At 43.4% G+C, this 121,896-nt stretch overlaps 1 protein-coding gene across 1 annotated transcript; it reads left to right on the top strand.

Annotated features, from left to right (window-relative positions):
• Nucleotides 1-63,136: 63,136 nt before the first annotated feature.
• Nucleotides 63,137-121,450, top strand: LHCGR (luteinizing hormone/choriogonadotropin receptor). Its single transcript, XM_056118840.1, is given in 12 exon segments — nucleotides 63,137-63,300; nucleotides 84,789-84,860; nucleotides 86,803-86,877; nucleotides 90,698-90,772; nucleotides 93,018-93,092; nucleotides 93,180-93,257; nucleotides 104,157-104,225; nucleotides 110,467-110,541; nucleotides 111,969-112,154; nucleotides 115,474-115,554; nucleotides 120,320-121,404; nucleotides 121,407-121,450. Coding segments are annotated over 12 exon segments (2,079 nt in total).
• The last annotated feature ends 446 nt before the right edge of the window (nucleotides 121,451-121,896 follow it).

A 121,896-nucleotide genomic window follows, 5' to 3' on the forward strand; every position in this document is an offset into this window, starting at 1 on the left:
TTCTCATTCCTATGAGTTGGTTCATATATAAGACCCATTCAGAGATCAGTTTCTACTTTTACAAAGTCAAATTCTAACACAGCAATGGGAATTCTAAACTCAAAACATTTTGAGGATATTATTGAGAGCGACTAGACCTAAGTATGAATTAAGAACAAATTATCTACCATGCGAGGCCAGAGGGCCAGAACAGCAGGTGAGGTACTTGTCTTGTGTACGGTCAACCCAGACTGACCCCCAGCACCCTGTGAGCACTCTGACGCAAAGCCAGGAGTAATCCCTGAACACATCTGGGTGTGCCCTAAAAAAGCAAAAACAAACCAAAAGAATAGAAAAAGAAATCTACAATGATAGGAATTCCTCCAAGATGTCTGTGTTTAGAAACATCACATTTACTTTTTGTTCTAAAGCAAATTAGGTCTCATTTGTTTCACTGGTAAGCAGGAAATCTAGTGGCAGGTATGTAGGACACCTACTCCTTTCTTTGTTTGACTCAGAATCCAAAGGTCCTTAAGGTTCTACAAAAATCAAGAAAGAGGGCTGGAGTAACAGCCCACGCTGTAGGATGCTTGCCTTTCATGCGGACAGCCCAGGTTTGATCCTCACCACCACATTTGGGCCTCTGAGCCTCAGCATGAGTGATCCCTGAGTACTGAACCAGGAGTAAGTCCTGAGCACAACTGTGTGACAAAAAAGAAGAAGAAAAATCAGGAAGGGGTTTTCTGCCCTCTGTTGACCATAACCACCATCAATGTTTTATTTTGCATCACCCATCTGGAAGAGTTGCAACTACACTCTGCTCAGACTTTCTGCCTGTTATGTGAACTGGCTGGAAAGCCTCCCACTGCTGTACTTCATTGGTATTGGTGGAAGTGTGCCTTTTGATACTGAGAGTTTATTGCACAAATTTAATATAGGCATGCTTTCTGCTACTAACATATTCCTTTTTGTTTGTGGGATAAAACAAATCATCACTTTATGGTGTTCCATAAAGAAGATAATGCAAGTGAAGAGCACCCACTTATCCTGAGGCTCTGTTCCCCAGCGGAGGAAGACAATAATCTTGACTGCCTGAATATTGAGTCTTGGCTGTTGGGCTCAACTCAGGGCTACTACAGCAGTGATTCCTAGTCTAATTCTTGATTGGGAACCTATCACCTATTACTCGTCTAGCACTTATCACCTTTTTCCTACCATTGCATGTTCTTTCTCTTCTGAAGATGTCATGAGAGTCTGGTAGAATTTTCATCGCTTAGATGACTTGAGTAACTTGGAAAATGACAGTTTCTTCACTTCATGGCTGTGCTTTTAAGACTGTATATACCTGGGCAGGAGAGATAGCACAGCGGGTAGGGCACTTGCCTTGTGCACAGCTGACCCAGGTTCAATGCCCAGCAACCCATATGGTCCCCTGAGCACCTCCAGAAGTAATCCCTGAGTGCAGAGCCAGGAGTAACTCCTGAGCATCACTGGGTGTGACCCAAAAAAAAAAAAGACTATACATACCTGTTAAATAAAAGTCAATTCCAGATGTGAAATTGCTTGCTGTGATTTGGGGCATCCTAAACTCCTTTAACAACAAGAGATGCCTAGAATTCCTAACTGTATTTAATAGTAAAAGATGCTGAATTTTATTTACTAGTAAACTCTTTCAAACCATAATTAGAAATAAGATTGTAACTGAAATAACTTTGAATAAAGGATAGAGAGGCTGCCACTTATAATAATTGATTATTAGAGTTTATCTGAGCCCAGCTGCAGATTAAGGAAGAGGATAGCTGAGAGGATAGCTGTCAGAATCAGGAGAGAGTTTTGAAAATAGAGTTTACTACAGAAAAACTCATCAGATTCTATTTTTCTAAGCAATTCTACTAGGTAGAAATCCCTTCTCTGCATCCCAAAATGTCCTTAAATTTAAATAAATAAATAAAATACACATGACTTTTTTTTTCTTCATTTCTTATAGATCAGGAATTTTAGAGTCAAGAACCACTTTGGTAAATTGATGGATCAAGAGGCCTTCCAGAGTCATTAGGTTCTAAAAGACTAGCTGAACGTCAGAAAACATTCTACAGAAACTACAACAGATTAAGAAAAACTTCCCATCTGCATTTATATATAAGCCTGATTATATCCTTCGAGCAATTGAAGTAAAACCTACTAACATACATGGCAGAGCCTTTCCTTTTAAATTTTTCATTTTAAAAATTTTATTGTATTTTGGCTGGTCCTGGAGGTCTTCAGCTGCCGGGGCCCTGGTCAGGGAGGGGAGGAAAGCTCAAACCGCTCCCCTCCAAGGGAGGGGAGGAATAGCCAGGCGCGGGGGCAGGAGACTGCCACCACCATGCTGAGACCACTCTCCACACACCTGAAGGTACCGGCAGAGGGACAAAGCCACGTGGGTTCCGGGGCCGAGATCTCTAAGCCTACTCGGATTGGAGTCGAGCATCCTCCACCCAGATCCTCCAAATTCCAGTAGGCGGGGGTCACACCCACCAACTGGCCCCCTGGCGCCGTGTAATCCCATCAGCGGCCAAGACTCAGGGACTATAAAAATCAGCTCCCGGAACCACGCGGCCGCATTTGCGGCCATGCGACATCTTATTATGACATCTCATTCCTACTTTGACAAACTGGCAGGCTACCAAATGTAGCCTGCCCACATGGCAGAGTCTGGCAAACTCCCTGTGGCATACCCAATATTCCAAATACCAGTAACAATGATGGGTCTTATTCTCCTAAAGAGCCTTGAATATAATCTCAGGGCTAGGATGAAGGAGACATTACTGGGGCCTGCTCGAGGCAATCGACGAATAACAGGATGATCTGTGATCTGTGATTGTATTTTAGGTAATAGAGACTGACGCACTGCCTACTGTGCTAAGAAGGCACGTCTGGAGCGACAGCACAGCAGTAGGGCATTTGCCTTGCGCACAGCCAGCCCCGCCAAGCTGGGTTCAATTTTTCTGCCCCTCTGGGAGAACCTGGCCAGCTACCAAGAGTATCTCACCTGCATGGCAAAGCCTGGCAAGCTCCCCGTGACGCATTCAATATGCCAAACACAGTAACAATAAGTCTCAAAATGGATATGTTACTGGGCCTGCTTGAGCAAATTGATGAACAATGGGAGGACAGTGTTTGTTGTTAGGTAATAGATTTGCAATAATGTTTAAGTTTAGGCGGTTGAGGAATAAAGTCACTGCACACCACCACCACCACTCACATGTCTCTGAGCTTCTCCCCACTGTGAACCCTCCAGTCTGATATTCTTTCACTCTAACCCCTCCACACACATGCCTTATTTGTTCACTGACCATGATCCTATGAGAGGTAATAGTACTCTGCATTGTGTCAACCTTTTCTTCAAGGGGTTTTAAATTTATTTTGTGAAATACAGCATATGCATAGAAATAAAATGGGGACCTGAAATGTGACTCCCTGGTAGAGCAAATGCTTTGCATATTTGAGGTCTTGGGTTCGATCTCCAGAATGGGAGGAAAGGAAGGAAGGGACAGAGGGAGGGAGGAAAGAAGGAAGGAAGGAAGGAAGGAAGGAAGGAAGGAAGGAAGGAAGGGAGGGAGGGAGGGAGGGAAGGAGGGAGGGAGGGAGGGAGGGAGGGAGGGAGAGAGGGAGGGAGGGAGGGAGGGAGGGAGGGAGGGAGGGAGGGAGGGTGGGAGGGAGGGAGGGAGACATAATGGTCTTTAGTAACTTCAGGAAATAGCAAATGAATGGAAGAGACAACAATTTCAGTGGAATTCAGGTGAGAGGGGAAGGAGTAAGGGAGTTTTCATCATTAACTACAATAAGGTTTTATGAAGAGGTTGGGTACTTCGATTTACCCTTTGAGCAATGATTGCTAGTTTATATCAACATTCTCTTAAGTGCTACAAAAATAGAGCTTCCAGGTTAATGAATCCTTTGGAAATGTATTTTTGTGGAATGAAGTTTTATGGACTTCATCATATTCTCAAAGGTAAAGGTAAAGGTAAAGGCCCTCCCGTTGATCATCGATTTGCTCGAGCGGGCCCAGTAACATCTCCATTGGAGACTTTGTTGTTACTGTGTCTGGCATATCGAATACTCTCGGTAGCTTGCCGGGCTCTCCGAGAGGGGCGGAGGAATCGAACTCGGGTCGGCCATGTTGGCCGCGTGTAAGGCAAACGCCCTACCCGCTGTGCTATCGCTCCAGGGGTGACTGAAAAGTTACAAAGCATTACTGTGCAAGAATTACTAGTTAGGTGAGAAAATGACATCTAAGGGTAAGCCAGTCAACAAAAGGATGGTGAGAACTAAGTCAATGATGGTTGGAGAGACCACTAGGGATGGGAGATGTGTGCTCAAAGTAGACAAAGGACCAAACGTGACAGCCTCTCAGTATCTGTATTGCAAACCATAATGCCCCAAGTAGAGAGAATGGGGGAAATTGTCTGCCACAGAGGCAGGGTGTGTGTTTTTTTTGGGGGGAGGGGAGGGAAGTGGTGGCAGGAGGGATGCTGGGAACATTGGTGGTGGAAAATACGCTCTGGTGGAGGGATAGGTGTTCAATCATTGTATAAATGAAACTCAATCATGAAAGCTTTGCAACTATCTCACAGTGATTCAGTAAAAAATAATAAAAAGGACGGTGAGTAAAAGATAAGTACATGTAAGCAGAAGTGAATGATGACAATGAAGTACCAGTATTGTGCCCCCATGTTCGTCTAAAGCTAAGTCAAAACATGGATGCCGGGAAAGCATGCAAAGCTGGGGCAGTGATGCATGGTAACTAGCACTAGCTGACCGTAGTGCTCAGATGAATGATCAAGTGACAGGAAGTTTAGAATTAGTGGGACTACTTGGAGCAGTCTGAGGCCTGAAGCTGTCGAGTCTCAATCAGTGAAACTAACAGGGAGGAGGGTATAAAAAAAAGCGTTAAGGACCGATAGCGCAGACTGAGTGACTGATTCTGGAGACACTGAAAGAAGAATCAATAACATTAGGGAATTGGGATAGGAGAGGAGAACGGAAGAACCAAGAATGACTCAGAGCTTCAAATTAGATGTCTGCAAGAAAGGAGACGTTCCAGGAAGTCAGGGAGAGTGGCTGGGCATGGTTTCCAAGAAAATGGTGCAGGCTTGGATTTCCAACATTAGAGTTTGCAGTGTTATTCCAGTGTCACAAATAACAAATTGTGAGTCCTTTTGCCAATGTTGCCAAATATTCACATGCCCAAATATGAGGGGAGCTCTCCTCAGTCCTCTGCTTCCAGCCCAGCACCCCTCTATCCTAAACAACTGATTTCTTCTTACTGGTTGAGGGACGCTGCACTCGTAACTAGAGGCTGTATCAGTTTGTTTTTTCTCAGCAATCTCATCTAAAGCATTTGCTCCGAATGACGTTACCACAGTGTGATTAGGAGACATGCAAGGACATAAACATTCCAGTGCGATAGCGGCAGCCCTCCGCAGCACTTCAACTTCATTAGGCCGCGTGTTGTTTCATTAGAGTCGATGCCACTTAAATTTTTATGTTCGTTTCAAGGCTATTTGTTTTGACAAAGGATTCTAAGAAAACACAGTAGGAACTTTCTGGGTTTTATTTAACTTTATAACCATCTAATTTACTTCCCAATAAAGAGATAACTAAGCATTCGTGTTATGCTGCTGAAAACCTCTTTGTATAATTCTGAAATACGTCCTAAGAGTCTTCAAGAAGGAAAACCATGGCAAGGAAATGCTGATACTTGAGACCCCGTTCCTCTCTCCATGAGCACATCCACAGTCTATAGGGTCCCAAACACCCCTCAACTCATAGAGCTACTTTGATAAATAAGTGTGTCTCTGACCCTGACACATACAGGATACTTGAAGCCAGGCAAAGCGTTTCCCAAAGCTTAGGGATCCCAGCTTCAAGACAACAATAGCCAACAAGGACAGGAGGACTGATATGCAGTGATCGTTCATTTCTCCACAAGATGTCTCACACCCTAATTGATTTGTTCTCACTGCTGCCTCAAGAAACAGGTCACCACTCACCTCTTTCATATTTTAAATGATGCCCCCCTCCCACCCTCAGCCCCCACACAATGAGCAGAATTCCTCTCCTTAAAAGGATCTGATCTTCCAAAATCCAAGTTTAGCCTTGCCTCCTCCCTGAGTCTCCTGTTTATGTCAGGGCCTGGGTCTTTATCTCTCTCGGGGATCCATCCAACTAGCAAAAGCTTTTGAGCACCTCTCACCCCAGGCTTGCTGGTTCACTATACTACCTGACATTTCCCCGTGCTTGTTGGAGTTTACTAGCTGATTTTTCCCCGTGCCTGATGGAGCACAAGCCATTCTAATATACTGGCACTCCACTACAGGAGGTGGCGTCACTTCTTTTGTATTTGTCACAAGTGCCAAACCAACTCCTAGGCAGAGTATCAACTAATGTTCACGTGTTAAAAGTCCCTGGTGTGTTCTAAAGGAAAAGGAAAAAAATTAGGGCCTAAGAAATAGTATAAGGGCTAAGATACTTGCTTTGCTTATAGCCAACCCTGATTTGGTTCCCAGCATTGCCTATGGTTCGCCAATCCACACGTCACCCCTTGCCACCCAGCACTGCCAGGAGTAACCCTGAGCACAGAGCCAGAAATTAGACTGCCTGAGCACTGCCAAGTGAGTCCTCCATCATCCCCCACCCCAAAAAAGTAAAGAAATTGATTTTCAATTTAATAAAGCAATTTCCTGAGTCAGAAAGACAGTACAATGGATAAGGCCCCTACCTTGCATAAGTTGACCTGTGTGTGATCCCAGGCAGCACATATGGTCCCCCCAGCCCTGCCAGGAGTGCTCCCTGAGCACAGAGCCAGTTGTGACCCCACAAGCTCTTAGGCAAAACCGATACTAGCTGTCATTTTAGCACAATGAAAAAAAAACTCAAAATAATGAAAATAAAGGGTTTTTAAGAAAGCAGCAGAAACAAGAAAGTGAGCCCACTGGAGAGTATTTCTAACCCCAGGAGCTGAGGGGGCGGGGGGGGAGGGGTGTCTGGATGGCTCCGAGAAGGAGGAGCGGGATCAGGACTCATTTGCTTGGGTCCCCACAGGCTTTTGAAAGACCCTCCAAGCACTCGGGGATAGGGGTTGCAACTTGTCTACCTCCTCAATGCCAACTGCCAGCAATGCTTTTGGTAAAGGTCCTGGAATAAACAGACTCTAAACGTCATGTCCAGGAAATCTCCACTCAGGTCACCCTCTGAACCTAATGCTGGAATTCCCCGAGGAAAAATTCTCAAAAGAAAAAAGTCATTCATTTCGCTTAGAGTATGAAGGGACTGGAAAACAGGAGAGGTGTGCACTGAATCACCCTCATATTTTGCTTTTTTCCTAATTATGAAGTCAGAACCACTTCTCTCTTTCCCCAGTACAGACCAGGGGCTCTTCATTTATACTTCATGGCTCCCAAGCAAATCATATCACCCTATAGGAAGCAATAAATACTCGCCCACCTCAGCCACTAGCTTCTCACACAAACATCTGGCAAGTTTTGTGGGCCTCTCATCTATTGAATTTCCATATCAAACACATTTTCTATTTAAATCTTTTATTTATAATACTTTTGTGTAAATCCAAGCCAACAGAATATATACTCTGAGGCAAAGATTTTAGCAGATGAATAAAATTTTTAACATGTATAACTTTCATGGCATGGCTTTTATAACTTAGGGGAAAAAAGCAGAGCAATTAAAAGTATTGTCTCTGGGCTCAGAGAGAAGAAACAAAGAGAAGCCTTTATTAAAGTACCTGCTGAAGAAACATCTCCTCAGAGGTATGAATTACCCTTGTCCCAGGGGGGAGAGGAAAAAGACATGAGTGTGTGCGCGCTTTGAATTGGAGAGATCTCAGTGAAGTAGTTATGAGAAAATTTTCCTCAGTTCCAGTTCTAGAAAGCCATAGAAATTTCAGTGATTAATTATAGGGTCTGGGGGAAAAGCTAACAACATTCCCTGGGTTGGGCTCTCAAATTATAGAGCCTGAGGTCAACGAGCAACATGGCACATGTTACAAGAAACAGAACCATTTAATGTCTGTGCAGTAACTGGAAACTTCCGTGACCTCTCTGAGCTCTATCTGGACAATGAAGAAAAGAACCTCACTGCACTTTTTGGGGAACTGGACAAGCCCATATGCAGACCCTAACTCTGTCTACTGTCTGGTAAGCAACCAGAGCTTTGCAAATACTGTTTCTATCCTCCCTCTCTTTATACCCCTGTTCCCATCCTACTGGCTCCAATGATTCCCATCTTGATTTGATATCCAAAATCTTATGTCTAAGGTCTTCCCTGATATATACAAAGTTTTGCCCTGGAAAGTAGGGGCTATGCAGGAACTAGTTTTTTAAAGGCAGAGACCAGACTTCTTTACAGCTCAATGCCTAGCTATGTGTGTTCACTATATAAAATTTACATGCATAATTCTGAATGAATATTCCAACAAGCAAATACAGTGGGGGTGTAGTATATTGATGAAGCAGAGAATCCAAAGCCAGAGCAGTAAATCCAAGTCACAGTTCTGCTGCTTGCTGCCTGTGTGACTTTGAGAGGTGACATCTCTGCAACTCTCCGTTTCTTTGTCTACCTTATAAGGGGATACTCTCCTTGCCTTATAAGGCAGAACAGCAATGAGTCGCCCATTACATCCAAAAAGAAAACATATTGGGGTTTCGGATTCTCTACAAGGAGCGTGCACAAGCAGGTAACATTGCGTGGAAGATAAACTGAAATTTGGGGAAACCAGGGGACTCTAAAGTCCAAAATAACCAGGTGAAGCAGTAGGCTCAAAAGAAATCAGGGAAAGAGGGGACAAAGCTAACTCCCACTCTTTTACCTGGACTTAACCAGGCTTCCTAATTTTCTTGTTTAAACCAGATGAGATGAAATACCAGTTCAAGAAAAGAACAGGAATATTATATTCCTGGGGCTAAAACATTACTCTAAACTATTACTTCAGCATCACTCTAACCCGCATGCTTCTCCTCCTCCTTACCCCTTTCCCACAATCTCAGTTTCTCCTACTTACTCCTTCTCAGTTAACACACTTGTACTCACCTTAACACACACACACACACACGCACGCACGCACGCACGCACGCACGCACGCACGCACGCACGCATGCAAAATCTCAGATAGCCTTACACATATACCTGGAGATACAAATAAACAGACCATACATTTTCCATTCCTGATCCCTCATCATGAAACAGTTGTAAAGGCCTGTATCTGTGTCGTAAGAATTGAAAATACTAGTAAAATGTAGCTGATAAGGCTTTTGCTTAAACTTGACAGACTGAACAGATGCATTTTTTTCTCCATTCTCCTCAAGTCCCATTATAATAATGAAAATGCTTAAAGTGTGAATGCTATAAAGTTGAAGGGCAGTGGGGATTGACTTAGCTGACCAGAAAATCTGAAACACAAAGGAAAAGATAATCTGCCTTGTGCTTACAGACTCCAAAAACCAATAGACTTAAAGTCAGCAAGAACCTCTGTAGGGCAGAAGGAAAGAGAGACTTGAATCACTTCAATAACTGCAAGGGCGTGTGTCGGGGAGCAGGATGTGAGTTCATTGGCAATTTACTTTCTACATCCTAAACAAGATATCACTTTCATCTAGTACAGACCTTGGGCAGCCAAGAGTATAACTCCAGGCCAAACATGTGAAAGTTGCTCTGAAGAAAGTGACCACTCCAAGCCTGGATATGACCTTAGAATGGCATGATAGCAATGACTCATCCCTTGGAACAACCGCCCTCCCTCATGCATATCTTTCACTCATCATTGTAGCACATCCTTTAAAACAAACCTGCAGCAATTTGATACTAACTTCCAACGTAAAGACAATAGAACCTAAATAAACAGAAGAAAGGGAACTCAAAATGAAAGACAAGGCAGGAAGTAGAAGAAACTCTTAAACATGCTGGAAAAAAAATAACACAACACAGCATTGAGATTGGTACAAATTGTTTCTATAGTTTCTAGAGAAAGTGTGGATGGTCACGGAAATATGAAACCTTGAAAAAGAGAGTTAGGTAGGTGTGGCTCAGTGATAAAGCACTTTCCGTGTGTGTGTGAAGCGCTGAGTTTAATTGCTGGCATCTAAGAGAGAGAAATTGTGTGTGCTTATGTTTTAAGATTATATGTACTAGACTGGGCTTGGGGTTGTATGATTATTCTTTACCCTGTAGTTAATGAATGGTCACCATAACTTTAAAAAGATAATTAGGCTGGAGAGATAGTACAATGGGTAGGGTGCTTGCCTTACATGCGGCCAACCTGGAGTTGAATCCCAACTTCCCATATGGTCCCCCAGTACCATCAGGAGTGATCCCTGAGCACAGAGTCAGGAGTAACCCCGAGCATTGCTGAATGAGGACGAAAAACCAAAAGAATAAAATAAAAATATAAGTAAATCGTAAAATTGTAAGATAAAAATGTATAAAAAACAAAAATATAATCAAATTATAAAAATCATAAGATATAAAATCATAAGATAAATAAAAGGGGAGAGGTTACAACAGATCACACAACTACAAAGAAAACCACTCCTATACACAATTTTATGCAACTAGATTGAAGAACCACCAAGAACTTTATATAATCTTATACAACCTTCCAAACATGAATGGAACTAGAAAGACAGTACAGAGAGTGCTTGCTTTGCACATAGTCAACCTGGATTTAATCCCCATCACCCATAGGGGCCCTGAGCACAGTCAGGAGTGATACCCAAGGACAGAGGCAGAACTAAGCCCTGAGCACAGCCAGATGTGGCACCCAAACATAGACTGGTAGATGAAGATGTCAGTTTGACATGAATACTTTTGTGTTCTGTTATTCTTCCTGTCATTCTTTCTATTTTCTTCTGTTTGTGACAGACTATTCCCATGAGGAAGACAAATTTCACAGAGTGAAGATATAATCCTCAAATGACTGCTCTCTCCTCAAATAATGCTCACAAGTTGAGATTCCCTAGGGCCAACTTCACTTCACACCACCTGACACAAATTCAGGAGTTACCACAACCCCTCTCAAGTCCTAGACATTAGCTCTAAACACTCACCCAACTCAGGAAAGGATTATAAAAAGATACAAATTAAAAGTAACCAAAGGCAGAGTAACTAGATGAGATCTCCGGTAAGGTACTGAGTCTGGGAAGGTTTCAAACACACAGTTTCCAGCACCCTTGCAGCACTGTGGGGCCACGCACACAGCGGCAATAAGAGGTTTCCCTATCTGCAGAGCCCAGAATTATTGTTGAGGTTTCTCTTTGAAGGAATGATTGCTTGTGTCATTATCTTCTAAAAACTACAACTCCATCCCTCCCCTCCTCCCTGGAGTGAACTGAAATTAGCTCACACAAAGCACAAATAGTTCATCATCATGAACTATTGTTCTGATGTGGCCAGCCTCAAGTCTGAATTTGTTGGCATAAATTTTTTAGGGGCCTACCTTGAGTCACCTCGCAAACATAAACATCCGAGTCAAAGATAGTTGGTAGGGCCCTAATGAAGAGCAAAGACCTCCCTACCATTCTGATCATTCTAAGAGTTTAGAGGTTAACCCCTCAGAGCACAAAGACCCACCCTCTCTTCCAGTAAATGTAAATTTAACTCCTCTCTACAAAAATATCAAGAAATGGGAAATCCATAAAAATTCAAACAGAAAACAAAAAGTCAACAAAATATTTTTCAATTTAAAAATGCAAATCAACATAAACAATAATTTTTAAAGGAAATGTATCTGGACTTTGTATAGTAATTTAGAATTTAGAATTTAGAGAAGTATCAAACATCTCTTGAAAAATATAAATGGTTCCACCACTTATGTCGTTCTTTGAGAGAGCAAAGTGATCTCCTCAGGCTCACTATACACTGATGAACTGTTTTTTTTAAGAATTAAACCTAATCATTCAGCATTGACCTTCTAGATTAGTTGAGAGGGACAAGGTAGTAACAAAAAAAGGAAAAATCCCCTGTTCCCTTGAAACCAAATGGTTGTTCTCAATGGAAAATTGATAACTCTGTGCTAAAGTATGCAAGGTTTTTCTCTTTTTTTCCAAGCTAAAAAAGGGTTGGGTAGTAAAATATAAAAAAATCAAATTGTGTGCCCGTGAGTCCTGGCACTGAGAGATGCCAGGCATGGAGAGAGTAATTGCATGGCCGTTCCTGGTGTCTGGACGGTCCACCACAGCCTTGTCTGTGCCTTTCTCTGTCTGGTGATCTCATAGAAGGATATGAAACTTCTTGTAATAAAAAAAAATGTTCAAATGAGACTTGAATGTTAATGTAAGGAATTGCAGTACTCCTGAAAACCAATTGCTTCAGCAATTTCAAAAACTATATTCTTATTTGCTGTTTGGTTATTTGTTTGTTCTTAAAGAACAGTTATAATCCCCTAACCGTATTTTATTGACACATTTTCATACCTTGAATTACCTGAAATTTCCATTCAACTAGATTTATATGATATTCCCAGCACTCTGCAAAGAAATAGTAGGTAATCACATTGGAAAAGAGCATTGGTCCCAGGGTTGGAGCAATAGTACAGTGAATAGGGCACTTTCCTGGCATGCAGCTGACCCGGGTTCAATCCCTGGTACCCCATAAGGTCCCCCAAACAATCCCAAGAATAATTTCTAAGTAAAAAGCCAGGCCAACCCAATTTGTGACCCAAAAAAAACCAAAAGAAAGAAACTATGGTTCCTTGCAACAAGAATTTTTAATGCAGTCCAAGAAATAATTTTAATATATCCCTCAGAGTAGGTGATATAATGAGTGACTAAGGAAGTCAAGACACAGGGGAGAAAAAGGATAACAATTGAATACAGAAAAAGCTTCCTAAAGGATATAAAATTAAAGCTAAGTATTGAAAACTTAAAGAAATCTAAGGTAAGAGAGAATGGGAGAGGAAGAAATATTCCAGAAGGGTTTAATTTGGGGGAGGGGGGAAGAGAGAGAGAAAGAGAGAGAGAGAGAGAGAGAGAGAGAGAGAGAGAGAGAGAGAAATTGCTTGGCTATCTGATAAAAACTTTTCAGCAATAATCTGAAAACAAAATGAAAAACTATAAAACAATGTTCCTATCCCTGAGGACACTGACATCTACAGTCTTACTTTTTTAAACACTCACCCTATTACTAAAATAGACCTGCAAAAGCTTACAATGTTGTAAAACAATGAGCGAAGTTTAAATAAGGGTCTGAGTGGAACTGTATTTTACCACAGAAGGTAAATTATTTCGTAAAAAAATTATATATTGGTGGGTGGAAGAGCAATAAGATTGTGTGTAGGGCATTTACCTTGCACACAGCCAACTTGGGATTGATACTGGGCACAACACATTTTCCCCCGGGCTCCTCAAGGAGTGATACCCAAGGGCAGGGCAGGAGTAAGCCCTGAGCACTATTGGGTATGGTCCTACCCAAATAAAGGAAAGAAAAGAAAAGAAAAGAAAAACAAAAGAAAAGAGAAAAGAAAGAGGAGAGGAGAAGGGAGGGGAGGAGAGGGGAAGAGAGGGGAGGGGAGGGGAGGGGAAACGGGAGAGGAGTGGGAGGAAAAGGGTGAAAGGGAAGGAGAGGGAAGGGGAGGGGTGGGGTGGGGTGGGGAGGGGAGGGGAGGGGAAAAGGGAGAGGAGTGGGAGGAAAAGGATGAAAGGGAAGGAGAGGGAAGGGGAGGGGTGGGGAGGGGAGGGGAGGGGAGGGGAAAAGGGAAAGGAGTGGGAGGAAAAGGATGAAAGGGAAGGAGAGGGAAGGGGAGCGGAGAGGAAGGGAAGAAAAGGAAAGGGAGAGGATGGGAAGAGAAACTATATTTCTGAATTATATGTTTGGTCAGAAGATATTTTTCTGACCACAAACTTTGGCCAGAAAATACAAGACTAGGTGAAATTGAAACACATAAACAGGTGTTCACAGGGCAAATGGCATCACAGACAAATATCTCACAGTGTGAATTCTAATTTAACAAGTATCCTTCAAAGTTCCAGCCCTATTAAGTACAAGACAACAAATCAAGCTCACATTGCTTTTATGTCACAAGTCTGAGATGACTAGAGAATACACTGGATGGTAGAATTGGAATCCAGAGTAAAATACAATATTGCACGATGGTCCCAACATAACTACACATATTTTCACAGAAATGAATCTCATTTTCAAGTGTCAGATGTAGAAAATATGACTTGATAACAAAAGACAAAACCTAGGAGTGATGAATAAAATGTGATAGACCCAAAGGGAGCAAACAAGGTATATATTAACAGCAGGTTAATGTCAAGACAGAGCAGGAAGGGGGTGATCTCATCTATACCACACAGGCAGCATTACACGGTCACCACACACTTTAGAGAGTGGCACTGAGATTCAGAGACAAACTGAGGAACATGCCACAGGACTGAATTTTAAAATAATCAATCTAGAGAAAAGAGGGACACCGTGATCAACATCAAATCTCAAGGGCTGTAGCTCTGAGCCTCTGCCTCTTCCTTTTCGTCCCCAAGCTGAGCTGGTCTTCTCCCCTACCCAGTCTTTACTCTGCCTACACACACCAGGTTCCAGAGGGGGTGTGGTCACTTTAGAGGTGGGCGTGGCTTCTGTAGAAGTGGGCGTGGCCTAATTTTCAGGGGGGAGAAGGATAACACGGCCTCAAGTAGTTTCCTCATACCAAGAAATCTAGTCCACCACACCTACGCACCAGGTGCTGCTCACCTAAGGGACCTCTCTGACAATTCAGATATGAAGTCATGAAGATGTTCAATCAACTCAATGAAATAGTCAGACAGATATTCAGTAAACTGAAGGAGGATATGAAAGAAACAATGGATTGGGCAATCGAGAAAATACAGGAAGAAATGAGAGCAGAAATTGAAAAGCTATGCACAGAAATGTCACAAATTAAAGATTTCGTAGACAAACTAAAAAACTCTGTATGTGCCCTCAAAAGTAGAATGACCATAGCTGAGGAAAGAACCAGTGAGCTGGAAGATCAGCTCCACCAAGCCAACAGGCAACAACAAACAGTGACAAGGGACCTCAAAATAGCTCTAGAGAAAATCAGAGTCCTAGGAGAAGATTCCAAGAGAAATAACATTAGAATCATTGAACTACCAGAAGCCCAGGGAAACAATCCCAATGAAAAAGCCATGGTTAAACAAATCATCGCTGAAAAATTCCCAGAGCCATTCAGATTCAAGGAGCCCGGAGGGTGCCAGCTAAAAGAGACCCTAACAAAAACACTCCAAGACATATCATAGTTAGAATGATCGATGCTTCCGATAGAGACAAAATACTGCAAGCAGCAAGGTCAAAGAAGGAAATCACATACAAAGGAGCACCCCTTAGATTCACAGCAGATATATCAGAGGAAACCCTCCAAGCCTGAAGGCAGAGGCGAGATATAGTGAAAAAACTCACTGAAATGAATGCTTCACCAAGAATACTCTATCCGGCTAAACTCTCACTCAAAATCAAAAGAATGGTATACTATTTTGTAGATAAACAGAAGATCAGGAATTTCATAGACTCAAAACCTAAAACAAGGGCTAACGGGGCTACTATAAGACAAGACAAACCCTACAACCACAACACACCCTTACAAAAAGATGACACAAAAGCCCATAACAGTAATCTCTCTCAATGTCAATGGTCTAAATTCACCATTTAAGAGACACAGAGTGGCAAAATGGATACAGAGACAGAATCCAACATTCTTCTGCCTACAAGAAACTCATCTCAACAGTCAGAGCAAACACAGACTCAAAGTCAAAGGATGGAAAACAGTCCTACAAGCAAACAGCTCCTTCAAAAAAAGCTGGGGTGGCCATACTAGTATCCGACAATATTAATTTCACATTAAAAAAGATTAGAAGGGACAGCGAAGGCTATTTTCTCTTCATCAAGGGATACGTACAACAGGAAGAAATCACACTCTTAAATGTATATGCACCTAATGAGGGACAGCTAAATATTTAAAACAACTGCTAATATATTTTAAGGAGGACATTGCTAGCAACACAATAGTAGTTGGAGACTTCAACATCGCCTTATCACCTCTGGATAGATCAACAAGAACAAAGCTCAGCAAAGAATCATTGGCTTTGAAAGAAGAAATAGAAGAGAAAGGGCTTATAGACCTATACAGGGCTTTACACCCCAAAAAGAAAGAATACACATTCTTCTCCAGTGTGCACAGAACATTTTCCAAAATAGACCATGTGCTAGGCCACAAAACATACCTCAACAGAATCAGGAAGATAGAAATAGTATCAACCATCTTTTCAGACCACAATGCACTGAGGATAGAAGTGAATCACACACAGACAAGGATAACTGGTTAAAGAAACTTTGGTACATTTACACAATGGAGTACTATGTAGCTGTTAGAAAAGATGAAGTCATGAAATTTACATACAAGTGGTACTACATGGAAAGTATCATGTTAAGTGAAATGAGTCAGAAAGAGAGGGGTAGACATAGAAAGATTGTATTCATCTGGGGAACATAAAGTAACAAAATAGGAGAATAACACCCAAGAATGGCCAGGATTCATACCAGAAATTTTGCTCCATGGCTTAGAGGCCAGCCACACATGCTAGGGGAAAAGGGAGCTCAGATAGAGAAGGGAGCACCAAATAAAGGGTGTTGGGAGGATCCTCCCAGGATGGAAGAAGCATGCTGAAAGTAGACTATAGACCAAACATGATTGCCACTCAATGCCTCTTTTCCAAACCACAACACCCAAAAGGAGAGAGAGAACAAAAGGGAATTCCCTGTCACAGAGACAGGGTGGGATAGGGGGATGGGGGTTGGGAGGGATACTGGGATCCGTGTTGGTGGGAAATGGGCACTGGTGGAGGGATGGGTATTTGATCATTGTATAATTGAAACCCAAGCACAAAAATTTGTAAGTCTACAACTGTACCTCATGGTGTCTCACTAATAAAAATTAAAATTTTTTTAAAAATTAAGTTACTTGCATGCAGAAAATTTTAGGGAACAGAGAAATACAAAAAAAAAAACCGAATTTTTTTTACAATAAAAAAAAATCTCAAGGGCTTTCCCAAAGCATTTGATTGGGTCTCTGATAAAGTTTGATTCCCAAACTTTCCAAACTGAAAACCATTATAACATTATATATGTATAAACAGCAACCTACAACATATGGTTTGGATGCTAAGGATTGAAAATATTCAGGACCTTGTCATATTCTATAAGCCAGTAGGTATCAGGAATTTTTCTACATGTGTCCTAAAAATCTAGGGTTTGTCATTTTAGACAGCAAGTATAATAATTACTACCAATTCTGAGTGATAAATTTCCACTCATTTTGGAAAATTTTTTTTGAAAAGTTATTCAAAGAGACCCCGAGTTGCCGCCCGCAAACGAGCCCTCTGGCTGCTGTTAGAGCTGCTTATTGACCATGATCCCAGAGACTCAGAAACAAATTTCAGAACCCAGTGACTTTTGACAGAAATGCATCCAGACTTAGGTTTCCAGGGCCAGGCTACCCCAGGAGGGAATAAATTTTGTACCTTGGCCTTTTCCCCCTGGCAGCTTAGTCGCCACCATCTTCCAGAGGCCTATGGACAGCCAGGTAGGGGCTCACAGTGACGAGAAACAGAGGGCCTCATGGGATGGGGGTGGAACCGGCCCTTCCCCCCCACCCCTGCCCCTATGAGACCCTGAGTTGTTGCCCATGAACAAGCCTCCTGGCTGCTGATCGAGCTGTTTATCAGCCATGATCCCAGAGACTCAAAGACAAATCTCAGAACCCAGTGACTTTTGGCAGAAATCCCTCCATATTTAATTATTAAAACTTCAGAATTCCAAAATATGTTATCATATGCAATTCATAATCAGCAATAGAAAACAAATTGTCTAATATTACCTTTTCGGCATATTTGAGTGTTGGGGTAAAGTCCCAAATAACAATGGTGGGTCTGGTGTCAAAATATTGAATGTAATCAAAATAGAGAGAGAGTAATGTGGAAATCATCTGCCACACAGATAGGAGGAAGGTGTGGGATGGGGTGTATTCTGTAGTTTTTGGTGGTGGAAAATAAGCACTGGTAAAGGGACGGGTGTTTCATCATTGCATGACTGAGACTTAAACCGAAAACTTTGTAACTGCTCTCACACTGACTCAATAAATAAAAAAAAGGAAAAAGAAAAAAATAATTAAAATAAGTACTAAGGAAAGCACATACTGAATGTAATGGTAAAAAATAATAAAATAACAAACGAAGTAATAAAAATAATTGGGTCGGCCAGTTTGGCCTCTTGCAAGGCAAATGCCCTACCACTGTACTATCACTCCAGCCCAATAAAAATAAATCAAGTAATAAAAATTAAAACAAGGTTAAAAAAAAGTTATTCAAAAATCTGAAATATTAGAAGGCACAAATTTCAGTAGTTAGTTGGGGGTACCACCCAGTAGTATTTAGGGTTAGTCCAAGTTCAGTGCTTGCCACTCCTGGAGGTGCTTGGGGACCCTATGCAGTGCTGGGGATTGAAACAGCCTTGGGTGCGTGCAAGGCAAGTGCCTTAACACCTGGCCCTGGAAGTAGAATTTTTTGTAGCATTTACTGTGAAGCTGTTGTATTACAACGACTAACCTGTTCTTACATCACTCACTAATAGACACCAAACAACCTTAATACCCAGGGGTGGCAGGGTGGGGGAATTAAATGAAAGAAGTAAATAAAATACAGGTTGCCAGGGCACCTCAGAGGGGGTCAGGAGAGTTCCCATCCCCACCCCAGCAGCACCCAGAACCCAACCATAGTCATGATCAAGGCTGCTCTCCACAGGCTAAGAATAGGAACCTATGAGGGAACCTGCAGAAAAAAAACAGGTATGCGGGACCTGTGACTGAGATCTCCAAGCTCACTCTAATCGGAACTGGGCCTCCTCCCCCAGTTCCCCAGTTTTCTAGTAGCTTGGCAGTCACACCCACAAACTGCCCCCGGCTCCAAAGTAATCTCATAAACGGCCAAGTTCCAGAGACTATGAAATAAAGCTCTCAGAAGAGAACGACAGAGGACGTCCTAGAGCACGCAACCTCTTATACTTTAGCCCTCTGATGTACCAAAAGAAGCACACATTTGTTTGTGTTTAACATACATGCTTGTACTCTCTTATATAAAGGCTTAAAAGGCTCCAGGATGAAATACAACAATCTTCACACACTTTCCTCTGATGGTGGTGGGAAGGTGCATGGTGGTGGGATTGGTGTTTGAATATTATATGCAATGAACTATTGTGAAAAACTTTATAAAAATAAAATATATTTTAAAAAGAAAATATAGGTTTGGACTCACAGACTAAAAGATCAGGAAAGCAACATTTCAGTTTAAGATTTGGTTGCAGAATGGAAAATCAATTAGAATGTACTTGCCCAAGAATCAAATGGGCGAGCATTGAAATGATAAAAGGAAAGTCTGGCAATGCTCAGCACCAGGATAGAGGTGATGGGGCGGGAGTGAGGGGAACTAGTAGACAGATATAAAATAGATTAAGGAAGAAGTATTAGTAGGTTTTGGATTTAAGGAGAGGGAAGACAAAGTCAACAATAGCCATGTTTCCTTAAGTAAGTACCATCCCCAAAGTATTTGATTGGGTCTCTGAGAAAGTTTGGTTCCCAAACTTTCCAAACTAAAAACCATTATAACATTCTACATGTATAAGCAACAACCTCAGACATGTGGTTTGGATACTAAGAATTGAAAATTTTCAATAGAATAGAAAACAGTTCTGGTAAAGATAAATTCGGTCCTGGACTGGCTAAATTTGAAGCTATCTTCTAAAAAACAAATACATACAGACATCAAGAAGGCAAATGACTGCATGGGTCTATAGTTTACATGAAAAAAAGTTGGAGGAGCAGAAGCAATAGCATAGCGGGTAGGGCATTTCTGCCTTGCACATGGCCAACCTGGGTTCAATCCTTAGTACCCCATATAATTCCCTGAGCCTGCCAGGAGAAATTCCTGAGCGCTATTGGGTGTGACCAAGAAAGAAAGAAAGAAAGAAAGAAAGAAAGAAAGAAAGAAAGAAAGAAAGAAAGAAAGAAAGAAAGAAAGAAAGAAAGAAAGAGGAGAGAAAGGAGAGAGAGAAGGAGAGAAAGAGAGATAAGAATCATAAAACCGGGGCTTAGAGAGATAGTACAGTGGATATGTCACTTGCCTGGCACATAACCAACTCGGGTTTGAGTCTTGGTACCCCATATGGTACCCTGACGCCACTAGGATCGATTCCTACGTGCAAAGCCAGGAGCATTGCCAAGTGTAGCCCAGAAACCAAAAACAAAAAGAAAAAATGAAAAACAAAATTGAAGGTATCATTTCTTCATTAGTTTGGGATGCTCTTAAATGCTGGGTGGCTTGAACAAATATATTTTTCTCACAGTTCAAAAGTGGGAAAGTCCAAGACCAAGATTCCAGCAGATTCCATGTCCGGTGAGGGTCCATACAAGTTTAACAATAAACAGTCCTTAGATGTCCTCACATGACCTTTTTCCTATGCTTGCACATGGCAAGGGGGCAGAGGGAGTAAGCTTCTATGTCTCTTCTTTCATAAGGGCATAGATTCCTTCAAGAAGTCCACCATCTTCCAATACCTAACCAGAATTACCTACCAAAGTGCCGACTCCAAATGTCATCACGTTGAATATTAAGGTTTGCTTTTGTAAGGGAGAACACAAATGTAATCCCCTCCCCCACACACACACACAGATACACACACTGCTATAAATTGTGCAGTTGGGTATCTCACATTTGGGTAAATAGCAGGACTTGGCATTATCTTGAGTGCATTTAAGAAGCTTCACCCTGGGAAAACCAACTTTGATATCACACCAGAGGCTATGTCCCCCACCCCTGCAAAAAAAAAAAAGCGAATAGAAAAAAATGAGTGTACTTACAACTGCATTTATAGTACAAGAATAGAATTGGGAGTTGGCAGAACTAAGGGCAGGATAACCGGTGAAGTGATAAGTTTGATAAAGGGGGTATCTGAGCCTATGAATGGAGGTTTGCCAGTCGGGACACGCTCGCTCATTCCGGGAAACCCTGTTGGTACATTACAGGCGAATGGAAGAGATGACACCTTCTATTCCTGAGAGTCTTACAAGAACAGAAATGCCTCAAAAATCCCTTCCATGGAACCAAAGATAGTACAGAGGGTAGTATAGTACACTTGTCTTGCACATGGTCAACCTGGGTTCAATCCCTGGCATCCCATATGATTCCCAAGTCCACCAGGAGTGATTCCTGAGTACAGACCCAGGAGTGAGCCAGGAGCAACACTGGGTAGGGCCCAAAATCAAGCAAGAAAACAAAATTACTACTAAGTAAAATACTTCAACAGGTAGGAGTGTTTGCCCATCACTTAATGTTTATATATTTAGCAATGAATCTGCTTAGATGGAAACTTTGGAGGAAAAAAATATACTATATGGTCAAAGTAGTGGTAGCACTGTAGCACTATCCTATTTTTCATCAATTTGCTTGAATAGACACCAGTGATGTCTCCATTGTGAGATTTTTTTGTTACTATTTTTGGCATATCAAATAAGCTCCACAGGGAGCTTGCCAGGCTCTGCCATGCAGGCAGGTTACTCTTGGCAGCTAGCGAGGCTCTCCAAGAGGGATGAAGGAATCAAACCTGGGTCTGCCACGTACACGGCAAATGCCCTACCCACTGTGCTATCACTCCAGCCCAATGATATCAGCAAAAATAGAACAATAATAGTAATGACATATCATGTGAGGAGGAGGGCTTTATTGGTTTTTTTTTAAAGTATACCAGATTTTATTTACAAATGACTTGATTTTTCTGTTGAATTTTTTGAGGGTGAGATATAAATATTTCCCTTATCTTCTAAGATGTTTTGAAAATTAAATTGTCTTGCCACGACCAAATGGGTTGGGATAATTTGGACTGTGAACTTCTGGGGTTATTGGCATCTGCTGTGAATGAATAGGAGAACTGGTTTAGGGTTTAAGGAAATAGATCAAGAGAAATAAAGGGTCCCAAAAATCTATTCAGAAAAGACATTTGCACTCTATGTTCATTGCAAGACGATTCACAATTGCCGAAGTCTGGAAAAAACCCAAGTATCAAAAACAGCTAACTAGACAAAGAAACTATGGTACATATACACAACAGTATACCACGTGGCTCTAAGACAAAAATCATGCAAATGCTGCTGCAGGAACGAATCTGGAGAGTTTCATAGTGAGGGAAGTTAGACAGGAGGAGACACAGAAAATGATATTTCTTATATGTAGAATTAAAATTAAAAGTAGAGGTAGAACAATGCCCAAAGTCTACCGAAACTGAGACCAGATCATCAGTTGGGGAGGGTCAGGGACCCCTGGCACAGTGGTGGAGGGAATAGACACTGTAGGAGGATGTGGCTCAAAATCACATCATACATGAAACCCAATATTAGCAGTACTGTAACCCATGACGCCTAAAATAAAAGTTTACAAAATTAACTCAACACGAAAAAGAGAAGGCTAAAATCTGGAAACAACCCAAGTGCCCTAGAACAGATGACTGGTTAAAGAAACTTTGGTACATCTACACAGTGGAATACTTTGCAGCTGTTAGGAGAGATAAAATCATGAAATTTGCTTGTAAGTGGATAGACATGGAGAATATAATGCTAAGTGAACTGAAGCATAAAGAGAGAGACAGATATAGAAGGACTGCACTCATTTGTGGAGTATAAAATAACATAATATGAGACTGACATCCAAGGACAATAGATACAAGGGCCAAAAAGATTCTCCATAGCTGGAAGCCTGCCTCATGAGCAGTGGGGGGAAGGCAGCTGTCATAGAGAGGGGATCACTAAGAAAATTATGGTTGGAGAAATAAGTCTGGATGGGAGATGTGTGCTGAAAGTAGATAATAGAACAAACATGATAACCTCTCAGTATCTGTATTGCAAACCATAATACCCAAAAGTAGAGAGGAATCATGTCTGCCATGGAGGCAGGGGGCGGGTGGGAAAAGGGGGGATATACTAGGGATATTGGTGGGAATGTGCACTGGTAGAGGGATGGGTGTTTGATCATTGTGTGATTGTAACTCAAACATGAAAGTTTATAACTATCTCACGGTGATTCAATAAAATAAAATTTTTAAAAAAAGAAAAAGTAAAGGCTGTCTGTGTGAGTAATCGAACCTTTAGTGAATTGTGTTACTACCTTGAGTCTTCCCTTTCTCTGGCCTCACCCAGAAAACCTCCAGAGAGGCCGGTCTCCAAGGAGTGGAGGAAGGCCCTGGACCCTGCACGGGGCTGTGATAATAGAGAAGAACGCTGGGGGCCAGAGAACCCGGAAATGATGACACACGCAGGCTAAAATACTCAGCCGAGATGACATTTCCACATGATTTGATGTGCTTTATAAAATATGATACTATTGATTTGGGAGAACAAAGGTGATTTGGGCATCTATAAAGCTGAAGCTTTTTTTGTTTTCCTAAAATAGCAACTCTGTAGCATTTGCTAAAAGAGTGTTGGCAAAAATTTAAGTTGTGTCTTGTCTCGGAAGCATGAACCATATTTCATTAAAAGAAAAAAAAGCAGGAAACCCTCAGAAAAAAAAATAAACCTTTAGAACTATTCCTATTTTTCTACTTCTTATTCTCCCAGCCACATTCATTTATACTAGCAGCAAATGAAAGCATGGATGGTGTGAAACAGAAGAAACAAGTGTTTAAATGACATTTTCCCAGCCTTTGTCTGTGGACACATACCTACTCCTAAGGGGCCGTTCTCTCTCCTTTCTTCTGTTCAGAAACCCCAGAATCCTTTGGGTGTGTAACCCGAGAAGGATCCGGTCCAGGTCTGCCTTGCAAGTGTAAAGTTCTGGGAAATCTGTGTTTCCATGACAACCACGCCATTATAAACTCTGTCTCTTTCTCTGGAAGACATTTTATGGCTTTTTTTTTTTTGAAAAGAAGAAAAGAGGGAAAGAAGGAGGGGGGAGACAAAGAAACAGAAGCCGGGGGAGGGCAAGTAAGAGAAGAAAACATGGCAATTGGGAGGAGATGAACCACATTAAAGAAAGCACCACTCATCAGGCCACCAGGGAAGCAGATAAACATGCCTCACAATCAGAAAGACTTTGGGGCATCTTTTGGTTATCATTATTTTCTTTTTCTTTCTCTCTTTCTCTCTCCCTTTTATCCTGAATTTCCCAGAACCCTGGATTTTCTCAACACGATTTATCTGCATGAACGTTCCTCTTGGAATATCAATCAACCTGCACACACAAGTCTCTTTCTGTTTTAACATTTAATATATAAAAATGAGCAGGGGGTCAACTACATCAAGATGAAATCACTAATCATTACAGTGTTCAAATTGCAGACCCCTGGTGTAGGAAAAGATTGCTTTTTACTGTGGCTGAATGTGTGAGGGGAAAACTCGGGCCTCTCTATGAGAGGGGTGCAGATATTTCTCACACAGTCTCACAGCAATTGTAGAAAACTCATGAGATAGCAATGGAGCTTCAAGACACTGCAGAAATAACACACACACACACACACACACACACACACACACACACACACAGCTTCTTCTCCAGGACATTTCCTCTTGATCAAATCACACTATTCTCCCTCCTTTTTGATTTACTGAAATGACAGTATCACTCTGAAATATTTTTTCAGCTCTTTGTTTCCACTTAAAATTATTTTTAAAACTATAAAAAATTATAATAAGATATTACTTAAAGCCTGATCATAGATAACATCTCTTTTGAGGGAAGGTCAGGGAAAAGAAGAGAAGGGGAAACAGGCGCGCACGTGAGCACACACACACACACACACACACACACACACACACACACACACAGGTGTTCTCTTCAGAAAAGAAAAATCTGTCCTCATCCATAAGAAAAGGCTCACATTTTATAATCAATAAAATTCTTTTTTATTTTAATTGTGTCCCTTTCAATTTGCAAGAAGAAGTGAGATATGTTTCAATATAGTTATGTTTGAATTTTATTTAGGAATCCCAGGACATCTGATTTAATGATAAAAGCAAACAAGGTAGAACCAAACTAACTGGTTATTTCCCACTGCACCTGTCTGTTTCTCTCCAAGCCTGGAGAGAAATAGCCACCAGACAGGGTGTGAATGCTCACCCATCCCTAGGCAGCACACAGCCCCAGGGGAAAGCCTGAACCCTAGGAGGAGAGTCTGGAGGACAGTGGGAGATGAGGGTGAGGACAAGAAGGAAGCCAAGTCCTGGACCAGAGAGAGAGCACAGCGGGGAAGGTGCTGGCCTTGCAACTGGCTGACCAGGGTTCGATCCTTGGCACCCCAAGCACTGCCAGGAGTGATTCCCGAGTGCAAAGCCAGGAGTTAATCCCTGAGCAAAGGACAAGCCATAGGACAGTTTGAAGGTGAAAAAATGTAGGGAGATAGTAAAGAGAGTAAGTAAAAGCAGAGGCAGTTGGAAAGAAAAGAAAAAGAGCGAGGACTTTTTAGGGGAAAAAATAGGAGGAAAGCTGAGAAGAGAAAGTGTAGGAACAAACGCTGAAAGAGCAAGGAAGCCAGTCTGAGTGAGTGAAAGCAGGAACAAGAGCTCGGAGGAGCAATGGGCCTGTAAACGACACTCAGTCTCTGGCACATCCACGTGGCCAGTGGGCTCCGCTGTCCTCTAAAATGGCGGCCTCAGAGGCCTCCCCCTCAGCTTTGGGCTTCCTCGGAATCCTCCCACTCGGGCCCTGAGGATGCTCTGATTAATGAGTTGTGGCAGGACCTCATTTGTATCTTAATGATTTAGAATTTTCCTCTCACTTCCTGTGTGTGATTATGGATCTTTTATCTGCTTTATCTGTGGAGCCTAATGAATTCTGTTAAGTCTTTATAGCCAGTGTCCTCTCCACTTAAATCTCCCCCCTGATCCTATTTACCAGAGTTTACAGTTCAAAGTGGTGTGTGCTAAATTGTTTGCGTTTTTACAACCATTACTAAACGCTGACTCTGGAAAGTGGCTAAGCTGCAGACAGTGAAGCCTCGGGTAAGAAATAAATGGGAGCCGAGAAGCAGGGCTTCTTCCTTGTCTCTCTGCTGTCCTGGCTGAGAGAGCTTTCTGGAACCTCTGCTTCCCAGTGGCTTAAGAATTTCAGGTTCCTGGAAAAAAATCTGGGGGGCTGAGGGGCAGAGGGAGGGGGTGTTCCTCATCTCTAAATGGAAATCAGCAGACCTCCCGCATACAAGGCAGGTACAGGAGATGGTGCACATAACTAGGGAGTGATAAAATGTGTGTGTGTGTATGTGTGTGTGTGTGTGTTGAGGAAGACAGTGCTACAGTAGTTATAGAAAGAGGAACCAGAAAGCTCCATCCAAGGTGTGTGTGTGTGTGTGTGTGTGTGTGTGTGTGTGTGTGTGTTGAAGAAGACAATGCTACAGTACTTATAGAAAGAGGAACCAGAAAACTCAGCCCAAGATGCTCTGCTTTGATATCTCTGGGCTTCATGGTACTGTACCAACAAGGTGGAGATAAAATGCCAGCTCCTCTACTCAAAAGAGTCACTGTTTTGCTGTTTTGGCTTTTTTGAATAAAGGACATCAAGGAATCCAGAAGGCTGAATCCCTGTGCTAGGTGGCCATCCCTTCCCATAATCTCTGGCTTCTAAGGTCTTGTCTCCTGAATTCCCTGGGCTCTGTGTACAGTGCTCTCTCTGCTGGAGCTAAAATAGCCGCCAACAAAATCCTTCACTTGCCACAGTGCCTCTCACCACAAACAGGACATTTAAAATTATTTTATTAAAAGGTCCAGGATCGAAAGATGGCAGCCGCACGGGAGCCTTGTGGGCAGCAGGTCTGAGCCGGGGTGAGGGCGGCAGGGACCTCATGGAAGGGGGGCGTTCTGGGCCGTCCTTCATGCCCGACCGAGGTCACCACTGCCCCCCACGAGCGGCTCTCCGGCACGGCCACAACTCCAGAGCACAGAAACCAATCTCTTAACTATCTAACTTTTAATAGAAATACTTCCAGGGTTAATAAGTAAAATAGCAGAAATCCAAAACCAATCCAAATCCAAATCCAATCCAAAACATCATTTTATTCTTAAACCCAGCTGTAGAAAGCAAATCATTTCACAACGCTGTTTCAACATGTCTGATTGGGGAGGGGGGAGTCGTAAACTCTAAACAATAATGGTGCATCTTCTATCGAAACAATGTATCTAGTCAAAGTAGATAGAGTATTAACTAGAACTCATCTGCTTCACAGGAATTGGGAGGGGTGGGAGGTGGGGTTCTATTGGGGTTCGCGGTTAAAAATAAGTATTGGTAAAGGGAAACGTGTTTGATATTTATATGACTGAGACCTAAACCCGAAAGCTCTGTAACTTTTCCCACAGTGATTCAATAAAGAAATAAATTATATAAAAAAAAATAATAAAAAAATAAAAAAAAAGGTCCAGGATCCTTAACAGAAGTTTGTTAAGACAAAACAGCCACATTTGGGAAGCCCTTGCTGAGTCAAAAGGTAACTCACTAGACATTCTTAGACTTGGAAGACTGTTGTAAAAGCAAGTTTTTAAAGGGGGAAAACAGAAAGGAAATAAACAAATGTTTGAAATAATGTTGCTTTATAATGCCGTGTAAGTTTCAGATGACATTTTCTACACAATTATATACACCACACCACACACACCACTGACCACCTATTGACCATCAACTACCATCCGATCAATCCCTCTACCCTTTTCACCCACCTGTAAGTCCCCTTCACCCTCAGGTCTCCAACTACTCTGCTCTCAGAATCTAAGAGTTGAGGGGCCAGAGAGAGAGAGTATGGTGGTTAAAGCACTTGCCTTGCGCATGGCTGGCCTGGGTTCAGTTCCTAACATTGCATATGGTTCCCTGAACCCACCAGGAGTAACCTCTGCCCATAGTTGGGTATGGCCCAAAATACAAACAAACAACAACAAAAATAAATAATAGTTCAGCAACAATTATTGCTTAAGTATTGTATTTTAGTGCTGTGCTAGACATAACACATTTTATGTAGAATTAATAGATTTAATCCTCACAAATTAGAAGATAATTAATATAATTCTATTTTACATTAGAGGGAAGAGGTTAAGTGAATTTTTGAGACTTTCTGAGGTCTCAAAGTTTGCAGAAAGGGAGTAAATGTAACAAAGGACAACAAGAAAACACTGAAAATGGGTAGATCGGCTGGACCCAACCATCAAAATGAACTTGAAACGGATGGAAGGCATAGATATAAGACTTAGAAATTATAACAATCTTAGAACATAGGAGGAAATCTATATGACATTGGTTTGGGCAACAGTTTTCTATATGAAGCCAAAAACACAAGAAAAGAAAAAACAAATATGCATGACCACATCCAACTCAGAAGTACAGCGAACATAACAACAAAATGAAAAGGCAACCAGTAGTATAAGAGAAATACTTGCAAATCACATATCTGATATGAAGTTCATCTCCAAAATATGTAAAGAATTCAAGCAATGCATAGTTAATAATTATATCCAAATTTTTAAATGGGCAATGGTCTTTAAAGATATTTTTTCAAAGAATGTATACAAATGTCCATGTTATATTAAAAATAGCTCAACATCACCAATGATCAGGAAATGAAAATCAAAACTATGATGATAAATCATCTCATACCTGTTTAAAATATCAAATATAATTTTTATAAAATGAAAAAATAACAAAAGCTGATGTGAATGCAGAGGGGAAAATGCATACATTGATAATTAGAATATAAATTAGTAAAGCCATTCTGGGAAATACTATAAAAGTCCCTCAAGTAATTTAAAATACACTACCAAAAGATTTAGCAATTTCATTTCTGGACAAATATATGCAGCAAATGAAATCAAAGATATAGGTACATTTGTGCCTCCATGTTCCCTGAAGCATCATTTATACCAGCTAACACATGATGACAATTGGGGTCAGAGAGATGGCACAGTGAGGAGGTCACTTGCCTTGCATGCCACAGACCCGGGTTTGATCCCTGGCATCCCATATGACACCCCACCAAGCACACAGTGGTAATTTCTGAGTGCAGAACCAGAAGTAACCACTGAGATCACCAAGTATGACCCAAGTAAGTCCCCCACCCCTCCGCAAAATAACACATGATACTAAGTAGTTGTTATTAGATGAAATGATTTTTAAATGTGGTATATATATATATATGTGTGTGTGTGTGTGTGTATAAACAGTCATGCATTTATCTATATGGAATATTATTCAGGTATAACAAGAAAAGAAAATTCTGTTACTGTAGTACCATAGATGGTCCAGAAGGACTTGATGCTAAGGGAAGTAAATGAGACAGAAAAAGGCAAATACTATATGATCTCACTCATATGTAGAATCTGAAAATGTCTAACTCACAGAAACAGAGATGGGCAGGGCTAAAGAGGTGCTGAGGGGTGGGAGGGAGGTGGGAAGGAGGTAAGATACTGGAATCACCTGGTCACCTTTTTACAGGAAGTAAAAGAAAAGGCACTAGAAAGGGAGCAATGGAGGCATGAAAACTGGAGTCCACTTGGAAGCTCTTTCCAAAGATCCACCAGATAGAAAATTTAAGAAAAGAGCTTGCAAACATTTTATTCTCCGAAAAATGCTTAATTTTTTTATCCCCCACCTTTATTGAGGTATTGTGATTTACAACAGTTAATGACAGTTTCATGCATACATCATTCTACCAACACCTGCACCTGTGGAGAGCCTGCTTCCTGCACCGATGTCCCAAAACCCTCTCCCACTACTCCGCTGCTCATAATCGTGTCTCTGTAGACCCGATCTCCAGTTCAATTGCCTTTGGCCTTTTGTTGCTCCCTTATTCTGTTTGTCTTCATCCCGCATTTAATAGAGATCATTTTGTATCTGTCCCTCCCTTCTGACTGCCTTCACTCAGCATGATACCCTCTGCTTCCATCCAGGTGAATTGCATGACCTCACCTTTTCTTACAGCTGCATAGTATTCCATTGTGTGTTGCGTGTGTGTAAATACATATATGCAAACAGATACACGTATATGTATATGCACGACAGATGCTTGATCCGTTCACCTGTGGTTGGACATTTGGGTTTGTTCCCAGATCTTCACTATCATAGTACGCACCAACAGAGGTATGCATATATCCTTCTGAATTAGTGTTTTTGTGCTGGGGGAACTTTCAGAAAGCAGAGTACACTAGTGCTAATGAGTTTAATGTCTCCTCAGGTGAGGAAAGGGCAACATAGTCCAAACAAAAGCAGTATGCTTCCACCCAGAGCTCAAGTGTCCTATGGAATCTGCTCCCTTCTGTGTACTTGATGCTGAGGACTTAACCCTATGAGGAAGATTTATTCTATATAAATTTAATCTTACATGAAACTATAAGCCATTGAAGATTGACTTATGGTATCCTCATTCAAAGGAATCTTGGTTTTTTTCTATTAAATCTATTATAATTTGTTTAATATGACCCATGCCAGAGTAATAGTACAGCAGTTAAGGCACTTACTTTCCATGTGGCCAACCTGGGTTTGATCCCCAATATCCCATATGGTCCCCTGAACACAGAGTAAGGCCTGAGCATGGCTGGGTGTAGCCAAAAAGAAAAAAAAATCTATGTAACCATCACAAGAGGAATATAGCTTGTTCAATAAGACTTCTAGACCCACCATACCACTGCCATGCAAGCTGTTCTACCTATGCTGCTATAGAGACTCACATATAGATATCGACTCGAAAACAAACATCGGAAGAGATCAACTAGGTGCAAAAATTTCTGGGAAATGCAGTCCCAGCTGAGACCTCTGGGGAGAGGTAAGGAAGGGTATGGGCCAAGTTCCCGCCCTACCAAAGCACTCACACCCCAGCAGCTGTCACCATCCCTCAGCCCAACTACCCACTTAACTATTCTGGATTTTCTGGAGGATGGGGCTGACATCAATATTAACATCCCAGCAGGAGCACACCAGATTTGGTGGGAACGTAACATAGAAGTCAACCAATCCCAACTAACAAGAACATTAACATGGGGGCTGGAACGATAGCACAGCTGGTAGGGCATTTGCCTTGCACGTGGCTGACCCAAGTTCAATTGCCAGCATCCCATATGGTCCCCCAAGCACCATCAGAAGTAATTCCTGAGTGCAAAGTCAGGAGTAACCCTATGCATCGCTGGGAATGACCCAAAAAGAAAAAAAAAACATTAACACAGAAGGCTTAATTTACAATCACTTATCACTTAATCACTTAATCCCCGTTATTCATCGATTTATTCGAGCGGGTGCCAGTAACGTCTCCATTCATCCCGGTTGCGTGCTAGCATAGCCCAATGGTATCTGTTCGTTTTAGGAACATGTAGAGCCTCAAACCGATTATTTAGGGTCTTGACGAAGAAGTCTGACCATCTTATAGGTGGCCGTCCACGTGATCTTTTGATGTCTCGTGGAATCCAATCAGTAATGGCTCTAGTCCAGCGGTTGTCTGTAAACCTCATTACGTGTCCAGCCCATCTGATTTTTGATGTCTTGGCAAATGAGACAGCGTCCCTGATTCTTGAGCGTTGACGAAGATCAGAACTCCGGATTCTATCTCTCATTTGAGTGAATCGTGATATTCCAAGCATAGTTCTTTCGATTCCTCTTTGAGAGACCCGAATAGCGTTCTCATCCTGTTTTCGTAGGGTCCAGGTCTCTGAGGCATATGTTAATGCAGGAAGAATAGTGGAATCAAAGAGATGTGCTCGTAGCTGGAGGTTCTTTGTCCTTTTAGTTATTTCTTCAATGCTCTTGAAGGCATTCCAAGCCGCTCTCTTCCTCCTGCGCAACTCAGGTGCCAGGTCATTCATCATGTTGATTTCTCGACCTAGGTATGTATAACTGTTGCATTCGGAGATGGTGGTTCCGTTGAGAGCGAATGGAGCGTCAGGAACAAGGCTGTTTCTCATAAACATTGTCTTCGTAAGATTCAGCTGTAGTCCTACCTTTCCACACTCACGGTCAAAGTCCGCCAGCATTTGTGCCGCTTGGCTGATGTTTGGTGTTATTAGAACGATGTCATCAGCAAAGCGGAGGTGGTGTAGTTGCCGACCATCTATCTTCACTCCCATGTTTTCCCATTCTAGTCGTCGCATGATGTTCTCGAGGGTGGCCCTGAAGAGTTTTGGTGAAATGGTATCACCCTGCCGAACCCCTCTCTTGATATGGATGATTACATCTTTGTAGAATGGTGAGATCTTGGTAGTGAATCGGCAATAGAGCTCACGAAGGATCCTGATGTATTGAGTTTGTACTCCCTGATTGGCTAGGGCTTCCATGACCGCTTCCGTCTCAACAAAATCAAAGGCCTTCTTTAAATCAATGAACGTTAGACAGAGCGGCATCTTGAACTCCCAAGATACCTCAATGAGCTTGGTTATTGTGTGGATATGGTCAATGGTACTGAATCCTTTTCGGAATCCAGCTTGTTCACATGGTTGTCCTTCATCTAGTGTTCTGCTAATCCTATTCAGGATGACTCGAGTGAATAGTTTGTAGATGACAGACAATAGGCAGATTGGGCGATAGTTGCCAATGTCGTGGATGTCTCCTTTCTTGTATAGTAGTACAGTCTTGCTGGTTTTCCATTGGGATGGAACCTTGCATTCAGACAGGTAGCGTGTGAAGAGTCGAGCCAATGTATTGATGAGTACTGATGGTAAGTTCTTCAGGTGTTCAGGTCTGATCTTGTCTGGGCCAGGTGCTTTTTGTTTCTTTACCGACGAGATGGCATGTTGGATTTCGGAAGGGAGAACATTGGGAACGACATATCCATCATGTGGTATGTGGTATGTGGGCAAGTGAATGTGGCTATTAAAGAGATCTGAGTAGAAGTCATGAATAATCTTCTCCATTGCCCTTCTGGAAGATGTGATAGATCCATCATGATGTCGGAGGGCAGTCATCTTGGTTTTGTAGTTGGTGAAGGACAGGTGGGCATTACGAATGTTTTTCCCAGCTTCTGCTGCATCTACCAGTACTGCTGCTCTCCTGTTTTTGAGGTCATCCTTGATGGCTTTTCTGCACTGTTTTGCCAGTTCGGACGTTTGCTTGTGGTTGCCTGAGGCACGTGCCAAGCCACGTTGGCGAATAAGTTCAAGAGTGTTCGAAGAAAGACGGTTTTTTGTGGTTATCTCTCTCTTGGCATTCCTTGCACAATCATGGAGGTGCTGAATCATTCGATCGTATTCCTCATCAATGTTGTCAATGACGGCATCTTCCCATGTTGCCGCAACAGAGCCAAAGAGTTCCCAGTTGGTGGTTGTTCTGGGAGTCCTCTTCTTAAACCTTGCATTTTTTTCTCCTCGTTCTGTGAGGTAGAATTTTGCACGAAGAAGACGGTGGTCTGATCCCGTTTGGAATTTTGGGACAACAGCAACATCGGTTAGGCAAAACCGCCGATTGAATATGATGTGGTCTATTTCATTGTGGAACCGTCCATCGGGAGACTCCCATGTCCAACGTTTAGATTCAGCCTTTTGGAATTGTGAGTTACCATGGAAGGTTTTGGTTGACATGATGAACTCAGACATTTAAATTAAATTTAAATTTAAATTCCAGTAATTTAATTTACAATACCTTAGTAAAAGCTCAAACAAGGATTTAATGTCCCCATGGTGACACACAACAACTTTCATGATTTTTTTAGTATTTTGATCATTCTATGCACTGTTCTTCTTCTTAGAACAGTGCAGTCTCCTGCCCCGCACCTGACTGTCCTCGCCGCTGGGGCCCCTTGGAGGGGAGCGGGTTGAACTTTCCTCCCCGCCCCGACCAGGGCTCCGGCAGCCAAAGACCTCCAGGACCAGCCACCACCATGCTGAGACCACTCTCCGCACACATGAAGGTACTGGCAGAGGGACAAAGTCACGCGGGTTCCAGGGCCAAGATCTCCAAGCCTACTCGGGTTTGGGCCGAGCATCCTCCACCCAGATCCTCCAAATTCCAGTAGGCGGGGGTCACACCCACCAACTGGCCCCCTGGCGCCGTGTAATCCCATCAATGGCCAAGACTCAGAGACTATAAAAACCAGCTCCCGGAACCGCGCGGCCGTGAATTATGACATCTTATTATCTCATTCCTACTTTGGACAAACTGGCAGGCTACCGAATGTAGCCTGCCCACACGGCAGAGTCTGGCAAACTCCCTGTGTCGTACCCAATATGCCAAATACCAGTAACAATGATGGGTCTCATTCTCCTAAAGAGCCTTGAATATAATCTCAGGGCTAGGATGAAGGAGACGTTACTGGGGCCTGCTCGAGGCAATCGACGATAAACAGGATGATTTGTGATTTGTGATTGTGATCATTCCATTATTCATTTAATGGTAACAATCAATGTAAAATAAATTATTGTGAAACCTTTTATAGGAAAGGCTTAAGGGGTGGTTGGGAAAATGGAGACAATGGTGGAGGGAAGGTGACAGTAGTGGTGGGACTGGATGGAATAGTGAATGCCTGTAATAAATCATCATGGATAACCTTGTAAACCCTAGTGTTTAAATAAAGTGAGGGAAGACATCTATTTATTCAGGTATAAAAATTAAAAGATTTTTACTGAATTAAGGCACCGCTGGGATTCGAACCCAGGATCTCCTGTTTACCAGACAGGTGCTTTATATGCCAGACACAGTAACAACAAAGTCTCCAATGGAGACGTTACTGGGCCCGCTCGAGCAAATCGACGATCAACGGGAGGGCCTTTACTGAATTAAATTTAAAAACCTCTACTCCCCATAATTATTTATAGATAAAACAAACACATAATCTTGTTCAAATATCACCAATAACTTAATCACCTTAATCTTATTGTGGTACCACAAATTACCATCTTTGGGGCTCAACTTTCGTTAATTTAAAGCCAGTGTTTTACTTGGACATTTATTTTTAATCAGATGCTACAAATGAGCCTCTTACCTTGAGTACTAATAATAATAATCAACTTGCTAATGACTTCTTTCCCTCTTAAATTGCAGGATTAAACATTGCCATTTAATCATCCTCATTAGCATTTCTTCCAATAGCAGAATTAAATCAAATGCAAATGCAAGGAGCTCATATTTCCATGCACATCCACACAAACCTGACAATAGCTTTTTCTTATTTTTCCTGGGGTTTTTTTTCCCTTTTTCCCCTTTTACATCCAGGCTAAAAAGTCCATACCATATTCTCCAAAATTTGCTGGATCCTATGTCAAATAATGACCATGAGAAAGTGAATCATTATCCTAGTCATCATTAATTATACAGCAACTTCTGCTATATACTCACGGATCTGGCACAGTTCAGTGATTCCATAATCATATGAGATAAAATTTAAGAGATGAATAAACATCCATTTGGTGGATAAGGAAATGAAGACATAGAGAAGTTATGCAATTAGCAAATGGTAGAACTCTTGTCCCTCTGAACCCAAGGCTGTTATTCTTAATTACTAGACCATTCCATTCACTCATGAAACTCCTATATTAAGTCACAAGATTTCTGACTTTAAGTCCATCAGGAAGAAGAACCCCCATTCCCAAGTAACACCAGAATGACCCAAGTAATCAAGAGCACTTCAGGGCCAGAGTACTACTACAGGGAGCAGCCCTCACATAGAATCTCAGGTGCAGTTAGCTAAGAATCACTGCTGGGAGTGGTCCCAAGGTCACTGAGCACCACTTAGGAGGTCAAAGAAAAAGAAAAACACTTTATTATTATCTCTGGCACTGATACAAAATTCAACAACATAATCTTAGTAAGTCAAATCCAAGAGAATAATTTATTATGTTGAAGTAGGATTCATCCCAGGGATCCTAGGATGGTTACAGACACACACACACACACACACACACACACACACACACACACTGCAATATACCAAATCAAAAAGATACATAAAAAATAATATGACCATATTCATACATTCTGAAAGAGCTTTTGACAAGAACCATCCATTTATGGTTTTAAGAAACTCAGTAAGAGTTGTGTTCACAGCCGCTCCCGGGCTGCATCTCGCTCTCCTCACTCTGCCTTGGCTGGTACAAAGTACACAGCCCAGAAACCCACAGGTGGCAACGCACCTGGAATACAACTGGCTACAAAAGCCCCTCTCCCGAGTGCGCCTCCTAGCGGAGGGATGAAGAAGTCTCACCGTGAACCGGCGTGGTACAGTGGCAAAACGGGAGAGGGGACAGCAGAGGCTCACCGAACTGATTCGCAAACTTCCCTTCCTGCGTCTGGTGCGAGAAATGCTCAGGACGTAAGTCAGATTTGTACTCCCAGAGAAGAGCTATTGGTGCTTCGCAGGAGTCAAGCGAGGTCTGTCTGGTTGTTGTTTTTGAAAATACCTACCTGTGCATTATTCATGCAAAACGTGTAACAAGTATGCCAAAAGACACCCAGCTAGCAAGCTGAGGATGTGGAGAATGTGCAGGAGAATCCACTATGATGAGAAACGTTTCCTTCTTTTTTTAATATTTTGTAGTTGGCTCTTTTTTAAAAATATATTTTAATTGAATCACTGTGAGATACCCAGTCACAAATTTATTCATAGTTGGATTGCAGTCATACAGTGCATACAGTCTAACACTGTCCCTTCTCTTATGCACAAATCCCACCACTAATGTCCTCCGTTCCGTTACCCAGGCCCACCCCAGCCCGCCTCTATGGCAGGCACTTTTCTTCTTTCTCTCTCTTTCCGTTTGGACATTATGATTTGCAATACAGGTACTGAAAGGATATCAGAAACATCTCATTCTTAAAAAAAATCTTTTCTGTTTTCTCTTCTTCTTGTTATTGGTAGTTCTGAACTTTAGGGTTCTTTTTCCCCCTATGAAGTCAAAGGTACCTAAATATATGATTTTAAGTGGAAAAACAAGGGACAGAAATCAGGTATTGGCATTTTTTCCATTCTTATTTGTGGGTGAATTTTATTTCTGTGTGAATTTTTAATGTAAGTGTGGAGCCATAAAGCATTAATGGAAGTCAAAAGGTTTCAGGGAACAAATGTCAGTAGTTCAACTTCATAACAATCATAAATAAGCCTGTTAAATTTTTCTGGACAACATCAGCATTTGGATTTTTTAAAAACAACTAAATTTCTTATTGATGCCAACTAAATGATGTTTGTAGCATTTTTATCATACAGTCGATTCCATCCACTCACTATACTTTTCTGACTGAATTTACCTACATGCAAGTACATGTCTTTAATATTTGCTTTCTGTGCTGCTTCTGTAAGTTTGCTATTAAAATACATTAAACTACGTAAAAAAATAAGATCAGAATAAAATATTTTAAAGTAATTATTATTAAGGCCATATTTCACTATCCCACAGCCAACATTATACACAATGGTGGAAAACTGAAAGGTTTTCCTTAAGAACAGGCACAAGAAATCAAAGTCTATTCTCACCACAATTTATTCAACAGTTTTGAAAATTCTCACTTAAGAAGTTAGATAAGAAAAGAGATACAAAATAAATCTAAATTGGAAAAAAATCAAAACAATTCATACTTACACATGACATTTTATATGCATACAAAGCCCTGAAAACTTATTACAAAACCAAAAAAACTACTCGGCCTAATGAATAAGCTCAGTAGAGTTCAGGCTAAAAAAAAATCAATGCACATAAATATATTGCACTTCTATTCACAACAATGAACTGGGAGAAAGGTGTATTAAAACAATTCTGTTTACAATTGCATTAAAAAGATAAAACACTTGAGATTAAATCTAACAAAGGAGATGAAATATCTATACACTAAAAACTATTACTATAATTCTTTCAGTTCTATTACTAAAGGGAAATAGAAGGCACAATATAATGGAAAGGCATCAGAGGTTTCTGGCCCTAAAGAATTAACACTTCTAAAATGCTCATTTCACATAAAGCAATCTACAGATTTAATGTAATCATTATCAAAAAAACCAATGACAAACCTTCAAAGAAATAAACAATTCTAAAATGTATAAAGAAACACAGAAGATCCCCAAAGCAATTCTGAGAGAAAAGAAAAGCAATGGAACATCATGCTCTCTGACTTCAAATTATATCATAAAGCAACAGTAATTTAAACAGTACAGCATAAGAGCAAAAACAGGCACACAGCTTAATGTAGTACAATAGAGAGCTCATAAATATGTACACATAAAAGTGTGCATCCAATCTACAAAAGAGGAGACAAGTCCACACAATGGAGAAAGGAAAGTTTCTTTAACAAAAGGTAATAGAAAAACAACAGCCATAATCCCTCCTCCCCTACCCCAAAAAAAGGAAATTTGGTCACTACGACATCAAACACAAAATTTAACTCGATATGGATTAAAGACTTTAATATTCGACCAGAAACCATAAAATACAAAGTAAACTTAATGTAAGCTATGTATGCTAGACCCTCAGCATCAGAGGTGTATTTAGAGACTCAATTCCATTGGCAAGGGAAACAAAAGCAAGGGAAAATGAAAGGTAGGACTACACCAAATTTAAAAAGTGAAAAAGGAACTTCTATAAAAAATAAAAGTCAAATAAATAATTGGTAGAAGACATTTGCAGACCCTACTCAAAATATATACAGAACTCACACAACAATTTTATAAAAGCAAACAACCCAATCAAAAACCTAGGCAAAATATCTGAATGGAAACTTTTCCAAAGAATACAGAAAGAAGACTCATACACAAAAAGCTGTTCAACATCATAAATTATTAGGAAAATGAAAATGGAAATCACAAAGAGATTATCACTTCACACTTGTGAGAATAGTCTCTATAAGAAGAATTGAATAAATCCCAGGATAGCTGGGTGGCAAAAGCATCTAATTGCCTGCAATAATAAGGTCACAAGTTTTATTCCAAGTCTCACTTTACATGAGCCAAGAGTAACAGGAATGTTATGTGGGATCCCCATTACCACAATAGCACTGTAGCACCATCCTCCTGTTGCTCATCAATTTGCTCAAGCAGGCACCAGTAACGTCTCTATTGTGAGACTTATTGTTATTGTTTTTGGCATATTGAATATGCCATGGGGAGCTTGCCAGGCTCTGCCGTGCGGGCGGGATACTCTCAGTAGCTTGCCAGGCTCTCCGAGAGGGATGGAGGAATCTAACCTGGTTGGTCACGTGCAAAGCAAACACCCTACCCACTGTGTTACTGATTCAGCCCCTAAAATTTAGTAATAGGTGTATATTTTATTTTCTGCAGAAAAAATGGAATCTGAGTTATAATCTGAAAACAACATTATATATATACTTTTTAAAAAAAACAAGATAGTAGTTTTTAAAAGGTGAGATTTAAGGAAAGAACTCATGTGGTTGAAAATAGTAGAGCCCAGTCCAACTGCCAGAAGCATTTACTGTGTATGTTATCTGACATGAAATGGAAAGTTACCTTAAGTTATTGCTCTCTTATGAAATAGCACTTCCTTTTACTTTTATCATAAAGCATTTCTCTGAATTATCTTTTACATTAACAAGATGCCATTGATAACTAACATTTCTGCTTCCATGTTTTAGAAAAGATAAACAATAAAATATATCCATTTTTAGAAATGTACCGTAACCTATAAAGTCTGTATTCAAATTACTTCTAAGTTCCCAAAACTCCTTAAATGACAAACAAGACTAGAATTCTATTAGGCTGCAATTCACAAAATCCTTAGCAGAATCTAAACCTAAAGGGTAAAAACTATGTGGCAAGTAAAAAGCTTACTATGCATTGAAACACTGCTGAAATTCTATCTCTTCCAGAACATCTTCCCAAATCATTTCAGTCAACGGTGATTTTCACATTCCTCGGTGCCATGGAAGTACTCATCATATACACATTTGATTCTGACTCTCTTCATCAACAGTGATCTGCTTCTCCCTTATCTAACAGGATAAAGTTCTTTGGGATTGGGGCCTATGTTGTCTTTCTTCATACTTCTCCACCAGAACCCTCAAGAGACTGATAAGTATGTACTCAACTGAGTTGGGTAGCAGAGCAACTAAGGCCTAGACTTCAGAATGGAAGATTTGCAGGCTGAATCCAGCTGTGCCCTATGCCAGACAAACAAGGAAAAGCAGTCACCCGCTCACCGCGGGGGCTACCATGAAATTGAAAAAACATTGTTAATAAACATTGTATAAAACTGTTTAAAAGTATATTGTGGCTGAAAAGAAATTATGATAGGGCCTGGCACGTGGTTTTTACTCAAGAATTCTACACATTGCTACAACCAAGTGTGTGAGCGCACTGTATGTAAGTAAGCCCCTGGTCATTACGGCAATGACAATAACAAAAGTAAAAAGGATAAGTATAAAAACATATTATAAATAGTGACTGGAGAGATAGTACAGGGTCTGAGGCACTTGCCTCGAACACAGGCAATCCTGGTTCAATCCCAAGACCACATATGATCCTCTGAGCATTGCATATGGTCCCCTGGACTCCACATATGGTCCCTCCAAGCACTATAAACTGTAAAAAGTGATCACTGAGCAAGAGTAAACCCTCAGCATTGCCAGAAACAAAACAAAACAAAAAGATTGGAAACAACTATTGGTATAGATGTGCACAAAAGGGAACTCTGGTATCCTATTGGTAGAAAGTAAATTGGTGTGGTCTCTAAGGAAAATGACATGGAAACCCTTTCCTTAAAAAAACATGAAAATAACAGATCAATGATACAACACCAGGATATCTATCCAAAAGATAAAAATGATAATTCAAGAAGGTATTTGTACCTCTATGTTCACAATAGCAATATTCAAATAGCCAATAGTCTATCAGCCCAATTTCTGACCCACAGATACCTGGATAACAAAGTTATGGTGTGTATACTCAATTAAATCTGGCTGCCCTTAGAAAAAGTGAATGATAGTCTTTAAAATTATATTAAGAAAATTGGGGCTGGAGAGATAGCACAGCAGGTAGGGCATTTGCCTTGCATGTGGCCAACCCAGGTTTAATTCCCAGCACCCCATATGGTCCCCTGAGCTCCGCCAGGAGTAATTCCTGAGTGCAAAGCCAGGAATAACCCCTGAGCATCGCCAGGTGTGACCCAAAAAGCAAATAAATAAATAAATAAAATTATATTAAGAAAAATAAACACAAACTGTTGAATAAGAAAAATGAGAATAACCATATAATTTGGCAATAAAGAAGAATAAAGTGCTAATACCTGACCTCAGATAGAGTAGCCTAAAAACTTTATGCAAATGAAAGAGACCAGATCCCATAAAGGCACTTATTGTGCGAATCCATTTACATGCAATGTTAAGAAAAAGTAATGCAGATTAGTGTCTAGAAATGGATTGGGACAATGTGAAGAGAATTCAGGGTAAATATTCATATGCAAGAAGCTTCTCCTGGGTGTTGAAATGCTCTAGAATTGAGGGCTGGGGACATGACGAATATGCATCATGCAAGGGCTACACATTCAATCCCTGGTACCTCGTGTAAGTTCATCTAAGTACCTACAGGTAAGACCCAATTTCAAAAAAAAAAAAGAGAAAATGTCCTAAAGTTTTTTATGTGCTTTTTTAAAGTTTTCAATTTTTAAAACATAAAAAAGTGAGGATAAAAACTTAAGAAAAGTGATTGGGGGATTGGAGAGATAGCACAGTGGGTAGGGCATTTGCCTTGCACGCGGCCAACCTGGGTTCAATTCCCAGCATCCCATATGGTCCCCTGAGCACCGCCAGGAGTAACTCCTGAGTGTAGAGCCAGGAGAAACCCCTGTGCATCACCAGGTGTGACCCAAAAAGCAAAAAAAAATGTGATTGATAGCATGTTTTAATTTAGGATTTAGGTTCTTCTATCATTCTAATATTAGGAATGAGACAAAAATGTCTAAAGAGATGTCCAGTATTTTATAATTAAGCCCCGCATAAATGTATATTACCTTCCCTGGTCAGATACTTTCAAAAATTGACAGGTTAGCAAATCAACTTGAATTTTTTACTAATCTAGAATCTAATCTCTATCAGTACATTGCTGCATAATTTGTTGTCATAAAACCCTGTGTATACTTTACACATGAATCACTCACTATTATCCTGTGCCCTTGCATGTATGTCAAATAAGTGTTGCATCCATAGTTTAAAATCAGCCACAGTGGAATTTTTAGAATGATATAGTTTTTTGGCTTAACTCCATCTTAGATGCCTCTTGGCTTGGGCATTTTCCTGTGAAAGATTTTACAGCTGGGAACCTTTTGAATTCACATGAGTGTTGTGAGGTTAAGTGGGGCAATCCAATAACTAAAACTGCCTGTTCTGGGGTCTCTGAGATGGGAGCGCTGGCCCTGGCCCTGTCAATTGCTGCTCATTTGCCTTCTTTTCTAGAAAGCTGGTGTGTTGGGGGAGCACTGGCAGGAAGGAGAGCACTCTAAGGAAATCTGTCATTAGAATGGGACCACAGTTCCCCACTCCAAGGATCAGAGATCAGAGCAGAAGGGGACGCTCATTTGGAAGGGAGAATGGTATCCAGCTCTCACGACTGTCCCCAGCAGAGATTGAGTCCTAGAGCTAACGGGGCTGTAATAAAGAGGTAGAACCTGACAGAGAGGCTTAATGAAAATCTGAGTCACGTGGATGAAGAGTCAGGGCATAGGTCATTCACTGGCTCTGTGCTAGCAGGAGCTGGGGAGGCTTGTGGGTCACCCTCAGAATCAAAGGTCCCCACCTAAGCTGCATCGGTACCAACCCACACTTGGGGGTAAAGAGAAAAGGAAACAGCTATTTGTGGCCTTATGAATTGATTTCTACATATCCGTTTTATAGTAGCATAAGCAACCTGCTTCAAGAACCTATTGGCTCATTCTTATTCTCTGGAACCCTCACCTCTTTTCCAAAACCTGGGGTCAAAGGTTGGGGTCAAGCCCCTTGACCTGGAGTCAAGAGTTAACTCATTTGAAAAAAAATAAAATTACAGACATAATTCACATACCAGATAATTCACCCATTCAAAATATATGGTAGGGTTTTATGGAGTTATACAATCATTACTACTATCTGTCCGCCCTGTTGCATATTTCCCTCTTTGATCCTTTGTATGCCAAATGGTATTTCATTACAAGGGTAGACCGCTTCCCGTTTAAGCATTCATCAGTTAGTGGAAATTTGGGTTATTTTCTCTTTGGGGGCAATTACATATAATATATAAACGTTCATGCACAAGCTGGTGCCTAAGTCCCTTTTTGCTGGGGCAGAGGGCAGGGAGCGCTGGGGCCCACCCAGCAGTGCTCAGGGCTTACTCCTGGCTCTGTGTTCAGAAATAACTCCTGGTGGGGGTTAGGTGCCAGGAATTGAGCCTGGGTGGGCCATGTTCAAGGCAAGAGCCCTACCCACTCTACTATCACTCAAGTCCCGAACTCTAAGCATCTGAATCTCTCTCCAGGTCAGATGAATAAGCCTCCAGTAGCAGATCTGCCCTTGCCTTTACCATTCTGTACTTTTTCAAAGAGACACTCTGATACTTCGCTAAATCTCCCTGTCCCTGAGTTCTTACTAACTTGACTTCTCTACATATTATCATCCTAGATTTACTTTTCTTGACCTTGATCTTCATGGTGCCAGTACCATGCCCGATGGCTAAGACCTGTCTCTCCGCACTGACATCTTCACTCTCTCACCTGTTTAACTCTTTGTATTTTGTCCTGGCTTCTGAGCTGGTCCCTCTCTCTTCGCTACTCTATTCCTACCTTCACTGAACCTTTGTCCACCAGGAGTCACCTTCCACATCTTTCCAACATCCTCTTTGTTCACTCAACAAAAATTGTTTAATCCTCTAAGTGCCAAGGCAAAACTCTAGGCATTGATGACTTCAAGAAATGCATTGGAAGTCCCACCCCCACCCCAGCCCCCACCCTCACCCCAGCCTTGAGAAGCTCACATTGCAGATCTGAGTACAGCAGGGAGGAAGGAGGAATCAGAGAGAATGAACAGCAAGTCACCAGAGATCAAAAAAGCAATGTAATTATGCAGAGATGCTCAGATAGCCCTGCCAGCCCTTTCAAGGTCTTTTTCTCACTACAAGTAAGATTCTAAAGTATTTCTTTGAGTGGGGTTTTCTTTAACTGAATTTTTGCAAATGTCCTTCTTTCTTTAAAGTACACTTTCTTTGCACTTGGTTAGAAAAATGGAACCACGGCCCCCCCTCCAAGCCCCAGGCGATAGCTGAGACTGAAAGGGGAGAGACTCTCTTGCTCAGCTTCCCCAGAGGGCCACATCTGCACCCTGTCTGGTGTTGCCAATCTGAATTGCCATGACAATGACCCAAGGCTCTTCTTTGGATAAATCCTGTAAACATTCCTCTGATTTCAGCCTGGCCCAACTAGATGCCCTTGAAGTTTGCTTGTTGTGTAAAGAAGGGGTGAAGGGAACGGGGAGGAGAGGGGGAAGGGAGAACCTGAATCTGCTTAGCCAGGGAACTTAGCTCAAGGAGAAGCGCTTGCTCACATCACATCCCGACTTCATCTTTCTTGAAAAATGAGGCTCAGAATCTCTCCTCACTCTTGACAACAGGCATTTGAAACTGGAAAGAGAGAGGGGGGGAATTTATAAAATTGAATTCCTGCAAATCTCTTACTTAGACTCTGGATATAGGACTTGGTCGTTGATGTCATCTCAAGAGTGGTTTTGGGGTCCTGTACTCTTTCTCTAGCTACTCTCTCCCTACTCTGTGACCTGATTCAAATGTAAAGTGAGTTCCTTCATCATCCACATGAATTCACTAAGACCCAAAGAAAAAGGAAATTGGATATTCATTAGCCAGGATCATGGCCATTATAGACAAAATAACTTTGTCCAAAGTATGTTGCACTAGATGACCCCTAGTTACATTCCAACACAGATGCTAGACAAATATAAGACTTTTACAAAGGAACTCAATTATTTAGAGGTAAAGCCTGGACCAGAACCCAAATCTGTCCAGAACGTACTGAGGAATGAACCCCAGCTTATCCTTGCTAATGAGTACAGCAACAATTTGGATTTTGTTCATCTCAGACCTGAAGCATCAGCTAAATAGAATGTACACATTATCGTCACAATTTTCTCTGGGAAAGGGAGATAAAGTGAAAGAATTTGTTCTTTTTTAAGGGAGCAGAACAAGAAAACATAAAATTCCTTCTATACTACTGATAGGTTTAAAACTAAAATAAAATACAAAAAAACTGATACCTTGAAAACTGACTAAAACAGCTGACAGATTAAAAGGTGAAAAAAAAAATCATGTTTTACAAACTAAACCTAACCTCTAAATGACAGGTAACTGCCCTGTAAATTTGTTTTACCATGAATTCTATAATTTTAATTCTTCTATGACCTTTTGTTTTTTCACAGAGCAAATAACTATTCCTTACTGTGTTCATGTAGGATATTTAGATGTTTGATTTTTTATTTATTTTTGTTATGGGGTCTACTCCTACCAGTGCCGGGGGTTTGTCAGGACCACACCCAGTGGCGCTGGGGTAGAGGGCTTGCAATTCCAGGGATCAAACCCTGAGCCTCACACCCATGCTCTCTACACTTGAGACATGTCCAGACCTAGCGTTTTGTTTTGACAAAACAAAACGCTAGGTCTGGACATGTCTCAAGTCTCATGTCTCAAGTCTCTGTCTACACATTGGTCATTTTACAGGCAGTAAAGGCAAGGTATCTGTCCAAGCAGATCCACGGACAAACTCAGCAATATCATGATCTTTGAATCCCTGCCCCAAATCACAGTGTGGGTCTTTAAAAGAACTTCATCCAACCTCTTCAACTTGATTCTATCATAATGGGGACTTGCACCACTTGGGATTTTTTTAAAGCACGGTATTCCAACAGACTTGTGATGAAAGAAGAGACCCACGTCCCAGACACACAGAGCTACTCTGGACTCCACTAATCCCAACACAAGTCTGCTGGCTGGGCCTCACTGTTGAAAAGAAACATAGGGGCTGGAGCAATAGCACAGCAAGTAGGGTGTTTGCTTTGCACGCAGCTGACCCCGGTTCAATTCCCAGCATCCCATATGGTCCCCTGAGAACAGCCAGGAGTAATTCTTGAGTGCGTGAGCCAGGAGTAACCCCTATGCATCACCGGGTGTGACCCTAAGAGCAAAAAATAAGTAAAAGAAAAGAAAAGAAACATAAGTTCCTCTGATATTGACCTGGACAAGGGTTGTAGATGAGCAGACAGAAGGAAGTTAAGCAGAAACATTTTTAATCAGACTATTAGCCTACTTGATTTCTGCAGGCTCCTCTAGTCTGCCTGTCCCTCATCCTGGAGACCGTCAAAATTACAGGCTGGCAAACCGTGGGTTCCCCAAGAAGGGATGAACTGCAGGAACAACCAATTCCTTTTTGCACAACAATCAACCCTGCAAGAAGAGACTTTCTGGAACAAAGAGCATTTTTCCCTCCAACTTTCCTTTCATGTTACAACCACTGACTTCATCATCTTCACTGACCAGGCCATTGACTTGACGATTAAATATCATGATGCTGGTTCTTCTTGAAAATTGCTGGTGCCTCTCTCTTATAAAGATATCCCTTTCTCCCAATTGTTTGATTTTTCTCTCTCCAACTCTGAGGCTCTTTGAAGATTGAGGCAAGGCCCTGTCTGTCTTTGCTTTATCGTCAGAGAGATTTGCCAATACTTGGAATAGAATTGGCACTCCAGACACTCATTGATCTATGAGTTTTAATTTTTAAATGGTTTATAGATGGTACAAATCTAATTTCCACACCGAGACAAGCAAAAATAAAAGTGATTTCTTCATTTTTCTTTACATCAAAGCAATATTTTTTAATGCTTCTATTCCTAGACTTCAAGAACTTCAACCTCTGGGATTTGGGGGGGTCTCCTTTCTCTTCACTGTCTTCCTACAATCCACTAAGTTTTTATGATGCTCAGAAAATTAGGATAAGGGTCTCAGAAAATCTTCCTGCCTGCCATGATCCTGGTCAATATCCTCTTTATGTCCCAGTTCATAGTGAATCTTCTATTTTGTTTTTTGGTTTTGGGGCCTCATGTAGCAGTACTCAGGGTTTACCCCTGACTCTGAGCTTAGGGATCACTCCTGACAGTCTGCAGGGACTATTTGGGGTGCTGAAGATCGAAATGGGGTCTACTGCATGTAAACCAGCCCTATCTGCTGTACTGCTTCTCAGCCTACAAGAGTATACGTTAAAGTCTTATTTCTCACTGCTTCCAAGTCCAGATAGGTAGAAATGAATTTTTATCAGAATCAAAGGTTCTCATCATTCATCCTTTGCCCCCTAAATCGTGTCACTGTCTTAGACATGGGCTCTTGAGTTGCTGAGCCAAAGTTCTTGCCAGGCTTCCTTGCTACCCACTCCCCAGTCTCTTCATCAGGTAAAAATCTGAGGGAATTCACCCTCCAGCTTCTCATATTGGACCCGATGACACACTTCACAGACTCATCAATACAGTCACCTCAGCAAGGCAGCACATGCCCTTCCTTCATTTGCCATGGTTAGGAAGGCAAATCTGCTTGCTAAAATGACTAAGAGGCAGTCGTTCACATCTGGAGGAAATGGAGCAAGGGACAGAAAAAGTCATATACAGAAAGAAGAGGGATTATACCAGATTAAGTTCTACCTGCTATAAATTATTACAGTTTAAGTTTGCCTCTTTTTCCCCAGTCTACTTCCAAAAACTTAGAAACACTCTGGGGTTAGGAAAAGCTAAAACCAATTCCCTCTGGTTTCAAGGGGTTGTCTCATTAAGTCTTTGGGCCCTGATGGGACCACAACAAAATAAATAACAGCTCTATAGACTGGCACACATCAAAAAGAATAAGAACAACCAATGCTGGAGCAGATGTGGGGAGAAAGGAACTCTCATTCATTGTTGGTGGGAATGCCGACTGGTCCTGCCCTTTTGGAAAACAATATGGGTATTCCTCAAAAAACTAGAAGTTGAGCTTCCATATGACCCAGCCATACAATTTCTGCTATAAAAACATAGCAGAAATGACATCTGTACTTCTATATTCATTGGAGCACTGTTCACAATAGCCAGAATCTGGAAACAACCTGAGTGCCCGTTGACACGGGCACATCAGGTTGAACAGATGACTCGTTAAAGGAACTATGGTATATCTATACAATGAATAGTATGTAGCTGTTAGGAAAAAAATGAAGTCATGAAATTCGCTTATAAATAGATGGACATGGAGAGTATCATGCTGAGTGAAATAAGCCAGTAAGAAAGACAAGGACAGACATAGAATGATTGCACTCATTTGTGGAATATTTAAAAAAAATAGTATGAAACTAACACCCAACGATAGTATAAATAAGGGACAGCGTGAATGGTCCATGGGTTAAAAGTCTGCCTCAAGACTGGGAGAGAGGGTAATTGGGATAGGGATAGGCAGAAGGGACCATTATAACAATGATGGTTGGAAAGGATCACTCTGAATGGGAGATGTGAGCTGAACGTATATAAAGGATCAAACATGATGGTATCTATGTTGCAAACCATCATCTCCAAAGGGGGGCTGAAAGAGAGAAAGAGAGAGAATTGCCTGCCATAGAGGCAGAATGGGAATGGGGGTTGGGGGGCGAATGGGAATGTACAGTGGTAGAGGGATAGGAATTGGAACATTGTAGGACTGAAAAGAAACGCGAAAGCTTTGTAACTGTACTCACACTGATTCAATTAAAAATAATAAATTTAATTAAAAATACTAAATTTAATAAGAAAAAAGGAACTCGTCTATCCTGATAGGGGCCTCTACCTCTGGCCAGACAGTATCAGTCAAAAGAGATTATTTGGAGTCATCCATCTCTCTTTTCATTACCAGACTCCAAAACACACCGGGATGATGTTTCTCTGCCATTTTTCATATGGCCAAAATATGACCAATACACAATGGCATTCCTTATCTTCACATGCCTCCTATTCGCCCTTATGAATATTCATGAGTTTTCCAATATGTTATTTGAATATATTTAAGTTATTAACATCTCCCCGGTACAGATGGGCATAAAACCAGATCTCCTCTTCCTGCTTGCTGTCCAGCCTGTGCTCCTATCAAGCTTCCCAACTCAAGTTGTTTCTTCAACATTAAAGTTTCTCATTTTAGGGATGGGCACTTGATCATTGTATGACTGAAATGCAAGCACAAAAGTTTGTAAGTCTGTAACTGTACCCATGGTCATTCAGTAAAAAAAAAATTAATTTTTTAAAATTAAAAAAAATAAAATAAAAGTAAGACAACTGTGGGGAAAAAAATAAAGTTTCTCATTTCTATTCAGTTGTTCCCAGGCTTTATTTGGATGACAGTTGTAAGCAACTGAAACTTATTCTAAAAATAGACATAATAATAATGATTTACAAAACAAACAGAACAGCAGATAATATGCTAGAACAAAAGGAAGATCAGAACAAGTGGTTCTTAAGAAGGACAAAGGATGAGAAGTTTTAAGAATTTCTGAAGAATATCAAAGATGAGTGAAGAATGAATAACTCATGCCCACCACCTCTGTGGACATGTTGTTCCACTAAGGTGAAATCTCAGGAGAGAGTCTAATAGGTCTGTGCACTCTCCACATGAAAATCTGAAGGTTAAGGAACACTTAGCTCAATAACTAGCCAAACATTTCAGAGAGGTCAGAGAGTTCTGCTAAAAGGACAGGATATTAGGTAGGAAAAGTAACCAGTGCTCATCCGGACATAAGAGCATCCTTCCAGATACTAAGTTGTTAGGGACAGAGCATTTTATCTGGAGAAAAGAAAAACATCCTCATCAATCATAATTGCACTAGATTAGTCAACATGACCTTGGAACACTGGTAGATGCCCCAAACCAAGAGTGACTGAAGAAAAAAATTAAAAGCACTTATATAAGAGAATGATCCAAAGCAGACTGCATAGGAAAAGAATAGCTGACATCCTATAGATATTTGGAAACATTCGGGAAATAATACTAGATGAGATCAAAGAGGACACTGTTTTCCTAGGGATAAGGATTTTATTAGAGATCTTGAAAGAAATAATGTAATATTAGTCTAGAATTCCTCCAAAACTCTGCCACTGTTGTATAAAAGAATAATTGCTGAACCACCTTGTAGTAAAATACACGTAAGTCTCATAATCATGTGAGAGTTCAATTACTGTCAACTAATTTCTTTATGTTCTTCACAAAGTCCCTAGTTAAGAACCCATTATATAATAATTAAATATTGATAACTGCAGCTGAATATCATTTCAGGAAAGATTCTGAGAAGCAAAGGAAGAAAAAACAGGTAAACAGTGCCACTTACAGCTGTGTCTCAAGATTTATTTTCTTTGTGTGCATAAAGATTAAAATATAAAATTTAGAAAATAAGAACCTATTTAGGGCAATGTTTTTCAAAATGGTATCTTACAAATGATCTCTGTGGGATTTTCCTGGAGTAAGACAAAGTGAAAAAAATTGGAATTGCACGAATTAAAGGCAACAGAAACCAGAAACTAGTTTCTCTAATTGGAGATTACTGAGGAAGATTATTGGCCAGATACTGAGGAAAATATTTAAAAAGTAACTATGTGAGCAAAACCAAAGCATACTGAACAACTAAGTGGAGCATCCATCTAGAAAATAAAGTCATCAAATAAACATTCCAAAATGACCCAAAAGCACACATTATATCTCTTTTTTTCTCAGCTTTAAGATTATCTTCCCCTTTAAGAATAAATAACAACAATTTGGATAAATCTCAACATAATTATGCTTGGTGAAGGAAGCTAGAAAAAACTATGTGCTATACTAGTATCACTGTATCACCATCATCCTGTTGTTCATCGATTTCCTCGAAGAGTCACCAGTAACGTCTCCTTCGTCCTAGCCCTGAGATTTTAGAAAGTGCCATATTCAAGGCCCTATCAGGGTCAGGAGAATGAGACCCATCGCTGTTACTGGTTTTTGGCGTACTGAATACACCGCGGGGAGTTTGCCAGACTCTGCCGCATGAGTAGGATACTTTTGGAAGACTGCCAGGTTCTCCAGAGTAAGAACTAGATAATAAGATGTCTTCATGATTCCAGGAGCTGGATTTTATAGTCTCTGGGTCTTGACCATTGATGGAAGTACATGGCACTGAGGGCACTTGGTGGATGTAATGCCTACATACTGGAATATGGGGGGTCTGGGTGGAGGAGACCCAGTCCCAATCCGAGCAGGCTTGGAGATCTACTCCCCAGGTCCCGCACACCTGGGTTCCTCTGCCGGTTCCTTCATGCATGAGGCTCGTACAAAAGTGTGGAGAGTGGTCTTAAGCATGGCTGTGGCTGGAACCTGAGGTCTTCAGCTGCTGGGGCTCTGCTCAGGGTGGGGAGGGAAACTCAACCCACCCTCCTCCAAGGGGCCGTCAATGGCCAAGACCCAGAGACTATAAAACCCAGCTCCCAGAAGAGAATAGTGCAGAGTCTCCTGCCTCTGTGCCTGGCTGTCCTCACTGGAGCCCCTTGAAGGAGGGTGGGTTGAGTTTCCCTCACCACCCCAGCAGGGACCCAGCAGCTACAGTAGTGCTTTGTATAAAATTCTAGAATAGCAAACTAACTGATAGTGACAGTGGTTGATTGGGGACAAGGAGATGAAGTAGGAGGAAAGGAAAGCATTTACAAAAATAAATGGTGAAACTTTGGGAGATAGTAATAGCGATGATTGTTTTCATCTGAAAACCACTGTCCTCAAAGCACTTTTATATGCATATATATATAATATATATAAAAGTATCTATTTATCTCTATATATATTAATTTTTAAATTTAATCACTGTGAGATACACCATTACAAAGTTGTTCATGATTGGGTTTCAGTCATGCAATGTTCCATCACCTGTTCCTTCACCAGTGTACATTTCCCACCATTAATGTCCCCGTTTTCCTCCTGCCTGCTTCTTCTCAGCCTACCTCACAGTCACTTTTCTTTCTCTATCTCTCTTGATCCCTCTCTCTTTCCTTTTGGGTATCATGATTCAAAATACAGTTATGAAAGATAATCATGTTTGGCCCTTTTCCTACTTTCAGCACCCAGTTCTTGTCCAGAGTGATCATTTCCAACTATCCTCAAAGTACTTTTATCCATGTGCTCTTTACTGGGTCCTTACAAGTTCTATGGCAGGAGGACTGGAACAAATTCTGTTCTCCAGTTTTCAAAGACTGAAGCTAAGACCTCAAAAAGGGCTGAGGCCATAGTACAGCAGGTAGGGAGCTTTCCTTGCATGCACCTCACCTGGATTCACAGCACCCCTTGTGGTCCCCCTTACCCCAAGAGTAATCCTATTGCAAAGAGCCAGGAATAAGCCGTGAGCACAGTCAAGTGTGGCCCCAAAACAAACAAACTAAAAAGTGCTAAATGGGGTATGATTAAGATTCTGAATCTCCAGTAGCATTCAACAAGAAACAGACTTTAATATTTCAGCAGAGGCAGTTTAGGAAGTTTGGCATAAAGAAGCAGCATGGGAGTGAGTCTTGTCAAAGAATGCACGATTGAGAGATTTTGGCAAACTTCTTCTTCTAGGCCTAAACACAGGAGAAACCAGAAGCTGGGGATATGGCTCAGGGGTGAGAGCAATAGTCTGCATTGGAAGCCTTGACCTTGATTTCCAGCAAGCCCTCCTTCCAGTACTGCCAAGTATAACCCTGGTGACCCCAAGAATCTCCAGGGTGTCCAAACACCAAAGCAAACCCTAAAACCAAACATTTCTAGAAACATCTTCACTACTGTTCCCTTTGGAGAAAGAAAGAAAGAGAGAAAGAAAGGAAGGAAGGAAGGAAGGAAGGAAGGAAGGAAGGAAGGAAGGAAGGAAGAGAACGAGAAAGAGAGAAAGAGGGAAAGAGGGAAAGAGAAAGAGAAAGAAAACTGACATCACTGGAATGACTTAAATTACTGGAAAAACACAGGAGAGTAAGTTAGTGTGTCGTGTTTAACCTCTTCTTGGCAGCAATGAGAGATGAGAGCACAGGAGAGAGGACCAAAATGTCATCTGAACTGGGAATCTAAATCCATCCCCAAAAGATTTACAAAAAGGCTAGATTCCCACACAGCCGGGTCCCTCTTCTGTGCTTTCCCCCTCCCAGATGATGAAAGCCCTCCTTTAGAAAGACATCATCATTTACAAGAAGTCTAAAAGTCTCATTGCCTCTCTTCAAAAAGCCAATAATGGTGCCCAGTAAGAAGGTTCCAGAGCTGCACAGGAGGGAGAGTGAGATGTGTGGTGAGACCTTGGGAAACACAAAGCCCAGTCCTCCCCTGCTGCAGGAACTTTCCTTCTTCTTCCTGTTTTTGGGGATCACATCTGGGTTGTTCTCAGAGTTTATTCCTTGCTCTGTGCTCAGGGATCACTCCTGATGGTGCTCAGAGGACCAAATGGGGTGTTGGGGGGTCAGCCTGGGTTGACCACATGCAAGGCAAGCACCTGACCTTCTGTACTGACCCATTGGCCCTCTGGTCCCTGATTGTAGACATTTTGTTCTTAATCCATAATTGGGTCTAGTCATTCTCAGTAATACACTCACTGAGCTTAGGAATCTGGTTACTGTGTTGGAATTTGGCTTAGGGGCTATTGATCAGCTTTTGTAAAGGTAGAAGGTGATGTCTTTGTCCCCACTCAAGCTCTGCCACTTAAACCCCCCTGCTTATTTAAACCACAATAACAGGGGCCAGAGTGACAGTACAGCGGGTAGGGCATTTGCCTTACACGAGGCCGACCCAGGTTCGATCCCCGGCAACCCACATGGTCCCCCAAGCACCACCAGGAGTAATTCCTGACTGCCGAGCCAGGAGTGATCCTGAGCATCATTGGGTGACCCAAAAAGCAAAAATAAATAACAAGTGGCTGTGTCTTGCTCCTAAAAACCAACCTAAGTGAACCACAAACACTGTGGAAACCTTTCTGCCTGCACCCCGCCCCCCCGCCCGTCCCCTCTGCACACAGCTTGATGAACACCGAGTGCCTATTCTCCAGAACACTTCACCCCGCGCCCTTCCCTGCTTCTTCTCACACCAGGTTCATGAAGTTCTCTCATTATTGCGTCCCCCAGTTCTCCCTGAAGTCTGGCTTTTATACTTATCTACTAACGACTCTGCTAGATCTTTTCCTATATCTAGGCCGCCCCTTGGTTAACACTCTTCCTCGTCCCTTTTATAATCTGTCTTGACAGATTTGTCTACACCTACTCACCTCGAAGTCTTTCTCGTTATCTTCACCCCCCACAACCCTAGGACCAGAAATATGTTCATTGCTGACCCCCCAGTTTAGCAAGTCACATTGTCTTTTATCAGCCTCCATCCTGCTCCAGCTTTCTTCTGCACAAGACACTTCTGATCACTCTCCTAATCTCTCTTCTCATCTTCTAAACATGTGGAGACTTTTTTTGATGGGGGGCGCATACTCAGCTGTGTCCCCTGGCTCTGAGCAGAAATATGACTCCTGGCAGGCTCAGGGGACGATCTGGGGTGCTGGGGATCAAACCTGAGCCAACCCTGTACAAGGCACGCCCTCTACCCACTCTACAATCTCTCTAGTCCCGTCTTTTACACATTTTTAAAAATAAATATGTTAGATTTTTGAGAAAATTATTTTAAGTGAGTAAAAAAAATAGAGTACAATGTGCATCTCTTTCTTTTCTTTCCTTGGATGCAACTAAGACGTAGTAAAGATGCCTTTTAAATACACCTTCCCAGCTTTCAAGCCACCCTTGAACACATACGTCTGTTTCTGCTCTTTTTCCACTCTGGAGAAGCCCTTATTCTCTCTTGAACACATAATTCTTCCTTTCTCTTCCCTCATGCCCTTCTAAGTAAAAACACTGTTTTTAAGAGAGAAAAGTATCAGTATGGCATGTGTTCCAAAAAAGTATCAGTTATGTATGGTACATGCTCAAAAAAAATCTTGCCTATCCTACTTTATTCTGTGTGAGGCTTTTTTGAAAATTACTTTGCTAAATTCTTTCAACACCACTGTCTTAGAGGGACATCAAGAGCAATTAATTAGAAAATGCCCTTCCATAAATAAATAAATAAATACACCTTCACCACTCTACCTCCAGGAAGGATTCATCTGAAGAATGTAAAGGAAAAGAGAAAAAATCATTTCTGGCAACCATGAGACCAGTTAAACCTCTATGGGACTACGAGTGAACGAGTCCCCGCTGTGGGTTCTGAAGCCCACCCACAGCCCCCACTGACCCTGGCCATGAACTTGGCATTCACAGGAGGCATGGACCCTGCCAACAGCCAACTTTGGCTCAGGGACTCGAAAACCTCCCCTTCTTGTCTCCATTCTCAGCATTGGCTGAAATGCTCTCCTCCGTTTCTGACTCCTTCCCTGTTTTCTCTCACAAAGGTACTTTCCTAATAAAATCCTTGAGTCTCTAACATCACCTTGGAATATGGCTCTTGGAGGACCCAGACTAATGCAAAACTGCAGGTGAAAGATTCCAGCAAATGTTTGGACGATAACACGCAGATGGAGGAGCAGTTGCTGATGTGAGCAGTGTGACCTAACAGCCTTGCAGAAAAGAATGCTGATAAGCCACGAGCCAACTTCACTAGCAGATGCAGAAAATCTTAGAACTTGGAGATGCAACTTATGGCAGAAGATGAGGGGCATGTGTGGGTTTTGAAAACATCTCTATCCACTGTAAGTCTAGATGCAGAGATTAGACCTCTCCCCAACCCTGCCATAATATCAGAACCACAGAAACTGCAACAAATATGTGTCCTTTGGAGGTACTTTGTTACACAGCAGGAGAAAATTAAAAGAGATAGCAATGCACTGTCTTATTTACAAATGCCAGGACTGCAGGTGGGAGAAGAACACAAAGAAAGTGTTACATTTTTCTATAGTAGCTACTTAGAGCTATTTGAGTAGTTTTACCATGGACATCACTTCGATGCAATTGCTAAGTAAAAAGCCAAACAGCTTTAGGACAGTTAAAGCGCATGGGATTGCCTGAGATTGTCCCAAACTGGGAGAGACAGTCACAGCAGGGGCTAAGGAGAAGATGCAAGTCAAGAGCAAAATAAAAGAGAATCAGAGAAAAAAACAGAAAGCTGGAAGGAAGCATTGGACCAAACCAATGAGGAAACTAACCAGAAGGGACATAGAATAATTACAAAGCCACACTAGCCACCTGCTCAGAGTTTCAGCTGGCACCTGTGACTTTACAGGTAACCAGCTATTCAATGCCTGAGGCATCAAGGGGCAGAGCGGGAGAATTAGTACAGAAAATAACTTTCAACCTTTGACTCCCCAGGGAAACTTGTTTATATCATTAGATTTCTAATGTAAATATCCGTCTGAATTCTAACACTTTTATCTAATATAACCAACTTCCTTTTTCTCTAAAGTAGTCAAATGACACTTTAAAGAAGTGAAAATGTGGGGCTGGAGCAATAACACAACAGGTAGGGCGTTTGCCTTGCACAGGGCCAACCCGGGTTCGATTCCCAGCATTCCATATGGTCCTCCAAGCACCGCCAGGAACCAGGAGTAACCATTGTGCATCGCCAGGTGTGACCCAATCCAGGTTTTCTCCTTGGATTTCTCGGCATGCCTGGCTCTCCACTCTCTAACGACAACCCAAGTTTTCATCCTCCCTCTCTCAGGGACCCTCCCCACTCTCACCCTGTGCAGCCTGGGCCTACTTCTTACGCTTCTCTTTCACATCCCCTCCCTGAAGTGATTCTCAGAGGGTGGCTTGGAGCCCCTGGTCCAGGAAAGTGGTCTGAGACGCTTGCAAAGGCTCAATCCCCACCCTGATGCCAGATGAACAGAAACAGAATCTTCCCACTGGCACAACTTCTTCAAGTGACCTCGGGAGTGTACAGCACTAGTGGAGGGATTCTCCCATTTCAAAGATTCTCAGCGCTCCCCGAGTCTCCCCAGCCACATATCACCTCAGACCCCAAAGGGAAAACAGAACCAGCCACTGGCTCCCAGTGCATACTTTCCTCAGAGCCCCATGGGCACTGTTTAGTCTGTTTACCAAGGGGCTGGAGTAATGCTGCAATGGGTAGGGCGTTTGCCTTGCATGCAGCCCACCAGGCTTCAATTCCCAGCATCCCATATGGTTCCCTGAGCACTGCCAGTGCCGAGTGCAAAGCTAAAAGTAACCCCTGTGCATTACTGGGTGTGACCCAAAAAGTAAAAAAAAAAAAAAAAAAAAAAAATTGCTCTTTGAAGGAGTGTCCCCTTGGGTAAAGGTTTTGCAGGCCCTAGAGTACTGGCCAGCCTCTTGTCATTCTGCATGAAGTGCGATGTCCTAAAAGCGTGAGTCAGTGCGACAGTCACAGCTCTAAGGCTGTCCTGCTCAGCAAGCAAGCCTGGGGCTGCGCTAAGACTTTGCAAGCAAGTTCTCAGGCGCCCCTGAGAGCCCGGCCTGGGACGGAACAGGGTGAGGATCCACCACACCCACACGGCAGCCAGGAAGAAGCAGGGATTCTCTCCTCCCTCTAGACCCCAATGTCTGTGTTCTGAGGTGTCTGAGAACCAGAGGCACAATCTCTTTCTGGCATAGCTTCAGGAGGAATTTTCCTCCACATCCCTTTATGTAGAAAGGGAAATGAAAGGTGAGATTTTCCCACCAAGCAAAAGTTGGCACAAATTTCAAACTGTGGGGTGAGTTTTTGGTTCAGTCTTCCTTCCTTCCTTCCTTCCTTCCTTCCTTCCTTCCTTCCTTCCTTCCTTCCTTCCTTCCTCCCTCCCTCCCTCCCTCCCTCCCTCCCTTCCTTCCTTCCTTCCTCCCTCCCTCCCTGCTTCCTCCCTCCCTCTCTCCTTCCTTCTTTCCTTTTCCATCCATTCTTCCCCATGCTTGCTCTCTTTCTCTCTCTCTCTCTCTCTTCACTCCTCTCTTAACTTTCATGTGGCATTGTAGACACAACACAAGTAGACTGTATTTTCCTCTTATTAGACTTTTTTCTTCCTCTGCCTCCATCTACTTTTTCTGCTTAAAGGTAAAAACACTGCTTTTCAGAGAGAAAGTATCAATATAATATGTGTTCAAAAGTATCAGTTATAGTTCATGCTCAAAAAAAATCTTGCCTATTCTACTGTATTCTCTGTGAGGTTTTTTATTTTTTAAATTACTTTGCTAAATTCTTCCAACACCACTATCTTAGTGGGACATCAAGAGCAATTGAGTTTCAATCTAGTGAATCAAGAGGGAAAAAATGAGTCTATGATCTTGAAAAAAAAGACCCATTACTGAAAAATAAAATAAGCAAACTAGTAGCTACTTAAGGGGAAGGGGTGGTGGGCCATACAACCAACTGAGCAATTTTAGTTTCTCTTGCTCTCTGCTCTCTCTCTCTCTCTCTCTCTCTCTCTCTCTCTCTCTCTCTCTATCTCTCTATCTCTCAATTGATGCATATGTTTATACACACAAGCACATTAGAGTTCTTTAACAAGGTATCAAAATTCTCAGGCTTCATTCATACTGGAGCTTTGTCTTCCCAAGACAAATAGCATTTCAGAGTTTCCATTTCAGTATTTCACAAACTGTGCTCTGGGAACGTTTGTGCATTAAAATGATAGGAGGAAGGGGCTTGCTAAGATATAGTTTTCTACAACCCACTTCTTATTAACTGAATCAAAATCTCTTTGGGGATGGCGTCCCCAGAATCTTATTTTAAAAAGCTTCCCAAATGATGCCTGTGTATCCTGAGATATGAGAAGTACAGTCCTTGAATTTTAGAGTTTTGCTGGGATTTCTAAGTTGTAGTGTTAGATATTCTTATATCTCTAAGTAAGATAAACTTTCTGTAAACTCCGTGAGCTTTTCATGAGTTAAACATAATCTTTAGTCCTGTGGGTCAAACTCTTCTGAAGTTTTATGACAAAGGTAGCTATAAGAAGAGTCTTATCATCTAGAAATTTTTCATATTTAAGAGTAGTTACTCTAGGGGCTGGAGGGATAGCACAGTGAGTAGGGCATTTGCCTTGCACGCGACCGACCCCGGTTCGATTCCAGGATGCAGTATGGTCTCCTGAGCACTACCAGGAGTAATTCCTGTGTGCAGAGCCAGAAGTAAACCCTGTGCATCTCCAGGTGTGACCCAAGAAGAAAAAAATAGTTACTCTAAATAGATCACATAGGATAAGTAAATTTCATTACAGCCAACTTCTGTGATTATAGCAAATAATTCAATATGATTTTGTTATAAGGGAACAATTCAAGAACTAACATGATAATTAAAGATCCAACTGAAATTAATCATAGTAAAATGTTACAAAAACTCATTACAGTTGTATTTTCTTCCAAATAAACACCTCTTCATAAATAGGGCTTTATATCTATTCCAAGAGAATCAATCAGAAGTCAATGTAAATCATTTAACTTGTCCATCAGCAACACAAAAATGTTGAATTACAGTTCTAGGCATTTGAAGAAATAATATTGGTTTGTCCTTTCCGTTCTCCCCCACAGGGAGCTTAGGTTTATTGAGTTACTCCCACCACAGTGCTCCCTAGCCATATACACCCAATTCCATCAGGCGCTTCCAGTCCTCTGTGTTTATCTTTAACCTCTCCTTTGTGCTCCTCTTCCCCTATCTGTTAATCACGTATCCACAAATCAGACCCTGTAACTTGTAAGGTCAAATTCCTTTGAGGGCTCTTGATTTTTGTATATGTAAGTGAAATATTGCTTTTCTCTTTCCTCTACTTTCTCTGCGTAGTTCATTTTAAAGCAAAGTCCTTTTGTATAGACACAGGAAGACATTCTTTACGGTAATGTTCAACCACACCTATGTGTAATTGCTACTCCCAACCCTTCATGATTCCTCTATAACTAACGGTGTGAGATTTGAGTAAACAGCCACTGATTACCAACCATCCTGGTGGCTCCCATTCCTTCATTTGTCTGTCACTGTCGGCAGGCTGGGGGTGGGAGGTGGGAGCGAGACAGTGATTCGCCCCCAAATGCACCAAGCGAACCCTCAGTTCCCATGGGTGGGCTGGTGACACCAAGGCACAGCAAGACAAAAGGAATGGAGCAGGATGGCCTCATTTTTGAACTAGAAGAGTCCCTGGGGGTCATGAACTGGCTCCTTCTGCTATTGATGAAGAAGCCAAAGACCTGCCACACCGGGGTGACAGAACAGAAAAAACACTCCAAAGCTCTTCCTGTCCAGAACCTTCTCCTACTGGGCTAGATGGAGTCCCCAGAAATAACTCAGCAGACTCAGATGGTCCTTTACAGGTAATTGGGAGCACCCATTGTTTCTAAATAGCAGATATTCACGCAGTAAAATATCATCCATATAAGACATAATTTGAAACAAACGTCACTTAGTCAAGTCACCTTGAGTTGTTCATTCCATCTCCTATGAAATTCAGGTTACATGGCAGAAATATTTGAAAAGCCCAGTGTGATGCTAACTTCCCTACCAAAATGTGACATCTAAATGAAGAGAGAAAATGTAACCCCAAAGCAGTCATGTGTAATTACCTGATGCCAATCTGTAAAGATCCGGTGTAGCAGAGGATAAATCAAGCAAGGTTGTTAAATTCTTCTCAGATGATTGACTGAATACCAGCTAGAGACCTATGTGCAAGTTTCATTTATTCATTCTGAAATTTCTGATATTCAACAGATAAATACTGAGCACCAACTAAGAGCTGCAAGCTTTTGACATTCCCACACAATACTGAGATAAAAAGATAAGAGAAGTAAAAGTAAAGTCCTAATTATAGGCTTTATTACAGGCTATCAAATCAGGTGCTACCATCACAATTTCTCACCTAGGTTGAAACAAGGTTTTAGAATGAAAACAGCATTGGACTGAGATGCAAGGAATGGCCAAGAATTTACCTAGGAAAATAGCAGGAAAATAGGGTATTATTCCAGATAAGGGAAATGGCATTACATAGAGATATAAAAGAATAGAGTACTCAGGGGCTGGGCAATAGCACAGCGGGGAGGGCATTTGCCTTGCATGCGGCAGATCCGGGTTTGATTCCCAGCATCCCATATGGTCCCCTGAGCACCGCCAGGGGTAATTCCTGAGTGCAGAGCCAGGAGAAACCCCGTGCATTGCCGGTTGGACCCAAAAAGAAAAAAAAAAAAGAAAGAATAGAGAACTCAAGTAAGGCGCTGAATAAAAAGATCCAAAGAAAAACAGTATTACAGAGACCAGAGTGTTCCAGAGGCCAGACAGCACAGGGCTTAAGGCACTTGCCATGGATTCAAGCAGAGCCTGCAGTTCACTTCCCAGCACCACACAGAGCTCCCGAGTACCACCAGGAGTGAGCACTGGGCACAGAGCCAGGAGTGATCTCTGAGCAAAGAGCGAAGAGTAAGCCCTGAGTACAGCCAGGTGTGACCTACAACTGCTAAATAAATAAATAAAGTTTTAAAACTAGAGATCATACTCTCTGAAAAGGAAGGGAAACAGTGTTACAGATATCAGGTGTGTGTGAGAGGGCAGGAATGAGAGCTCCAGCAATGAAGACAAACATAAACTATCTCCCATAATTATACACACACCCATTATATATATATATATATATACTGTAGCACTGTCCTCCCATTGTTCATCGATTTGCTCAAGCAGGCACGAGTAACGTCTCCATTGTGAGACTTGTTGTTACTGTTTTTGGCATATTGAATACGCCACGCCTCAGGGAACTTGCGAGGGGGTGGGTGGGATTCTCTCGGTAGCTTGCCAGGCTCTTCAAGAGGGACAGAGGAATTGAACCTGGGTCGGTAGTGTGTAAGGCAAATGCCCTACTGGCTGTGCTATCACTCCTGGACATCATATATATGTATATTATGTGACTTTCCTTGAGGAAAAGACTCCAGAAGCTAGAGGTTAGCTACTACCCTTGAAACTTCCAACCAGAAGAATGGTCACTGCCCTTTTTCTCTGTCTACAGTTCTCAGTCCTCTTCCAGGAAGAATGCCTGGATTTCCATAGCTCTAAGAGAGCCTGTGAAAGGCGCAAAGGCGAGGTGTCTTAATGACAAAATTAAATAGGAGAAAAGCATTTCCCAGGTTTCAGCATAACTTTTTTCCCTTTTACAAGTCTTTGATACTGAGATCACATATTTTGGGGTTTGGCCACTTAGTACCTGTACTGCAAACATAACACCCAAAGGGAGAAAGAGAGAGTAAGAGAGAATGTGTCTGTCACAGACGAAGGGGGTAGGAAGGGGTGGGGGTGGCAGGAAGGATAATGGGGACATTGGTAGTGGGAAATGGGCACGGGTGGAGGGAGGGGTGCTCAATCATTGTATGACTGAACCGTACTCACTAAAGTGTCTAAGACTGTAACTGTATTTCACGGTGACCCATTAAAAAAAGAAGAAAGAAAGAAAAAGTGAGTGAGGGCCGTGGGTCCATTTTCCACGACAAACTGGGGACCGTCGGGAAGCCAACTCCCTTTCAGCTCTCAGGATATCATTTTTTTCCCCTTTTTTTCCCCTTCTTTTCCTTTTCTGGCTTTGTTCTGGGGCCGCACCAGGCAGCCCTTACTCCTGACCCTGTGCTCGGGGATCAGTCCGGTGGCGTCGGGGGAACCATCTGGGATGCCTGGCACGCATGAGAGGTTGGCGCCTGCACGTCAAGCGCCCTGCCCGCACAGCTGCAGCACTGTCCCTCCAGCCCCCACCATTCGGCCAGTTTTATTGCGGGCCCCCCCGGCCGACGCTAGACTAAAGGACCAGAGTAACTGAGTTTGCTCTGGCTCTCCCGACCTACAGCACCGACAGGCGACCGAGTTCCAGGCTATTTCCAGGCTGCAGATGGCACCAGGAAAAACGGAGAGGCTCCAAGGGGGAGGGGGGAAGCGGATCCCGCGGTTGGTGGGGACGCAGGAGGCAGGGCCCTGAGCAGGGCTGCTCGCTCCCTGGGGTCTGGGGTGGTGGCTGGCGTCCCTCTGTCGGCGAGGCAGACGCCGGGTGGTGCCGAGCGCGCCTTGGCACCCGCAGTCTCCAGCCGCGCGCGCCGAGAGCGCGAGGAGCGGCGGGGCAGGGCGGGCGCAGACGGGGCGGGCGAGGGGGCGCGCCGGGGGCGGGGGCGGCCCGAGGGGCAGGGGGCGGGGCGCGGGCCGTACTTGGGGGCCGCGCAGGCTGGGCTTGGGCTCCCCAGCGATGAGCCTACGGTCCCACGCGCCCCGGCGGCCGCTGGCGCTGGCGCTACTGCTGCTGCTGCTGCTGGCCCGGGCGCTGCCGGGAGCACCGTGCCCCGAGCCCTGCGTGTGCCCGCCCGACGGCGCCCTGCGCTGCCCCGGCCCGCGGCCCGGCCTCCCCCGACTGTGAGTACTCGCGGCCGCCTGCCGCCCGACGCCTTCCTAGGCCCCTTTACCTGGCAGCTGGGAGAAAGACACTCGCCCGCATCAACCTCTGCAAAGGTCGGGCACGGGGCCGCGCCTGAGGCTGCAGCCTCCAGGGCCTGCGCCCCCGCCCCCAGGGCCCCTGGCACACCGGCACCCTCGCCCCGGTACCCCTGGTTGCACCGCGCGCAGAAGCAGAAGGAGAAGTTTCGCCCCCCTGCGCTCCGGAAGGGCCCCGGGCAGCAGCCGGCCTTGGAGCCTCGGCCAGCCGGCGCAGAAAAGGTTCCCGCGGGCTCTGTGGTCGGAGTGCGGTGACCAGCCTCACCCAACTAGCGCCCACCTGCACCTTCACCTGCTGAGCCCCCCGCAGATCCCACCCCTCCTCCAGGCTGAGTTTGCATTCTGCTTGCCTAAGGCTGGGGTGCGCCAGCCACCCCCTTCCACACACACACACACCCCCCCAGGGACCTTCGGGAAGACAGGGGCATCAGCTGGGCACCGAGCTCTTTACTGACTGTCAGGGTGTAGCGGACAGCCTGAGGGTGTCCCCGCTTCACTTTAGACGAAAGCAAGAGGGGTGATGCTCGCAGGCTCCGCTTCCAGGAGAGGCCCTGAGTAACAGCTGATTCAGAGTTGGCAGATTGGGCCAAAGCCCTGGGCAGTTCATGGATGTCGTTTTTTAATGGTGATGAAAATTGTGTAAGATTAGACTGTAGCACCGGCCGCACATTGTAAAAGCCACTGCAGTGTACACATCAAACAGGTGCTGGTCATGGTTCAAGAATTACAGCTCCAACGGCTGTTAAAAGGGAAAAGGAAAGGGAAAGAAGAGTGAGGGGCATTTTTTACAAGTTGCCCCAAGGACCCGTGCTGTTGCAGCCCTTTCTGGTGATGGAATTCCATGCGGGGAGATGAGGGAAATTCCAGCCGGCACCCTAGCCTCTACAGCCAAGGACCCTATTCCCCCAGGGCCCTGCTCCCCTCCTGAGGGGCTGTGCCTCTCCCTTGGAAGGCTGAGTGGCCTGGCAGGATGATTTGTGGTTGACAGGACCATTTAAAGGATGAGGAGGTTTGTGTTAATTAGATGGTGCTCTGTAAATTAGTCAGCTCAGTTGCCTTTAGGAAGAACCTGACCAAACAGCTGTCCAGGCCCAGGTGAGCTTCCCATGGAGTTTGTGAATGGCTGTACCTGCCATCTCTCTCTGCGAGGAGCACCCCAAACAGGAGAAACGGGGGGGGGGGGGGGGGGGGGGGGGGAAGGGGCGGGGGGGGCACAACATGAAGCCCCTGCCCAAGTGCCCGCAGGTACAGAGAACAGAGGAGTTTGTTGACTTTGCTTTCAGCTGTCTGCATAAGGAAGGCATCCCCTCCTTGCTGCATGACTGATATGTAAAATAAGTAATATACAACCCAGCTTCAACTGCTGGACCAACTCCCTGATTCAAGGTAAAGGTAAAGGTAAAGGCCTGATTAAAGGTAAAGGTAAAGGTTGATCGTCGATTTGCTTGAGCGGGCCCAGTAACGTCTCCATTGGAGACTTTGTTGTTACTGTGTCTGGCATATCGAATACTCTCGGTAGCTTGCCGGGCTCTCCGAGAGGGGCGGAGGAATCGAACTCGGGTCAGCCATGTTGGCCGCTTGTAAGGCGAACGCCCTACCGCTGTGCTATCGCTCCAGCCCTGATTAGATTTTTTAAATTGTGTGTGGGCGACTGAACCTATTCCTGGACCAGGTAGCCACATTCACAGCCATGCGACACTTCATACCACACACCCTACCCATACTCCAAGAGCACCACCACATCTGATGGGGTAGAAGGCAATCAGTCTTAGAGGGAAATATTTTACACACACACACACACACACACACACACACACACACACACACACGAAAGCACACAAGGCTTAAACCTCTAACAATATGTTAGTGATCTCTTACAGAAGGGCTTGATGCCCCCTGGGTGAAATACAACAATCTTCACACTCTTTCCTCTAAGGAAATTTTTATAGCGTTTTCAGTGGTTTTTTATGACAAACAATACAAAATATATTATTTCAGTTCTGCTTTGGGTCAGGGGTTGGGGTTTGGGATGGAAACATCCGAATATGGTGGTGGGAAGGTGTAATGGTGATGGGATTGGTGTTTAAATATTAAATGTAATCAGATATTATGAACTACTTTATAAAATAAAAAAATTAAATAAAGCTGAGGGGAGGGTGAGGTTAAGGGGTCACTCCTAGTAGGCTCAGGGAGCCAAGGATGAAACCCAGGTTGGCCGCATGCAAGGCAAGTGCCCGATCCACTGTACAGCTCTCTGGACCCTCCCTGATTTTTTTTAGCTTCCAATTATCACTGAAATCTTACTGTGATCCTGGCTGCCACAGCCCTCTAGTTTCTGGAGGGTCCTGCTTGCCTGAAGAAAGAAGCTAAAAGAAAACAGACCCCTTCCCCACTGCACCCAAGCATACTTCCGAGCTGCCGAGAAAGAACTGGGAACTGTGTCAGAGGGTGTTGGCGCCTGCGGCAGCCTCGCAGACAGTGTTACAGCACATTCATACTGCAGCTCACTAGCCACAACCTCAGAGGAACGGGGTCAACTCTGCAGCCCTTGGGGTTCCCCGCCCCCCACACACCCTCTGAGCACTCACACCCACGCATCTTTCCCGACACTGAGGTTTCTTAGGCCAGCAGGCACGTGACTCTCACGAGGCCGAGCTCCCTGACTGGGACCCACACAACACAAGCAGGTCCCCATCCCTCAGGTGAGAATCCTGGGAAGGGGAAACCGTGGAGGCCAATCCAGGGTCCTTCTCTTCAGTGTCACACAGTGACTTGTCCATCCATAGGGCAAAAGAAATGCAGAGAAATAATAGGAAGGTATTTATTTAGTCGCTTTAAGGCAATATGTCTTAAAGCGTGACCCCAGACCAATAGCTCAACCTCCCCAGGGAAATGTTAGAAATGCTCATTCCAGGGCCCCAGCCCACACTGCCGGGTGAGAAATGCTGGGAGTATGGCCTAGCACAGCGTTCTACTACCTTTCACACCTATGGGCTGGCACCTGCTCTGCCTACTGGTCCTGCATTTAGAACCAGGCAGTAGTCCAGCAGTCAGCAGTCTTCCCATGCCTGTGGACTAGTAGCAGTCCTTGGCCCTAGCAATCTATGTTCTAAGAAGCTCCCAGGTGATTCTCATGCATATTAAAAATGTTTGAGAATTCAGGTATTGGTCTCTATGAGGGTATCATCTTCTGGAGGGCGAGAAATATGTTTCCAACTTCCATGTACCATGAACTCCCTTCCCATGGTGCCACCCAACCTTACACACACATGCACGCGCACACACACACACATACACACACACACATACACACACACACCCTATTTGTGAATAAAGCAGTTGTAATCAAACAAGCCTCCCCACCCCAATTCAGAGATTCAAGAAAAAAAGAAGATAGAGGAAAAGGTCTGAGCTTTCTACGTGTGTGTGTGTGTGTGTGTGTGTGTGTGTGTGTACAAGAGTAGAAGGAATTCCGGAGTACAGACTGATTATTCAAGGGCAAATATTACTCCATGGAGGAAGATAAATGGGGTGCAAGCATCGGTCTCAGAGCATGGGGGGAAATTTCATCTTGGAAAGAGTAAGAGAACGAGTCCTGGAGGAAGAGGATGAAAGAGAAATTTTCTCCCCATTGAGCAAAGGACAGAAAAAGTCAATGGGTGCATTATAAATTCCTCTCCTAGATAAACAGAGAAAATGGCAAACATAATTACAGGATAGAAAACGCTAGGAACAGCCTACAGAAGCTCATTCTGAATGAACCGAAATGCTGAGGTGAGGTTTCTGGAGAAGAGAGTAATTCTCGCACCATCCCACCTTTAGGGTCTGACTGCAGGTGGGGGGACAGGACGTGGGTGTTCAGAGCCAAGGACTGCTGTGCCCTAAAAAATTTACCATCAGCCAGTCAGCAGATGCTGGTTTATGCTTTCATCATTTCAGGCTCTGGCAGCCCTACCTTCTGACTTACATCTAAATCTCACCATTTGATTTTAAAAGGGGGGAAAAAAGGATATTATGGATTATAAGTGTTTAAAGTTTGTCAGCTCCCTCCTTGCACATTTGAAAATGACATCATTCAATCATTCATATTGATGCTTCCATATTTTACTGAAAATGTAGGTGTTTGAAATACAAAACGTGATATGAATACATATTTTTCCTCTCATAAATTCACCCATTTGAACTTGAAATTTAAAAGTAAAACAAAAGAATTAACTTAAAATTTTTCTTCCCTTTTCTTATTAATTCCAGACAACTAGAAGGGAGAGAAGAAAAAAAATATATCACCTTGCCCATGGTTATATAAAGATCTTTGTCTCTATGACAACAGAAAGGTTGATCTGCTTGATATAGAAACAGCTTCTGAAAAATCTGTTAGTAAGAAAATGCTAATAATAATTATGGCAATTTATTTTTTGCATGTTGTGCCTACTGAGCAGAGATTCAACTTTCATACTTTATTATAAGACACAATCCGGAGACGTTGAAAGGATAAAGTGTGCTGTATTCATCAGTCCAATGTCGCTAGAAGATGTTAGCCTCTTGACATCCTTCCTGAATGACTTTCTCCCACCACTTTTGGCAGCAATCAGGGTTCTGAACAGCAGTCAGTTGGGGGATGCTGCGGTTTTGTCCTAAGAACCCACGTTAGAGAGGGAGACATATCTGAGAGTGGTGTGAAAGGGCCAAGAAGCAACAGTGATTTAAGGAATTCAGAGAACAGAGCAATCATTGTGCACTGACCCCTCCAAGAACAGGCTTTATGGTCAAGGTCAAGAGGTTGTTGCAGGGGCTAGAGCAATAGTACAGCAGGTAGGGTGCTTGTCTTTTGACCCGGGTTCTATACCCAGCATCCCTGATAGTCCCCCGTGCTTGCCAGGAGTGATCCCTGAGTGCAGAGCCAGGAGTAAGCCCTGAGTGCTACCATATGAGCACCCCATCCCTTCAAAAGGAGGTTGGACCATGGGAAGGAAAGAAGAAAAGAACACCCAGAGAGAATAATCACAGAACAAGCTAGACAGGCAGGCCTTGCTGAGAAGCAAAGACTGAGGTTGAACAGAGTCTTTCCTTTTTCTTTTTTTTTTTTTTGGGGGGGGGGGTTCATACCCGGCGATGCTCAGAGGTTACTACTGGGTCTGCACTCAGGAATTATTACACCTGGTGTTGTTTGTGGGACTATATGAGATATGAGATGCCAGGGATTGAACCCAGGTCGGCCGCGTGCAAGACAGTATGCTCTACCTGCTGTACTATCACTCCAGCCCTAGAGTCTTTCCTTTTGATGACATTTCCAACATCTTTGGAGGAATATTTTTTAAAGGAAGTTATAAGATCTCAGAAATAAGTGAATCAAGGACTCAGTGGGGTGGGAAATTTAGGGGTGAGGAAGTGGGAATCCCAATGTGTAGTTCTTGACTAATCAACTCAGTCAAAACCATTCTAGGGCAGTTGGTTATATAGAAATTACGTAAAACTCTTGATTTGGACTTTCTCCCCAATATCCTCTTTCCACTTTACTCTTTCCTTCCAAGCAGACATAGTACCTTGGACACTTAGTACTTATGTATTTGTCTTCACATATCCCATTAGATATGACTATTTGTTCACTATAGTCATATCAGCGCCTCTTTTGCTAGAACAATGTTCCTCAATGGACTCTTGAGGTGGGTAATGATGTATTGTGGATGGTTGTCTTGTTTTGTACACTTTGGCGTATAGCAGCATCATTGGTTTTTACTTACCAGATTGCAAAGGCACTGTCCTCTCAAATAATGACAGCCCAAATCTCTCTAAAAATTTGCTGAATGCCCTCTGGAAGGCAGCAGTCTGCCCCCATCCCCAACCCTGGCTCTGAAAAATTGTGCTAAAGTGAGGATAATTTGGGATTGGAGAGAGAGCACTGTCGTGAAGGAAGATGCCTTACATAGGTCAACTCCAGATTGAGCTCTGGCACTGCATATGGTCCCCAAGCACTACCTAAAGAGATTCCTGAGCACTGAGCCAGGAGTAATCCCTAAGAATAGCTAAGTGTGCTCCAAAAGTCCAAAATTAAAATCAAATTTTAAATATATAGTGAGAACCACTTGAAGAGGTCTGTTTGGCTGAAGAGTCCTAGAATTTGAGAAGTAATAAAATTAAAATGTTTCTTGAGTTGAGCTACATGTTAATCAAGCAGAGACCAATGAATAGAAGTGGTGAGCTGAGGTGCAAGGATGCCTCTAGTTTAGCTTGCAGGTATCTTATCCAAATGTCATTTAAAAAGTCTCCATCTGAGAGATTGCAGAGGTGATGAGGTGCCTATGAGAAATGGGGAGAGTCCTTTGTGTAACATTATCATACAGTCCTGCCTAGACTTTATAGATCTCCCTCTCCTGTTGTGCCCTTTGAGAGAGTCGCAGTGGACATACCAGCTTCTGAGAAACAATAGTGAGGCTTAGCTTTCATTCAGATGGTTTTCATTTTGTTATTTGTTATGTTTTTTATTCATTAGAGAAAAATCAGTCCCCAGCCCAGGATCTATTAAACAGAAAGAAAACAGGGCTGGAGTGGTAGTACAGTGGGTAGGGCACTTGCCTTGCCTGTGGCTGACCCAGGTTCGATCCCCAGCATCCTGTAGAGTCCCTTGAGCATTGCCTGGTGTGGCCCAACCCCCCCCCCCCAAAGAAAAACCAAAAAGAAAGAAACACCAAGGTAACTTGCATTGAGACCAGTAGGTTCTGTGGTGATTCAATGTAGATCAGAGGAAACTGTATAGAAGCCGCCCTGTCACACACTCTGAGTGGTCTAACAAGGAACAGGGGAAGTAGAAACAGGACATAGGGGGGATTTGAATTAAGAAAACTCATCCCATCTCCCTTCACTATCTCACCCAATCATGGGGTAAGAAAAGGAAAGAGAAACAAAGGTAGAATTGAAGTCCACCTTATTTCAGCCCCAGCTCTTGAGCTCCACTGAATCTATACACTCTAGAGAAAGCTTTGTAAGGACCAGCATTTATTAGCTGGAAAATCATCCTCTTGGGGGAAAATGAATAACCCCCAACAAGACACTAAAAAGAAAGTAGGCAGCAGTTTGCTGAAATCTTGGAGGAAGCCTCCATCCATCCAGGCCAGTTTCCCCACGGACCCTGCAGGCCCAGCTTCCCTCTCCCAGCACGGCATTCTGGAGATTTTTCTTCCTTCTTTTGCCTCTTTCTGATTTTTGAGGGCTCCGGGTCTGCAACTTTACCCACCTCCATCTTTTTCCCCAAGCCCCTCGAGAGGGCTACTTTTCATATCTTGAATTGAGGTCCAAAAGCTTCTTTCCAAGGTGCAGTTTCCCAGAGAGGCTGCACCAGATGGGGCTCCTCATGGCTTCCTGACCTTTTGGCCTTTTGGCTAAGATCAAGTGCAGACTGGACCCCACCCCTGCTGGAAGGAGACACGGTCTGGTGGGATGTGAGTAGGCACTGCTGGAGGCTGGGGGGCTGCTGGGGGTCCCCGTGAGCACTTCCAGCTGACAGAGACTCACATTGAATGGAGATTGTAGCAAATTTCCTATCAGACTTCCACCCCCCTCACCCCCACTCCATTCTCCCCCCCTCCTGCCCCGGGAATGAAAAGAATCCCACCCACCAGGCAGGTGGGCTCTCTGGGTGGACTGTTCTAGCAGTTTCCACTCCCAGTTACAGCCTCACTGGGGATAACACCCCCCCCCCATCAGCCACCAAACTACTCACAGCTGTTCTCCCTGCGGCTCTGGGCCACGGCTCCTTGGTGCACAAAAGTTAAAAAAAAAAAAAAAAGTCCAAATTAGAAATAAAACTCGACTTCAGAGTTTCTTGCTGCTGCTACCACTAAAATTGTTCTTGACTCTGCTGACGTCAGATTTCTCCCGGCTTCCTAATTCTGCCACACGGGCAGTGGCCAGCAGTGTTTCTGCGAATTGGTGGGTGAAGTGACCACCCCCAGCTCATCTGAATGAATCAGCTGCACAAAGCCTGGACAGACCTTAGCCGAGCAGCAAGCCCTGTCTCCCACATTCGCTCTGTGGGGTTCTGGCCCCAGATTTGCTCTGTGGGTTTCTGGCTCTGGGAGATCTGAGGGTTCCTGCCCCCAGTCTGGCTGAGGGTGGAGGAGACAGCAGAAAGCCAGGCAAAGCCCCAAAATCTCACTCTAGTAATCTGATTGTGCAGAAGAGACTGGAAAACCCAGCCTTAATATAAATTACACAAGGAAACACTAAATACCTTCCAACCTACAGGGACAAAGCCTCCTGGTTAAAACCTGCAGGCTTTGTTAGAGAAAAAGGCACTTCAAGTCTTCTCAGTCTGCAAGTGGATAAGTTAGCATTTCTGAACGCACTGCCTGGAGTCAGTATTGCTTGCTGACCCAGGCTAGACTGCCACACCCAGGATAGACCGCCTCTCAAACACTACTCTAAATGCCTTTTTTTTTCTTTTGGGGCCATACCCAGCGATGCTCAAGGGTTACTCCTGACTCTGCACTCAGGAATCACTCCTGGCGGTGTTTGGGGACCAAATGGGATGCCGGGGATTGAACCCGGGCCAGCTGTGTGCAAAGCGAATTCACTCCAATGACCCCTTGATTCTATTTTCTACTGTTCAGTTTCAGTAGATCAACCCTGTCTGCCCAGCAGAGCATCCAAACCCATGGAGGCTTTTCTTTAAAATCCTCACTGCCCATCCCAAGCCTCCAGTTGGCTGCATAGAAAACCTTGGGAAAGAAGCATCAAGACATTCACGAACTACAGAGGAAAATGTACAGAAACAGTGCAGGGTCCAGAGGATTCCTGGCCTCTAGAGCCTTGGGTTTGTTTGCCAGGCTAGAAGAAACAGAGAAGCAGTTCTCACAAGATGCAAGGGAGAGCAGAAAAATGATAAAGGCCGGAAGAAGGTTCTCAGCAAAGCAGAAGTGGGGAGGAGGCGTTCAGAGTAGAATTTACTACCTTGGGGGTGGGGAGCTGTGCTTGCAGCTCTCCAGGCCTCACTCCCGCAGGGGACAACTGAGCTGGGGCTGGCCTGAAATTCAGTCCCCGCTTTCTGGAGGCTGGCAGAGACTGCTGCCCAAAGCCTTCTGCCTCCGCTGGCCACCAATCCAGGCCCAGAGCAAAGTGAACAGTGTAGCACTTTCCCCTGTAAAGCCAGAGAGGCTTGTTGAGTGACAAACACCTGAGGCTGAGTCGTGTAAACAAGGGAGATAATGTAGCAAAAACCTGAGGCAATACAGGGAGGTGAGGGCCAGGCTCACTGCACCAGGCTGAGAAGCTGCAGGGGGTCGGGCAACTGGTCTAGATTCCATGTTATAGAGCATCACCTCCATGTCACCTCCAGTGACACCTGTTCTCTATCACAACTTTGGTTTTTTGTTTTGTTTTGGTTTTGACTTTTTGGGTTACACCTGGCGATGCACAGGGGTTACTGCTGGCTCATGCATTCAGGAATTACTCCTGGCAGTGTTCAGGGGACATATGGGATGCTGGAAATCGAACCCTGGTTGGCCGCATGCAAGGCAAACGCCCTACCCGCTGTTCTATCGCTCCAGCCCCTCTATCACAAGTTTTAAATTCCAAAAGCACCAGCCCCATGCCCCTTTGCTACAGCCCCGTGCCAGACACAGCCCATGATTCAGATGCCAAGGGATGCCAAGGGATGCCAAGCACAGCCACTGGCTTCCAGAGAAAGGGGTGGCGGTGGTGGGAGCCGTGAATCCTCCAAAGCTCAGGAACAGTGGCAAACAAAGGCACAAGGTCAGTCATTTCAGGCACTACAAATCCATCCTTGGGTTAACTGAAAGTATGGGATGCATCCATTGCAAACAGTTTCTACTGGCTCACTAAAAAAAGAAAAGGCGGGCGAGGGGGGAAAGCTTGTAGTGTCTGGAAACAGACGCTTATAATGAAAGAACTTCCTGAAGCATGTCTGCAGTGTCACTGCCGTGACAGTATAATATCCTGCTCCTCGGAAAAATATTTTTGAGAAATCATTACAGATGATGCCGACGTTCCCCGGGGAGAATTCAACATGTAGTTTTATTTACCAGAGTTATTCTTGTCATGTTATATTATGGCTAGAAGAATTCTAGTTTAAGGGGCAAAGACTGGATTATTTTTGCTCCGTGTCATTAGAAAACTTGAAATGGATTCTGAATCAAGGTTTAGATACTTGTTTGTGGTTTTTATTTGGAGGGACTTTTTTTCTTCTTTTTGGTACCATTTTTTCTCTGCGACTTTATAGTTTTAATTTAATTGTTGCACAAATGACTTGGAAAATCAATTCTCTGGGGAATCTCTCCTGAGCCTCTTGGTTTCACCTTATAATTCTTGGGTGTTCTGGTACAGTGGCAAAGGAGGGGAAGCTCCAATGGGGCTTTCCGATGAGAGAGTTCCAACTGGCTGAGCTTTTTAAAAAAATCAGAGAGCAAATGCAGACTCTGTAGGGTGCCTCCAGAGAGTTGAAATTTTAATAGAAGCTGTTCTTTACAATTTATTTTTAAAGTTATCGGTGAGGCTGGTAGGAGATATGGAAGGAAATAAACATGCCAGAAAAGTGTTTCACCCTGTCTTAGTTGTCCTGTGTGTGTAAGACACTGTAAAGTTTGAATCATGAGTGTTTTCTAGGCTGAAGGGAGACAGAAGTACCACTCTTAACTCCTGAACCCAAGGCCAGACAGATAACACATTGGTGAGGCGCTTGCTTTGCACTCGGCTGACTCAGTTCAATCGCCAGCACCTCATCTGGTCTGCCGAGCACCACTAAGTGTGATCTCTGGGCACAACCAGGTAGGGACCAAAATAAACCAAAAATTGGGGGGTCCGAGAGATGACACAGAGGGTCAGACTCTTGCATGACCCACAGCTAACCTGATCCATAAAACACCCCACACATCATATGGTCTCTTGAGCTCACCAGGACTCAGCCCTGAGTACCACTGCGTGTAACCTCAAACTTTAAAATACTGAACCCACCCTCCACCATCTTCCAAATTCCCCAACCACTACGAGGAAGTAGAGATGGCCTTAAGGCACAGCTGGGGCAACTTAAATCTTTGACAGTCAGCAACTATAAACTTAAAACACTTACAGGGGCGGCAGAGATAGGTAGTGCAGTGGATAAGGGGATTGCCGTGCACGGTCCATACCCGGGTTCAATCCCTGGCATCTGATATGGGCTGAGCCAAGAGTAATCCCTGAGCATTGATTGCCAGGTGTGACCCAGGAAGCAAAACAATAATAGTAAAATAAATAAAAGCCCTTACTGAGCTCTTGTGCTAGATGATGCTATATTGGCATTACAGTCACATTTTCTTATTTAATCTCAAAAATATTCAAAGTTATCAGTATCATTATGATTTTGTAGATGTGAAGTGAAGGTATAATTCATATCATTTTGGAAGACGTTCCCAGAAGGGCTCAGAGGGCCTGGGTGTCACAGCTGTTGGTTCCTGGCCTTCCTGTGAGGGTCTCATGCAACAGTGCTCAGGCCCAGCAATGAAGTACTGCTTGGGTCCAGTGGAACTTGGGGAAATCACAGCTACACTCTGAGGTACCCAGGAGTCCAGGCAGTTCCAAGGATCAAACACATGGATCAAACTCCAGCCCTTTGGGCTATCTCCCCCACCCTGAAGGCTATAATCTGAACTGGGCACCCAGGCTAAGTGGTACTCTACCACCCTGCCTTGTTTGAGGGGAGCAAACATACATTTAGTGAAATCAGCTTCCACAAAGCACATACTGGCGGAGATGGAGCTGTAGCCAAGGGTAAGATTGGATTAGCCAAGAAGGGTGGACACGTAAGATCCATAGAGCACTGTAAATTGTGGAGACAGTGGAAATGAAGGAAAGAATATATGAGACCAGTTTAGAAAACGTAACAGCCTGATCTGTCTAGAAAAGCATTGTTCAGTAGAAATATGAGCCGCATGCATAAATTTCATCTTCTAATGCACATTTTAAAGGGTTCAAAGAGGAAATGAATCTTAATAAAGTATTTTACTTAACCCAGTATGTACAAAATATCATTTTAACGTAGAGTCAGTATAAAAGTTATTCATGGGATCATTGACATTCTGGTCTCCTGCCGTCTGGTGTGCATTTTGCCTCTGCAGTGCATTTCAGTTCACACTGGCCATATTTCAGTTGGTCAATGGCTTCTACAGCAGCATTAGACAAAGTTCAGTGGTCTGGTTATAAAAGAGAAGAGTAGATGAAAGGGCTGAAGAATGAATTTTAGGCTTTGTTTAGATGACCTTGAATGCAAGATATTTCTAGATAATTAGACAGACGCGTGAGAGGCAGAATGACACCTGAGTATAAAAGTGCTGTGGTGGGAATTAGCGGAAAGATTAGCCTGGAGTGGGCAAGGTACGATCAAGATGAGGTGATGGGAAATCCATTCAGGGACTAGAAAATAGTCAAGGTGCAGGAATGGACAAGAGGAATGGTAATGAGAAAGGAATAAAGGGGTAGGTGCAAGAGACACAGTGAACATAGGACCCAAGCAGCAGGACACACTTACCGAGAATATTGTAAATATGCAAATAATCATGCAGGGTAACTTATGCAAATTGGGTAACTGGGGCCAAAGAGATAATGCAGTGGAGCCAGGTTCGATCCCCAGTTCCCCTTTGGGTCCTTCAAGCACCATTAGGGGTGATTCTTGAGCACAGGGCCAGGAGAAAGCCCTCGGCACCATCAGGTGTGCGGCCATCCCCAACCCCCACCAAAAAAATGAATCACTTAATCACTTAATCACTTAACTTCCCGTTAGTCGTTGATTTGCTCGAGCGGGCGCCAGTAACGTCTCCATTTGTCCCTGTCGCGTGCTAGTGTAGCCCAATGGCATCTGTTCGCTCCGGGAACATGAAGGGTCTCAAACCGATCGTTCATGATCTTGACGAAGAAGTCTGACCATCTGGTAGGTGGGCGGCCACGCGGTCTTTTGACATCCCGTGGAATCCAGTCAGTAACAGCTCTAGTCCAACGGTCGTCTTTAAATCTCATTACGTGACCAGCCCATCTGATTTTCGACACCTTGGCAAATGAGATAGCGTCCCTGATTCTTGATCGTCGACGGATGTCAGAACTCCGGATTCTTTCTCTCATTTGAGTGAAACGTGATATTCCAAGCATAGCTCTTTCTATTCTTCTTTGGGAGACCTGAATAGCGTTCTCATCTTGTTTGCGTAGGGCCCAGGTCTCTGAGGCATATGTTAATGCAGGAAGAACAGTGGAATCAAAGAGATGTGCCTGGAGCCGGAGGTTCTTCGTCCTCTTAGCTATTTCTTCGACGTTCTTGAAGGCATTCCAAGCCGCTCTCTTCCTTCTGTGCAGCTCGGGTGCCAGGTCATTTGTCATGTTGACCTCTCGACCTAGGTACACATAGCTGTTGCATTCGGAGATGGTCGTTCCATTGAGAGCGAATGGGGCGTCAGGAATGAGGCTGTTTCTCATAAACATTGTCTTCGTAAGATTCAGCTGTAGTCCTACCTTTCCACACTCACGGTCAAAGTCGGCCAGCATTTGTGCCGCTTGGCTGATGTTTGGTGTTATTAAAACAATGTCATCAGCAAAGCGGAGGTGGTGTAGTTGCCGACCATCTATCTTCACTCCCATTCCTTCCCATTCCAGTTGTCGCATGATGTTCTCGAGGGTGGCACTGAAGAGTTTCGGTGAAATGGTATCACCCTGCCGCACCCCTCTCTTGACATCAACAATCACTTCTTTGTAGAATGGTGAGATCCTGGTAGTGAATCCGCAATACAGCTCACGGAGGATCCTGATGTATTGGGCTTGAATGCCCTGATTGGCTAGGGCTTCAATGACCGCTTCCGTCTCAACAGAATCAAAGGCCTTCTTTAAATCAATGAACGTTAAGCAGAGCGGCATCTTGAACTCCCAAGAAACCTCAATGAGCTTGGTTATTGTGTGGATATGGTCGATGGTGCTGAATCCTTTGCGGAACCCTGCTTGCTCGCATGGTTGTCCTTCATCTAGTGTTCTGCCAATCCTATTTAGGATGACTCGAGTGAACAACTTGTAGATGACAGACAATAGGCAGATCGGGCGATAGTTGCCAATGTCATGGATGTCTCCCTTCTTGAACAGTAGTATGGTCCTGCTGGTTTTCCATTGTGACGGAAACTTGCATTCAGATAGGTAGCGAGTGAAGAGCCGAGCCAGTGTATTGATGAGTCCTGACGGCAGGTTCTTCAGGTGTTCAGGTCTGACCTTGTCTGGGCCGGGTGCTGTTTGTTTCTTTACCGACGAAATGGCGTGTCGGATTTCGGAAGGGAGAACGTTGGGAACGACATATCCATCCTGTGGAATTTGGTATGTTGGCAAGTGGACATGGCTATCGAAGAGATTTGAGTAGAAGTCATGGATAATCTAAAATGAAAAGAGAAAATTATTTTTAATTTTTTAATTGTAATAAAAATTTTCATTAAAAGCTATTTTAATTCACTTCAAGATAAAAATTCACTTTAAAAAAACTGAACAGCTTAAAAAAGAATGCTTGAAAAATCAACTTTTAAGTCTCTGTTAAATGTAGAACAAGGCCTACGTAATAAATTTTAAAACATTAACATTCTTTTGAATTTAAATCTGGTAGTACTTTCCCTTCCAGCATATGTCAGGCAAACAAGGTTTAATCATCTCCAGCTCCTCACCATTTCCTTCCTATGATTATGTCAGTGTTTTGAAACACAATGGGAGTTTTAAAGTGGGAGTGTTTTTAAATTCAAGATGTGTAGCTTTGGCAATAAACTAATCATTTGTGAAAGATGGATGTTTGCAACTTTCTTAAATGGGTAATACAGATGACTAAACAATTAGAGGGAGATAAATAAAAATGTTTCATTTCTGCTATGCTGGGCAGAAGGAAATGAAAGCTCGGGGAGGCCACTGAAAACGCCATCCAGGGTTGGGGAGATTGAGATTGTTACTAGATTTCTTTCCTGGCCTTGGTCTTCTCTGACCCTGCTCGACTTATGGGCTTCAGAAAATGGCCCGAGAAATCACCTGCACCCCTTGAGCTCTTAAATCAAAAGGAGGTAGGAGACCCTGCACGGTAACCAGCTTCATGCAATGCCTGTCTTTAGAAGCAGAATGTGGTGCTGGAGAGAGTGGGTAGTTGTTTACGTTGCACAAGATCAGCCTGGGTTGATTCTCAGCATCACATATGGTGGTGATGGTCCCCCAAGAACCACCAGGAGTAATTCCTCAGTGCAGGGCCAGGAGTAACCCCTGAGCATCACTGGGGTATGACCCAAAACACTGTCACTGTCCTCCCGTTGTTCATCGATTTGCTCGAGCAGGCCCTGTAAAGTCTCCATTGGAGACTTTGTTGTTACTGTGTTTGGCATATCGAATACATCACGGGGAGCTTGCCAGGCTCTGCCCAAAACAAAACAAAAAAAAATTATAATTAAAGGAGAATGTGTCCTTGAGCACCATTTACTTTTCAGCTAAGAAGGTTACGATTCACTGGAACTTTAGTGGATTCTTTGATAATGTAAACGGCATCCCCAGCCCCCACTGATGGGCTTTTGCAAGAAAGAATTTCCAAGTCTTGGGTTTCCTGGAAGAGGAACAAAAATCTTCCTGAATATGGACTGCTCCAGCTAACTTTGTTCTGAGGGTTCATTAATAAGCCAGTGAGGGGGGGCACATTGAGTCATTCGAAGGTCATCTGTGTTATCAAGCTCGGGGGAAATAAAAAGCAATCAAGACCCACCCTTGAGAACTGGAGAGAGTAGGAACAATCAGGGGGGCTGATCACGTGACTTCCTTTTCGGGGTGATCGGGTTTTTCTGAGTGTAACCCAAAAGCAAAACCTCCCAGTACTGGGCTCTGACCTTGGGGGGACAGCCAGGGCACCTGGCAATGGGATAAGCTGGGAAAGAAACTGAATCAGGCCGAGCTGAAAATGCAGCTGGATAGGCCCTCTGATGGGGGGTGTCCTCTCTGAGTGGTCCCTCCTGGAGTTAAGTCTGGGCCTTGATTCTATTCACTGACATGTCGCTGGATATGGGCAGCCCAGAGAAGACGAGGTGGTTAGGTGGGCATTTTGGACTATGGGTCATTCCAGGAGAGCCATTAAGTTGAGAGGGTCATTCAAAATTCGAGTAGAAGCAGCACCTGCCATTTAGAATGCGATTAAGTACTCACCCTAGTACCAGGACCTCGTGATTAGCGCTGGCTCTGGTTAAAGTTTGCGCCTCTCCCCACTTTCTACCCTGAAGCCTTTGGAGGGCAGGAGTATACACATTGCCTTGAATCATACTTGCTCCCAACCTCACCACTCTCCTACCCTACACACACACACACACACACACACACACACACACACACACACTGGTGTTTGCTTTTCCTTGATTCCATCTCCTGAAGCCTGCAAATTCATCTAGGGGGGACTCCTAAATGAAGATACTGGGGGACTTGCTGGAAGAAATCATTGGTAGATAGAGGTCCCAGAACTGATGAAACCAAGGCAGCCGTAGTCACCATATCTAAGTATTAGCGACAATATCTATGGCCAAAAACCAGTTGGGTAAGGTGGAATTAGGCACTAAATGTAGGTGTCATCTACGCAGGATCAAAGTTTCACTGAAAGATCAAAGTTTCAAACTATAGAAAAGCCTGTGACAATGAAGTAAGCAGCCGTGTTTACAGCCTGTTCTTCCTGTCACCTCCCCCACCCTGCAAACCCCTCTTCACACTTGGCCTAAATCCTGGTTCTTACCCCCCATTTGAGATGCTTTGCTTTGAGTCCACCTTTGGCCTCAGAGACAGAAAAGGTTCTGACTCTCTTCAATTCTTCTTTATCCATAGCTTCATTCCGTGTACAGCCCTGAATGATTGAACTGACCTTCCTGTTGCCCTTTTCCTATGATTCTTCTTGGCTTCTGCTCAGTATCAGCTGACACTGGCTGGACTTTTCCATAAGACTTCCCACTAAGTCCGCAGAACCCATGAACACCCAGTTTAAAAATAAGAAGTGGAGGGCTGGAGCAATAGCACCGTGGGTAAGGCATTTGCCTTGCACGCGGCCGACCCGGGTTCAATTCCCAGCAACCCATATGGTCCCCTGAGCACCGCCAGGGGTAGTTCCTGAGTGCATAGCCAGGAGTGACCCCTGTGCACCGCCAGGTGTAATCCCAAAAAGCAATAAAAAAACAAGTGGGGGTGATGAGTGTGAGTGGGTGGAACAAACACAACACATCGAAGCCAAACTTCCTTTTCTCCTTGTCTCGGGCGCACCATGCAAAATGGGCCATGCTTCATTGAAGGGATGTGATCATTGGTCCACTTGCCAAACAATTCTCTCCCTGTGTACAGTTCTTTATTTTCTTTCTCTTACTTTTGACTCACTCTAGGCAGCTGTCCTGCTGCGTGTTGGTATGTTTTCCTTTCAAACCTCTGCCACTGAGTACACATGCACTCCACTTCACATCTCCTATCTGCCTCTCATCCCCTGCTTTGTTTCACTCAGCCCTGGGATTCCGAGCGGCCCACATGCGGCCTCTACCCACTACTCTCTCAGTGCATTCAGCAGTGGACATGCAGGTCCTCCAACGCCCTTCCTGTCACAGTGCCGTGAAGAGAAAGCTTATGCCAATTCCCTTAATGTTTGTTGTGAAGGCAGAGAGATTGAAGAGGGGTTAAAGGCATTGGCTTTGCATGTGGTGCCTGAATTCAATCCCTGGCACCGCTTATGCTTCCTATGACACCACCACGGGTGACTCCTGAGCTGAGAGTCAGGAATCCCTCTGAACAATGCTGGGCAGTGTCCAAACCCCCCTCCCCAACACATACTAAAATATTAGTGTGGGAATTTTGGGGGGGGGGGCTTTGGGGCCATATTTGGTGATACTCAGGGGTTACTTCTAGTTCTGCACTCAGGAATCACTCTGGACAGTGCTTAGAGGACCATATGGGATGCTGGGAATCAAACCTGGGTCGTCCATGTGCAAGGAAAGTACCCTATCTACTGTACTATCTCCCCAGCGCCTAGTGTGGAAATTTCTCCAGGATGTACAAATAAAAGGAATCTGAGTTCTTTTTAGACAGTGGTTAAAATGTTCAGGCTTGGTGGGCAGAATCACAGGTGCACAGAATCACCCCAGAGAAGGGAGCACCGTCCAAAGGGAGTGCAGGGGAGGTAGATCCTCGAATGTTTAGGAAAGCTGCCAGTGGAAGGCATCCGAAGTGCAGACATGACATCTCTGAGGTGAAACTCAAAGTTGGAGGAGGCAAGGGTTCTGAAATCACAGAACCCCGCAGCTTTACGGGGCCACACCTGCTATCAGGAGCACCGTGCCCCTCCCTCCTTCCACCCTAGGGTCTGAGTGTCTAGCCCCAGTCACACCCACCTACCTGCCTACCTGCCCTCGGGGTCTATTTCCACCCTCCCCTCCACTGCCTCTCTTGCTCTGCAGCTTGGACACCACATTGGCAAAATTTCATCTTGCACAGAGGCTACCCCACAGTCACTGGAGACAGCCAGTGTGTGAGCTCCACCTTCCCTCACTTCTGTGGGACTTTTGATCCTCATTCCTCTTCTGGACATTCATCACAAGCTCAGGCAGCCTTCCTGGCCCAATAGGAGCCGAACTGCTCTCCTGGGAGCCACACTAGGTGCCCTGGTGGAGGAGGAAGCTGCTTGCTGAGATGCTTAGGCTGCCGGGCTCCATTTGCATGAATAAACAGTTCTAAATGGTTCCGTTGAAGCTTTTATGTAAACACTCTCCAAAATATGTTCTGCACTGCATTATCCCCAGCAATAAAGATTCTGAAGTCAGAATTTGGCTGTCAGTTTTATTGATGTTACATGGGGTACAGTAGAAAGCAGCCTTCTCTTCTGGAAATTTATTGACTAGGCAGTGCAGAGAGCAATAAAACTGTGTTTTTAATCAGTAAACCAAGTGGTCATGATTCCAGAAGAAATATAGGAAGCAAACATGCCACCGGAAGAGGATTTCTTCCCTCCCTCACCAACCGCCCCCCCCCCCACACACACACACATACTCTTCCTGCTCTTCTTCACTGTTTGTTAAATACATTTGGGCATAGAATGGTTTTTATTAGGTGGGGCCATCTGCAGGTCTAGCACCAGATCACTTTTTGGTTTGATCATCTCTGAGAGACTATTAACTGAAATCATTTGCTAACAACGTTTTGTGGCCTTAGCCTCTATAAGGAACCCTTATAGAGGTGAGCTGCTTTGAAGAAGAAAGAGTAAGATTGCGAACATTCTTACTCTCCCCAAACATACACCCTGTTCTCATATTCCTGAGGTAGACTTTCCCCTAAATAATCTACCCCCCATCTCTATACCTGTCGTTGGATTCAAATCTTGTACCACTATAGAAACTTGATCAATGTTGTTTGGATACAAGCTGGAGAGATAGTACAATGAATAGGGTGCTTGCCTTGCAAGTGGTCCACCTGGGTTCAATCCATGGTACCCCCATATGGTCTCCCAAGTCCCATCAGAAGAGTAAATTCTGGCAACGCTCAGTGTGACCCCAAAATCAAAATTTAAAGAAAAATCTGCACCAAAGTTGATTGAACAATCCTCACTGCTTTTCAGATGCTTTCTCCTGAGCCATCTTAACCCTCGCTTCCCTTGGCCCTCCAACACCAACCTCTTGTGGTTGTGCAATTGCTGAGTAATCACTCTTCTCAACTCTTATGTAATGTATGACCTTACATTCAAGAACACTCAGAGGGGCCAGGGTGATAGTATGGTGGGAAGGACATGTGCCTTACACAAGCCCACCATAAATGATCCTGAGTGAAGAGCCAGGAGTACGCATTCAGCACTACTGGGGATTGGAGGGGTGGGGAGGGGAAGGAAGAGGAGGAGAAGTAGGAGGAAGAGGGGGGAGGAGGAGGAGGAGGAGGAGGAGGAGGAGGAGGAGGAGGAGGAGGAGATTATTCCTGAGGAAAATGCTTTAAAGATGTTTCCCCAAACTGGCATGAGATGCTCATGTGATTTAATAATAAGAGCAAATAAGACTGAAATGGGCTGCCTGGGAAGACAGTGTAGAGCAAGACAGGGGAAGCTTCCTTTCTCCTACACACATTGCTTCCAATTCTGTTTCACCATCCGTTTCTCCACTTTACCCAAAACAACATTTTGGGGGCACAGTGGTTCCCAAGCACTGCTCAGAGGGCCCAGGGCCACTCCCGGTGACACACAACAAAGTGAGCAGTATAGCTCAGTGCTTGGCTGTGACCTATGATGCTGCTCAAGCTTAGAGACCCTCAGGGCTATACATTGTTGTGACGGAGCGGGTCTTGGGGAGGGGGTGTGGTGGAGGGGTACAAGACTCTGCCGGGGATCAAACAAAACAGGTGTCTGCATGCAAAGCAAGTGCCCCTGACCCCTTTATTACATCACTAGCACCCAATGTAGCTTCTTTTTCATCCCCTCCCCCAGCTAGTATATCAGGGCTACTTTTCTAGAACTGTGTACTACCTACTTAGCTCTGTTCTTTACAGGGATTATCTTGACAAATACTATCACAATCCTGCCACAATCCTGTGAAACAGGACAGATGATTAGGATGTTAGAGATGTAGAAATTGAAACAGGGAACTTAAATAGCATGAGCAGAGTCCGAGAGCCAGGTACTGGGAGAGTGGGGATTTGAACCTGGGTGTGTCTCTTCCCCAAGTTGAGGATCACTTGTATCACTTACCATCCCGTTGCTCGTCGATTTGCTTGAGCAGGTGCCAGTAGCATCTCCATTCATCCCTGTTGCGTGCTAGTGTAGCCCAATGGCGTCTACTCGCTCCAGGAACACAAAGAACCTCAAACAATTTGTTCAGGGTCTTGATGAAGAAGTTTGACCATCTCATAGGTGAGCGGCCAAGAGTTCTTTTGATGTCCCATGGATAAGTTGAGGATATTAGCCACAAAATTACACACTCTTTGATAGAGACCATCAATGAGTCAATAACATATCTCTGTACAAATATGAGTTTAAACCCAACCCAGTTACTAAAATCTTTGTAGTCTCTCTCTGTATGCCCCTCTCTTATACACACACACACACACACACACACACACACACACACACACTTCATTCATAGACTTAAATGGCAAAGGCACCCTATCTTTTTTTTAAAATTTTTATTAGTGAAACACCATGAGGTACAGCTGTACAAATTTTTGAAAAGGCACCCTATCTTAAATGTTCTTATTTTGTTTTTTTGGGAGCCACCAAAGTGCTCAGGGGCTCCACCTGGCTCTGTAGTCACCCCCAATAGCCCTTGGGAACCACGTAGTGTCAGACATGGAACCCTAGCCCTCTATATGCATAGCACACGTTCAGCCTGCTAAGCATCTCTCCAGCCCCTCTAATCTTAAATTTTAAAGTCTTCATTTTCCTTTTGTTCCCCTAGATTACTCACCTATCTCCCCATCAAAGTAATTCCATCTCAAGCTTTCAGAGGACTTAATGAGGTCATAATAATGTAAGTAAGATTCTGCGTATAAAAAAGACATTCATAATTGGGATAATACGTTCTTAAAAATAAAATATAATTGAAAGAAGAAAATTTTTTCTAGGAGAAAATTGTGATTAGAAAATCTAGTATTTTTATCTTTATAATACAATAATATCTAGGGACCTTTGAAAAAAAAGGTATGATTTTCAAGAGTCATTAAAACCAGATAATTAACCTTGCTTCAATGAGCTGAATGCATTTTGATAAGTGATGATAAACTTCTCAAGTAGAAAAGTAGATTCCAATCATAAAAATTCTCCTGCGAGAGCAGCTATTCCCTCATGCCACATTTTTAGATAATACCCACATGTAGAGGAAAATATGTTGAAAGTTTATTGCATATCAGATGAAAATCTTTATATCTAAAATATAATCAATGTACAACAAAAACACAGTATACATAGCAGTATTGATAAGAGGCATTAATCAGAAGTGTGAAGCATTCTAATAATGCAAGGTAATCTCACATGACCTATAACTTCAATCCTTTGACCCTGGGTCCTGTATAATAAGAAACCCTGGATTTGAAGAGAAAATCTCTTCAGGAGTTCAGTATTTCAGAATGTTAATGTTAGTCTTCCTTAATGTTAGTCTGAGGCAAAGAACCTCAAAGGATTGAATTCCCAATGAGCACCTCTGATCTTAGGCTTTGGAAGCAAATCTGCATCTCAAATAATGCTATCCTGTCAATCCCAGTGCCTTGGACCTCTGGGATGCTTTTCACAGTATGAGCAAGCAATGAGTCTACGAAAAGTAGTTCCTGAAGAATGAGTGTATAGTATAGGAAATACCTTGCAGGTTGCAGAAATGTCCATTTGCTGAGTCTAACTCTCACTCTCCTGCTCTTGAGTTTAAATGTTGCATTTTGATAACTTTTAATACATTAAGACCTCCTAGTAAGAGAAGCAGCCACAGTGAAATAAGCAAACCATTAGGTAGAAATAAGACGAATCTGGCCAGGAACAGTTCCATACTGTGCTTTTTATGAAAGACTGGCTGCATTAGGTGCTGCCTGTCCCATCAAATTTGAAGCCTTCACTGGGTGTGAATGTTAACCTTAGAACAGGCAAATGTGCACTTTGTGATCTCAAGGCTTTTTTTCTTAACAGGCAAAAATAATAGCTCATGTCAAGATTTCAGGGTAAAGTTAACATGACCTTCAGGCCTCGGTGTGGCAGATGGCAAGGCTTTTTCATGTGTTTTTGTGTCTTCCTTTAAAAAATCAGTTCATTCATGGACCCAGTCATTCAGTCACAGCATATCTGCCATCCAGTATCAAGCCAGTAAGGATTCAGAAGTGAGTAGGACATATTCCTTGTCCTCAGTTTGTTCACAGAATGGGAAAAACAGTCCAAGAAATGGACAGTTACAAGCCAAGAAAAATATGTGGAGTTGACCACTGTGGAACTGCCTCTGGAAAAAGATTTGTAGATAAATGGCTCAGCCAGGAAGTCGGGGCTTCCTCCTCGCGTGCATGATTGAGTTGGGCACCCACACATCTTGGGCCTGTGCTGAGCCTTCCTAAAGATACTACTTGCCTCTCTTCTTTCTCTAGGCCTCAGTTTCCAAAGCTGTACAAAAAGGGACTCTGAGGAGATTTTTTCAAAGGCCCTATTAACTTCAAACAACCTATGAGTCCTCAATAAACAGTAAAACAACCAGTTACAAAAACAGGGGTTATTGAAACTTGCATGTCAGCTGCACCTGGGTTGGAGATGCTCATCAAGTGCTCCTAGAGGGAGACCTCAGCACTTTATGTGAGCACAACTTAGGGAGTCTCTATTCTTTTTTAAGGGGAAACTGAGCTGCCATTGTTGGGTACCCACATACAGTTATTATCATGCAGACATGGTTGTTTCTTTCATGCTTCTCTCTTTCTCTCTCCTCTTTCTCTCTCTCTCTTCCCTAGTGAAATCTCTCAGAGTGATTCCCTGGAAAAGATAGAAGCTAATGCCTTTGACAGTCTCCTCAATTTATCTGAAATGTAAGCATCAGCTAACAGATAGTTTATTGCCGTACACTATTACCCTCGCTGGCTGGAGCCCACTCGGTATTTGTATTCAAGCATCCGCTGCGAGGAATCCAAGAGGAAAACACTACAGCAATTACCAGGTCTGGGCAGGCACTAATTTCTCTCACTGCAGTGGCCTGAATGTTGCCATGGTGACAACTGCTTCTCCCTGGGAGCTGTATAAACTCTGAAACATCACAACACAAAGTTGGAAATTAAAATTGACGTTGTGGGGTCTTGCCAAGTAGCTCTTTTTTTCTGTGAAGGAGGGTCTGGAGTACTTGGAATAGTGAGGGAATTTGGAAAGGAGCTTAGAGATCATGAATTGGTTTACTGGGAACTGTTCGGGGCACATTCGTTTATTGAGTCAATGGTTCTTGGCTACCTATCCCATAAAATCTCTATGTGGGATAACTGTATGTTGGGTTTGCTGTGATGTTTTAGAATTGATTCTTAGATGTCCAAGTTATTACTTGTCCCTAATTGACAAAAACCAAAGAGAAAAGACTAACTTGATTACATTTTTCCATTGATAAATATACTTGTTGCAGAGGACAACTTCCTTGCCTGATGTTCCATACAAAGTTTGTTCTTAAGTGGACTGGAGACAAAGTACAGTGGAGAGAGCATTTGCCTTGCACACAGCTGAAGCAGACCCAGGTTCAATCCCCAGCACTCCACTGGTCCCTTGTGGTCCACTTGTGACCCCTGAGCATAGAGCCAGGAGTAAGCCCTAAGCCCAATTGGGAGTCAGTCACTTCCAGCTCCCTGCCTGCCACCACCACTACCCAAACAAAACAAAACAATACAAAAAAGTATTCAAACTGGAATGAGAAGTCAGGTCTTATGACTCCCAAGTCCAGTCTTTTTATCCCGATATTTGATCCAAACTGAGTTTCTGCAAAGGTACCCAAACTCCATCTGCATATTAGTTTAAAAATTTGGTAAGATAGGGGTGAATATTAGCAGCAAACCATTTGGGGAGAAACTTGGGCATTTATTTGTTATGTCACTTAATCATCACAGTCACCTTGCAAAGCAGATAATTAATGGTCTCTTTACTCAGGAAAAGGCATGGAAACTGAGACAGATCAGCTCAAAGAGCTTTTAACAGAGGCAGGGCTGCAAGTCTACACTAGCTCATCTTCAGTCAAAGCATGCTCATTGTCCATGCAGAAGGCTAGGAATGATCCAGTTAGCAATATGATCTACCGAGAATCAGTCATTGGTTGTTATCAAGAGTTTGCCCAGTCCAGGACCAAGTGATGTTGGAATCCAAAGAAGGTAAATGATGAATCAGGAGAGGGCTATTGCCCAGAAGGAAGACTACCTCCACCAAATATCATAAGACATCCAAAATACAGACATTTAAGTATAAAAAAGACATATTGCAATATGATTCCAACTCTTTATCCTTATTCCCATAGAAAAAAAGAGAAAAATAAAACCACAAATGTTAAAAATTTTAAAAAGTGGACTTGGTTATGAAACAAAATTGTGGAAAGTTTATTACAATTATAGAGGTCATTTCCTCCAACTGGAAATCTGCTGTTTTAACAGACTTCCCAGGTGAGACTGACATCATTTAGATGGAGAAACCATCAGAGAAGTTACGATAAATAAATCTGCCAAATGCAAAGCTGCATTCACCAGAGAATAAAAAATAAAATGCTCTAAAGGAAAGTTTATGGATTTTCTCACCCCGAAAAAGATGCCCCGAATTGAAAGTATGAGTGCTGCCGTGGCTCTCTGTTTTGTTCACATCTGTATCGCCACCTCCCAGGAGAGGGTCAGATCCGTGGAAGCACTTGGTGGATTTTGCAACATCCATTGAAGTGATGGCGTTTAATGAGTGTTCCAAGGTCAACCCCGTAAAGATCATTAAGAGATAAGAGTCCCTTCCCTAGCACCCATATAATGCCCTGTGTGGTATGATTGTCAGTTGTAAAAACAATTACCAAAAAAATGCCACTCGTATAAAAAAAAACATAAAAGTTGGAACTATTCACCAAGAGCAAGCCTGAGTGCAGAGCCAGGAATAAGCCCTGAGAAATCCAAAACCAAAGAGTGAAATAGAATCTTGTTGCTCATAGGGGGCCAAAGCAGTAGAACAGCAGGTAGGGCACTTGTATGTGGCTGACCTGGGTTCGATCCCCGGCAATTCACAAGGTTTCCAGCACCCCACTAGAGAAATCCCTCAGTGCAGAGCCAAGAGTGAGAACTGAGCACCAGTGGGTGTGGCCCCAAATGAACAAAAAATAATAGTAATTTAAAAGTTGGATATAAGGGTTGGAGAGATAGTTCATGTTGCCAAACACTTCTAACATGTATGAGGCCCTGTATTCTATCTTCAGCCCCTCATGACCCCTCTCCCCAGCACCACCAGGCAAGCCCTGGTGGTCCACAGGACCATTGAGTCAAAGCATCACACCCGCTAATCTGCAGGGCCATGTGGTGAGCCACCAGAGCCCCTCACTAAGCCAAGCCTCCCCAGAAGTGGTCCTGACTCCATCCCTCACCCACAGCACTTCCCTTATTTTAAAACAAAAAGCAGATGGAACAAGACCTCAGCAGTGGGCTACCTGTAGGAGTTGGAGATGAGCATTAGGCCTAGTGTCTAAGAACTGGGTTCACGTGCAAGTTCTGCTACTTCAACTGTATGACTAGAAATGAGCCATTGGACTTTTTTCATGAACTATCACAACAAGCAGTGTGTTGGAGGACAGAACAGGAAGTAAGGTTCTTACCTTGGACAAGGGCAACCGTGGTTCTATCCATGCTACCACTCATGGACAGGTAGCATGGGTTCACTTCTGAGCAGAGTCAGGAATGCCTCTGAGTACCAATCAATGTCACACAAAGAGCACTCAAAAATTAACAATAATAACCTTTAGTATTGGTTGAAACCTTACTGTGAACCAGATACACATATTTCCTTCTCAAAATGGCCCTAGGAGGAAACCATGCTGAGGGTGATGTATCTAAAGTCATACAGTTAATAAAGCCAAACACAAGCCAGAGTCATCCATCTAACCAACACACTAAATTTTTTTCATCGACCAATAATAATTGAATCCAAAGAAGACAGAACCCAATAACTACAGATACTCATCAAAAGGTCAGAATTATTGGGGAACTAAGATAAGGGCAATAACATCAATGATAATTCCTCCGCCTATTCCTATTATTCATTACCTAGCTGTGAGCTAGGAGAGTTTCTACTATCATCCCAATTTTTGAAAGGAACCACTGACCCAAGAAAATTAGGAGACAGGCTGGAGAGACAGTACAGCAAAGGAGGCATTCGCCTTACACATGGCTGACCCAGGTTTAATCCCCAGCATCACATATGGTCCCCAACCCTGAAAGGAGTGATCCCTGAGCATAGTGTCCTAAGCAAAATTCAACCAGAGTTGGGTATGACCCCCAAACAAAACATCCCCCAAATTAAGAAGACTGGACATTCTCACATAGTAAATCGTCTGTAAAATAGCTGCTGGTCTGCTATGAAGAAGGGCTTGAGTAGCTGGTTTACACATTTCCTCTGGGAATAAAGTCGATGTCACCCCAAATGTACAGGCTCTGCCATGGGGCAAGACCTACTTGGCAAGAGCACTAGATGTTATGGCTTCCCGAGGGATGTAGGATGGAGCTTACTTTGGGAGTGATCGTTCCACCCTCCTCCACAAGAGCTGGTACCATTTTCACCATCCTCCTCTGGTGACCACGATCTGGTGCATTCCAAACAATTCACACCTTAAACCATTACCTATTCATTTCTTTCTCTCCACAGACTGATCCAGAACACCAAAAACCTGGTGTCCATTGAGCGTGGAGCATTTACAAATCTCCCCCGGTTAAAATACCTGTGAGAAATTTTACTTTTTAAGCAATTAGGGAAGGGAAGGTGGGTATCACGGGAAAATAATTAAAAGACTGGGAAGAAATTGTTATCCACACACCTCGCATTATATGCATGCGCATTGCCAGTCTTCTATTTCAGTTGGAATCAGCATTATTTGTTAGCCATAACACTGGTGCTTTCAAATTTCTTAGAAGTGGCTCCATGGGGTCAGAAAGATAGTACAGAGGTTAAGGTGCTTCCCTGGCACGTAGCTGACCCGGGTTTAATCCCTACGACCACACATAGTCCTTCAGCTCAGCTACCCCACAAAGGAAATTCATCCCAACACTGGCTGTCCCAAAAACCTAAGAAGAATATCACCCTTTGCAGTGATTTTCAAAGCTATTGGTGTGAATGGGAAGTGATGACACTTCAAGTGGATAAATCAGCATCTTTAAGGTGAGGTGATGACATAGAATCTCTAAGGTAAGATGGTAAGGTGATGTGAATATGGGAAAGAAAATTCAGAGCTGACCTCATTTCTGACTGAGAATTACTGATATTTATCTAATTTTACATTCAGTAGGTAAAAAACATTTTTAAGTGATGCCTGAAGGTAGGCAATCTGCCATATAAAGTAAATCATTATTTTCTATTTCCCTTTAAATCAGTACATTGGGGAAAATGTAATTGATGCAACAGAAAAAGACAGGCCAAAAACATATATGAAAAAGATCCAAAAGTCCTAACTTTCATCCTAGCTCCTAGATCTCTAAATCAGAGTAATTAGAAGGCCAGAAAGATAGTACAGGGGCAGGGCACTTGCCTTGCACAAGCCAACCCAAGTTTGATTCCCTACCATACTATGTTTAGTCCACCAAGAACACCAGGAGTTGTTGGGAAATGTACATTGGTGAAGAGATGGGAACATTGTATGACTGGAACCCAATCATGAAGTCTTGTAACAGTGTTACAAGTGCCTCAGTTAAAAATAAATAAATATTTTTTAAAAAAAAAGACCACCAGAACTGGTTCCTGATCACAAAACCAGGAGAAAGCCCTAAACACTGCCAGGTGTGTCCCCCAAACCCTAATTAATTAACAGGCATCACTAGATCAATTCCTCTTTTAGTTCCAGGAGCCTCAAAATACTGAGTTTCCAATCTTTTTGATAGAGGCCATTCTCCCTGGTGTGCGGTGACAGCTCACCATAATTATGATTTACATTTCCCTGTCATCAGTGATAGGGACATATCTGCTCAGCCCTTCTACCCAGTTTCTAGTAGGGTTATTTGTGGGTACTTTATCTTGAATAGTAGACCTCTGTCAGGTATATGATATGCAAATATTTCTCCCATTCAGATCTGGATAGGATAAATGCTCATCAAAAAATGAGTGGATAAAGAAATTGTATATATATATATATATATATATATATATATATATATATGGGCTGGAGCGATAGCACAACGGTAGGGCATTTGCCTTGCGCACAGCCAGCCCGGCAGAGCCTGGTTCGATTCCTCCACCCCTCTTGGAGAGTCCGGCAAGCTACCGAGAGTATCTCGCCTGCACGGCAAAGCCTAGCAAGCTCCCCGTGACATATTCAATATGCCAAACACAGTAACAACAAGTATCACGATGGAGACGTTACTGGGCCCACTCAAGCAAATTGATGAACAACGGGAGGACAGTGATATATATATATATATATATATATACACACACACACATATATATATTACTCAACTGTGAGAAAAGATGGTATCTTGTATTTTTCAACAACACAAAACTAGAGGATGTCATGTTAAGAAAAATAAGTCAGAAGGAGAAAGCCAAATGCCAGATGAGCTCACTCATAGGTGGTATATAAAGAAACCAAGCAAGAGAATACACAGTGACCAACGAAAACAAATCCTTAGATTCTAATAACAGACTTGAGGTTACCAAGGGATAAAGGATAGAATGAGAAGGAACTGAGGGAGGGTGGTAGAAGCGACTGGCAATTTGTTGGTGATTGTTTTACTGAACACTGCTACACCTAAAACATAAAATGAACATAAAATATTATAAGTCATATTTCCACAATAATTAATTACATCTGACAGCCTCCAATAGTTGAACATGTTGTTGATTAAGCCAAACACAATAATTTTTATTTTAATGTGAAAATAGTTTTCAACATGTCTTTATATTGCTTTTTATCGTTATGCCTAAAAATACTTTGACTCACTCTCCCCCACAATTCCCACCCTGCCCCAAATCCCAGGAGCATCTGTAACACAGGCATCCGAAAGCTTCCAGATGTTACGAAGATCTTCTCCTCTGAATTTAATTTCATTCTGTAAGTACTAGGCTGATTGCTAAGCATAACGGATTCTAATTTGCAGCTAAATTTTGGAAAGTAAATATTTCTCATTTCATTCTCAAGGGAAATTTGTGATAACTTACACATAACCACCATACCAAGAAATGCTTTTCAAGGGATGAATAACGAATCTATAACACTGTGAGTAAACTCTTAGACTTGTGTTCTGTCATTCATGGCCTGTATTTTCGTACTACTAGCTGCAGGTGAGTTCTTCCTTATCTTTTACCATCCTCCTCTCTTGCCAGTGGCATTCTTCTTGACCTAAATTGCCAAGGGTAAGAGAAATTGGGTGGGATTGCATCTGGGTCATATGTTCACATGACAACCAACCAAGCTATTCCATTTAAAATTCATCAAATGTGTCCTGAGAACTGACAGTGACCAAAATTCCAACTGATGAAATTGTTCACTTCATCAGTGGAATGCTTTGAAGTTGGGAAGAGACAGCCTGGAGGGGAGTGACTGCCCTGGTTAAAGAAGGTACAGAAGTTTCAAGCTTCCACTGAGAAGACATGCTCTAATAAATGATCCATGGGAAATGCCTTCCCTTTTTCACTTTGATTTTTCACCTTCCTTTTGGGACCTGTTACATCATTTCTGGAGTAACACTATGGGTATGGACCCATTTCCTACATCACAAATGATGTTATGCCATGTAGTTGACCAATAGTCATCAAATTACCAGGCACAGACCCACGGCCTTTCATGTGCCCTCCTGGTCCTAAGAGCCACCCAGGGTGTGACTCATGGACCAGCAGTAACATCATTCGGGTTAGAAATGCAGGTGCTGCCCCACCCCCCAAACAATACCTCATAATTCTGCTTTCTTGCAAGGTCTCAAGTGATGCACAGGCATATTGAAATTAGAGTTATCCTCCAGATAATCTATTCTCTTCAGAATACACCTGCCTGGCTTCCTTCATGCATCCTACCCTGCCATCCTCACACAGGGCACTCCCTCTCTGCCCAGCCATTTAGAAGCAGCCTTCCGGTCCCTGTCTGGCATCTATCCCAGTGACCCAGATGCAAATCTGCTCCCAATATCCAAATCCTTCTCACTCTTTTTTGCTTTGGCTAGAGCCCATGGCAGTATCCTGATGATCAATAAAGGAGTTCAGCCTTACAGAAAGAAAGAGGGCGCTTGGTTGGACGAAATGACCCTGAAAAGAGAAGGCAGCTGTGAAGCCAGGGAAGGGAATGGTCAGAGAAATCAGAGGATTCTTTTTTATATCAATAGCAGCTAAAAATTGGCATCAGTGGTATACTGCATTTATATCAAACTTTCACTTTGTGTAGGTTTAATTCAACACATCTAACCATCAGATTACAAAGCTCTGGCCAATGTAGCCCCAGCTCAGTGTGTTACAATCAAAAGAACATGGCACAGCAACCTCAGCTGACTGAAAATAACTCAAATTCTTTACTTAAAACTCTTGAACAGCAGGAAGGAAACTCTAGATCCTAGGACAACTTTTCTACAATCTTGCAACTCCTCCACTTCCCTTTTTCACTATGGCAGTTCCGGCTGTGTGTCAAGTATTTCTGACTCATGACTGCATCTGGATGTGGAACTCTCATTCACCGTGTCCTCTGTGAGAAATACAGTATCCACAGAGTAAATCCTGGGGTAGAGGAGGTACTATATGCCTTGGAATTTGGAGTCCTTCCAAGGCTGTTGAGAATGAAAAAAATATATACAGGAACTGGAGAGATATAAAGCAGGTAAAGCACTTGCCCTGCAAGCGGTTGACCTGGGTTCAATCCCTGACACCCCATCACTGTCACTGTCCTCCCATTGTTCATCGATTTTCTCGACTGGGCCCAGTAACGTCTCCATCGTGAGACTTGTTACTGTGTTTGGCATATTGAGTACGTCACGGGGAGCTTGCCAGGCTTTTCCGTGCGGGTGAGATACTTTCAGTAGCTTGCCGAGCTCTCTGAGAGGGGCAGAGGAATCGAACTCGGGTCGGCCATGTTGGCTGTGTGCAAAGCAGACGCCCTACCCGCTGTGCTATCGCTCCAGCCTCTGACACCCCATATAGTCCTCCAAATCTGCCAGGAGTAATTCCTAAGCACTGTCATGTATGGCCAACCCCCTGCCCCCACCCCAAATAAAAATAAAAAGACCACACAAGATACATGTCCTCAAGAAATGAACCATCTCAATCACTGGAAGAGATGAAACAAAGAATATTACAAATCAGTGGCTATTTACTGTGAGTGTGTAATCCACAGAAAAGAAAAATCATGGAGAAAGCGAAAAACTGTTTTGGAGAACCTTAAACAAGTTTGATTTCATAGACCCTAACATTTATATAGACAAATGTTAAATTTTGTATTAGATTTTTTTCCCTTTTTTCCTTCCTTATTGAGGTACTGTTGCCTTATAGCATGATCCAAGATTCCAGTGTGAGTCCTTGGAAAGCAACATGGGAACAGTCTACATTAAGACCATCATGGAAAGCTCAATTCTAGACTTTAATATACCTCTGCCCCATAGTCATGTCTTATCAACTCCCTCCTTTCTTTCTGGAAATCCTAAATTACTTTTTTAATCCAAAATTTATTTTTGCTTTAATCTGTTTCTTTTCTCTCTGTCTACATATAAATGAGACCATTTGATGTTTGTCTTTCTCTGAGTTATTTCACAAAGCATGATAGCCCTTGATACACCTTTTTTTTTCCTTTGCTTTTGGGTCACACCCAGCAATGCTTAGGGGTTACTCCTGACTCTGCACTAAGAAATTACTCCTGGCGGTGCTTGGGGGACCATATGGGATGCTGGGGATTGAACCCGGATCGGCCGCATTCAAGGCAAATGCCCTACCCACTGTACTATTGCTCTGGCCCCTACGCTGCACTGCTAAGACTGACAGGAACCTAAGAGGTAGGGGCAACAAAGTCTATCTTCAGATGAGGAAACTGAAGCACTAAAGAGTTTAAGCAAATTGCCCAGGGTAAAGATTCGTACCAGAAGCAATCTGGCTGCAAAGTCATGTTCTTAACTAGTTTGCGATAGTACTGATCAAGAAATGGGGAACAAGTAAGGAAACACCATGAGCAAAAGCATGGCAATTTTCACGAGGGAAATAGGATGCAGCTTACCAACTAGGAACAACCATCCTGCTTAAGGGCATTGGACTGTAGAAGATCCTGAATGCCAGAATAAGGCATGGAGGGCTTAGAAGTATCTCTGAAGAATGGAAGGCATTCTAGCACCTTTGCCTTAAAGATCACAAGAATCTCTTTTGATTAAATTTTTTTAATTGAATCACAGTGAGATACACAGTAACAGAGTTATTCATGTTTGGGTTTCAGACATATAAATGTCCCAACACCTGTTTCTTCACCACATTTCCCTTTTGATTTTTGATCTAACTCCAAAATAACCAGGAAGCGATAGTTGCATTTTTGTAGTGACATGGAATAGGAATGAAAGGCCAGAAAACATGGAGAAAGTTCGTCAACAAGAAAATGAAAGGAGGAGCTGGAGCAATAGCACAGCGGGTAGGGCGTTTGCCTTGCACATGGCCAACCCGGGTTCAATTCCCAGCATCCCATATGGTCCCCTGAGCACCGCCAGGGGTAATTCCTGAGTATAGAGCCAGGAGTAACCCCTGTGCATCGCCAGGTGTGACCCTAAAAGCAAAAAAGAAAAAAGAAAAGAAAACGAAAGGTACCAGAGCCCATAGGGTTTTCTGGTCTGCAAAAATGAACCACCCCGGGGCTGGAGAGAAAGCACGGGAAGTAGGGCATTTGCCTTGCACACGGCCAACCCGGGTTCAATTCCCGGCATCCCATATGGTCCCCTGAGCACCGCCAAAAGTAACTCCTGAGTGCAGAGCCAGGAGTAACCCCTGTGCATAGCCAGATGTGACCCAAAAAAAAAAAAGGGTCACCCCGCCGAAGTCAGTGAGGGACCAAACATTCCTTTCCCCACATCCCATTTCAGCGCTTTGTGGCATTTTTATTCTGGGCCCATTAACTTATGTTGGTTATGATTTGAAGAAGAATAGTGCCTAACAGCAGAACTTAATTGCCCCACCTCTGAAGTTAATGAGCACTGCAGATCCGTCTCCACCAGGAGTCTGTGGGGGCATTGTGTTTCTGTTCCCCTCCTGACTCTTGGCCCTTCATCTGGAGGGGGGATGATTAGTCATTTGCCTGGCACTTGTTTGCAGCTGAATGGGCCCTTCTGTAAGAGAAGAATCATGTGGAGTACCCCTCTGAAGAAAAGGGTATTACCCTTAAAGAGGAAAGCCTTATTTTCTCAGCTATAAAGTTCAGCTCCCTAATTAGAAAATAATGAAAGCAAGACTTCTCTTTTCACTAGTGGTATTTCAGGTCTTGCTTTTCATGGAAACTTTCCTGCCCATCCCCCTACCCAAATCTTTACCAACTGTGAACTCATTTAATGAAAACAAAACACTTCACTTGGTGCTGGAAAAACTCAGTGGGGCTAATGCTCAAACTATGCATTATACTCTTATATCCCTTTATAGCCACTTTGACTTTTCATTAAATCTCCTCAAGAGGCCACCCGCACGCCGCCCCCGAGGGAGCAGAATTTGTCTTTACCGACTACAAATCTCAAAAAGGAGACAACCTTGAGTCACGTCTAAACTACGCAAAGGAAAGGAAAAATCATGGTGATTAATTCTCAAAGAGCCTGCAGAGAAAGTAGAAATGGAGTGCTAGGTTCTAAGACTGACTTTGTGTCTGACCAGCCCCATCACCCTGATGAGCCTTTTGTCTGTCTATTCAAAGGAAATACTAATACCTCAGTACTAAGAACTCAGTGACATCGTGTCCATTGCACTGCACTACCACAATTAGAAGTCAATATTCTGCAAGCTGGCTGGAGAATACACTAAAAACTCATCTCAGTGGTAGGAATTGAATCCAGGCTTTCTGCATGCAAAGTCTACACTCCAGCCCTTGAGCCAACTTTCTTTTTGTAGATTTCTTTGATTTAGAAATCCAATCAAAGATGATACATGGCATTTTTATTGCAGCATCCATTAGTACCTTATCTAGATTCACCAACTATTAAGTTTCCCATGCTAACTCCATCTCTGTAGTTGTAGGTACATAAAATATATTTCCCTTTTGCCAAATTATCTATGAAATGATATTTATAGAAATCATGACACTTCATATCTAAAATAGTTTAGCATGTATTCCATCCAGAAAGAGATATTCTACTGTGAAACCATTATACCTAAGAAATAAATTGAGTGCCTCTCTTTTCTCCTCTCTCAACATACATATATAAAATAGAATTATATATTTAAAATATAGTATGCTGCCAATATATTATGATCCATTGCTGCTGTCATCATTCTTTGAACTTTCACCTCTTTATTATTACATAAGGTAAAGTCATAGAAATTAACACGAACTTGGCTGAGATGGAAGACACAAAAACTTAGTATTTCTGAAAACCAAATCATCCATCCTATAATTCAAAGGAAAATGTATTCTATGATATGTTTGTTTTGGGACCACACCTGATGTCAGGAGATACTGCTTGCAGTCATTCCCAGTGGTACTGTGTACTGCAGTGGTAGGGATCAGACTCAGGCTTCCTGTGTGCAAAGCCTGCACTCCAGCCTCTTGGGTATCTTTCTGACCCTTGTGTAGATTTCTTTGATGTAAGAATCCAATTAAAGATTATACATGGCATTGTTATTGTTGTGTCCATGAGTATTCTCAATCTTACCACCATCTCCACCCACTGAAAAAATGCCTCGTGTTCAAGTTTCCCTTTGTCATTACTCCTGTTAGCCAACAGCAGTTCATCCAATTGTCTCAGCACCCACTGACTATTCCATTAATTTCATAGACAGCTATGATATGGTAATTTTTAAGTCTACCATTTGTTTACATTGATTAGCCTGGATTCTTCTGTAAATAAAAAAAGACCTTCCTGCCTCTCTTTTCTCCTCTCTCAACATATATATATAATAGAATTATATATTTAAAATATAGTATGCTGCCAACATATTATGATCCATTGCTGCTGTCATCATTCTTTGAACTTTCACCTCTTTATTATTACATAAGGTAAAGTCATAGAAATTAACACAAACTTGGCTGAGATGGAAGACACAAAAACTTAGTATTTCTGAAAACCAACAAGCGTGCCTATGACTCAAAGAAAGATTTTTTGCCACAGAGGCTGTAAGCTGCACAGAAATGGGGAGTCCCTGATGAATATTCAAAACTGGGGTCATGCCAGCAGAGTAAAAATTTGGGTAACTGATCCCCACAGCACCTGAGAGCAGTATTTCTCACCAGGATTCCTGTGGCCTTTCTTTTGTGGGCCCCAGAATGTTCCAAGGGGGGGGGGGGGTCACAGGTGAGAATCAAATAATTAGGGGCTGGGCAAGGGAGCACAGGGAGCCAACCAGGAGGAGTGGGGAGGGGAGCATAGGAAGAAAGCTTAGTGGGAAAGGTAATGGTTGCCTAATGTCGTTCTTGAGGTCTCTTCCTGTATCTGCAATGATGCAGATACAAAATGTCTTCAACAAGAAGGTAGTGTACATAGGGTTCCTTCCTTTCAGATGGTATCTCTACAGTCCTTTGATTTTAAAATGGCCTCAAGGGGCTGGAGAGATAGTACAGGGCTAAGGTGCTTGCCTTTCATTCAGCTACTCCAGGTTCGATCCCCAGCACTGTACTGGGTCCTCCAAACCCTGCCAGGAGTTATCCCCGAGCACACAGCCTGGAGTAGACTCTCAGCATCCCCTTTGTGGCCCAAAAACAAACAAAACTGGCTTTTGCCTATAGATCTACCACCAAAGATAAATTTTCTGAGGTAGTCTTCTTTCCCCTTCAGCAACGTGGCCACGTTATGAGACCCCGAGGAGATGAATTAAAAGTTCTTCTTTGAAATCATCCCCAAACCAGGTGGCTGCAGGATCAAAGAGGGAATTATGGCAGAACATCTAAACTGATCCTGTAATTGAGGAGTGCTTTTAGAGCCCCAGGAATTGGGAGGAGGGGTGTTATAAGGCAACAGTCAGAATTAGGATATCATCTGTGATTAAGTTCTAAAATCTAAATCTAATTTTCTATAGAAGGTGTTTGAGTCACAATTACTGACATTTGAATAGAGAGGCTAGACAATGCTTTAAAGGGAGGCACAGCTATTGTAACAGGAGGAGGGTGGAAATTCATTTCTCTGCCTATGACAGCCTCCTCAAGGCAAAGGAAGCCCTCCTCATTTAATGCTGACACCGGGATGTCTTGGAAAAAGTTATCTGTAGTGACTCTCCAGATGTCTTAAAGGGCATTTAAAGCATTGTGCGCGCCTGACAGTATGAGGTCTCCCACTCACATTTGTAATTTCTCCAAAGTAAGGAAGCCACTCTTTTAATCAAAACAAGGCAGCATATTCTTTTGTGTGTGACTGGGAAAAATAGACAAAGAGCAGCGGCTGGAAAGGAAACCGAGCTGCCTCCTTTGGAAAGTTGGGAAGAGCAGGACCCAGCAACTGAAAAAAAAAAACCGTATAGATATCAAAGTGTGAATGGTGCCTGGACAGTGGGTACGTCTGGGAGAGCCCAGACCACTGTACTGACCAGCTCTGTGCAGGAATAAAAGGTCCCTCCCCAGGCTGAGGAGGAGGACAGATCAAATGAAACAGGTCACTGTATTTCATGGAAAACATGTCCAGAGCACGAAACCCTTTCCCTGTTCTGGCCAGAGAACTGATGCTCTTCTTAGTATATCTGGTCACCAGATAGAATAATAATTACCATGATGATGACAATATTAGGATTAACGATGGAAGTACTGAAGTTGCTGAAGTGTTAAACACATGCTTACCATTTGAACCATCATCCACTCCAATTACAGATTAGGGAATTGAAACACAAAAATGTTAAGACACTTGCACAATAGAACAAACTCTTTGGGTGCAGGGCAGGAGGGGCTAGGGCTAGGAGCTGCCAACAACCAGAGGTGTTCGGGGCTACTTCTGGTTCTGTGCTCAGGAGTCATTTCCAGAACCACATGGTGCTGGCAATCAAACCAGGATCAGCCACATGCAAGACAAGTGCCTTAACCCCCGTTCTGCTCCGGCAGCTGGGATTCCATCCAGCAGATGGGCTCAGGACTTGCAGACCTAAACTTCCAGCAGCTCTTAGAGCAAAAGCACTGCAAACCTGACCCCTCCAACAGCATAAAATCCTAAAATGTATCAAAACTAGGATCAGAACAGCTGATAATATTGACAAGGACTCACCCGATAGCTTTGTTTGACTAAAACCTTTTTCTTGAGTCACTTTACAGGTAGTTTCATCTGGAAGGTACGAAACATAATAATGGGGCTAAACTTTAGTCTGTTCTGACCAACAGACCTTCTATTTTATAAGAGAAATGACATTTGCTGCATCATTCTGAGTGATCCTAAGGCAAGGAGGTCCCAAAGCTCCAGATTCCCAAGAAGGTGCATATTCCTGGATCCTACAAGGAGACTGATTCCAGTCAAGATGTCTGAGTCTGTGTATTAATTAACAAGAGGCACTGATGAGTCTGATTCTGTGGATGGAGACACCAACTCTGACAATTCTGGCCGAGCCACTAAGAAATCTCATTTGAAATTTCAGAGCAAAGATAGGGTTAATGATTCCCTTCCTCCAATAAGAGATTGCTATGATGGAACTCAACACCTCAGATGACAAGATGACAAGATGACAAGACTGCCAAAGAATAATGTTCTAAGTAGCACTGCACTACACTGTCCTCCTGTTGTTCATCGATTTGCTCGAGTGGGTACCAGTAATGTCTCCATTGTGAGACTTGTTACTGTTTTTGGCATACTGAATATGCCACGGTAGCTTTCCAGGCTCTGCTGTGCACGCAGGATACCCTTGGTAGCTAGCCGGACTCTCAGAGAGGGATGAAGGAATCGAACCCTGGTCGGCCGCATGCAAGGCAAACGTCCTACCCGCTGTGCTATTGCTCTAGCCCACTGCCATATCAATGGGGGAAATACCACCAAAGACCCCACTCGAGAGTTAAGAGTTAGTATGATGACCCGGAAGCATTCCAGAAGGGAGCACATGAGGGCACGGCAAGCCAGGGAAGGGCAAGAGTTCAGCTGCTGGCTAAGTTAGGGGCAGAGAGCTGGCATCAGATCGGGGCCCCGGGGCTTCTGAAATGAACTCAGTTGCTTCCCTTCCCTTCCCTTATTGAGTGGAATACACATGAATTCTCTGTACTTTGGTTCTCAAGTCATCTCTCTGTAACATTTTCTTCACAGCTGATTTGTGTCAGGCGTTCTAGGGGTTGACACCATACAAAACACCACAGGCAGCCCCAGCACACACATACACATTCACCACATGAAGTAGTTCCTTGCTTGTTTTATTTAACAAAGGTGAGGGAAGCCTTGCAGACAGCAGCCACTAGAGGCCAGAGCCAAAGGAACATGTGTCTGAACTATTTCTCAAATCCTCCCTCTCGCCTGTCCCCACATGGCTGTCAGCTGCCAGGAACCTTGTTCATTAAAGCTAGGTCTTTCCAGACACAGAAGCTTAACTTTCTATTGTGTCACAGTCCTGTCTCATATATGTCGACGTTCCTGAGGAACTTACACAAGTATTTGCAGAGGAATATGGCTTCCAAATTTGTGTGGCTGAGACCCATAATTAGAAGTCCATCTCACATAGGCCCATTGGTTCATCCAAATCACTTAATATAGATTGAATGTTATTCTCCCTGGTGCTGGCACTGCTGTGATATGGGGGGATCTACATTGAACAAAGCAGTCTGAAATCCTCGCTCTGGCACAGCTTATGTTCTTCTAGGGAAAGTAGATGATGAGTAAGTTCGATGCTCAGGAAGTGACAGCACAAGGAAGGAAAAGCAACCAGAAAGGGTGGGCAGAGGATGCAAGGATGCTGAGGAGGGAATAGCAGAACAGCCAGGAAAGAGGACAATGAAAATAGGACACTGAACAGAGCTCTAAGAGAGGAGGAAGGAAAGGGCCACCATGCACGGGCCTCAGGGAAGAAAAACTTAAAAAAAAAAAAAAAAAAAAAATTCATGTTCTAGAAGTAGCCATGAGTGTTCTGGTTTCATTTTTTTCTTTTTCTCTTTATGTTGCCACCTATGGGCTTTTGTGAAATCACGTTGCTATTTCCTTCATCATCAAATGAAGGGGTGACACTTGATCTTACAAGACCTTTTGTGGCTTTAAAGTTTCCCTGCACCTGTGTGCTACAGAGCTTTTTGTGTCTAATTTAGGCAGGTAGGTGTGTGTATGTGTGCGTATATATGGTGTATGTGTTTATATGTTTACGTTAAGCAAAAATGGTGGAAATTTTTCCTAAAACAGGCCTACCCTGTTTACATAATTGAATAATTTCCCCCTTTTTGTTCCGTTGCATGCTATTTCTTAAAATACAGGATGCATCTAACTAAATTGATTTCACTATCAACTAACACCTTAAAGAACTGTTTACAGACACCACAACCTTCTTGGTTGCAGAAAATGTGGTATCTGTAAAGCTACACACTCAGAAAAGCAAAGCTACCAGCGACCCCAGCCAGAGCTGTTGTGTGTCCCCAGCTACCAGCCACCCAGAACGCCTGCCTGTTCACAAAGGCCACAGAGCCAGAAGGGAGACCAAAGTGCTTTGACAAGATTCAGAGACCTCTAGCCTCAAATTCTGGTTCTGACATTACATTACTTTGACCTTAAGCAAGCAACAAGACTGACACAATGACATGAAGGTTAAGGTTTCTTATCAGTATAATGGGAAATGATGATAAGGGAAATAATAAAATATATATTGGGTGAATGGCACTTAATAAACAGGCGGCAGCACTGAGAGGATGGTGGAGGCAAACCAGTGTGAAAAGAAACCTTATCTTTCTGACCCTCAGCCCCTTCAAATGTAAGTGAAACAGAGCTAGATATTGTGAATGCCATAATTATCCGAGCAAGAAATGTCACAAGAGAAAGAATGTGTGATTCCGACATGCATTTCTCTTATTCCTAAACCCTCTCTCCTCCCTCTTCAGCAAACTCTATGGAAATGGATTTGAGGAAATACAAAGTCACGCCTTCAACGGGACGACGCTGATTTCGCTGTGAGTATGTGCTTATGCTCCCAGCTCATGAATAAAAATGAAATATTACTCAAGCTAGCACATCATATTCAATCTGCAGCAACTAACTCAGGACAAAAATAAACTTTCAAGTGGCTAGTCCTCGGTGCTTCACGCATGTTACTAAGCAACCGGCTGGGTAGAAACCCCAGAGCACCCTGATTTCAAAGACAGATGCAGCCTGGATGCATTGGAGTTGACAGTGTGCTGAAATATTCAACACCCTCCTGGCGGCTTCTCTCCCACAGCCCTCTCCAGCCCCCTCTTTCCAGCTGATGGTGTGTTAGAGGCAGCCCGATTTCAGAAAGAAAAGTCTTCCCCTTGACCTTACTGCAGAGACATCACGTCCTGCCATTTGCCAGTTCTCAGTCATCCCAGGTCCAAGTCTACTCACAGACCTTTCTCCCCGCTGCTGGGAGCTGAGGGCTGGGGAGCCCATGTCTCACAGGGAAAATGAGCCCCAGATTCTTCAACCCGCTCTACTTGATCCTAGTATTCACAGCCTCTGTGTCAGGAAAGCATCCTTCCAGTTTTCTACCTGGTTCTCTGCCACCCTTTCCACACCTCCTTTTCTAGAAAAGAAACTCATCCATGATGCTTGTGGCTCTGGGTTTGTATGAATCTCAGCAGGTATGGGGGAAGTTGAGGCTCACCCTAAACAGGTGTAAAATTAAAACTCAGAGCATGAGAAAGACTCAAACTTAACACCAGAGTTTTAAAAATAATAAAACTATGTTCTACACCAAAGTTTCTCAAACCATGTTGTCTGCCTAAAGTAGGCAACATAATAATCTGGAGAATGTAACTATGCAGAATCCTGAACCTCACCCCTGAAACAGGACCAGACCTCAAAATTTTCTATTTTAACGAGCTCCTGAGAGATGCTGATGGATCTAAGGGATGCTCAGTCTATATGATACACCATTTACTTGAACAACAGATTTTAAATCAGGGTCCTGTTAAATTGATTAGTTTGGGATTGGGTTTGGGTTTGGCAAAACCCAGTGCTCAGGGCTTCCTCCTGGCACTATGCTCACAGATCACTGCTGACAGTGCTCAGAGCACCATTCATGGTGCTGGAGACTGAATCCCAGTCACATGCTAAGCAAGAGCCCTGTCTTCTCATGCTACAGGTCTTGGTGACTAAGAGGACACATCTAAGAGTGATTGAGGGTACTCAAATGCCAATCCTACTGCCTTGCACAAACTACTTAATTTATCTAAGCCAGAGTCTTCATTCACCATGCGGACTGTTCATATACTTATTTTGATGATACTTGCATCAGAATAACAGGTCTGCTTGTATCCTCACTTTAACACAGCACCCAGAAAAGGTTTGGTGCTAATTTACCAATTTTTTTAAAGTACAGAATGATGATGAAAGAGATCCTCTCACAAGATTCTATTTGGCAATACAAATTGTATTTTAGTCATATGATTTGGTTATAAATGGTAGCTTTTTCAAAATTGTCCTTCCTATCATGGAGAGAATATTTCCCTCATTTACTTGTTCACTTAAACTTAATGAAGAGATCACTCTAGCCATTTACGCTAGCCAACTGAATCTGTTTCTGCCAAATTTTAAATCAGAAGCGTGTCTTTGCCTAGCATAGTATTCTCAGATGTCTCGTTCTGTTATTCATTCAACAAGTGTTTGCCAAGCAACCGCTGTGTTTGAAGGAACCTATGATATTAGGAGATGAAATGAAGATGAATCAGCCATGGTGTTTGCCTTGAAGGAGTTTCCGGCACAGGAAGAAGCATCTCCAAATGGTGTATGAACTGTACACTAAGTAGTAACAGAAACAGAAGGCAAAGCCTGACTCCTGCCTGAGAGAGGCAAAGCCCTCTGGGATTTTAAGGGCAGAGAGAAGGAAATTAGTAAAAGCCTCATCAAAGAGGAAAACTCTGAGCTGGGCCTAACTTAGACAGGCAAAGCTAGAGGGAACTGCATTCTTAGCAGAGACAAGCAAGAGGAAAATGGCTCTGAGGAAGAAGCATAGGATATATTCACAGATAGGCAAATGATATCAGTCAGAAAGTTCTAGCTGTAGCTTAGAGACAAAGCATTCCTGAAATGCAGAGGGAAGAATCTGGACTCTCATCTGTAGAAAGCTGAAAGTTCTTGGATTGCTGAAAGTTCTAGGATGGGAAGTATATGTACTTAAAGAAGAATCAAGGAGAGACAAGGAGGGTTGAGGGAGGCAGCCAGGACAAGGACTTTTGGGCTATGTGGATAGAGGGGTTGCCTGAAGGTCTTTGTAGCCCATCTAACATAGGGTCACCTGGATGAGGTGAATACAAAGACTGATGAAAAAGGACAGCAAGAGAGGGGATGAGAGCAGGGATGAGAGGTAAGGTGCAGCTCCCCAGGGACACAGGGAAAAGTGTCAGCAGAGACCCTCTGTGCTCAGGGGAGTGTCAGCGACTTCAAGGACATCAAAGTGGGTGAGGACTTTGCAAAGTACAATAAGTCAGAATCGTGGTTCCCTCATACCCCTGTTTTGTGACAAAGAGAAGACCAAAGACACAATGCTGTTTGCCAAGAACACCAATCAATTTCATTCACAAAATTCATTCGAGAAATGTTCAACAACAATACTCTGTGTTCAAGGCTGTTTCTGCACTGGCAGTGGGAGCATTCAGTTCCTATTGAAGGGAGGGTTCTGTGTTAGTACTTGAGGTAGACCCCAAAGGCAATTCAGTCAATTAATTGAGGGCTAGGAGATAGTACCATGGTGAGTGCCAGGCCTACCACACACCAGACCTGAGCCCAATTCCTGGGACCCCATGGTTCCCAAGATCCGCCAAGCTCGGACTTGGAGACACGCAGCACCAGCGCCCTGGGGCCGGGGGGGCAGGGGTTGTCTTTTGTAGAGCGGGAGCAAACAGCAGCAACAAATCCTCAGCCCTTGTGCTGAGCTGACAGCCCACGGGCAAACCCCCTGTGAGGGCCAGGACCTCCTGAGCACTGTTTTGGAGGCTGAACAGAGCAGTGCGGAGGTGTGGCTTCCTCAATGATCTGATATTTGAGGTCAGGCCGGGAGGATGAGGCATGGACCAGGGCAGCGCTGACAGCAAGAGCGTCGTGCAGAAGGGGGAGATGTGGGCAGGCAGGGAGAGTTAATACGCTCGGGGGAGACCCAGACACTAAGAGCTGCTGCTGGAGGCCCATTGGCAGGCAAGGCTGGCGAGAGAGAAACTGGTGCTGGATCAGGAGTCAATCGTGCCGAACGGAGGGGCATGGAAGGGAGCCTGAACTCTCTCCCCCAAGCGAGGGCATCCTTTGAAGGGTTTGATCAGAGTAAAATTACTTGGAAGACTAGTTTTCAAATGTGTCCCCAAAACTATTTCAGACTACACCTGATGGCATTCAGCATCTTTCCAGCACCCTGCAAAGTTCACAGTCATGTAGTGAGCTGGCCAGGGCAGCGCACAGCAGCATGGGGTGTCCTTGCATGTGCCCAGAGGCCCCAGGAGTCTGTCCCTTCTGCCACAGAGCACTCTGTTTAGGGATTTTCTGAGTTAATCAAGCAGAGGGATTGCCAATTGTGCCTTGAAAAGGTCACCCGCTGTGTTTTTCACACCTAGAAGGCCAATTTCCAAATATGATCCCTTCCAAAAGATGCAATAGATGGATTTGATTTATTTTTGACCAAGTTCCATCCTGCAAAGTCATTAGTATATAGAAATAACCAAACATTAATAAAACATATGAACTGCTGTCACGAAATTTGAACAATTAATTCGATCGGGCTGACGTGAGGGTTACTTGCTCTCAGAGCCCAATTACAATTTATGACCATAACTGAACATAATTAAGACAAGTCAGAGCAGGAAGAAGAGCCATGGAGATTGAGGGAATGGAGTTTTCTCTTAATTTTGATCCCAAGCAGCAGTTTTCTCTGTCCAGTATCTTTTGTTTGGTTGCTTGGAGTTTTGTTTTGTTTTCGGGGGCACATCTGGCTGGGCTCAGAATCATTCCTAAAAGGCTCAGGGGACCACGTGAGGTGCCAGGGATGGAACCCGGGTTGGTAACACTCGAGGCAAGAGCTCTACTGTCTGTACTCTCTCCGGCCAGACCTGTTTATCTTTAAAAGTGAACCTCAGCTTGGGAATGGGCTAGTGTGAGACTGATGGGAAAGGTCGGATGAAGGAGCTGAAGAATTCCACGGGAAACTGCTGGAGAAGCACCAGTTTCAGGACCAGGGTGAGGCACGGGCTTTGCAGCATTTCAATGCTGGGTGGAGATCCGCAGAAAGGTCGCTCCGCAGCAGTGGCACTGTCCTCCCATTGTTCACAGATTTGCTTGAGCAGGCACCAGTAACGTCTCCATTGTGAGACTTGTTGTTATTGTTTTTGGCATATCGAATATGCCACGGGGAGCTGGCCAGGCCCTGCATTGCAGGCGAGATACTCTCAGTAGCTTGCCGGGCTCTCCAATTTAGAGGGGCAGAGGAATCAAACCTGGGTCAGCCACATGCAAGGCAAATGCTGTACCAGCTGTGCTGTCACTCCAGCAGAAAAGTGTGAGGCTCTAAATCTCTGCAATGTGCCAGAGCGTATGGCAGGTGAACAGAGAGAGTTGCAGACTACTTGGCCCCGGACGCTGTTGGGCAGTGCCCTGGTTGCATCACATCACATCTGTGCTGCATCCACTGCCCAGCAGAGAGGAAAGAGAGTCCTCTTTCAGCCGTCGATAAGGAAGTGTTCCCTAGACAGCTGGCAAACCCGAGCCCAGGCAACAGCACCAGGGCATCAGGGCTCAGCTGGCCCCCGTGCAGTTTACCCTGAGCTGCTCCCAGCTAGAAAGGGCACAGAGGTTTCCAAGGTCTGAGGAGCAGAGCATCAGCCCTTTCATTGCGGTGAGCAGATGGCCAGCACAGCCGGGGACACCCAGGGTTGCGGCCATGCTTGCCCATTCCTTCCTTCCTTTCTCTCCTTCCTCCCCTTTGTCTTCCACTTAGAACTGTGTGGACGGAAAAGAGGTGTGTTGAAAGGGGTAACTCTGAAAGGACCCCGTTCTTTCTTTCTTAGCACTGTCTGTAGCACTGTCGTCCCGTTGTTCGATTTGCTTGAGTGGGCACCAGTAATGTCTCCATTGTGTTACTTGTTTTGGGCATATCGAATTTGCTTGCCAGGCTCTGCATTGTGGGCGGGATACTCTCAGTAGCTTGTCGGGCTTTCTGAGAGGGTTGGAGGAATCGAACCTGGGTTGGCCTTGTGCAAGGCAAATGCCCTACCCGCTGTGCTAAAGACCATCCTTTCTTTCTTAAGTATCTGAAAATTTCAACAAGTTCTTCTGAGAACTGACATGGAGTCTGAAGCTGCATTTCCACCTTCAGGCTTGGCCCCGAACAACCTATCACCCCTGCCCCCACTGTTGGGTGGGAATTTCCACAATGTCAGGGCGGCACAAGGTGTGGAGATAGTTAAGCTTAGGACACATGCTGTCCCCAAGAGAAAGCAAGAATCCAGAGAAAAAGTGGGACCGAACACATACCCCAGTCCTTCCCTCCTTCCTTCTTCCCCATGCTTTTCTCCCTCTTCCTTCATTCTTCTCTCCTTCCTTGCCCCCTGCCTGTCTCCTTTCCTTCTTTCCTTTTTTCCTCCTTTTTCTTTCTTTCTGCCTTTTTTTGTTTTTTGCTCTTGGGGACACACCTGGCAGTGCTCAGGGGTTACTCCTGCCTCTTCACTCAGGAATTATTCCGGCGGTGCTTGGGGGACCATATGGGATGCTGGGGATCAAACCCAGGTCTGCCAAGTGCAAGGCAAACATCCTACCTGCTAGACTATCACTCCAGCCCCTTTCTGCCTTTCTTTTCTTTCTTCCTTTTTCTTTGTCCTCTTCCTTTATTTCTTCCCCTTTCTTTTCTTTCTTCCTTCCTTTCTTTCTATTTCTTTCTTTTGCCTTCTTCTTTCCTCTTCCTTTCCTTCTTTTTCTTCCTCTCTCTCTCTAGTCCTTCCTTGTTTTTGAGCCACACCCAGTGACCATATATGGTACCAGGGATCAAACCAGGGTCCCCACCAGCAGGGCAACCTTACCTGTACCCTCTCTCCAGGCCACCCCCCAGCAGTGACCTTCTTCCCGCATCATGCACAGAACCCCCTTTCCCTGTCTCCTGTAACCCTGAGCACGCAATCCCAGCTGGCCCAAAGGCGTGACAGCTGTGCGGGGCTCTACACGAGGTGCCACGCCTCTCAGGACACTGTGTCCCTACAGGGAGCTGAAGGGAAACACACGCCTGGAGAAGATGCAGCATGGAGCCTTCCTGGGGGCCGCGGGGCCCAGCATCTTGTGAGTATGATGTGCGCCTTCCTTGCCCCACCTGTGCCCCCCCCACACTGTTTCCCCATGAGGGTGTGACCCAAAAGCTAAAAATAATAATTTTTCTGAGAATGGGGCCAAACAAAGATCAAATAAGTGAATAAACTACGAAGTGTGCCAGATGGTTGTGGAGGAGAAAATTTCACTGTGGGGACAGTTGGAAAGACAGAACTGTGGGTCCGGCTTAAGGTCTCTTAGTTCCCAAGCATCTGTTCTCCATGATCCTGATTTAAAATAACACACACACTCACCCCTCCAGATCTGCAAAGACCCATCCTTAATCTATCTGAGAAAGCAGCACTGGAGAGCTGGTTACCTAATTCATTAAAGACACAAAAACAGCAAATATCTGCAGCCCTGGGGATGGAGGGAAGGTGCAAATTCTGCTGCTGGAAGGTCCCACCTAGGGCCCCACCAGTCACCATCTACCCCTCAGGCCCCTGTTAAATCCTCCCAGGGGCTAGTCACTGAGCCTTGGGGCAGTTAGCTGGAGAGCCAGGCAAGGCTACGGAAACCCTTAGAAACTGTCCGCAGCAGCTACTTGAGAGATGGGTGAGGGGCCCAAGCAGTAGCACAGTGGCTAAGGCCAACTCGAGTTCAATTCCCGACACCCCGTGTGGTCCCCCAAGCCCATACCAGGAGTGATCCCTGAGCACAGAGCTCGGAGTAGGCCCTGCGCACCATTGGGTGTGGCCCCAAATAACAACAAAAAGAAATGGGTGGAAATTTTTAACTGCCACTGAATCTTCTTCCTCCTCACATTTCACTTGTTTGGCGAGTTCTTGGACATTGCCTCAAGTCCAGGGTAAAGAAGGCTCTCGGGGCTTATTCACACAAAACCTAAGTAGCATTCTTTGCGTGGATCCTTCGTCTATTTGGAAAGGTGCTTTCTGCTTCCCAGGTAGACGTGGCTAATGCAACATGAAGCTTCTTAAGAGCAGAACCAGCCATGCCCGAAGGGCTTGATCACTCAGAGATCCAGACAGCGAAGTCCTCAAATGTCCCCCTGGGGTACAGCACAAAAGCTGATATCACTGCGTTTGCCTGCGGTCTCATAAAGCATGAGTCTGTTAAGTGGCGTGAAGCAGAGGGAGAGTGTGTGAGAAAGGAATCGGAGGGGGGAGGGAAAAACTAGTGAAGGAACACAGGTCTGAGGAGTTATCACAAGCACACAAAAAAATAGTGGGGCACATTTGAAGAAAAGGAAACACTCAGCACAGCTTTTTTTTTCTCTTTAATTTAATTTTATGAGAAAATTAAGAAGGTAGGATGGAGCAAAGATCCCTCAGAACCTAGAATAATACACCTGTGGGGAGGAGATTTCGTTTCAAGAATCAATTGTATATATAAATAATAAAACAAGTAAATAAAAACGTCCTTGTCCCGTTGTTTTTCAGGGATATTTCCTCCACCAGACTGCAGGCCCTGCCTAGTGACGGGCTGGAGTCCATTCAGACCCTCATTGCCACATCATCCTACTCTCTAAAAACACTGCCTTCGCGGGAAAAATTCTCCAGTCTCCTGGAAGCCACTCTTACTTACCCCAGTCACTGCTGTGCCTTTAGGGACCTGCCACCAAAAGAGTAAGTCGAAAGCTAGAGGCTAGGCAGGGGTTCCGGTGCTTGTTCTATGGATGGTCCCCAGAGTACCAGCAGGAGTGACCCCTGACCACAGCCAGGACAAAGCCCCGAGCACCAACAGCCATGGTCTGACTGCACCCCATCCCCATCTATCCCCCACCGCACCCCCCAAAAGAAGGTCTGACAAGCTGTGATGGGCACTCCGATTTCCCACAGGACTGCGACTCCTTCGCTGCCTGCCTGCCCGCTTTAGTACCCAGCCATGGGTCACTTTCGGGTGGATGACAAGAGGGCGAAGCATCCTTAGAAAGTGACAAGGAGGAGTCGATTCACCCTGCAGTGAGGCGGCCTCTCTAGCCTGTTCTGGGCTGATTGAATTATAGCCTCAAATTAGGCTCTGATTTGCAGTTGCAGAGCAGAATACAGAACTCACATCTCAAAAATCAATTTCCTCTAAATCTTCTCCGAGAGCATCCTTTATTAGGGGCGGGCGGGTATACTTGCTGCTGTTGTTTATTTGAAAAGAAGAGCGGGACAAAGGCTCAAGAGGCTAGATTTTATGGGATGTCGTAGCCTTTAATAAAGAGGAAAAGGGACACAAAACATCATCATGGTGGGGAGGGTGTTTGCTTTTAAAATCTATTCTTCTCCCAGCTGAAGGCTATCTTCCAGTCGTAGCCGAATTCTCATTTTAAGGACTAATTTGGTGTGGGCACAGAAAGAGCACCAGCTCCTGTCCAGTGGGGACCATTTAACTGGTTTTTTTATGCCTTTGATGAATTTCTGATTTAGAATGGATTAGCAGGATGTGGAGGTTTTCATTTTTCTAAAAGCATTGTTTTTTTTCCATTAAGATTCATATTAAGAAACATTTTTATTACATGGTAGTGCAGCATCCATGTCACATGTAGAACTGACATAAAACATAGCAACATGTATTGCTAGATAAGACCTGCTCTTTTCTTGTCTATTGTAGTGTTTTAGTTCATCTTTATTTTGGGGGGGTTCTATTTTGTTTGAGAGGCCACACCCAGATATGCTCAAGGGTTACTGCTGGCTCTGCATTCAGGAATTGCTCCTGGTGGTGCTCAAAGGACTCTATGGTATGCTGGGGATTAACCCGGGTCTGCCCCATGCAAGGCAAATGTCCTACCCATTAGACTATTTCTCCAGCCCCTCATCTTTATTTTTAACACCAGACTTGATGGGCTCTATTATTTTCATTACCCCCTAAAGGGTCACAGCTCAGGTTGGTAAAACACTGTCCTGAAGGATTCTCAGGAATCCTTATTCAGCCTAATAAGGATTCTCAATCAGTTATGTGAGGCACTGAGAGTGATGCTAGGATTCTGCTGGTGCCATTAGAGTGGCTGGCATCACCCATAGATAATCAACCAGTATTATTAATATATACCTACTTTGTGCCTTGTACAGGTAGACACAGTTCTACCTGATGCTTTTGAGATGTTCAGAAGACAAAGCACTCACTGTTAGCGATCCTGTTGCCATTAACCAAACTTCAGAGAACAACCAGCACCCCGCCTCCCGCACACAGCCTCGCACTAGCGTTTCGGGGGTAATGCTCTTGAACACCCATGCTGAATGTATCAGTGACATGCTGGACTCTGCTCACACAAAGTGTTTCCAAATGGCCACTGGTCTTCTGGTTTCTTGCCAAAGCCATTTCTGCTAACCTTGACACACAGGTGGAAGAAGTTGGTTAGATAAGTGTGGGGAAAAGCATACCAGGGAGGTCGAATGTCTTACAAAATGGCACAATGCAGAAGAAAGAAGGCTGGAGGTAGAGTCAATGAAAAAGCTGGAACAGAAAGATATTGTTACTTGGAGAATGAATGAAGAGAGAAAACCAGGAAGCTGTAGGTTCTGATGGGCTCTCCCCAGAGCAATGTTGTCTAGAAGACAGAGAAACACTGAGGAGCAGGAGTGGGGGTTGAGGGCCACACCCAGTAGTCCATCCTCAGGGCTCACTCCTGCGCGGGCTCAGGGATCAAACCCCAATTTGCCACAGGCAAGGCAAGCTCTTTAATTTTTCTAGCTCAAACCGCTGAAGGCTTTCAAGCATATTTCTTAGATTTGCCTTTGTGAAATATTAATTTTCTCCCCTATCCAAAATTCAAAAAGCAGAGTGGTGAGTGGGCTGGAGGGCAGCAAACCTGGTCCAGGATGAAGCAACTCTGGAAAACTCCACTTTCATGGTACTGAGATCACCAACTCATAAAAACTTCAGTTTAGAAGCTGTATATTCCAGTAAATAAAAGAGATTATCTCGGGGCAGCAAATGGGGGAGGGGATGATATTATACCATTTGGGGACAATGCCAAAGTGAGATGGCAATGTCTTTTTCAGGATTATAGGTGAACCAAATCCCTCAGGATCCCGAAGGCGAGAAACTTTGGGTGTCAGCATGGATAGAGATCATAAAGCTGGACCAGAGGTGGGGGGGGGTGAGCAAATGCTGAGATACCCCTTGCCCTGCAGCTGCCTGAGCAGATGGTCCCAAAGACCTCCTTGCTATTTATGATTAAAATTTGGGGGAAGAGTAGACAAAAGCCCAGTATTGCTATCTGAAAGCCAAGAACAACCACACTTTCATTGACAAGAAACGGTCCCACGCTGTATCTTTATGAGGCATATACAAGGGTGTGTGTGTGTGTGTGTGTGTGTGTGTGTGTGGTGTCTCATTTTAGAAACATAAATAGAGACCATCTTTGACTTTCTTGACCTCCCCCCCCTCACCGCCACTACCCACCCAACCACCCAAAACCCTAAACTTCTTACAGGGAATGATGAAGGAACAGTAATCACCCACACATATTTTTTTGGCACAGAAGCAAAAATAAATAAATAAAGGCAGAAAATTCACATCATGCTGTCAGGACCAGTATCTTGAAATCCATACAAAAGAGATTCCCACTTACAATGCACAGCCACGGAGGTCAGTGTGGAAAGGAGCCCAGTGAGGAGCAAAACTTAATATACCCAAAAGGTAGTTTTTAATGAGCATTGAAAAATCTATGATTCAATAGGACAAATTTAAGTTTTTTTTTTCATCTCTCAAGCCCACACAAAACACTTAGCTTTCAGAAGCATTTTATCTAAGCTGGAAGCGCTCTAATGACAATTCAGAAGCCTTTACTCTCTCCCCAGGAAGCATTTCAGGTAGGACAATGGTGCAGAACACAACGCTGGTGTAATAGGTAAAGAATCTGGATGAACAAAGCATAAGAGACATGATCAGGTTGAGTTTAAAGAGCAAAAGCTCAACTACTTTTTTTTTCTCTTCTTACTTTTTCTCTTTCAGGCAGAATTTTTCATTTTCCATTTTTGAAAACTTTTCCAAACAATGTGAAAGCACAGCAAGGAAACCAAATAATGAAACGCTGTAAGTATTTGCATGCAAAGAAACTCAGAAAGCATTCCTCATCCTATGCGCACCCTATTATTATCAGTGCCGATGGTTTTCTTTTGATAAAAGTCTTGGTTGGAGAGACATTTGCAAAGCATTTTTAATCGCACTAAACTGCAACTTTTCTTTCCACGTGGCATCCAGTTAATCGGGTATCTTTTGCAACTGGTTAAAATTTTAAAGACCTTTAAAATGTGCCCACACATGAATCCTACAATTTAATTCTTCTCAGAAATTAAAAAATTTTGAAGGCATTTTGATGTCACTGAGAGTTTGTTTAAATGATGGCTTCATTTGTGCAGATTTTCATTAGTCATGTCACTAGTCTACAAAGTGACAGCTACTATCACTCCCCTTCAAAGGGGCATGATCATTATGATCCGGAGCTTAAATGTATTCAGTCTTGATGCTACAACGAACATGTACTGACAGAAACTACATTTCTAATCTAACTTTCTCTTCTACATCTTTTTCTCTTTTCTCTTCTTTCTTTCCCTACCAAACTACTAGAGACAGTGGATGGTAATAAAGAAAGAAACTGGACATTGGGACTCCTCAGAGTTGGATATGAATCTTATGGCAGTCATGTTCTCATAGCATCGGACATTCTTTTTTTTAATTTATTTATTTATTGAATCACTGTGGGAAAAGTTACAAAGCGTTCAGGTTTAGGTCTCGGTCATGCAAATATCAATCACATTTCCCTTTACCAATACTTATTTTTCACCACAAAGAACCCCAATAAACCCCCACCCCCCACCCCACCCCCAATGCCTGTGAGGCAGATGAATTCTAGTTAACACTCTGTCTACTTTGACTAGCTTCATTGCTTCAATAAAAGTTGCACCATTATTATTTAGAGTTTACCCCCCCCCAAATCAGCCATGCTGAAAAAGCATTGTGAAATGATTTGCTTTCTACAGCTGGGTTCAAGAATTAAATGATGTTTTGGATTTCTGCTATTTTACTTATTAACCCTGGAAGTATTTCTACTGAGAGTCAGATAATTAAGAGATTGGTTTCTGTGCTCTGGAGTCGTGGCTGTGCTGGAGAGCCGCTCGTGGAGGGCAACTGGTGGCCTCGGTTAGGGCGTGAAGGACAAGCCGGGAACGCCCCCCTTCCCGTGAGGTTTTCGCCCCCGGCTCATACCTGCTGTCCACAGGGCTCCCACGCGGCCGCCATCTTTCTTTCCAGAGAGGAGAGGGCGGAGGGGAGCAACACCCTTTCTCCTCCGGGCAGACATGATGGCCTGGATTAACGCATAGTCCGTTCACTTTTCTGCTCCAAGCTGCTGGGTTCTGCATTAAGTCCTTGTGCTTCTGGGGCTGTGGCCGTGCCGGAGAGCCACTCGTGGGGGGCAACTGGTGACCTTGGTAGGGCGTGAAGGATGGACCAGAATGCCCCCCCCCCCCCGTCCCATGAGGTTTTAGTCGCTCCCTCACCCCCGGCTCATACCTGCTGTCCACAAGGCTCCCATGCGGCCGCCATCTTTCTTTCCAGAGGCATCGGATATTCTTGAACAATATTTATCTTTCTAGAAAATGTTTTTCCCAGTAGTATTACATTACCAGCAGTAATATGACTTTCAAAACTATCAGAGTAAAGGGAGTTGTTAAAAAAATATGACAACATCTAGAGTACGTTGTAAATATTAAATGCTTTTTTTTAAATTCAGGGCTATTATAATCTATCTCATACCTGCTGTCCACAACCCACTTGGTGCTACTTAAATTTGTGACCTGGGAAGGGTCCTCAAGGCAAAAGAATGCTTACTGACAGAACCCAGCACGGGCTGTATTTAGTATTAAAAGCTAGTAGGGATCTTGAATAAAACTTATTGATAAAAATTTATTCATAAATTATGGCAAAATATTTAGACTTTTTAGTGTAGGTAGTAGCTTAAGTAGTTTTGAGTAAAGGAAAGGAGTAATGCAACTCAAAGATCAAGGCATTTTTACCTGACTTAATAAAGGCTCATATTTTGTAGAAATCATCTAGCAAATTTTCTTAAAATGCAGATTCCTGGATGCTGTCCCTAGAGAAGTTGGTTTAAGGTTTGAGGTAAATCAAGGGATCTGCATTTTAACAAAGCCGCTGGTGATTCTGATAGAAGTTAGTCAATAACCACATTTTGAAAAGCTGAGTCAGGAAATGAAAGGACTCTGGACTACGTTTATAAAAACCTGATGCTACCACTACTGACAAAAGTAGAAGGACCTGACACTGGAATAATACAGCAACTTGCCTTATACACAGCCATTATGGGTTCAATCCCCAGCACAACTAGAAGTGATCCCTGAGTATAGAGCCAGGAGTAAGCCCTGAGCACTGCCTGGTGCAGCCCCTAAACCAAAAAAAAAGTAGAGGAACCTTGGACAAGTCACTTACCTACTTTAATAGTGGTTTCCTAAACAATAAAATGAGGAATTTAATGAGATGGACTTAAAGGACCTTTTTAAAGCTAATATATAACCTATTTTCTTTGATAATTCTTTATAAATACCATTATTTCTTCAAAGATTTAAATTTGGTGTATTGACATCCATCTGATGAGTACAAAGAAACGTGTTTTCTGAATTTAGTGATAGGAGAGGTGAGGTTCCTAAATAGTTTTCATACAGAGCAGAGTCTCACCTAGTTTCAAATTGATAATTGTAGTAATCTACTCCTCTTTGGATCCCCAGGTCATAGATTTCCTTTATTGTTTTTATTGATCTGTGCTCTTTCCCTTCAGTGATGGTATTGTTCAAATAGCTCATTTCAACTCTCACTTATTGTACACACACTTCCTTCTAAAGAAAATGAGGAGCTGAGTTTTGAAAGTAGAGAAAACAGTCCTCTTTGAATGTGTGATAAACACATTAATGTGTGTGATGAGCCCTAAAGTAAAATGCATAATCATAATAGCAGGGAGGAAGAAATTATGCCCACTTCCTGATTACCAAGATGTTACTAGCAGACTGTGGGTAACAAGAAAGTTTATTGCACGGACACGCATCGTACTTTAGACATCCATTGTCCCTGTATTTGCTCAATTCCTCTCAGAGGCAGAATCAGTTTTAATGATCTATCATAAAAACATGTATTGAATATCCAGGCTACATTTGGGTGAGGTACTGAGATTTCAGAAGTCAATGAAACCTAATACCTTCTTTCAAGGAGATAAGACTGCTAAGATATACATGCATTGTCACATAATAACAATATAGCCTGGAAATTTCAATAATTCTCAGGTAGAGTTATGGCAGAGCAAAGGAGTGATAAGCTCATTGGAGCTGTAGACTCAAGAAAAGTTGCATTGACGATATTATTTTCAAGAATACGAAGGAATTTTTAACATGTATACAAAACAGTGTTAATGTTTATAATATTGTACGGATTACAGCACAGAATCCACTAGAAAGACAAAGAAATGCAAGACAAAGTCTTGTCTTCAAAGCAGAAGAAATAATATATTAAAATACAGATATGAAACCGAAGAACTTAATCTGAAAGCCATCTGCCACTTCATGTCACCCACCAAAGGGGAAGCTATGTAGGAGATTCACAAGAGATAGTTACATAAATAACAAACATTCACTGAGCACTTCATAGGTCAAGCATTATTTTAAATATTCTACATGTGTTTATGCATTTAATCTTTAGAGCAACCCTCAGAAAGGATATGGGATTATTTGACAAATGGGAAGCTCAAGGTGCAGAGCTATTAAGTAATTCTGCCAGATTCACAGCCTGTGAGAACTCCAACTCAGTATCTCCAGAGTCCATATTTTGAATCATGAAGCAATACCCGACTGCTTCCTAGAGTTAAGACAGGAAGAGGTGACAGTACAAATCAAGGGCATCTCAAGGATTCTGGATTTTACTCCCTAGTCCATGGGACCTAAAAATTGAGTTTTAGTTAATAAAAAAGCTTAAAGAATTCTGTGAAGAATAAACAATGTAAAGGAGAAAGGACTGAGAAAGATACCCAAGAAGAAAAGCAATTGTCCCATGAGAGAGCATGTAAACTTGAGTTCATGCAGTAGCAATGGGGTTGGGAGGGAGTAACGGGCAGAGGTGGGACTGTTTTTTAACTAGGAACAGAGTCCCTTTTCAATCCATTCTTAGAATTTGACTCGTACCCCTAAAAAAGTAACTAATTGATCCATTTATTCCTATTGTCCACACTCTAGTCTTCATCTTCTAGGTTTCTACTCATCTATCCTTATTTTCCATTTCTCAACTGGATTACTTGATTAGGGGATTTAATGTGTAAACAAGTCTTTTAGAGTTGATGAATCCTCAACAATTCTAGCCTTCCACTCCTATCTGCATTCTACTACAAACAACTTGATAGCACTTTGAATGGCAAATAAATGAGATAAATGGCTAAGGAAACGCCTAGAAGCTTAGACTTAACATGCATATGGAACTCTAAATTTGTTTTCCAAGCAAAATCATTTATGTAAACAATTTGATTACTGTATATTAAATGATTTCATACATGTTTATGTGTGTATATATACATATATATATAAAGAGAGAGAGAGAAATCTATTTCTGCATCAATTCTGAGCTCTCAACTTACCTAACAACTGAAATGTAAAACTGAGGCTGTTGTGACTTTTTTCCTTTCCTAGGATTATTTAAAAACAAAACAAAACAAAAGCAACAAAGCTTTAATTCTTAATTTTACCAGAATAACCAGAATCATAGGAAATCTCTAAGTTTGCACTGACCCTAAATACTCGTTCCCCAGTTATTCTGCCATCCTTTTGGAGAGTGAGCTGAGCACCTGGGACTATGACTATGGTTTCTGCTCGCCAAGGACGCTGCGCTGTGCCCCTGAACCAGATGCCTTCAACCCCTGTGAAGACATCATGGGCTATGACTTCCTCAGAGTCCTCATCTGGCTGATTAATATCTTCGCCATCTTGGGAAATATGACTGTCCTCTTTGTTCTTCTGACCAGTCATTACAAACTGACCGTGCCCCGTTTCCTCGTATGCAATCTCTCTTTTGCAGACTTTTGCATGGGGCTCTATCTGCTGCTCATTGCCTCCGTTGATTCCAGAACCAAAGGCCAGTATTATAACCATGCCATAGATTGGCAAACAGGGAGCGGATGCAGTGCTGCTGGCTTTTTCACTGTGTTTGCAAGTGAGCTCTCTGTCTACACCCTCACAGTCATCACGCTGGAAAGGTGGCACACCATCACCTATGCTATTCGAGTGGACCAAAAATTGCGATTAAGACATGTCATTCCAATTATGCTTGGGGGATGGCTCTTTTCTTTTCTGATTGCTATGTTGCCCCTAGTGGGTATCAGTAATTACATGAAAGTCAGCATCTGCCTCCCCATGGATGTGGAAACGACGGTCTCACAAGTGTATATATTAACCATCCTGATATTCAATGTGGTGGCCTTCATTGTCATTTGTGCTTGCTACATTAAGATTTATTTCGCAGTTCAAAATCCAGAGCTGATGGCTACTCACAAAGATACCAAGATCGCCAAGAAAATGGCCGTCCTCATCTTCACTGACTTCACCTGCATGGCCCCCATCTCTTTCTTTGCCATTTCAGCAGCTTTCAAAGTGCCCCTTATCACAGTAACCAACTCTAAAGTTCTGCTGGTTCTTTTTTATCCTGTCAATTCTTGTGCCAACCCATTTCTGTATGTGATTTTCACAAAGGCATTTCGAAGGGATTTCTTTCTGTTGCTGAGCAAATTGGGCTGCTGCAAAGGCCAGGCTGAACTTTACAGGAGGAAGGAGTTCCCAGCTTATGCCTCACCCTGCCAAAATGGCTTCCCTGCATCAAAGAAGCCTTCTCAATCCTCCCTGAGCTGTCCACACTTTGCTGTCAATACACAGCTGTCCCAAACTAGACTGGCTCTAAAGAAATGTTAACTCTGGTATCCAGAATCCTGCTATTGGATGTACATGCATATGTTAGAAACTTTCCCCACCAGTTGTTTTTCAATTAAATTCCTTTAACTGAATCACCACGAGATACACCATTACAAAGCTGTTCATGATTGGGTTTCAGTCATACAATGTTCCAATACTCATCCCTCCACCAGCGTACATTTCCCACCATCAATGTCCCCACTTTCTCTTTCACTCTCTCTCTCTCCTTCCTCCCTCTGTCCCTCTTTCCCCCTCCTTCCCCCCACTTTTTTTGGGGGGGGCATTATGCTTTGCAATACACATACTGAGAGGTCATCATGTTTGTTTCTTTACCTACTCTCAGTATGCAGTTCTTATTCAGAATGATTATTTCTGACTCTCATTGTCCTAGTGAGGGATCTCTATCCCATGCCTTCTCTTCTCC

Source organism: Sorex fumeus, unplaced genomic scaffold (assembly GCF_029834395.1).
Source record: "Sorex fumeus unplaced genomic scaffold, SorFum_2.1 ptg000003l, whole genome shotgun sequence".
Taxonomy (NCBI): domain Eukaryota; kingdom Metazoa; phylum Chordata; class Mammalia; order Eulipotyphla; family Soricidae; genus Sorex; species Sorex fumeus.